The sequence below is a fragment of the Nerophis ophidion genome, linkage group LG05 (genome assembly GCF_033978795.1).
Source record: "Nerophis ophidion isolate RoL-2023_Sa linkage group LG05, RoL_Noph_v1.0, whole genome shotgun sequence".
NCBI classification, from domain to species: Eukaryota; Metazoa; Chordata; class Actinopteri; order Syngnathiformes; family Syngnathidae; genus Nerophis; species Nerophis ophidion.
The window spans coordinates 41666192-41797882 of NC_084615.1; the positions used below are offsets into that span (position 1 = coordinate 41666192).

A 131691-nucleotide genomic window follows, 5' to 3' on the forward strand; every position below is an offset into this window, starting at 1 on the left:
CTTGCTAATACACACTGTCGGTACAGAGGCGCAACGTATTTTTTACACGCTGCCAGTTGATAGTGACTCTTATGAAGATGCTCTAAAAGCATTAAAAAAGTACTTTGTACCGAAGTTAAACGTGGCGGAGAGAAACAAGTTCCGACAGAGATCTCAGAGGACCGGTGAGTCTACTACTGAGTTTGCAGCTTCCCTGCGTGAGCTCGTTGCTACGTGCGAGTTCGGCGCCCTTGCTGAAGACATGATGAGGGACCAGATTGTTGAAAAAACGAACAATGCTAGGATAAGAGAACGTTTACTGCTTGAGGACAATCTGACTTTGGAGAAAGCCATTACAATTTCATGTCAAATCGAACATGCTGTAGCTGGAGCTAAAGCGGTGCTAACTACACACCACGAGGTACCAGCAGAAGTCGGCATGGTGCGTGGGGGGTCTACGTCACGCGGTGGGCGACACAGACGTCCACAGAGACCTTCATTCTCCGCTTCCCGCCCTCCTTCCAACGTGGTTGCTGCTGGTAAGAGTTGCTACCGGTGTGGTACAATAAACCACCTAGCTAACGACCCCAAGTGCCCAGCAAGATCAGTTACATGCAGACAATGTAATAAAAAAGGACATTATGCTAAAGTCTGTAAAGGCAAGTCTGCATCCCATAACGTGGCGGAAGTGTCCACTACATCGACAGAGAATGTTGATACTGTTACAGTGTAATCTCGCCAGAAAGATGTCCAGGCATCGAGTAATTGTCTCTGGCCCCCTGCCTGGGAGAGGCAATGATGAGAGATATAGCAGATTAGTCTCTCTTAACAAGTGGCTGGATAGCTTCTGTAGACAACAGGGATTTACGTTTATTGATAATTGGCCCTCTTTCTGGGGGAAACCTGGCTTGCTGAGGAGAGACGGCCTTCACCCTAACCAGGAAGGCGCTATCCTCTTGTCTCGGAACATAGACTTCGCATTGAGCCACATTTGACTAACTGCACTAGAGCAAGCCCGGTCACAGGCAATTACAGAGCCTGCTAGCCTGGGTATGGAGTCAGTTAAGCTAGAACTAGCCAGCGCCAGGCTGGATGATCCCTGTACACATAGCAATTTTCGTAGAATAATACACAACTCACAAAATGTTTTTTCTACTGTGTCTATGACTACGTCAGAGTTGGACATGCGTTCTACTGAGGTGGCAAATTATGATGCGTTCAGTTTATCGCAGCGCCAAGTAGACAATCTGAAAATTCCCGTCATATCAATTCCTAGATATGGTCGTAATTATTTTAAGTACACTGTGCATAATAAACGCAACATTATTAATATTGCTACTACGGATAATTTTATCAACAACTCCTTAAAACAGCCCACTACCTATAATATGGGCTTTCTAAACATCAGATCTTTGTCTCCCAAAACGTTATTAGTCAATGAGGTCATTAGAGACAACAACCTTAACGTCATCGGTCTTAGCGAAACCTGGCTTAAACCAGACAACTTTTTTGCGATAAATGAGGCATCCCCTCCTAACTATATGAATGCGCATATTGCCCGTCACCTTAAAAGGGGAGGGGGTGTTGCACTAATATACAACGAAAACTTAAACTTTAGTCCTAACTTAAATAATAAATATAAATCGTTTGAGGTGCTTTCTATGAAGTCTGCCACACCTCTGCCTCTGTGCCTGGCCATTATCTACCGCCCCCCAGGGCCCTATTCGGACTTTATTAGTGAATTCTCAGAGTTTGTTGCTGATCTAGTGACGCACGCCGATAATATAATTATAATGGGGGACTTTAATATCCATATGAATACCCCATTGGACCCACCGTGCGTGGCACTCCAGACTATAATTGATAGCTGTGGTCTTACACAAATAATAAATGAACCGACGCATCGCAGCGGTAATACGATAGACCTAGTGCTTGTCAGAGGTATCACGGTTTCCAAAGTTATGATACTCCCGTATACTAAAGTAATGTCCGATCATTACCTTATAAAATTCGAAGTTCAGACTCATGTTCGGCAAGCTAATAATAATAATAACTGCTATAGCAGCCGCAACATTAATACGGCCACAACGATGACTCTTGCTGACCTACTGCCCTCGGTAATGGCACCGTTCCCAAAGTATGTGGGCTCTATTGATAACCTCACTAACAACTTTAACAACGCCCTGCGCGAAACCATTGATAGTATAGCACCGCTGAAGTTAAAAAAGGCTCCAAAAAGGCGTACGCCATGGTTTACTAAAGAAACTAGAGCTCAGAAATTATTATGTAGAAAGCTGGAACGCAAATGGCGCACGACTAAACTTGAGGTGCACCATCAAGCATGGAGTGATAGTTTAATAACTTATAAACGCATGCTTACCTTAGCTAAAACTAATTATTACTCAAATCTCATCCGCATTAATAAAAACGATCCAAAATTTTTGTTTAGTACAGTAGCATCGCTAACCCAACAAGGGACTCCTTCCAGTAGCTCCACCCATTCGGCAGATGACTTTATGAAGTTCTTTAATAAGAAAATTGAACTTATTAGAAAGGAGATTAAAGACAATGCGTCCCAGCTACTACGGGGTTATAGTAACACAGATACGACTGTATATACGGCGGATACTGCAAATATCCAAAATAGTTTCTCTCGTTTTGATGAAATAAGAGATAGGCGCCAGCGCCCCCCCGCGACCCGAAAGGGAATAAGCGGTAGAAAATGGATGGATGGATGGAACATTAGAAGGATTGTTACAACGTGTAAATGGAATAAAACAAACAACATGTTTACTTGACCCACTTCCTGGGAAACTTATCAAGGAGCTTTTTGTATTATTAGGTCCATCAGTGCTAAATATTATAAACGTATCACTTTCCTCGGGCACTGTTCCCCTTGCATTCAAAAAAGCGGTTATTCATCCTCTCCTTAAAAGACCTAACCTCGATCCTGACCTCATGGTAAACTATCGACCGGTGTCTCACCTTCCCTTTATTTCGAAAATCCTCGAAAAAATTGTTGCAGAGCAGCTAAATGAACACTTAGCGTTTAACAATCTATGTGAAACCTTTCAATCCGGTTTCAGGGCAAATCACTCGACTGAGACAGCCCTCGCAAAATTGACTAATGATCTATTGCTAACGATGGACTCTGATGCGTCATCTATGTTGCTGCTCCTCGATCTTAGCGCTGCTTTCGATACCGTCGATCATAATATTTTATTAGAGCGTATCAAAACACGAATTGGTATGTCAGACTCAGCTCTGTCATGGTTTAACTCTTATCTTACTGATAGGATGCAGTGCGTCTCCCATAACAGTGTGACCTCGGACTATGTTAAGGTAACGTGTGGAGTTCCCCAGGGTTCGGTCCTTGGCCCTGTACTCTTCAGCATCTACATGCTGCCGCTGGGTGACGTCATACGCAAATATGGTATTAGCTTTCACTGTTATGCTGATGACACCCAACTCTACATGCCCCTAAAGCTGACCAACACGCCGGACTGTAGTCAGTTGGAAGCGTGTCTTAATGAAATTAAACAATGGATGTCCGCTAACTTTTTGCAACTTAATGCCAAAAAAACGGAAATGCTGATTATCGGTCCTGCTAGACACCGACCTCTATTTAATAATACAACTTTAACATTTGACAACCAAATAATAAAACAAGGTGACTCTGTAAAAAATCTGGGTATTATCTTCGACCTAACTCTCTCCTTTGAGTCACACATTAAAAGCGTTACTAAAACGGCCTTCTTTCATCTCCGTAATATCGCTAAAATTCGCTCCATTTTGTCCACTAAAGACGCCGAGATCATTATCCATGCGTTTGTTACGTCTCGTCTCGATTACTGTAACGTATTATTTTCGGGTCTCCCCATGTCTAGCATTAAAAGATTACAGTTGGTACAAAATGCGGCTGCTAGACTTTTGACAAGAACAAGAAAGTTTGATCATATTACGCCTGTACTGGCTCACCTGCACTGGCTTCCTGTGCATTTAAGATGTGACTTTAAGGTTTTACTACTTACGTATAAAATACTACACGGTCTAGCTCCAGCCTATCTTGCCGATTGTATTGTACCGTATGTCCAGGCAATAAATCTGCGTTCAAAAGACTCCGGCTTATTAGTGATTCCTAGAGCCCAAAAAAAGTCTGCGGGCTATAGAGCGTTTTCCGTTCGGGCTCCAGTACTCTGGAATGCCCTCCCGGTAACAGTTCGAGATGCTACCTCAGTAGAAGCATTTAAGTCTCACCTTAAAACTCATCTGTATACTCTAGCCTTTAAATAGACCTCCTTTTTAGACCAGTTGATCTGCCGCTTCTTTTCTTTCTCCTATGTCCCCCCTTCCCTTGTGGAGGGGGTCCGATCCGATGACCATGGATGAAGTACTGGCTGTCCAGAGTCGAGACCCAGGATGGACCGCTCGTCGGGACCCAGGATGGACCGCTCGCCTGTATCGGTTGGGGACATCTCTACGCTGCTGATCCGCCTCCGCTTGAGATGGTTTCCTGTGGACGGGACTCTCGCTGCTGTCTTGGATCCGCTTGAACTGAACTCTCGCGGCTGTGTTGGAGCCACTATGGATTGAACTTTCACAGTATCATGTTAGACCCGCTCGACATCCATTGCTTTCGGTCCCCTAGAGGGGGGGGGGGTTGCCCACATCTGAGGTCCTCTCCAAGGTTTCTCATAGTCAGCATTGTCACTGGCGTCCCACTGGATGTGAATTCTCCCTGCCCACTGGGTGTGAGTTTTCCTTGCCCTTTTGTGGGTTCTTCCGAGGATGTTGTAGTCGTAATGATTTGTGCAGTCCTTTGAGACATTTGTGATTTGGGGCTATATAAATAAACATTGATTGATTGATTGACAAATTAATAAGACTGATGTGACCCAGTGTAATAAGCTGATGGGCTCCGTCTCCCTGGAGGCGTGCAGCGGTCCCACAATCACTGCTAATTTAATAGTAGATACTGGATCCGGCGTTTCCATCCTCCCTGAACACGTGTACAGAAAGTACTTCAGTCATGTGACTCTTTCAAAGCCCGAAAAGAGACTTACCGCTTACACACAGAAACCAATACAAGTACTTGGTTGTTTGGAACTAAAGGTGACCTACGAGGCGAATAGTGCGTCTACACGCATTCATGTAGTGCCAGCGGGTACACCCATATTGGGCATGGACCTTTTCAATGCACTGCGTTTACGTATATCAGATGGTAAAGTGACTACCAGTAAAATACCACATACTACAAATGCTACTGTTCTAGTGCACTACGCTGCTGTTAACATGGAACCAGCTGTCAATACAGAGAGTACAGGTACAGTTAAAGGCTTTGTCCATAAAGTCAAGGTGAGACCTGATGTGCAGCCTGTGCAGATGAAGCTACGCCGTCTACCCTTCGCTGTACGTGAGCAAGTTTCAGAGGAGCTGCAGAGGTTGGAGAAAGATGGAGTGATTGAACGCATCGACTCCTCACCGTGGGTTTCACCCATTGTGGTAGTGAAACGGAAGTCCGGCCGGCTCAGAATATGTGCTGATCTCCGTGAGCCTAACAAGGCAGTGGTCATTGATAGCCACCCCTTGCCACGCATCGAGGAGGTGTTCCATGAGCTGCGAGGAGCACGCATGTTCTCATCCATTGACCTCGAAAACGCATATCATCAGGTACCACTCCACCATGAGAGCAGAGACCTTACCAGCTTTATCACACATGATGGACTTTTTCGCTTTACAAAGGTTCCATTCGGTCTTGCCTCGGCTCCTAGTGCATTCCAGCGAATGATGTCGCAGATCCTGTCTGGCCTGGATGGTGTACAGTGTTACTTAGATTACATTGTAGTGTATGCCAACACCCCAGGGCTGAATGACAGAAGGCTAAAGGCTGTGCTGCACCGCCTACACAGCAGTGGCCTGAAGCTGAATATGGATAAGTGTCTTTTCAGATTAACCGAACTGTTCTATTTAGGGCATGAGGATGCTACCGCACTCCATTCCTTCCTGGTCCTCACCGGGTGGTATTCCAAGTTCATCCCCGGCTATGCTTCTGTGGTGGAGCCTCTCCGTGCTCTCCTGAGAGGGGACGCACCGTTCCAATGGTCTGATACTGCACAACAGGCTTTTACCCGACTCAAAGAACTGATTGCTACAAGCCCGGCACTTGCGCTGTTCGACCCCACTCTCCCAACACTAGTCACTACAGATGCCTGTGACTACGGCATAGGCGCCGTGCTTACACAAATGCACGGGGACGCCGAATTGACTGTTGCTTTTGCATCCAGAGCCCTTACTCCCAGTGAACGAAACTACTCCATCATTGAAAAAGAGGCTCTAGCCTGTGTGTGGGCAGCTGAGCGATGGCGTACTTACCTGTGGGGGAGACACTTTACCCTGCGCACGGATCACAGCCCTCTGACAACTCTCCTATCCACAAAAGGCTTCGGAAGAGCAGGCATGAGGATAGCGAGGTGGTCTGCCCGCCTCATGTGGTTTAACTACACCGTGGAATACAAACCTGGCCGTGACAATGTTGTAGCGGACTGTCTGTCACGCCTACCCCTGCCTGTCCTTGACCAACTGGAGTTGGAGGAAGACACTATAGCGCTAGTGACTGTTGACCTTACCTCTCTTACAGCTGACCAGTTACGCACTGCCTACACAGACTGTCCTGTTTTACAGCAGGTCACCAAGCACATTCGCGAACGGTGGCCACACACTCCTAAGGGCCTGGACTCAGCCCTGTTACCTTATTACCGTGTACGTACTGAGTTGGCTGAGCTGGATGGCTACCTGCTACGTGGCACTCACCGTGTGGTGATTCCCTCAGCTCTTCAGTCACAACTTATACACCTGGCTCACAGTGCTCACCAAGGTATAGTCAGAACCAAACAGAGACTGAGAGAACTCTACTGCTGGCCTGGAATGGACTCTGATGTTGAGACTGCCATCGTGTGCCACCTACTCCCAACATGACAAAACAGCAAAGACACGTGCTGCTCCTTTGCAACCTGTTGCCTTTCCCAATGCTGCCTGGGAAAAACTTGCTATGGACATAGTGGGTCCATTTCACTCTGCTTCTCCTGACTGCCGCTTTGCTATCACTTTAGTGGACTATTATAGCAAATGGCCAGAAGTGGCCTTCACATCAGATGTAACATCCAGTACCGTTATAACCTTCCTGTCCACCGTCTTCAGCCGTGAGGGTAACCCCCTCGAACTAGTCACTGACAACGGCTCCTCCTTTGTATCTGCTGAGTTTGAGGCTTACTTAGCGGCCCAAGGCATTACACACCGCCGCAGTTCTGTCTACTATCCTCAGAGCAACGGAGAGGTCGAGAGGTGGAACAGGGTGTTTAAAGACTGTCTCCAAACAGCTGACATTGAGGGTAAACCCTGGAAGCCCTTTGTCACTGATTTCCTTCTAACATACCGTGCCACTCCCCATGCAGTGACTCAAATATCTCCTGCTGAGCTTCTGCATGGCCGTCCTTTCCGCACAAACCTGAACATTAAAGGTCTCCCGCCGCCTCCTGCCTCTGCTCGGCGTGACACCTTGAAACACACCGTGGCGCTGAAGCAAGCCAAAGTGAAAAGATATACTGATGAGCGTCGAGGTGCACAGTCTCCTATATTCCGGCGTGGATCCTATGTTCGTGTTAGGCAGCCTGGGATCACAAAGAAGGGACACTTCAAATTCACACAGCCCTTCCAGGTCGTGGCTCAGAGAGGCCCTGCGATGTATGAACTGTCTGACGGTAGAGTATGGAATGCCATGCACCTGTCACCTGCGTCTGTCCAAGCCCCTGCTACACACACACAGCCTGTGGTCCAGCCAGAGGATGTTTACACGCCTTCTCCTGCTGCCCTGCCTCCTCCTGCTGCCCCGCCTACTCGAGCGTCTCCCATTCCCCAGCGGGGTCGCAGACGGATTCACCCTCCTGCTTGGCATGAGGACTATGTACCCTGAGTTTTTTTAGAGGGGCAAGTTGGGTGTGTAATAGATTGTTAATGATTGTTACATTTCACATTTTCACCTTAAAATTTTACTGTTGCACTTTCACAGGTTTGGTTGTATTAGCAACAAAAGAAGAAAACAAATTGGTATTGAAATAGGTATTGAAAGTATTGAAGAAACCTATAAATATATTTTGTATAAGGTGAGAAAAAAGAAAGAGTTGAGATTTGAGAAAAGTCTTGTTTGACTGTTGGTTAATGTATTGTTAATTTGTTACAAAACAATCCGTGGAAATTCTGAAAAGCTATTTAAAGTACACAGTTGTAAATGCACTTTTGGTTAATTGTTTATATGCAATATCCCTAACATTATCTCATATGCTTTGAAAGATCATTTTAGTTAGTAGTCTAATGGTTTACAAGTCAGTACTGTTTACTTGAATTGCTCATTCAAAATATGGTTTATTGCAGGTATGCTGTTCTTAAAAAGCGGGATATGTGGTATAGTCATACTAAGTGTAGTTACATATCATTCCGATAGGTGGCAGTAGCGTGTAGAATTACAGACTGCCTGTTGTATGTACCAACGAAGAAGAGTTCTGAGAAAAGGAAGTAAACACTGCACGTCTTTGTCCGTCTCTCTCCTTCATGCTACCTTACAATACAACAGTTACCTCTGTCTTGATACAGAAAAATAGTGCGAGAGCATGATGGAGTAGAGTGTACACATTATTCTCCCCTCACATTTCTGACTGCCCCCTCATATTAGCCAACCTAGAACCAGCCCAGCCCAGGAGGCAGTTGCTTTTGATGGGTATTTCATTTTAGGAAAATACTTGAAACATCTGCGTTTGTACGTGTATGCTCCATGACGACGGGTTGCAGACATCGACAGAACACCGGCATTCTCCATTTCCCAAGCTACCTTTTTAAATATATTGTATTTCCAGGGTTTTTTTTCACTCATAGATGCACTTCAGAGTGTTCAGTTCTGCTCATTCTAACTAATTCCAGTTGTTGCATATGTTTTGATTCAAAAGGATTCCTTTCTGGGTTGTATACCCGCGTGTTGAGACTGGCTCATGAGTGATACAAAGGGTCCCCTGCGCTAGCACACACTCACTCAACAGATCTGGTTTTCAATTGCGTAATTTAGGTGTGTTAGTCCGACATTTCAAAAGCCAAACACGACCAGATTAAGGTGTTTTAATGGATTGTAGGATGCTTCCTCTGACCCAAAGTATATGGAAACATAGTCAGAGTTTCCCTATAAAGGTAAGATTCCCAGTTTGGATGCTCCTACCTGAAATATAACACACTTATAAATGCAGGACAGTTTACTTAGTAAAAAACTGTGAGTTTTGCAATTTTATACACTTTAAAAATGGTATGTCCGGGAGACACAAATGGCACCGATAAAGTAGATTAGCCTTTTACGTATTTGTACGGTGACTGACGAGGGAAAAACACACCAAAATGTTCCGAACACAGAAATTATTCAAAACCAAAAATAAACAAACACCATAAAACAAATGCAAAGAGAAAATGCTGCAGATTGAAAAATGTCGCAATCATAAATGATGCAATATTAAAAAACAAAAGGCAAACTGTTTCAAATGCCAAAAATTTCACTAAACAACCAGAAGAAGACGAGAGAAAGGCAGGCCAAGTTCTCGGAACTAAACACATATTGAAGACAACCAAAGGAGCTGACAGATGTCGGTCTCTAAAGACATGATCAGGATGCACAGAGAGATTTTTATTTTTTGAATGTCTTCTTTGCACACTTGGCCATAATACTTTACAATATTATATGGAAATGATTGTCAGATACATCCTCAGATGCACTGGGACACATCATCAGTTATATGCCTGAGATAACTGGGGGTTTCGGGTCTTTCAACATCAAACCCCCTCCCTCAGGTGACCCAGACAGGGTTGATCAGACCCCAGCTTTTGTCCCAGTAGCATTGGCACACAGTTCGCTCCTCCTGATCTAAAGTCATCTTGAGGCTCTCTCTGCTGCCTCCATGGTGGCCTTGATGACCTTCCTTTTCCCATCACCTGTGATGCCAAGTAGTGTGAAGACTTTGCATAGAGAGCGGCCAGCAAAGCCTCTACACCCCACTTCAATAGGCTCACAGCGTGCCTTCCAGCCTCCATTGCGGCATTGCTTGACTAGCTCCTGGTACTTTGCCCGCTTCCGCTCGTTTTCCTCCTCTATGCGATCCTCCCAAGGAATTGTCAGCTCTATCAGTAGCACATGCCGTGAAGATACTGATGTAAGCAAGATGTCTGGCTTCAACGAAGTTGTTGTGACGTAGTCTGGAAACTTGAGCTGCTTGCCCAAGTCCACTCGGAGATCCCAGTCCAATGCTGAGGTGAGGAACCCGGCTGTTGGTTTGGGCTGTGACTGTGGCTGCTCTCCAGCCCTGACAAAGGCAATTCTCCTATTGCCAAGTGGTTGCTTGTGGCTGTTGTTTTTGGCCACGGCTTCAGCAACGGTCTTCACCACTTGGTCGTGCCGCCTTCCCCAGAGCTTTTGAGCAGCTGCTTGGGTTGTGCTCCAACGAGCCTTTCCTGGAGCACAGCACACAGGCTGGAGAGTCATTCGTGCCCCAGAGATGGAAATTGGCTGGGCTGGGTAGGACATCGTAGACAGCTTGAACCATGAACTTAATGCGCTGGGGTTCAGCCAGCCTGATCTCAGACCACGTCACCCTCCTCTCCAGTGCACCCTCCCACCTTGTCCATGCTCCCTGCTGCTGCATACCCACCATCCTTCTGGTTCATTCCTCCTCAACCCTGTGCACGCACCTCCTTCAGGACTAGCTGGTGTTTGTCCTTACCACGTGCCTTCTCATAGTGAGGTTGGGGGAAGGCTCCCATCCCAGCACAGCCTGTTGCCACTGTGACCACCAGGGCCCTATGTCTCAGCCGAGACTCAGCTACCTCCAGGCTTTCCTGAGCCCACCACTTCCTGCCAGTTCGCACCATGATGCTCGCTGATGCCACTTTAGAGTGCTTGGAGTCACGATAGAGAAAAGCCTCTCGTGATTTTGGTTAATCCATTCCAAAAGGAAATTCCACATAAAGATATGCTAAAGGTTTTAAGTGTTGTACGACCAGGCGAATGTTTTAAATTAGATTTTCAGGCTACTGAAAGGGAGCTGGACCTTGTTGGTCTTCCCATACAGTGCTGTGCTGCACAGGCTGCGTGGAAAGCCCATTCATCGGCAGGGGTAGCTGCTCCATAATATTTTAAAATATTATATGGAAATCCTGCTCATGTATTGAGTGTTTATTTGATTGCAGGATTTTGATTTGCACCTTCTCTTTGACTCTTCTTTGACTGTGTTTGAAGAGTCATGTCCCTATCAGTCACCATAGAGGAGATCTTTGCAGGCACAAGATCCAAAGGATTTGAATGAAAGTCATTTGAAGATTTAGCTTTTCTTCAGTTATTTTGCACTATTGTGTTATTTTTGCTAAACAATTGTATGTAAACAAAGGGAATAAGTGGTAACAACTGTACTTTGTTGTTATTGTTATCATATATTAGTATTTTATTGCTGTATACTGTATTATTATTAAGCTTAGTACTACATTTTTCACAAATCAGTTGTTATTTTTGTTTATAACATGCACACAAGTGCATAAATCATTGACAGACATGCAGTATCATTGTACACATTCAAGTGATTTACCTCCAAGACTGCAATGAAAAAAGAAACAGAGATTTAATGGTAAGAAGTAAAATTGATATGAGCAAACTGGTGGGAAACATCTGGCACATATCACGTGCATTGTTGTCGAACGATATGCTACTAACTACACAGGGAAACAACAATGTGTGTGGCTGTAAGAAAAGCTGCGCATTAGTGATAATACAATAAAAGTCAGAGCACCAATACACTATTCAGTTTTGTTCCCTGTAACTGATATTTCTATATTAGATATATATATGGTGTGTACTTTAAATCAAGCAGAGGCCATTTGACCTAATATTATTGTGTAAAATGTATAGCATAATCCCTTTGTTGGGCCGCGACCGCCAACTAAAGGGCCGCCAAAAAATATCTGCTTCTCAGCTGTGGTTTGTATGGGCCGCGGCGATACTCAGTTGTAATACACTTTTCCCACCACTTGTGTTAGTAATGACATGACCAAACAAACAGAAAAAGTCTGGAGCTAAAGTCACATCGAATGTTTTTTTACGCACACAAATTATGACTTCAGTGGTTTAGTTCAGTTTCAGTTTAAGTCGAACATGCATATGATACAATGTATAATGCATCATCCAGTTGTTTCAATACAGCATGTCCGAAAAGGAGTAGGAAGAAGCAGAGTTTATTTAATCCTAACCCTTTTTATGCCATAGCAATTTTATCCAATTTCCTTGTTCTCTGTAACAGTACAGTGAACAAATACATAATAAATAAATAATATACCATAGTAAGCAAACATAAATTAAATACACATATAGTCTTTGTCTCAATTAAAAAAAAAGGAAAAAAAGGGTTCAAGATGTTCATCATAATTCTAGTTCTGTGTACTTTGTGAACACTTGTACTTTGAACAGTCTCTTAAACTGAATCATTATGGTGCTTTGTTTGATTTATTTGGTTAATCCATTCCAAAATGAAATTCCACATACATACCGCTTATTCCCTTTGGGGGTCGCGGGGGGCGCTGGTGCCTATCTCAGCTACAATCTGGCGAAAGGCGGTGTACACCCTGAACAACTCGCCACCTCATCGCAGGGCTAACACAGATAGACAGACAACTTTCACACTCACATTCACACACTAGGGCCAATTTAGTGTTGCCAATCAACCTATCCCCAGGTGCATGTCTTTGGAAGTGGGAGGAAGCCAGATTACCCAGAGGGAACCCACGCATTCACAGGGAGAACATGCAAACTCCATACAGAAAGATCTCGAGCCTGGGATTGAACCCAGGACTACTCAGGGCCTTCGTGTTGTGAGGCAGACGCACTAACCCCTGCTCCACCGTGCTGCCCTGGTTAGTACTTATTTTTCCTAATCAGCCTGACCTAAGCCTGAGGTTAATGTGCTAAATAAACAGTAATCTTTGTGATTAACACATAGTTTCATATAATTTGACAGGGATGTAAACTAAGTATATCAAATATAATTATTGAATACGATTAAAATCAAGAGTAAGATTAGTAATTCGGTATTGATTTTTGAGTGGGCCCCAGGCCCCTCTGTAATGGAAAAGTGGGGCCCAAAGGTAAAAAAAGATTAAGAATCCCTGGTACAAGCAGTGCTGAACCCCATGGCCACATGGAGGCAGCCTCTCTCTATGTCTACCAGTGAGTCTATGTTCAAGTGTTGCTCTGTCATCACATTTCTCTTTCTGTGATAAATCCTAAATTCTCAACTTTCATTGACAAAACAAGTACATATTTTATGCTGACCCATCACATGACAATACATTGTACATACATCACGAAAATTACAGCTGTAGGTGTTACGTCTGCCACAGCTGTTGTGGGAAGGCCTCAGTGTGCCCCGGTAAAACTGGAAGATGTGGAAGGAGACTTAGTAGTCCGGCCTTCCCTGTTGAGACGGTGGGTAAGCAGAGAAAATGTATAAATGGTGAAGAGGACTGTTTGAATACCAAGCTTGTTGTGAAATGTATCATTCAGCTCATTGTTGAACATAAAGTATTGATGCATTGAACAATTGTAAATGTGTATTCAAAAGTTTAGAGACAGTAAACTTACTTCACCATCCCTCCGGGGCAAAGGTCTCAAACTTGATTTACTGAGGGAGCCGCAGCGTATTCACTTCAGAATCAAGTTTTAACCACTTTCCTGTTTTCACCATTTTTAAATGAAAACCAAAGCTTCTCATCGAATTTGTTGGAACTTGGGAGGTGCTGAAAAAAGGAATGGGCGAAACTGCCCAAAGAAAGGTGTGCCAAGCTTGTGGCATCGTATAAAAAAGGGATTTTTTTTATTTCTCTTTGCTATTTGGGCTTATTGGAACCTAATTAGAAAAAAACTAAAAATCCTCTTTTTATATGATGTACTTTAGTCCATAAGTAACAAATGTGTACTTCATGTGTAGTAACATGCTAACTTTTATTTTTACACTTTTTTTTTCCAAATTCCATTTTATGGTATACTCATCTGACACCACCAGATAGTGGTATAAGTGTCCATATGTCGGCATAAGACCCTAATTCAGTAATGTACACAATTTTGGAAATAAGAGCTAAAAGGTGCTGTCCACGCATGTGGCCATTAAGTCCTTTAGAGGTTGAAGCTGTAATTGCTGCCAATGGTGCATCAACAAAGTGTTGTGCAAAGGCTGTGAATACCTATGTACAGTACATGTGATTTTATCTATGGGCCTACATGTGTACAAATGGACCCGATCAAGGTCCATTAATATTAATGGACCTTTTATAATAATAATATTGTACCTTATATAATTAATATTTATATTAATATAAATTATCTGTCATTTAGCTGGGGACCTGCACCCCACTGTATGTACTTATTTTAGTTTGCATTTTCTTTAGCCCACTCCTTATAATGTTATTAATTTCCTCCACCTACAGTAAAAAACAAAAAAACAGCATCTATCTATATCTTGACAAAATACAAGGACTTGTGTTGTTTGGGGACAGTTTTTAATGGTTATGTGCATTTAAACTTTCCATGAACTCAACTCACCTTATTGTGTGTTCCTAAAGTTGTGTTGGATGTCTTAGATGAAGAGAGCTGTTATGGTTTTGGTTTACAGAGTAAACAACTAAAATCTAAGGTTTTGGGCGTTGTTTTCTCTAAATGCATACATTTGTCTGAATATGGCCAAGAACACGCATTATTGTTGGTTTCCTGCACGTCATCTTCATCACTAAAGGAAAAATCCAATCTGCAGGAGAAAATCCCTCTACCATTATCAAGTACACGTACATACAGTCACGGTCAAAAGTTTACATACACTTGTAAAGAACATAATGTCATGGCTGTCTAGAGTTTCCAATATTTTCTACAACTCTTGTTTTTTTGTGGTAGAGTGATTGGAACACATACTTGTTGGTCACAAAAAACATTCATGAAGTTTGGTTCTTTTATGAATTTATTATGGGTCTACTGAAAATGTGACAAAATCTGCCGAGTCAAAAGTATACATACCGCAATGTTGATATTTGGTTACATGTCCCTTGGCAAGTTTCACTGTAATAAGGCGCTTTTGGTAGCCAGCCTCAAGCTTCTGGTTGAATTTTTGACCACTCCTCTTGACAAAATTGGTGCAGTTCAGGTAAATTTGTTGGTTCTTTGACATGGGCTTGTTTCTTCAGCATTGTCCACAGGTTTAAGTCAGAACTCTGGGAAGGCTATTCTAAAACCTTAATGCTAGTCTGATTTAGCCATTCCTTTACCACCTTTGACGTGTGTTTGGGGTCATTGTCCTGTTGGAACATCCAACTGCACCCAATACCAAACCTTTGGGCTGATGATTTTAGGATGTCTTGAAGAATTTGGAGGTAATCCTCCTTTTTCATTGTCCCATTTATTCTCTGCACAGCAAAAACTGAAATCTAAGTAAGATGAAATATCTCAAATAAGGGTAATATATGCTTATTTTCTGTCTGATAAGATAATTCTTCTAACTAAGCAGATTTCATGTTAGAGTTTATTAGTTGTTTTAAGGGTTTTGGTCCTAAATGATCTCAGTAAGATATTACAGCTTGTTGCTGAGATTTGATGACCTATATTGAGAAAAACATGCTTGAAACTAGAATATCAACTGTTGCAAAGCTGTGTCATCAACACTCACAAGTATAAATGTCATCCATTTTCTACCGCTTATTCCCTTGGGGGCGCGGGGGTCGCTGGTGCCTATCTCAGTTTCAATCAGGCGGAAGGCGGCGTACACCCTGGACAAGTCGCCACCTCATTGCAGGTCTTGTGATCATGTTTTTATTTAGTTATGTTCTGTTACTTCAAGACTCCATTAGTTCCTGTTTTTTCACCCCCCTTGTTTTGTCACCATGGTGACCAATTAGTTTCACCTGTCTCACGTGTTGGATTCACGCACCTGTTTCAATCATGTCATTATTATTTAAGCCTGGTTTTTCAGTTTTTCGTTCTAGCGTCATCCCCCCGTTTATGACCACTCTTTTTCATGCCTGTTTCATGTCATAGTTCATGCTGCCCTGATCACGTCACCGCAAGTAAATTTTTGTTTTTTAATGCCACAGTTAGTGTCTTTCGTTCCTATACCCATAATTCTGCCTTTGTGCTAGTTTTTGTTTTCTTAACCAAGTTTGTTCTCCGCCTTGTGCGCGCCTTTTGTTTGCACTTTTTTATGGTAATAGATTAAATATGTCTTTACCTTCACGCCGTGTCCTGTCACCTCCCTTTGCATTCCGGGAAAACAAACCACACCATAGCCCCTGTTTGGACAGTAAAACTACTTTTTTAAAGTAATATTTTCTTACTTCAAGCTTAAAAAAAAAATCATGACGCCGAGCGCATATCGTTATGTAAAGATAATGGCACTAGCGTTTATTTAATTTAAGAATATTTTTCAACATATTGAGCAAAAAGGTCTCTTTTTTTTTTTACTAAGAAAAGTGCACTTGTTATAAGTGAGAATATACTTATTTTAAGGTATGTTTGGGTCCATTGAAGTTAGCTAATTTTACTTGTTTTGGAAAGTCTTGACAAGCCAAATTTTCTTGTTCTATTGGCAGATAATTTTGCTTAGTTCAAGTAAAATACCCCTTATTTTTGTATTTTTTTTCTTGTTTTTGAACACTGACTTTTTGCAGTCTGTAAAGCACCAGTTTCATTGGCGGAAAAACAGGTCCAGAGCATAATACTACCACCACCATGCTTGACATCGGGCAGTGTTCCTGGAAATAAAGGCCTCACCCTTTCTCCTCCAAACATATTGTTAGGTATTGTGGCCATACAGCTCAATTTTTGTTTCATCTAACATCACATGGAAAAAGACAAAACCTTCTGGAGGAAAGTTAGGTGGTCAGATGAAACAAAAATTTAGCTGTTTGGCCACACTACCCAGCAATATGTTTGAAGGAGAAAAGGTAAGGCCTTTTAATCCCAGGAACACCATACCTATTGCCAAGCATGGTGGTAATAGTATTTTGCTTTGGGTCTGTTTTGTTGCCAATGGAACTGGTGCTTTACAGAGAGTAAATGGGACAATGAAAAAGGTTTGCCTCCAAATTCTTCAAGACAACCTAAAATCATCAGCCCAAAGGTTTGGTCTTGGGTGCAGTTGGGTGTTCCAACAGGACAATGACCCCAAACACATGTCCAAAGTGGTAACGGAATGGCTAAGTCAGGCTAGAATTAAGGTTTTAGAATGGCCTTCCCAAAGTTCAGACTTAAACCTGTGGACAATGCTGAAGAAACAGGTCCATGTCAGAAAACCAACACATTTAGCTGAACTGCAACAATTTTGTCAAGAGGAGTGGTCAAAAATTCAACCAGAAGCTTGTGGATGGCTACCAAAAGTGCCTTATTGCAGTGAAACTTGCCAAGGGACATGTAGCCAAATATTAACATTGCTGTATGTATACTTTTGACCCAGCAGATACGGTCACATTTTCAGTAGACCCATAATAAATTCATGAAAGAACCAAACTTCGTGAATATTTTTTGTGACCAACAACTATGTGCTCCAATCACTTTATCACAAAACAATAAGAGTTGTAGAAATGATTGGAAACTTAAAGACAGCCATGACATTATTTTCTTTACAAGTGTATGTAAACTTTTGATCGCGACTGTATATATTTTTTGAGTCGTCAGTTTGAAGCGTCCCTCTGTCTCCGACTCCCTCGTCGTCATGTGACGTGAGTGCCTGACTGTTACGATATTGCATCCTGGTTTCGATAACCCGCATTATCTTGCCTCTGATTGTCCTGTCCATAGTGTTTTACACAAACGATAGCCAATTGGGATTCATCATACGAGCACCAACCAATCATCATGGATTTTCTCCGTACATATGGATGTTCTCATTCATCATCAGGTCATTGTGTTTTCTCTGTATTTTTTTTTTTTTTTTTGCCTGGATTCACAGTTCATTTTCTCTCTTTGTAGCTTTGGTGAAAGCTACCTCGCTACATGGGTCTAAATATAGTTAACTACAGATATCACTACTTGTTAAAAAAGTAGAGAAGCTACCGCCAAGCTACTGGGAAATGTAGTTAAGTCAGGTAGCTTTGCTATATGAAGGATGTTACTGCCCATCCCTGCAATACAGCAATTTTCATGTTCGGGTAACACATTGTGATTCTCTCAGTATTTGTGTATTGGTGACATCCCGGCTCTCACAGTAGCTACTGTACAATTCCGGACAATGTGACCACCAGCAATAGATTTTTTTACACAGTATCTTTTGTCATTTTTGTTTCACCCTCATCGTAAAAACTAACATGCGGCAAGTGTGAATGAAGACTTAGCTGTGTAACAAAGCAACGGTATGGTTTGGGGTGGAGGCGCGGCACGAGCAAATGCTGACCTTTCATTTCCTGACACAGCAGTTGTGTTTGTCTCGGCCACATGGCACCCCAACAACCTGTCACACACACACAACAAAAGAGAGATACATCGCCGCACAAGCACTGACTTTGTCAAAAGGCCCTTTGGAATACCCATGGCAGTACTCTGAGATTGAATAGCGAGGGCCCACCTCTAATTTGTTTGCATTTATGTTTGAACATTCTTCACTGTCATCAAATAAGTGTAACAAGAAGTGAACCACACAACATGATAATCCTTAACTTTGATCACAAATGATGTACAGTACAGAGACAAAAGCGCTTTGCAATTTCATACTAAGCAGCAAGAAGAGTGTTGTTTTGCTATATCCATTTCCAGGTCTATGGTTACTACTACATTTACCTTTTTTTGCTGGAATTTTTGAAAAAGTTGAATTGTCACACAGTTTGCTAATGATGCAAAATTAAGTACACAATAAAAAGTTAAAGTCACAGAGAAAAAACAATTAGTCAACTTATTTTATTTGAAAATACTCTGCGAACAGAATGAATACCCCGGTGAAGCCAATTGAGGCGCTCGGCCAGTGGAACACAAGCACCGCTGCTTATTGCTATGTCACTCTGCGGCAGGAAAATTGAACATTTGGGAAGGAGTAAAGGAGCATACAAAAGGAGCTACGGGCCGTTCTAAAAACCATAAACTGTTAAAATGCTGCAGATGTTCTCAGTTTTTTTTGTTCCTTCAGTGCTCTGCATTCAAACAACACTTCCTCCCGGATACAATAAAAGGGAAAGCAACTTTAGCGGTCAGAATGGAGAACATCTGCAGCTGTCTAATCATAAAAAAAATAACACACACTTGATGTTGCCGCATAGCGTAATAGTGAGAACGTACTGTGGTGTAGCAAGAGGAAGTCAAAAGTAGTGTGGACATAAAAGGTATTTAGGGATGCTGGTCGTTCATCTCTACCATTGAATCACAAGTCTACAAAAAATCAGTATGGTACAAAAAATTGTCGGTTAGAAAGAAAACAAAACTTTGCCACCGTGGAGAACGAGGCAGGTACAAGTGGCGTCCTTTTAACTTCACTCCTTCTCCTCAGTTGCCTCCTCAGCTGCATCACTTGCCTGCAGGGAGGAGAAGTTGAAGAGATAAAAGTCACGAGTCACAAAATGGCCTTTTGGGAACACTGCAAATACTTTGTTAAATTGCTGTTTTCATTGTTTCAACTTCACTCCACCTCATTTCCTGCAACAGTTTAAGTACTTTTATCACAGTTTACCAGATTTTGCGTACGACCACTTTTTCGAATTATTCTATTTTTGACTACATTTTTTGTTGCTGTGGTTTTCCTATAGTCGATCAGTGCGGTCCACGAGACATCACAAGTTTAACTAAATGATTGGCTTGCAGTGTGTTTTTGCCTATTTAGTGCACTATAGATTATGTTGGAGTGATATTGCTACCCACTTGTGGGCGAATATAGAATTTATGGTCAGTGACAACAAATTTCATTTGAAAGTGCGTCAATATACAGACCCAATCCAAAAAATGTTTCCCACTCATCATGTAAATTAACTATAACCAACAAATTAAGTCAACACAAGATCACACACACATCACCTCCTTCTAATTGAATTTTGTGGACATTATAAAACACGTATATATGATTTCAAATGAGGCATATTTAAATTAATTACCGTGCATAATGATGATATTTTTGCTTGATTACAAAACTTTAAGGAGGTCGTCAGGGAAAGAAACAAGGTAGGAGTTGAACTTTCACTTTCTCACAATATTCAATGTTTTATCGTTTATACTTCATATTGCATTGTTGTCAGTGATGCGTCCAGCGTAAATCAGAATCAGAATCAGAGATACTTTATCAATCCCAGAGGGGAAATCAAAATTAAAGTTGAAGTAATTCAAGTTATGTGTGGCTGTTCAGTCTGTTATAGCTGGCTTTAATCCAGAGGTCGCCAACCCGTCGATCGCGATCGACCAGTCGATCTATGGGACCTTACTGGTTGAACGTAGGGCTGGGCAATATGTCTTTTTATCAATATCTCGATATTTTTAGGCCATGTCACGATACATGATATGTATCTCGATATTTTGCCTCAGCCATGAATTAACGCTTGATGCATATAATCAAAGCAGTATGATGATTCTATGTGTGTACATTAAAACATTCTTGTTTTTAATGCATTGATATACTGTATGCTCATTTTAAACTTTCAGTTTTTTAACAGTGGCACAAAAAATAATGTAATTTCCAAAACAGAAAGTGCAAGATTGTCAGAGACATTTTAAAACAAGCTATGAGTGCACTTTTGTGCATGATGTCACTAAGATGACATATCAAAACACAACTAAATTAAAGTGCACTTTTTGTGCAGAACACCACTACAATAGTTTAAAACTAATAAAGTGCACTTTTATGCATGATGTAGCACAAGATATTTCAATAACTGCCAAATAAAAATGAGCTGCATAATAAGAAATCAAATAGTGTATGTCCTTCGCAATGCGGTAAGTTACTCCGGACGTTATCTCCTTCTGTTGTTGACTATTTTTTTCATACGGTGTTGACGTGGAAATGGTTGCTTGGGCCTTTTGTGAATGTGGCACCAAACGGAGATGTTGACATGCAGAGTTTCAAGCACTCTTCATTCTCTGCGGGTGACTTTTCAAATGATGCAACGCATTAGCAGTGGTGCTACTTTTTGTAGTAACGCTTTTGCCGCATACTTGCTTGAAGCCAAACCACCGCCAGACGATGGACTCCCTGCTGTTTTTCTTGGGAATTAATTATTCCTTCATTTGTTACCACATTCGCACCATCTTTCTCTCGTATTACCAATAGCACCACAGCTAACCTTACCATGCCGCTACCTGTCTGCTTGGCGAGGGCGTATGACGTTGCACGCATGACAGTATGTGACGTATGTAAGAAGGTACGCTTGTTTTACGTCTCTGTAAGAAGGAGAGACAAGAAAGAGTGCAAAATGCCTGTAGTGTAATGCCTGCAGTTAAAAGCAACTGTGTGAGAACGTATAGTCGAATATCATGATAATCATTTTCTATATCACAGAGAGACAAACCCGCGATGTATCGAGTATATTCGATATATCGCCGAGCCCTAGTTGAACGCAAATATATTAGAAACAAAAATGTATTAATATGACATGAGTGACACGCCCACCCAGAGGGTGACCAACAGACTTGCCAACTGGAACGCATTTTAACCCCTAAACACGCTCGCACGCCTCGCCTCTCTCTTTAGCCTCTCGACACCGCTGCCACAACCTCTCGAGCATGGCGGCACACTTCACCCGACACCCGCTCCTCTCGCAAACACGCATGGCATGACAGCTCAATTTTTGTTTCATCTGACATCACATGGACAAAGATAAGACCTTCTGAAGAAAAGTTCTGTGGTCAAATGAAAAAAAAATTGAGCTGTTTGGCCACAATATCTAGCAATATGTTTCACAAATCGAAGGTCCTGAGTAGTCCTGGGTTCAAACCCGGGCTCGGGATCTTACTGTGTGGAGTTTGCATGTCCTTCCCGTGAATGCGTGGGTTCCTTCTGGGTACTCCGGCTTCCTCCCACTTCCAAAGACATGCATCTGGGGATAGGTTGATTGGAAACACTAAATTGGCCCTAGTGTGTGAATGTGAGTGTGAATGTTGTCTGTCTATCTGTGTTGGCCCTGCGATGAGGTGGCGACTTGTCCAGGGTGTACCCCGCCTTCCGCCCGATTGTAGCTGAGATAGGCAACAGCGCCCCCCGCAGCCCCAAAGGGAATAAGCGGTAGAAAATCAATGGATGGATGTTTGAAGGAGAAAAAGTGAAGCCTTTAATTCAAGGAACACCATGCCTACCGTCAATCATGGTGGTGGTAGCATTATGCTCTGGGCCTGTTTTGCTGCCAATGGAACTGGTGCTTTACAGAGAGTAAATAAGACAAAAAAAAAGGAAGATTACCTCCAAATTCTTCAGGACAACCTAAAATCATCAGCCAGGAGGTTGGGTCTTGGGCAAAGTTGGGTGTTCCAACAGGACAATGACCCCAAACACACGTAAAAAGTGGTAAAAGAATGGCTAAATCAGGTAAGAATGAAGGTTTTAGAATGGCCTTTCCGAAGTCCTGACTTAAACGTGTGGACAATGCTGAAAAAACAAGTCCATATCAGAAAACCAACCAATGTAGCTGAACTGCACCAATTTTGTCAAGAGGAGTGGTCAAATATTCAACCAAAAGCTTACAGAAGCTTGCGGATGGCTACCAAAAGCACCTTATTGGAGTGAAACTTGCCAAGGGACATGTAACCAAATATTAACAATGCTGTATGTATACTTTTGAGCCAGCAGATTTTGTCACATTTTCAGTAAAGCAATAATAAATTGATAAAAGAACCAAACTTCATGAATGTTTTTTGTGACCAACAAGTATGTGTTCCAATCACTCAATCACAAAAAAAAGAGTTGTAGAAATTATTGGAAAGTCAAGACAGCCATGACATTATGTGTTCTTTACAAGTGTATGTAAACTTTTGAGCACGACCGTATATATGGGATATACATTGTGTGTATGTGTCGGGCGGTTGACATGACGAAAAAATAGATTTTAATTTGATTCGGGTGGGTGGCGGTTAAACCATCCGGAGATATTTGATATAGATGGTTCTGGGATCGGTATCCTTTGTCATTCAAAGAGCCATTTATTATTCTCTTGAATGACTACCGGCAGTCACCCAGCCAATAAGTATTAGTGCGTGCTATGAAGCCATTGGCTTTGTCGCCTTATACATCATACACGATCTGCTTGTCAGTCCAGCGTCATGTTGTGTGTGACTTCCGCGGCAACACGCACACGACTGCAAGGCATACTGGGTGACACAGAGTACACTAATGGTTGTGACATAAACAATTTTAACACTCTTAGTAATATGCGCCACGCTTTGAAGCCACACCATTTAAGAACGACAAACACATTTCGGGAGAACATCCTCACAGTAACACAACATAAACGCAACACAACAAATACCCATGATCCTTTGTATTCATGAAACTTCCTGACTATTTTATACCCCCCCCCCCCCAATATTTGTCCAAATCTCCTCAGCCAAAGAAACAGCCGAGGTATTACTTAATCATATATTCTGTACCTCTGGTTTCTCTCAGGATGTTGTGTCCGACCATGTACCCAATTTGTCTTGCTTTTTTGGAAAGAGTTCTGTGCCAGGCTGGGGTGAACGTTCAGCCTGTCTTTTGGGTTCCACCGCCAGTCCAACAGTCAAGCAGACACGTTTAACCAAGTACTGAAGACCAAAGTACAGTGCCTAGCATCTCAGAATTCCTTGGCATGGGTCAAACAACTTGTATGAATGGAGTTGACCCATAACACCCTTCATCCTGTTAATTTTGGTCATCAGCCCTCTCTATTCTCCTTGCCAATTGCAGACTCTACAGTTCCCTCTGCATTGGCCTTAATGCAACGCTGTAAGGAAACCTGGGAACAGGCTTGCAACAAACTTCTGCGCCAGTCACAGACCTACAAGGATGCCGCTGACCACAAAAGAGCACCTGCCCCCCAGCCTATGATGTGGGCCAGAAATGTTGGCTATGCTCCAAAAACCTCCCTCTTCATATAGAGTCCAAGAAACTCGCACCCAGGTTTGTTAGACCCTTTCCGGTATCAAAATTAATAACCCAGTGTGTGTCTGTCTTAAGCTTCCCAGGTCCAAGTGAGTTTACCATTGTTTCATGTTGGTCAAGTATAGCCTGCCAAGTCCAGCCCAATGATGCCCTCCACCTGCCCACCTACTGTATGTGTGCCAAGCTCATGGAGGTTGGCCCAGTTTACACCGTCAAGAAGCTTTTTACTGTTCGACGCTGTGGGCGTGGTCTTCAGTACATGGTGAACTGGGAGGGATAAGGGCCCAGAGGAATGTCAGTGGGCCCTTTCTCGGGTTATCACCTCCAGCTATCATTCTGCTCATCCTGATGTTCCCCAGGACCGTCAGGAGCCGGCCGTTGATGTAAGAGCTCTGCCATGTTTTCCATCTTGGTCTCATCTTGGACAATAACATTTAATTTGAAGATCATGTCAAACATATCACTAAAACAGCATACCTCCACCTCAGGAATATTGGCCGTCTCCGACCCCTCCTTTCCTTCTCTACTGCTGAAACACTCAGTCATGCCTTCAACACCTCCAGACTGGATTACTGCAACAGCATCCTCTATGGTTCAGCTTTTAAAGTCCTCCAAAAACTTCAACTCATCCAAAATTTGGCTGCATGCTTCCTCACTCATACCCGTTGCTGTGACCACATCACCCCGTCCTACAGGAACTTTACTGGCTACCTATCTCGCAACGCATTCAGTTCAAAATCCTTCTCCTGACCCATAATGCCCTCTACAGCCCGTTCAATCTCTCTGACTTCCGCAGCCCTCACATTCCTGTTAGACACCTACGTTCCACCAACAATCACCTGTTGTCCCCTCTTCATAGATCCCAACATCAAACCTGGGGGGACCGTGCCTTCTCCATCACTGCCCTCACCCTCTGGAACTCTTTCTCCATTTCCACCCTTTCATGTCATAATCCTACAATGTTCAAAAGACTATTAAAAACCCAGCTATTCAAAACTCCTTTTAAACTGGACAAACCATCTCACAACACAAAGTTATTTTTGGTTTTGCCCATTTTTATGTTGATTCAGGTTATTTTAATACTTTTATGTGTGTGCTTTTATGATTATGATCATGTTTTATTTTGATTATGGGGTAAGCGTCTCTGAGTTCCTTCTAAAAGCGCTATATAAGTAACATTTATCATTATTATTGGTTGGCTACACCAACCTTTGGGACCACTGTGCTTCTCTGTATCCACCGACGTGTTCCTAATCATTGTCTGTCTGTATCTGCCCAGGTGTTCCCTATCCTGGGTCATCATAAGCTCCATATATATCCCCTTGCTTGTTACGTCCCAGCATTCTCAGTCCTGATCAGTATTGTTATCAACCACTGCTTGTTTTTGGATCTTGTCTTCTGCCTGCCACCTTTTGGATACCTTTGCTGTAATGGACTGTCCTTCGTGTATCGACCCTTGCCTGGTAATAAACTCACCAGCATCTTCTCTGCAAACGTTCCCTTTGTGTCCTTCCTCTGTAAAGTCCCTGACAAGTTCATCATCTTACAACTATCCGTATTACTTTTTTAACCATACTACAATAATCGATATTTGGACGGTTCTCCATCGATTCAGAATTGTCAACGTCCCAAATGTAATGCATCTAAGAATTTACTATCTCCCCCACCCCTTGAAAAACACTATGGAATTCAAGAAATAACTCGGTCTCCCCTCCTCCCTCTCACCGCCGAATTTGCTAACAAGAGTCTTCATATGTATTTTGCGTAGTTTTCTGTATGTAAAACTATTGTTATTCTCTATAAATGTGTTTTGTGTTCATAGGTTTGGGTGTCAGCAACAGATTAATTTGATGAACATGATTTACAATTTGGTCTTTGTCTGACCTTCTGGAACGGACTACGAACAAAAATAGAGGAACAACTGACATGAAAATATGTCCCCTAGTGGCTGTGCGCTGCATGCAAGCAAACATCAGAGCAATTGGACATCGGACAAACATCCTCTTTCAGAAATGCAATGACACCAGCCTTTTTCTTTACATGAGCTCACCTTAGATCTTCTTGCAAAGTTCAATATTTCCAAACTAAAACAAACTCTAAACTGAACCGTTCCACATTTCAGTTAAAAAGGTGTCTGTTTGGCAATTGTTATTAATTTAGTGTTTAGCATGAGTTAGTACAGCACACACTCGCACACAAGTGTGGGTTAGGAACACACGACCATACCCTTAACGCTGACTGTTTCACTCTGCCCTCGCACTGATGTCAAGGAGGGAGCCGTGCTTCTGACGGAAGACACACTGACAGACGGACGACACACAAAGATCTATGCGCACGCGCATGTGTGCATACAGAATATGTTTTCAAACACAAATTGACACAATATTTATTAAACATTACCAATGGCCTTCTTGGATGTTATAAATATTGATTTGCATACCTCATTATCTTTGGCATCTCCATTCTGGGCTGGGCCATCTTCCTTCTTCCCCTTGGTGGTGCTTTTCTTCGCCTTTGCCCCCTTTTCATCCACCACCTTCTGCACAAAGGGCATCAAATCAAATCATTCAAAGCTTAGTCAAGAGTTTTGCAAATCAAGACTTTTGTCAATCACGCTGTGTTTGGATTTTTCTCTGTGGCAAAACCCAGCAAGGGAAAAAATAATTTTGGATGCTGATGCTAAGTCTGCTGCCGAAACAGGTTGCAGCACACGTGAAACGTAAATATCGCTAGATCGTCAATAAATGTGCATTCCCAAAACTGTCACTAGGCCGCTTTTACATGTTGACATACTTATTTTCTCAACCTTCTCAACAATCAATACATTACAGTAAGGGATTCTGAAATATTTTCAGTCATGACCCCCTGTGGGACAAACTTTTTTTGAGAAGTTAATATATTGTTGTTACACGTTGTTGTTCTTGCTGAGTTTACACAATAAACCAACATACGGTGACGTCTGTGTAGAATGTATGTTTATGTATATATATACATATATAAAACTATATAATATAGTATGTATGTATATGTATACTCTATGTATATCCTCGTTAATTTTCTTTGTATTCCTATCACAAATTTCTTCATCTCTTTAGCTCTGTCCGCATGTGTTCCTATGTACTTACTACTTCTACTGGGTAGAACAGGGCACCAACTGTTGATTGAACACTGTTGCGACCTAGCTGCAGGCATGTGCAATGTTCTAACATGAATACTAGAGTGTAGACACAAATAATAATAAAAATATTCTGCTGCTTGCAACATCTCACTGTGACGCTCAAGGGGTTCAAGGTTCAGGGTTCAAAGTTCAAAGTTTATTCGTCACATGCAGACTACACCAAAGTGAAATGCTTTTTTCCATGCTCTTCAGATATTGCGTACAATGGGATCCAAACACTAGTTGCAGAATCTAATACACTAGGGTACAAGCGGCCGAAGTGAGTGCCCTCCGCCGAGTTGCGGGGCTCTCCCTTAGAGATAGGGTGAGAAGCTCTGTCATTCGATAGGAACTCAAAGTAAAGCCGCTGCTCCTCCACATCGAGAGGAGCCAGATGAGGTGGTTCGGGCATCTGGTCAGGATGCCACCCGAACGCCTCCCTAGGGAGGTGTTTAGGGCACGTCCATCCGGTAGGAGGCCACGGGGAAGACCCAGGACACGTTGGGAAGACTATGTCTCCCAGCTGGCCTGGGAACACCTCGGGATCCCCCGGGAAGAGCTAGACGAAGTGGCTGTGGAGAGGGAAGTCTGGGCTTCCCTGCCTAGGCTGCTGCCCCCGTGACCCGACCTTGGATAAGCGGAAGAAGATGGATGGATGGATGGATGGACATTCCCGGCCCACTATCAGAGAAACACTCGAAAATCAGATTGAAAAAACGTAATGAATCTTAAACTATTATTATTTACTACAATTATTTACTGAATTTTAGGAATAGGGCAATTTTCATATAAAAGTCAATGCCAATCACAAATCTTTAAAAAGCTTATCCTCTCGGGCTGATCCTTTTTTTATTTTGTGGTCCTTTGGCTGACAGAGGTGGCGGGCAACTAACTGTGTATTTCCATACACAGTTGTATATCCATGCACAGTGTGGAGCCACTCCCCCAAGTTAAAAAAAACACACCTTCTTTGTGAAAACTAAACTGCTATTTAAACATGTTACATGGCAAGTAAGAGCAAGCCAGAAGGAGGCACGCTAATTACTCATCTTGCCGCTTAGCTATGTTGAAGCAACACAAGAAATAAGATCTTAATAAACTTTGAAAGTATAGATGCAATCATGTTACAGCATATAGTAAGCAGCTATTAACAGGAAAGTAGATTACTACGAGTCGAGAGAGGAAAATGTAAGAGTGCTGTGTTAGTTTGTAGCAGACAGGCTACACGACGCATAAGGAGAGGTTGCATCGATTCATAAATCGGTGGTGTTGATACAAAGGGAAATACCAGTATATGATCAACACTAGAGTGATTAGATACATATTTTTGATTTTTGCTAAATCCTTTTTGGCTCGTTCATGTTACAAATTCAGGGTATAATTCGCAGGACAGAGGATGACTTGAAAAGCAAAAACAAAGGATTTAGATGAGTAATGGATAGCAGTTTTTGCTTTGGTTTAGTTATTGTTTACTTTTGACTTTGATTTGCTCAAACAACTAACTGTATGTACTGTAAATTCCTGACTAAAAGCCGCTACTTTTTTCCTTTTTTTATAAAGATTTATGTATTGTTCTTGGCTGACATACAAAACGAAAATAATGTTATAAAAAACAAACAAAAAAACAAGCAACAACACTGAGAAGGTGTTTTACTGTTTGTGCTACGGCGCCATCTCTTGGACAAATTCGCTCTTTGCAGGTGCTGCAAGGTCCTTCCATTTGGTGCTTTCTACAGCTGAGGTAGAAGTGGCATTCAGTCTTCCTGCCATCCATTGCGTTTTTACTGGTATGGATTCTTCATTCATTACTCCAAGCAACGTTTGTAAGTTTAACAGTATAACTTAAACAATTCATATTTACTACCAGTAAACCATCCCATGTGTGATGTCTGTAGGGGTGTTTTCATGCATATTTGTACATGCTGTTGTTGTAAAATAATGCCAGCATCGTTAGCATTAGCTACTATGCCAACACGTTTACAAGTGTCTGTGTTATTATTATTAACTTACAACGGCATCCTTTTTGTATTGTTTCTGATTCATAAATTCGTCAGTAAATTAGGAGACGGATTCTAGGGGCCAATGATGGAGGGGGGTCCAGAGAGGCCCCTAATGATGATGAAATTATATGAAATTATGTGTTGGGGGCCCTGTAAAGATTATTTTCATGGGGCCCAAAATCCCTAGCGGCGCCCCTGGTGCCACCCACACTGGTTTAAATTTAACTTAGATATTGGGTTTACTATGTAAAGCGCTTTGAGTCACTAGAGAAAAGCGCTATATAAATATAAATTCACTTCACTTCAGCGAAAAAATAGTAGTTATTTATTTGAGTTATCGGTACATTGTTGCATGACAGGTTGTGTATGTGTTTTTATTTTCTTACCTTGAAGATGACCTTCTTGGGCTTGGCCTCGGGCTTTGGTGGTGCAGGCTTCTGCAGAATCAACAGAACCTTGTTAAGACTGAGCCAGCTTGTTGCTATAATTAGTTTTTTTGTAAGTAACTTTCGTTCTACTTGTAAATTAAGCTGAAGGCACTACTAAGAAACTCATCTAAGATTAGGGATTCCTCAAATTGACCGCTATCCACAATAAAGATGATACAGATTCTTTAATATGCAACATTTTCCTAATTATAGAAGTAATAATGACAGGCTTTCATGGACGTAACGCTTTCCAGTATAATGATAAACCGTGGAAAAAATTTACAACAATTAGTACAGAGGAACATTGATTTACAAACCCCTCAATGTAAAAACTTTTCAATTCACGAACCACATATTGAATAAAAATATGCTTTGGTGTACGAACATTGTCTCAGTGTATGTAGGTTTCATCCACACATGTTGTCCCTCTCAGGGCAGCTATTTTGTCCACATCCATTGTTGAAGAGCTGATAGATCTCCAGTGCTCATTCAGTCAGCATAGTGCATCTGTTAGCTACTGTGCAACTTAGTGTTTTTTAGCCTTTTTACAACATTTTCTAGTTTTGTTAGCATGACATGAGTCCAAAGAAAGAAATGGAATAGTGATGTGATATTTGAAATATTCCAGAAGTATCAGCAGTGTTGTGGATGCACCCCTGCCGCTCCCTTTTGCTGCAAATAATGATTAATTGACAAGGTAAAGTCGACTTAAGTTTTTCCCCAAAATAATTGTAATGACATAGCTGTTAAAGTTATGGAATTTGGGTATTTCAAACTGTGAGTGCACCACAGGGCTAGTGACAGTGTGTGTGTGCGTGTCAGCAGGCTGCAAATGAAAGCAGTTCAGCAAGTTGTTTGGACTTTGTAAATAAATACAAAGTTAATCCATCACCCCCTTGTTATATTTGTTTGATATACAGCAAGGTATAGCGCTTTATATTGTGTTCAAAGTGTACAAACTTTAACCAAAATATGGACTTTCGTCGAGGCTGGAAGACATTATTCATGTTTACATTGTTTCTTGTTGAGAAATGTTCTATAATATATGGACTTTTCTATTTACGAACTCTGTTCAAGAACCAATTTTAATGATTGTAAAACATGTGATTGATGACCACACTTTCAAAAACTCACAGTCATACTGCTAATACATAAACGTTTAAAAAAAAAAAAAAAACGTATGTGTGTGTGTAAAAGTACTTTTTGAGCACACCTTGAAATAATATTGATTACCGTGATAATTTTGGTCACAATAACCATGACATGACATTTTCAAATTGTTACATCCCTACTTTCTTTGTAGCGTATTACTATGATTAAAACAGCATATCAGTTATTTTAATTGTTAAAAAAGGTAAGTTAAAAGGCTACAAAGGTGAAACCAAGGAACATGCAACAGTACATAAAAATACACATGCACAAACACCATGGAAAGAGTTCCACACATATAAAAACAGAAGCATTGTGGTGAGGCTGCATGATGCTAGACTGCAATGCTCACATATCTACTACCTTTGCAAAGAGACAGACTTCCACATCTTTGAGGAAGACTTTTGACAAAATTCTGGAGTTGTCTGTGGACATTTTGTCTGCCTGTGAGGTCAGAGATCACTGTTGTGGACCTGAGACTGGCCGTCCCAATGGGCTTCTGCCATTGGACCTTGCTGTGTGCACTATGAGCACAAAAGTGTCTCTGTGAAACTTCAAAATGTCTTTTTGAAAGTAGAATTAAGATTCAAGGCTCCCGTTTAACCTCTGATTAGTTAAATAATTGGTACATAGTTAGTTTTGATGAATTAAAACACATAATCATGCAGCCTTCATTATCCGCAGGGATAATACACCACATTGGACCACGATTGGACTAAAGACAACAGCAATAAGACAAGAATACGAGACAATTGTAGACGGTGTGTGAAACCCGTGGAGGACTCAAAACCGAGCTTGTGTTACTGGGCCTTGTGGACTGGATGCGGGAGGAAGGAGAGGATGGAAGTGAAGATAGCGAGGCTGCGGGGGACCAAACTTACCGCTGACAATCTCTCTGACTTTCTGGTGGGCTACCGGAGCAAAAGATGATCAATGAGAGAGAGAGAGACAGTGACAGAAAGAGAGAGGAGACATATCAGTTGTACAAGAACAGTCTTATCTTCAGCTGATCTTCTTGCTGACTGCATGTACAGTACGGCTTTTCAGGATGAGGCCAAATCATCATGCAGACATACATCTTGCCAGCACTGCACACACACACACAAACACAAACACAAACACACGGCAAGGTTTACCTCTTGTTTTGTGACTTTGGAGGCCTCTTTGCCCTCAGGACCCTCAGAAGACTGTAGGATCCACGATAAGAGATGGAGGAAAGGTTAAAATAGTGACAGCTAAGGCCAAACATTTTAAATATGAAGGAAAAGTATGATAACTCGCTAAGTGTATCAATCAATCAATCAATCAATCAATCTTTATTTAGAAAGCGCTTTTAAAACATAAAAGAAATGCAAGGCAAAGTGCTTTACAAAGTTAAAAACAGTACCCCGATGGACCAAATCACCCATTATCACATACGCACGCATGGACACAAATATCAAACACAAACACACACGCACACAAACACACACACATATGCAACTATATGAATGCATGGCTGAGTACAGAGGAGACATGTGAGTAAACACTATCACAGGAGCCATCACACCATGACCACATAGCGCCCCCACAGGACGGCCGATAACCCCTGAGGCAAATGTCTCCCTCTGAGCAACGTTGGAAAGTACAAAAATAAGTATAGGGTGGTAGACGACCACAATGTATCCGACTAAGACAAACTATTTTTTAAGTTCTGTTACAAACACACAGAACGGTTGCTACATCATCGCAATATACTTGAGGTATATCGGGGGCTAAATGCTCCAATTACCTGTCAGAATCCTATGGCCACAGGGTGCATGATAATAGCAGCTGTGGCTGTAAGCAACATCCTGACGTAGTTCTTTTAAAAAATGAACTCAATGACAGTAGCCGCATTTGAATTATGAGCAGCTTTATCTGTCTCTGCATCGCTATTACAACATTATTGTTGCTGTTTTGTGTAATATGTAGTACTTGCTAATAAACAGCCATGGGGACAATAAGAAAAAAATGTCATGCAAATGTTCCTGAATCGTTGTTAAAGTTTTAAAATGTGGTTATACGCAATCATTTTCATATTTCGGCAATAATAGCTTCTCTGTGTCTTCTTCCAATAGCCACTGTCTTTTTGCGGTTGAGCTGCGCTGTAAAATGTTCAATGTAAATTCACAGCAAAATATTGGCTTGTAATTGCATTACTGTATAACATTTACAGTAACTGCCAAGCTACATTTTTCAGTTGCTTACAATAAAGTTACAACTAAATGCTATAACTCCACAGTTGTAATTTAATAGTAATTACAATAATTACAATTGTAGTTTTATTGTTAATTTCTCTCGTTTTAACAGCATAATGACAGTTACTGTGCAAGAGTGTGCAACGCAGTCTACGGAACCCCTTAGGACACAATATTTATTAAGCTACAGTATAACACAGTGGTGTCAAACTCATTTTAGATCGGGGGCCACATGGAGAAAAATCCACTCCTAAGTGGGCCAAACTGGTAAATTCACGGCACGATAACTTAAAAATAAAGACAACTTCATGTTGTTTTCTTTGTTTAAAAATAGAACAAGCACATTCTGAAAATGTACAAATCATAATGTTGTTGTTTTTTTACACTTACATGTTGCGGTTATTAGTATTCTATCTTTATTTGTCCTTGTTTATACTTTCTGAATTAATATCTGATAATGTTAATCAGTCAACTAATTTGTGTTAATTTTCAATGTATCAAGATTAAATAATCATATCAAAATCTAATTACAGGATATTATTTATGTAGTTTACTCATTTTCCTCAACTGATGTACTAACATCATGTGTTTTGTTTTTGTTTTTTACATAGTAAGCATCATCTACAAAGACACAAAGAATTGCTATTGTGACATCTAGTGGACACGTTTAGAACAGCGGTTTCTTTCAGTCAAACATTTCAGCTCATTTTTATACTTAGCAAACTCATCCCGCGGGCTCGATAAAACCGGGCCGTATGTTTGACACCCCTACTATTTACTTTGAAATAACAGGTAATTCTGTGAAATATAAGGAAATTGTAATTTTCACAGGCATTTGTTTACTATCCATCCATCCATTTTCTACCGCCTATTCCCTTTGGGGTGGCGGGGTGCGCTGCTGCCTGTCTCAGCTACAACCGGGCGGAAGGCGTGGTACACCCTGGACAAGTCGCCACCTCATCGCAGGGCCAACACAGATAGACAGACAACATTCACACTCACATTCACACACTAAGGTCAATTTAATGTTGCCAATCAACCTATCCCCAGGTGCATGTCTTTGGCGGTGGGAGGAAGCCGGAGTACCCAAAGGGAACCCATGCAGTCACGAGGTGTACATGCGAACTCCACATAGAAAGATCCCGAGCCCAGGATTGAACCCAGGACTACACAGGACTTTCGTATCGTGAGGCAGACGCACTAACCCCTCTTAAAAAGTTAACGTGCCAACGATTGTCACACACACTCTAGGTGTGGTGAGATTATCCTCTGCATTTAACCCATCCCCTTGTTCCACCCCCTGGGAGGTGAGGGGAGCAGTGAGCAGCAGCCGTGCTCGGGAATCATGTTTGGTGATTTAACCCCCAATTCTTACCTTTGATGCAGGGAGGTAATGGGTCCCATTTTTATTGTCTTTGGTATGACTTTGGGGTTTGACCTCACGACTTAGACAAGTGGTTCTTAACCTTGTTGTAGGTACCGAACCCCACCAGTTTCATGTACGCATTCACTGAACCCTACTTTAGTGAAAAATAAAATGGTAAATTCAAGACAAAGTTATGTTTTTGGTAACACTTTAGTATGGGGAACATATTCTAAGTAACAAAGACTAGAGTTATTGGGTTAGGATCAGGGTCAGGGTTATAATAAGGCCATGCCGAATAATGCATTATTAAGTACTTAATAATGACTAGTTAAGAGCCAATATGTTACTAATTTGCATATTAATAGACAACAAATTAATGGTGAATATGTTCCCCATACTAAAGTTTTTTTAACTGGTGCACAAAATGAACCGTGCAAGGACCTTGTTCAAACAACAAAACTAATACAGTGCATAAACCCACAAGCAATCAGACAGCTGCAAAAATCAGTCAGCTGTTGCCGTATCCGTAATACACCGATAGGGAGAAGTTTGTATTTACACGATGAGTCGGGTGTGGTTTGACCTCCGCCGAACCCCTGAGGCCGACTCACCGAACCCCTAGGGTTCGATCGAACCCAGGTTAAGAACCACTGACCTAGACTCTCTAACCACAAGGCAACTGAGTGAAGGCCAAAAATATAAGTGCCACAGTGCGTATTGGGCAGCATGGATGCAATCATCCCTAACTTGATGTGGGGCAGCCAGGAGGTGCCAGTGATGGATTAGGATGGGCCCAAAATACCCCCACCGCCCCCACCCCCTTTTCCCCTGTCCTCTCATACACAATCTCGCACACACGCAGACACGTACACGCACGGACACGTTCACGCGCACACTCGCACACAATGGTAGCATCCACCCTCGATGCCGATGCTTATTGAATCACATCCACGGCGGCCTTCGTTTATATAGTAATTTCTTAAAATTATTATCTTAAACGTTTGGAATGGTCACATGACCGCCATCAGCCCATTTATGCATTTATCCTCTCGTCGTGTCCCCGTGACATTGTGCACTGTCCACGAAGACAGACAAAAAAAGAAAAATAAAAACAGCTAAATGTGAATGAAAACCACGAAAGTATAGATAAATTAAAGCAAAATGACGTCTCTTAGCTATCCCTGCACCCTCAGTGCTTGTTTTTTTTTCAACTGCTTAAATTGTGAAGAAAAAACTCACCTTCCTCTTCGGCATGTTGCTCGTCAACGACCCGGCAAGGCAAAACACCAAGAGAGATGTAAAGTCCCAAAAAGTCCACACGCTGTGAGGATTCCAAGTAGCTTGCAATAGATCGATCGATATGTAAAAAGCACCTTGGCTAATACGTTGATTATTATGCACTCCCTCCCTGCCTAAAAAAAAAACCGTGTGAGTCCCGCCACGCCATTGGCCAGCCACGGCCAAATCTTCTCCCGTGCTGACTCCTCATTGGCTGACACTGTCTCCATGTAAATACTAGCGTCATGGCTGCGTGATTGACATCCATGACAAGCTGCCCCTGATTGGCTGCGGCCTTTGGTGTCGACCCCGCCCCCCTCTCGCTATGTGCTCGGTGCAAAGCAATCGCATAACAGCAGCCTGCCTCTCGGTGCATCTGGGTAATGTAGGACTGTATTGTTGCAAATAAAACACACAAAAGGACCATACATGTGAACGTGGTGCCAGAACAACGCCGAAAGAATTGCGTGCTGCGCATTTTTCACCAATCGTACGTCATACTATAATCAACACCTTGGAGGGAATCCATCATTCTGTTTGAGGTTTATTCACTATTGACCAGAAATAGCCATAAATGGTAAGAAAACAAACTCACTTATAATACAAGCGTTTTTCATGCTTAGTAGGCGTTTTGTAGACTGCTACACAAATTATAGACGGAATAAAAACTTTAGGTTCTGATTCCTGGGGGTGACTATAATACAGAATCGATTTTCGATTCAAACCGTTTGCAATGTAATCTTTGGTATAATACCTTTTTCAAAACAGATTAGAGGTTACAAAAAGTTCATTCTGGTTGCATGGAGATGGCTTGAACACGTATTTTAAAAAAAATGATTCTCATAAAAAAAAATGTATTTTTTTGTAAATTTTGGAAAATTATGAATTATCTTAGAATTGGGGTAAAGGAGATCTATTTTTTGCACCCCTTAAGAATGGAATACATTTCCAATACAAGCACACATTGTAGCTGCAGTCACTTTTATACAGTGTGTGTTTATTTTTGTTTGTTTATTATTGATCATTATATAGGCAAGGCAACTTTATTTATATAGCACATTTACAACAATTTTTAAATTGAACCAAAGTGCTTTACAGGTTAAAAAGCATATAGCAAAAAACAAACAAAGAACGTAAACAATAAATGAGCTAAACAAGATAGTGCAAAAGCAATACGGTAAAAATGGTCCAATAAAAAGTTTTAAAAAATAATGATGGAATAAAAAAATAATAACAATAATAAAAGTGCGGCAAATTGAAAAAAAAAATAAAGGAAGGGAGTGGGGGGAGACTAGAAATGGTGGCCTAGTGGGTGGACTCAGCTCAGCACATAATACATGTTGGCAGCGTACTGTGTGGTGCATCTCTAAACAAACACAGTTTTGGTTGCACATGATGCATTATTATATCGAGGTGCAAAGACCCTATTGGAAGTGCTATTACATTGTTTATATTTGTAAAATGTATAATCATATTACATCGTTTTTACTGCAGGTCCCTTGAATGTGTCATTTTTAAGAACAACAATGGCTGAATGAACTAAAATGTCATACTACAGCAGTATTGGCTGCTAGATGAGACCAAATGTTTCAATATGTTGGCCAATGATTGGCTCAGCCTCAAGCAGCATTACTATATTGGATTAAAAGAGTGTAAAGGTGATAAAACGGTATTATTTTATATCTAGAGGGCTCTCATAATATTGAAAAAAAGATTTACAAAACAGTAAATAGATATTGTATTTGAAATTAATCATTTCTACTTTTGCCAATTTGACCAAATGAGTCAAAATCACAGACACTAGACGGATCAATAAATCAATATTGATCAATCAATCAAAGTTGACTTATATAGGCCTTATTCACAAATGTATCAAAGGGCTGCACAAGCCACAACAACATCCTCAATTCAGATCCCACATCATGGCAAGAAAAACTCAACCAGAAGGGAACATGGAAAAACCTCGGAAGGGACCATAGATACTGAGGTAGCTTCTGTAAGGCAGGACTGTACCCAGGTAGGGGCATTCCAGAGTATTTGAGCCCGAACAGAAAACGCTCTAAAGCCTGCAGACTTTTGGGGGGGCTCTAGGAATCACCAATAAGCCAGAGTTCTTTGAACGCAGATTTCTGGCCCGGACATATGGTACAATACAATCAGCAAGATAAGATGGAGCGAGACCGTTGAGTATTTTATACGTAAGTAGTAAAACCTTAAAGTAGTCACATCTTAAGTGCACAGGAAGTCAGTGCAGATGAGCCAGTAATATGTAATATGATCAAACTTTCTTGTTCTTGTCAAAAGTCTAGTAGCCACATTTTGTACCAACTGTAATATTTTAATGCTAGAAATAGGGAGACCCGAAAATAATACGTTACAGTAATCAAGACAAGACGTAACGAACACATGAATAATGATCTGCAGCGTCGGTGGTGGACAAAATGGGATAATTTCTGGCGATATTACGGAGATGAAAGAAGGCTGTTATAACACTCTTAATGTGTGACTCGAATGAGACAGTTGGGTCGAAGATAATACCCAGATTCTTTACTGAGTCGCTAGGGGAACAGCGCCAGAGGAAAGTGATAAGATCATAATATTTAGCACTGATCGCCCTAATATTACAAACAGCCACTTGATAATTTTCAATTAAATATGTTGTTTGTTTTGTCCAATTTACAAGTCGCAGGAGTTCCTCTAATGTTATATCTTCAAAAAGAGACAGATTATTCTGGTTTTAGCCAACTTTTGTGAGACCAATGAGGTTGAAATTGTGGTCTCTAATGACCTCAATAACTAATAACGTTTTGGGAGATAATGATCTGATGTGTAAAAAGCCCATATAAGCTACCAAGGTAGTGGGCTGTTTTGAGGAATTTTTGTTAATGGTATCTGTAGTATTGATATAGATAACATTACGTTTATTTTGTGTAGTGTGCCTTGAATAATTTTGATCACATATAGGAATTGAAATGATGGAGATCTTGAGATTATTTGCTTGGTGCTGTGATAGATTGAACGCATCATAATTTGCCACCTCAGTAGAATGCATGTTTACCTCTGGCACAGTCACTACAGACAAAACATTATGTGAGTTGTGTATTATTCTAAGAGAAATCCAATGTGTGCAGGAATTTTCCAGCCTGACGCTGGTTAGTTCTAGCTTACTGGACTTCCCACCTGGACTAACAGACCCTGTGATTGGCTGTGTCCGAGCTTGCTCTAGTGTAGTTGTCAGGCTTGCCCGTGACAGTTTGTTTGTGTTTTAGTTTTTCTTCTGTGTGTGTTTAGTATGTTCTGTCCTTAGTTCCTGTCAGCACTCTTATTTTGGTTCAGCTTCCTGTTTGTCTTCCTGAGTGCTGTGTCCCCTCAGCTGCGGCTGATTGGCACCTGGCCACATCTGGTGTCAATCGGCCCGCTTCTATTTGAGCCTGTTTTTGTCCTACAGTCAGTTGCTGGATTATTGTCGTGGCTACATGTCATGTATTGTCGCTCCTGTCGTGTCGTGTCATATCTTTGTAGCGTAGCGGTAAGCTATATTTCGTTAGATGTTTGTAGCTTACCGTTTTTTGTTCCCTGCTCCCAATTTGTCTTTATACAACACGTAACAACTTTGTAAGGCTTGAGCTGTGGGTGTTTGTGCTTCCTCGATGCAAGGATGATGTGGGACGAATCAGGCATGAATGTAAGTACATTTTTATTGGTTATTTAAATACAAAAGGCAAAACAAAAAGCACGCTCGATGGCGGATAATAATATATGCTAAAACGTTAACAAAGAACAGCACTTAGGCGAAAGAATACATAGATCTTACGTGGCGTGGTCCAAATGTTTAGCAGCGTGGCAAGGCGTGGAGGTTTGTGATAGAAATGTGGCATGAAGCAGAATGCAAAAATCCCAGACCGATGGACAGAAAGAAAATGATTTAAGTAGTGGCTGTGATAATTAGGAACAGGTGCGGGACTGAGGGCAGGGGCGTGACTAGGATAAAACTAATGAGGTTGGCATGGAAACAAACAAAACCAGGAAGTGCAAAACGTGACTGATTGTCCAAAATCAAAAACATAACAAGACAAAACAAGATCCATAGGTGTGACAGAGCCCCCCCGTTAAAGACAGCTCCCAGATGTCCAAAAACAAAAAGCAAAAAACTATGATCGAGAGTCATGGGAGGGCGGGAGGGGGACATGGCGGTGGATCGCCAACCACGTGTCCCCGTATCCAACGGGGCAAGGTCAGGTGGCGGCGACGCATGGAAGACCGAGGTGGGCGACCCGGGAACGGCCATATCCGTGGCCGACCCCCTTGGCGTGGCGGACGACCACGTAGCGGCCACAAGTGTGGCCAACAAGGAGGCTGTCGACGTGGACTTGGCTGTGGACTTGGACGTGGCTGTGGACTTGGACTTGGCTGTGGACTTGGACTTGGCTGTGGACTTGGACTTGGCTGTGGACTTGGACTTGGCTGTGGACTTGGTCTTGGCTGTGGACTTGGTCTTGGCTGTGGACTTGGTCTTGGCTGTGGACTTGGACTTGGCTGTGGACTTGGTCGCGGAGCGGGCACTGGCGGCGCTTGGCGACGCGGAGCAGGCACTGGCGGCGCTTGGCGACGCGGAGCAGGCACTGGTACCAGCCGTGGACGAGGACTTTGACGTGGAGCAGGTCGTGGCGCTAGCCTTGGACTTGGTCGCGGTGCTAGCCGTGGAGCAGGTCGTGGTGCTAGCCTTGGACTTGGTGCTAGCATCGGACTTGGACTTTGACGTGGACTCGGTCTTGGAGCTGGACGTGGACTTGGTCTTGGACTTGACGCAGGTGGCCTCGCTGGAAGCTGCGGCTTAGCAGGCCGAAGGACTGGTGGAGGGGGCCGTGTTGGCCGCTGTGGCTTGGCAGGTTGAACAAATGGAAGTGGGGAACTTGCTGGTCGCTGTGGCTTGGCAATGCACTGGGCAGAATCAACCAACAAGCTCCCAGCCCCAGTCTCCCCCTCAAGGAGTGGCTGCCAGACACTTTCAGCATGGTCTGGAACAGTCTTTTGGGGAGGGTGGAGGGCAGTGAGGAGGAAGGCAGAATCTTCCCCTTTAAATTCTCTAAATTGTCCTTTTCTTTTATTTGTCTTAGTTTGATTTTTTGAAAAAAATTCTTGTGGCTTGGGGGGGGCTTGAGTCCTGGGGGGCGTGGCATGAACTTTGGACTTATTTTGATTATCTGCAGAAAAAAAAATGTGTGCCTTGGTAGGGGAGGAAAAGCCGCACGGTGCGAACCTGTCAGACAGCGTTGAGGGACAAGTCCGGTCCCTCTTCTGCGCGTGCCTGTGCGCTGCTCCGGACCGCCGCCGGGGCGCTCGCGTCCCAGGTGGTGTGTCGTCACCGCGCGATGAGCCAGGTGCTGGGGAGGACATCCGGCTGACCCGTGAGTGGGGGCGGAAGCGGTCCTCTGCATCCGCCACTTTCGCCAGAAGTTGGCTCCATGCTTCCACCGCGCCGGGAAGAAGCTCTTCCTCGCCCAACTCCTCTTCGTCCTCGTGCGCCCATGGGTGAGCGTCCGCGACGAGCCGAAGGAACATCTCCTGCTTGTCCGCTTCCGTGAGGAGTATTTCTTCCACATCATTTGCGAGGAAGCCCTCTTGCTGGGATTTTTCTGTCAGGCTTGAGCTGTGGGTGTTTGTGCTTCCTCGATGCAAGGATGATGTGGGACGAATCAGGCATGAATGTAAGTACATTTTTATTGGTTATTTAAATACAAAAGGCAAAACAAAAAGCACGCTCGATGGCGGATAATAATATATGCTAAAACGTTAACAAAAAACAGCACTTAGGCGAAAGAATACATAGATCTTACGTGGCGTGGTCCAAATGTTTAGCAGCGTGGCAAGGCGTGGAGGTTTGTGATAGAAATGTGGCATGAAGCAGAATGCAAAAATCCCAGATCGATGGACAGAAAGAAAATGATTTAAGTAGTGGCTGTGATAATTAGGAACAGGTGCGGGACTGAGGGCAGGGGTGTGACTAGGATAAAACTAATGAGGTTGGCATGGAAACAAACAAAACCAGGAAGTGCAAAACGTGACTGATTGTCCAAAATCAAAAACATAACAAGACAAAACAAGATCCATAGGTGTGACAAACTTCTGTTCTCGGTTCTGGTTATGCTAGCCTCCATGCTAAGCCCTATTTGTTTTTGCTAGCTTCCATGCTAAGCTCCTTTTATTTTTTAGCTTCCATTCTAGCTTTCTTAGTTGGTTATCGGCCTCGTGCGCGCTTTTTGTTTGTACCCTTTTGGTTTTGTTCTTGTTTTATTATTTAAAGATTAAATCCTGTTTTGTCACTCCATACCTGCCTCCTTCTCAGCATCTTGGGGTTCGTCACAAACTTACTCTGACAGAATAATCCAGCCAAATTCAAACCCCGCAGAGATGTCTATGGCAGAGAGACTTAACAAAGTTTTAGAATCGATGGTAAAATCGAGGAAACACTTTGCCTCATTTTGCAATCCCTCCGACCCATCCCTGTCCTATGTTGGCTTTTCGGTGGACGTCTGGGATCCGTCCCTTGAGGGGGGGGGGCTAGAATAAGCTGTGCAGCTGGGGAGGCACAGTTACTTCTCGTCCTAGTGGGTCTGCAAACTACGGCGCCATCATCTTTCGTGGGTCTGCAACAGACGGCACCATCATCTTCCGTGGGTCTGCAACAGACGGCACCATCATCTCAAGTGGGTCTGCAAAAGACGGCGCCATCATCTCGAGTGGGTCTGCAACAGACACCACCATCATCTCCGGTGGGCAGGCAGACGCCACCATCATTTCCGGTGGGTCTGCAACCTATGGCGCCACCACACACTCCAGTGGGTCAGCAGACGCCACCACGCACTTCGGTGGGCCAGCAGACGCCACCACGCACTCAAGTGGGTCAACAGACGCCACCACGCACTCCGTTGGGCCAGCAGACGCCACCACGCACTCCGGTGGGCCGGCAGACTCCACCACGCACTCCGGTGGGCCAGCAGCAGGGGGCGCGACCATCCTCTCCAGTGGGCCAGCAGCAGGGGGCGCCACCACCATCCTCTCCGGTGGGCCAGCAGCAGGGGGCGCCACAATTTTTTCCGGTGGGCCAGCAGCATTGGGCGCCACCATCCTCTCCGGTGGGCCGGCAGCAGGGGGTGCCACCACCATCCTGTCCGGTGGGCCAGCAGCAGGGGGCGCTACCACCGTCCTGTCCGGTGGGCCAGCAGAAGGGGCCACCATACTCTTGTCGGCCACAGAGGTGGTCGTTTCATGGGCGACCGCCTCACCAATTGCAGCAGCGTTCTATTCGCGGTCGCCACCTGACTCTTCCCCGCTGGGTGCGGGGACACTTGGCCTGGCTGCCCACCGCCTTGTCCTCCCTCCACCCTCCCGTGACTTTGGACTGTTTTTTTTTCTGGGGGGGAGGGTTCCTAAAACGTCTGGTATTCGTTATGGGAGGGGGGGCTACTGTCAGGCTTGTCCCTGACAGTTTGTTTGAGTTTGAGTTTTTACTCTGTGTGTGTTTAGTATGTTCTGTCCTTAGTTCCTGTCAGCACTATTATTTTGGTTCAGCTTCCTGTTTGTCTCCCTGAGTGCTGTGTCCAGTCAGCTGCGGCTGATTGGCACCTGTGCACACCTGGTGTCAATCAGCCCGCTTCTATTTGAGCCTGTTTTTGTCCTCCAATCAGTTGCTGGATTATTGTCGTTGCTACATGTCATGTATTGTCGCTCTTGTCGTGTTGTTTCGTATCTTTGTAGCGTAGCGGTAAGCTATATTTGGTTAGATGTTCGTAGCTTACTGTTTTTTGTTCCCTGCTTCCAATTTGTCTTTATACAACACGTAACGACTTCTGTTCCCGGTTCTATTCATGCTAGCCTCCTTGCTAAGCCCTATTTGTTTTTGCTAGCTTCCATGCTAAGCTCCTGTTATTTTCAAGATCCCATGCTAGCTTTCTTAGTGGTTATTATTTATTATTTAAAGATTAAATCATGTTTTCTCACTCCATGCCTGCCTCCTTCTCTGCATCTTGGGGTTCGTCACAAACCAACTCTGACAGTAGTTAATCAAGCCTGACTAAAATAGTGGTCAATATTTCTGGAGAGAGTGATATGGCACCTTCCCAGTTAGGGTGAAGGCTGTCCCCCCTCAGCAAGCCCGGTTTGGTCAAGAAAGAGGGCCAATTATCAAGAAACGTTAGTCCGTCTACAAAAACTAGGAGCCACTTGTTCAGCAAGACTAATCTGCTATACCTCTCATCACTGCCTCTCGCAGACAGGGGGCCAGAGATAATTACCCAATGCCGAGACATCTGTCTAGCGAGTTTACAAGTCCTAGCTATTTTCCGCTTTGTAATCTTTAACTGTCGCATCCTAATGTCATTTGAGCCGACGTGTACAACTATGTTTGCATAGCTAGTGGTGTGATAGTCGTACGTGTTTACTAGGCCTGTTGCGTGTCAGCTCCCTAAGACTAGCTTTAATTTTAGGTGCTCTTGCCCCTGTAACACATTTAATTATGGCTGGTTTACTAAGCTGTTTGTTCCGGGTGATGGAGTCCCCTATGACTAAGGTGTGGTGCCCGGTAGACTAGGGTATTGGGGTAGCTATAGGCCTAAATTTATTATGCGCCTCAACCGGTTCACCGTGGCTTGTAGGCCGCTCAGGGCTGCTACGAGCTGGGCTAGCCAGCTCGCTACAGCTAACATTAGCAAATGTGTCTGCAGTGTATAAAGTTACAAAATTACTCTAACTGGCAGACACAGTTCTTTAGTGGGGCCAACCTATCCATGAGAACGGTGCACGAAGAGCAGGGAGCCATACTCAAGTTATTTCTTTCACAGAGTCGAGTTATTGCTGTCTTCGGAGAAATGGCCGCAGCGTGAGGGAGCAGATGCTTTCGGAGCATGGTTGCTTTCGACCGCGACAAGCTAAGCTTCATTAACTTAGCAGATACCTAGGTTGTTTCTTTCATCGAGTCGAGTTCTTGCTGTCTTTGGAGCAATAGGCAAAGAGTAGCAGACGCCTTTGGAGTGTAGTTGCTTTGAGCCGTGACTAGCTTAGCTTTGTTATCTTAGCAATCCAATCCAATCCACTTTATTTATATAGCACATTTAAACAACAAGAACGTTTCCAAAGTGCTGCACAGCCATGTTAAAAACAACATTAAAAACAATATTATGCTCCAACAGTGACTGAATAAAAACAAAAAATAAATAAATATAAAACCAATATAAAAATAAATATGATTAAAAACAATTTTTAAGGGTAAAATAAATTAAAACAGAAAAATAGAAATCAAAATGTATAAAAAAAACACAGGACAACAGAGGACAGGGAATAAAAGTGGGTCTCAAGACGAGACTTAAAACACTCCACTGTGGAAGCAGTTTGAACATGGAGGGGCAGAGTGTTCAAGAGCTTAGGGCCGACCACAGAGAAGGCCCTGTCTCCCCTGGTTTTAAGTCTGGTCTTGGGCACCACGAGCTGGAGCTGGCTCTCGGACCTCAAAGTCAGCTAGCTTGCTGAGAGAGGGGCGGTGAGACAGAAAGTGGGTGCTTTGCAAGCTTGATAATGTTTGAGAATGAATTAAGAAAGCTTCAAAACAATTAGAAGCACACAGACAGAACGATAGTACTTAGCTTTTTTGCGGAAGCAGCAGTAAGCGTCAGCAGACTTTTCCGGACGTAATGTCACTTATCGCCAAGCAAGCTAGACTACGCCACAGGATGTTGACGGGGCATGGTGACAAACTTTAATGTTGAGGCTGACAATTTGCCACAAAGATGAAATCTTGATCAGAATTGATGCAAATGGTAAAGAGCAACCCCAGAAGGTTTTTTTTACGGAATTTACTTACATGCATGAAAGGTGAGCATTCGTCCATTCATCAATCCATTTTCCATCGTTTGTCCCTCTCATTCAAGTAAAATTAATGATATTTATTGCAAATAGTTATATTTAGTGCTGGTCCCTAAGTGTATTTATTTCCTGGTGTGAAAGTGCCAATCTATCATTTATATAGACAACCAGGATATCTTCATGCCTTTGAAGAGCAATAAAAAGTGTTGAAGTTACTCACTTACTTTAAAAAAAAATATCGAGGTCATAAGTGCAAAGATACAAAAATATAATTTTCTAATAAATAGAGTAATTTCAAGGCATTTTGGATCAATTGTAAATACTATCCCAAAACAAAAGCAGAAGCTTTTAAACTAAATGCAGAGGCTTTTGTGTAAAACATCACATGAGTGAAACGGGCACGAGAGAGCACAAAAAGAAAAACACAAAAGGCCTAACAAACACACCAAAAAAAACACAAAAAAAACTCTTCATGTATGCACGGACATGAATGCACCCAGAAGGGTACACATGCATAAAAGCACGCAGTCAGCTGAAAGGACAGCAACTCAGGCCGCACAAGTCAGAAAGATATCATTCACACCATTTCCTGTCTCTTCCATCCTTTACCACAGAGTGGTCATCTTTGCTTGTGGTTGAATTGTTCTATTGATATATATTTTTAAACATTACAGACATGACAAGTGCAGGAAAACATCTCTGTGCTTAAAAAAATACAATTCACTGAACTTAGTTATGTTGTGACACATTTGTTGTCATTTAAACAAGAAAGCTGTGCAAAGAAGGGGTTAGGAAGAGCACATGTAATTGTATAACCTCTGACCCCAGCCACATCATCCGATATCAAGACAGATCTAACCCTGAGAGAGATTAATATATGTATCGTATATCTTCAAATCATTGGCCTGCGCTCTAACGGACGCCATATCCAAAGCCACACTTTAACGCAGCACACACTACCTGAAGTTGAAGGCATGGTATCTGTAAAGTACAAAAGCACTTAAAAGCCAAAGTGCATCCAACAAACTTTTAAACGTTCCAATATTGACCCGAAAAGAATGATGAATTTGGGAAAACCTTAAGAGTATAGGATCTCTTGATCTAATATTAAAATTGCAAGAGCAGCAAAAAAATTTAAAATAGCTCCGGATGATAGTGACTTGCATTTAAAATATCCAAAATAATCTCCAATATTATCAGTCCTGCAGCGTGTTTACCTGTGCAAAGCTGGATAGCCAGTCATCATCTAAATGTCCTCCAGTAACCACACAAGTTAGGTCTTTTCTTTTAATTTAGTCAAGTCATTTACATAAGGTAAACATGGTAGGCAATAGACTACTGGGAGCGATCACATCTTGTACACAACAACTAATCAAACAGGTTAGACTTTCGAAATAATTGTCCTTAATTAAACAATATTGCAATCGAAAACACAACATTTGACAATAAAACAAATATCAAATATTTTTAGTTGCATATTATTTGCACTTACAAAGTCTCCAAGGCATAATATTATTAGAAAGTATCCACTAACAAACACCTGATCATTACATTTTATGTGTCATGATCTTAATGTAATTTATTATTATGAACACAAATTAATACTCCACTTCAAAGCACTAAAAATGTCAAAATGCTAGTGTTTTCATACCTACCATTGTTCTCTAAGAAATTTAATTTGATTTAATATTTTCTAACATTCTATACTACCAAAGAATTGATTTACGTGGTCCCCGGCTTAAACAAGTTGAAAAACCTATTTGGGTGTTACCCTTTAGTGGTCAATTGTACTGTACTGTACAATCTACTAATACAAGTTTCAATCAATCAATCAATCAATCAATCAATCAATCAATCAATCAATGTTTTATGATCAGCTTAATTTAGTTTAGCTGGAGTAAAATCCCAACGCAAAGAAGAAAAATAAATAACAATAATAAAAAAGAGCACTCGAAAAGGAATGGGTAAAGAAGTTACTAAAGATGTACATTTAAGGTATGAGAAATGGAAAAAGCACACATGGCTGAGAGTGCCGACTTTGGCCGACAGCGTCTGGAAGGCGACCGTCAAATTACGCAGCAGCTGGTCGTGATTGTCAAGAGTCTGTCCAAAGCCAATAAGCGCAGAGTTGAGGCGTTCTTTCTCTGCGAGGTCCATGTTGTGCCGTAGATTAGTCATGATCGGCTTTGGACCCCAACACAGAGAAAAAAAATAAATAAGAATAATAACAAAAAGAGGACTCAAAAAGGAATGAATAACAATTACTAAGGATGCACACTTAAGACACACAGGTGTGGAGATTGGAGAATAACAGTTAACTACTACCCCAACGCTCGGACCGAGCTACAGGAAACAAGGAGCGTGAATGGAGCCAAAGCAAAGGAGATTTACACGACTTGAATGGTGAAACATCAGTAAATCTGCTGGCGCCGAATGAAGGAACTAGAGAGCTTAATTAGTCCAGAGGAATTGAGTATCAGGTATGCACGCAGGTGGAAGCGTGTAAAAAACGTGCTTGGCGGGAGTTTAGTCTTTCAGCAGTCCTTATGTAAGCCAGGTTCATGTGATCTGTGGCAACCAGGAATGGCATGGCAGTCACCTCTAACCAGTGTAGTGTTTATTTAGTTTTTTTCCAGCAGCCTGGTTCCTATTCCACTGACCACACCAAGATAGCTTTTATCATCAGCCTGCTATTTGACAATGCCGTTAATTGCTTGAGCTAAGGTGGCGTGGTTCAGTTGGTAGGGTGGCCGTGTCAGCAGCTTGAGGGTTTCAGGTTTGATCCTCACTTCTGCCATCCTAGTCACTGCCGTTGTGTCTTTGTGAATGACACTTTACCCACCTGCTCCCAGTACCACCCACACTGGTTTAAATGTAGCTTAAAAAGATATAGATAATGGGTTTCACTATGTAAAGCGCGTTGAGTCTCTAGAGAAAAGTACTATATAAATAAACTTCACTTCCTCCTGTGCACTCGGTACTCCGTGCTCTCTCTGTAACTGCATACTCCATGGACTTTTGTATCCTAGCTGTAGAGAGCAGATTTGGTGACGCCGCTTTATGCAACATTTTTCGCAAGGGATTAAATCGTTGCATCAAGAACGAACTTGCTACCCGTGACAAAATTACCACTCTTGACACACTGACTGAATCAGTTCTTTGTCTGGATGACATAATTTAGTCGTAGAAAATGGTGATCCCATGGCACAACCATGTTTTTGTTGGTACAAACATGGTTTTGCCATGGGATCACCTTTAGCCCCAATAGTAGCAAACCTTTACAGGGAGATTAACTCAGTGGACAAAAACATGAAGTTCACACGTGAGGATGTCAAAGACAGTAAGTTGTCTTTTTTGGGCTGTGATGTCCTCATTGGAAAAAACACCGGCCTCCATGTCAGGGTTGACCGAAAACCCACGCATACCGATCAATACCTACTTTTTGACTCACTGGAACACAAACTGGCCGTTATCAGAACCCTACAACATAGTGCTGATAATGATCTACCGCCCACAGGCCAAAGAAAACGAGCATAGGCATTTGAGGGAACCCCTTAAAACCTGTGGTTATCACAGCTGGTCGTTTGTGAAAAGTGCATCCAGTTCCAGAAATAACAACAACAGAGTGAATGAGGAGGGAAAAAGGTGACAAGATGCGAAATATTGCCATTCCACATGGATCAGAAACTCTAAATAATTTTTAACCAACACAACATTCCAATATACTTCAAACCAGGTAATACTTTGAGACAGAGACTAATGCATCCTAAAGACTGGACACCCAACACACACACAGACAATCTGCTATATGCTATCCAGTGTAAGGATTAATGAACTGATTCATATATTTGGGAAACAAAACAACCACCAAGCCGACTCATGGCACACCATAGATGGGCAAACTCTTCAGGCCAAGATTCAGCTGTCTACCTGCACCTCAAGGAGTGTGCCTTGTATTACCCAGTTTAGCATAGTGGAACAACATTTTTATATGTTAGATGACACGTGATTATATGCATGACTGTGTGTACAGTATGTGTAAATGTATGTTTGTACAGTGAATGTGTGTGTGGATGTATATACTGTGAGTGTGTATGTATGTACTGTATTTGTGTATGTATGTGGGAGCGTAGGTACCTATTTATGTGGGTAAGCGCCAATGTGTGTGCGTATGTATGTTTGTATGTATTAATCAATGAATATATGTATGTGTGTATATATTGTATGTATAATTGTGTGTATATAAATATGTATGTGCATTTGTATGTAGAATATATTTGTCTCTGAGTCATAATTTATTAATACCACATTACTTCATTAGTAGCGGTTTACTGTACAACCTTCTCGTCCCACCATTACACAGCTAACCCGACAGCAATGGAGACAACAGCTGAGATTGTTTTTGGTTTTTTACATTCATCATGCTTTGGTTGATGAATAAACAAAGATTTACAAAAAAAAGAAGCCGCATCCACGACTGTTGTCTCTTGTGAATTTTTTTAAGGTATGTGACGGTTTTCACATTTGCAAGCTTTAAAGTTATAGTATTTTAGTATTATTATTTAGTATTTTAGCCATTGTGGCTAGCTGGCTAACATTACAAACTAACGTTCCAAATTAACATGTAATGTTATATAACTTATGCAGAAATTGTGCATTTTTCTCTAGCCCTACCTGAGTGTGTCAACATCTGAAATGCCTCACTCTGAAGGGCTAGATTCATAACCCCCACTCCTCGTTATGCCCACTACCCCTACATGCAAAGAGTCATTGGGACACCACTACCGTCACGGGAACGCGCAAAATGTTGGGATAGGGTAAAAAAGCTAGGGTGAGGGGGTTTATTGGGATTGGGCCTAAATCTATGAGCTAAGATATTGGCACCAGCCGCCTGACTAGATCAAACCAATTTAAATCTAAGACCGGATCTCACCAATCTAAGTCTTTGAGCTTGAACTGACCAAGCTTACTCGGATGAGAGGCGAAGCGTCTTCTAAAACAAACCAAACAGTCCAGTTGCTATTGATTGAATGCCCTGAGATTAAAATGAACACGGATGAAGAAACTGTCCACAGCGGCCAGACTCACCAGGAAAACCGGATGGGTCACAGTGTCTGGAAGGCGACCGTGATTGTCAAGAGTCTGCCCAAAGCCAGAAAGCGCAAAGTGGAAGGTTCTTTCTCTGCGGGGTGCATGTTGGCCAGTAGATTTGTCACGAGTAGGACCCCAACACAGAGAAGAAAATTAAATAAGAGTTTTAACAAAAACAGCACTCAAAAAGGAATGAGGAAAAATTACTAAGGATGCACACTTAAGGCACACAAGTGTGGAGAATAACAATTAACACGACAACTGCAATGCCGGGACTAAGCCACAGGGAACGTGGAGCGTGAGTGGAGCCAAAGCAGAGGATATGTTGAGGAACTGGAAGGGTGAAACACCAAGAAATATACTGGCGCAGAGTGAAGGGACTGGAGAGCTTAAGTAGTCAGGAGGAAATGATTATCAGGTGTGCGCAAAGGTGGCCACATCCTGTGACCCAGAAACCAGGCAGTCCAACAAAAAGAAGATAGGCGGCAGCAGAACAGCCAGATTTTGACAAACATATTAAAAGTATGTACCATTATGCCTTAGGGTTAGTGTTTTTATACCTTTCATTGTTCTCTTTGACTAATTTAATTTGATCAAAGCTTTTCTAAAATTTCACACTTTAAAATATGTATGTACTATGATTTCTGTTGATATCGCATCAGGTTATTATCGGTATTGGCCAACAGTCAAGGCTCCAATGATTTCAATCTGCATTTAACACACTTCCTTGTGGTCGAGATAATAATAATAAATAATAGATTTTATTTGTAAAAAGCACTTTACGTTGAGCAAAAAACCTCAAATTGCCACAGTGTAAAAAAAATAGTAATAATAAAAAATAAATAAAATATAAAACTAGAAACAGCCCAAAGGCTACATCCAGCATGCATGTCTATAGAAAGGCTTTTTTTAAAAGATGGGTTTTTAAACCTTTTTTAAAAGCATCCACAGTCTGAGGTGCCCTCATGTTGTCAGGGAGAGCGTTCCACAGACTGGAAGCAGCGGAGCAGAAAGCCCGGTCTCCCATTGTTCGAAGCTTTGTCCGTGGAGGTTGGAGGAGGTTAGCCTGTATGGAGCGGAGGTGTCGTGTGGAGGATTTGGGGGTGAGCAGTTCCTTGAGGTATAGGGGGGCATTTCCATGGAGGCACTGGTGGGTTAGTAGGGAGATTTTGAATTCAATCCTGAATGGAACAGGCAGCCAGTGAGGGGATTTGAGAGTTGGTGTGATGTGGTCATGTTTCCGCACTCTCATCAGGATCCTTGCAGCACTATTTTGTATGTACTGCAGCTTCTGGATGTTCTTGCTGGGGATCCTGACAAGAAGTGCGTTGCAGTAGTCGAGCCTGGAGGAGACAAATGTGTGGACGAGCTTCTCGGCATCAGAGAGAGTGAGTGAGGGGCGGAGTTTTGCAATGTTCCTGAGGTGGTAGAAGCAGGTCTTGCACAGTTGTTTGATTTGAGCTTCAAAGGTCAGGTGAGGGTCCATTTTAACACCCAGATTAGTGACTGAGGGTGAGAGGTGAATGTCGTGGCCGGAGAAGGTGATGCTGGTGATGGTGTACGACTGAGTCTGATGTGGGGTGCCGACCAGAATGGCTTCAGTTTTGGAGCTGTTTAGTTGAAGAAAATTGTGTTTCATCCACGCCTTTATCTCCTCCAGGCAGTTGGTAAGTGTGGATGATAGCAGGGCTGCAGAGGAGTTTGGGTTTGTTTTCAAGTAGAGTTGAGTGTCATCGGCATAGCAGTGGAATGATATTCCGTGCTGGCTGATGACAGGGCCAAGAGGGAGCATGTACAGTGTGAAAAGGGTGGGGCCGAGGACTGATCCTTGAGGGACACCACAGGTGACAGAGAGTGTGTCCGACTTTGCCTCTCCTAGAGAGACAAACTCTGATAAGATGTATTGGCTATGTTTGGTGTAAATTTTGTGTAATTTTTTTGCTCCATAGCCACATTTAAGAAACCTATTTTCTTTTACCTTTCTAAAAATAGAAGTTATCTTTAAGACGGTTAGGATATATATCTTGAAGACAAAAATTATCCGTATTTCTTTCCAATGCAGTCAAAAATAAACCCCATAAACCGTAGATAGTTTCAGCAATCACAGCATTAGGTACCTTGTGTGGCACACAACGGCTCATCAATTTAAAGGGTTCCTTCAATGACAACATTTGCACTTATTTCATATTTCTGGACCTGGAAATAATGTGAACAAGTAAACATATCCCCAAAATAGACAGTAGTGATTTTAGGCTTGTTTTATAATTAGTATGAGCACATTTTGGAAAGCCAAATTCGCTCCAAATTGTGAGCGGGGCCTGCATCCGCCTGCACAAGACGGGAGGAAAGTTCCTATTGCTTAGTTTGTGGTATGGTAGCATCTTCATACAGAATCATGTTATTTTTGTTGCGAATGTGAAGGAATTATCACAAACGTCTAATAAATAACAATACAATTAAATAAGGAGTCAGCCCATACTTGCCAACCCTCCCGATTTTTCCGGGAGACTCCTTAATTTCAGTGACCCTCCCGAAAACCTACCGGGACAACCATTCTCTCTGATTTATCCCAATTTCCACCCGGACAACAATATTGGGGGAATGCCTTGAAGGCACTGCCTTTAACATCTCCTACAACCTGTCGTTACGTCTGCTTTTCCTCCATTCAAACAGCCTTTCGGCTCAGTCAGATAATATATGAGGCTTTTACAAGCGCACACATGGGTCAACGCAACGCATACTTGATCAACAGCCATACAGGTCACACTGAGGGTGGCCGTATAAACAACTTTAACACTGTTACAAATATGCGCCACACTGTGAACCCACACTAAACAAGAATGACAAACACATTTCGGGAGAATATCCTCACCGTAACACAACATAAACACAACAGAACAAATACCCAGAATCCCTTGCAGCACTAACTCTTCCGGTACGCTACAATATACACCCCGCTACCACCAAACCCCGCCCACCTCAACACCCCCCACCCCCCATTTCCCGAATTCGGAGGTCTCAAGGTTGGCAAGTATGGGTCAGCCTGCATATATTTCCAAACGATGGGAATATTAGGAAAATATGGACTTCTCCACTCAAATTGACTCGCACTAAATGGGACAGACCAAGTAAGAGGAGTGTATATTTCAGTCGTCAATTTAATGATTCTGACTTTGAAGAAAAAGGGTTTTGGTCAGAGTATGGAATGAAAAATGCAAAAGCCAAATGCAGATCCCAAAAATCAGGAGCACCCTCGAGGGGAGAAAGACTGAATCAAAACCTGCAGAAAAACAGAGAAAGAAGAGCACAAACTAAAATAGCACTCAAAAACAAGAGAAAAAGAAAACAAGCCGCCAGTGTTCTATTGTGCATCCTATTCCACTGATTTTTTTTCTTCAAGTTGCTTTAAAAAATGCTGAAAGTGCACAGGGAACAAAGGTTGTGGTATCTATGGAAGAGGAAATGGAAGAGCAATGTGGATTCTTTTTTTTTCTCGGTTTTGCTCATCATGCTAACCATACCAATTTTGAAGTAATCCTGGACCAGGGGGACAAAAACATGCAATTAAGTTATCAAAATAATAGCTTTACATGCCTTTATCCACACTATCCGTGCAATTACATCACACCAAGAGGGTCATATTGAGTCTGGTGATGGAAAGGCGCACTACAGTTAGTTATCTGCCCATTACTCAAACAGTAACTGATATTATGGGAAATGCCTGTCAGATTCATTTTTAGGAGCAAAAAATACACAAAGAGAACTTGTTAGTGAATTTTTTTTGTCATCTGGAGGCTATGGGTCCTTTACCAGCGTGTATCTCGCTTATCTCATGTCAGGGTTATTGTTTGTTTTTATTTGTTTATTTGAAAGACAATGTTCAGTTACATTAAAAAGATGGCTGCAATAGATTTAGCACCATGCTAATTTCCATCTGTAGTCCTTTTATGGTGTATCTAACATCCACAATAAAATTATCCAGGCTTGAAAATACACAACAATAATACAATTACATAATGATAAACAATTTATAATACAAGTACAATACATAGAGGGTATGTGAGATACAAATCAATGGGTGGTCAAGTTACAGTATTTTAGCAGCTTCATTTACAGTACAGAAGTATATAAAGTGCAGCAGTTATATATTTATCAAATGTTTCTCACGCACCAATACTCAATCAGTGTTGGCGCTAGAAAATTTCAAAATGGGGTCCCACGGTAAATTTTTGGGGTCCACTTTTTTGTAAGTGTTTTGAAAACAAATGGTAAATGTATGCATTATCCTGTTATATCTCACATTTTATATTGTGTTTTGGAAAAATGTTGTCATAAACTTTACTTAATTCATTAAAAAAATAATACAAAAGAAAACAATTTTCTATGCATATGTAAATGTCTCTCATAGACACACACACACCTGTTGTTTTTGACTTTCGACTGACTAGCGACTGCACGACACCAAAGCCATGAAACAGAGCCGCGCGGCAGGCTTACACACACACATGCATTCACAAAAATATACGCCACACACATATACCCAAGCCCCCATCCAGCTTGAATCCCTTAGGGGTGATGGACAGCACCTGAAGAGCTGCAGCCTGTCACCGTGGCCCACACTCCCTCCCCTCTGTTGCTAGATATCTCGAGATGTATGTTGTAATATGTATATGTGCTTTGCTATGGAGGTTTTTTTCCCTACACCAGACTGGGCCCCCTTAGGTGCCCAGTCTAGATTGTATTTTTTTTTACCCATCTTTCCCCAGTGTTTACGTTTTTCCCATCTTTTATGGGGCACCTTGTGGCGACCCATCAGCCTTCCTGTTCTGCAACCCTGTACACTGTTTGATTGTCCAATCTTGAACGTGTGTGTGCTGAAAACAAAGTTTCGTTGTACTTCTGCAATGACAATAAAGACCTACCTACCTAAATGTATTCAGTTATAAAAATTCATTCACTTTCTTTTTTCCTCCATGAGTCTAAACTTTACCTCTTCCAGTATTTTTTCTATATTTTAATTGTAATATTTTCAGAATGTGTTTGTCCTATTTTTGGCCAAAGTAAGACAAAGAAAACACTTTCAAGTTGACTTTATTTTTCAATTTTAATGCCATGATTTTAATAGTCCGGCCCGCGTGTGCACAGATATTCCTCCATGCAGCTCCCTGAGTTAAAAAGAGTTTGACACCCCTGAACTAAACCAACTTTATGGATTAGATTAGATTAGATTAGATAGTACTTTATTTATTCCTTCAGGAAAATTAAAATTTTCAGCACAATCCCATTCAAAATTAGACACATTTCAGGGAGACAGAACAGGATGGCTGACGGGTCTGCCGGCTTCCAGCGCCCCTTACAAAAAAGGTGAGATACAGTATAACAAGTGGAATGGGAGAAAAAAATAGAAGATTAAAATAAAAAAAAATAAAAAAAAAACGGTCTAAGCCTGTTAATGTTTTTGCATATATATATATATATATATATATATATATATATATATATATATATATATATATATATGTATATATATATATATATATATATATATATATATATATATATATATATATGTTGTAAGTTAGGCCTGAAAGACAGTGAGCTTCGAAACGACGCAGTCAGCACTAATGATAGCCACATTTAGCTATTTTTTAGCCCCTCTTTTAGCATCTCTTTGCAAAGGCCAGAATATGAGCTTTATTTGTTATCACCACCACAATGCGTCACTTTTTTTAATCCGCCATGCCCCACTGAGACAGGATTTGAGGGACATCTTGTGGATGCCCACAGTACTGCAATGGGAACGTTGACACACTGACACAAGAATGACATCACTGACGAGTGTTAGATTTGCAACTATTCATTTTAAACGATAGACTTTGAAAATATTATTATGTTATTTTCCCTCCCTGGGCGTTTAGTGTGACGTTTCACCTTTAAGGACTAAAAATACTGCGAGCAAAGTGGTCTTCGTTAAAAACTGCGATGCACCTTTATTTTATTTTATTTTTTCTGAAAAAGATGATATGCTTTATTCAGACTATTTTGAGGTATGGCCTTTAAATATTTTTGAAATTCAATATTGACAATTTACAGGTTGTACTTAATATCTTCAGGACTATAACACGTCTATCATTCAATACGTGTTCTAACTGTTGTGGATGTATTTTTTTATTTATTTTCATAAACATTTATTTATTAACTGCAACATTTACAAACCATTGAGAAATAATAGTATTCATCCATCCATCCATTTTCTACCGCTTATTCCCTTTCGGGGTCGCGGGGGGCGCTGGCGCCTATCTCAGCTACAATTGGACGGAAGGCGGGGTACACCCTGGACAAGTCGCTACCTCATTGCAGGGCCAACACAGATAGACAGACCAACATTCACACTCACATTCACACACTAGGGCCAATTTAGTGTTGCCAATCAACCTATCCCCAAAATAAGAAAATGCGATGCACCTCCTCTACCCCCTGATGCTGTAATGACGTCATTGTCCATCACGGTGCATTTGAGGACTCTTTTTTTTCCCCCTCCAAATGCATGAAGTCACTTGCAGGGGCCGCCTGGCTGCATTGTCGCTGTCATCTGGTTTGCGCACAAAATAAAGAGGCAAATAAGAGAAAGCGGCTGGAAGGCGGGACTTCCTTCCGGCTCTCAGCAGGGTTGAGGCTGTTTATCTCAGTGCGCAGACACACAGTCCAGCCCAGTGCGGGATCTGATATAGCGAAGGTAAGCTCGTGATTCTGTGTTGTTTTTTGTTTTGTTTTGCAACAGGCCTACATAATTTTCTCCCTTACATGTACAGCTGGCTTGTGGTGCAGGCTGCCGTGCACAGATGAGCAATTGTCACCAGCAAGAAATTGCGCATGTGTGTGTTGTCCTTTGCGTCGATGCATTTGTTGTCGTTATCGATGACATCACCGTCATCGATGACGTGCCTTTCATCTAACGTGAATGTTGCCAACTAACCTTTGTCGTCCTGATAGAATGAGTTCTCTCTGTCGGATGTATATGTGTATGTGTCATACTGTGGCAGTGTGTGTGCGGCAGGAAATTAAAGTAGTGTAATGGTGCCATGGAATATTTCAAGATAAAAAAACACCTGAGGGTAAAAGGTGTGCCGCTGCAAGCTGCAGGTAGACATTTCTGTTAAAACTTAGCGAATTCGGCAAATTAGGTGGATGGCCGTTTTATATGAATTGTCTTATATACTGGAGAAACTAGACTAATTCAATTCAATAGGGTGGTTCTATTCAATTCAATAGGGTGCCCCTCCCAGGGCAGGGGTCGGGAACCTTTTTGGCTGAGAGAGCCATGAAAGGCCAAATATTTCAAAATGTATTTCCGTGAGAGCCATTTAATCTTTTTTTTAAACACTGAATACAACTAAATGCGTGCATTTTTAAGACCAACATTTTTAAAGAATAATAGGTCTCTTATTCTTTTTAAAAATGGTAAAAAAAAAGGTAAATGGTTGTACTTGTATAGCGTTTTTCTACCCCTTTTTAAGGAGCCCAATGCGCTTTGACAGTATTTCCACATTCACCCATTCACACTGATGGCGGGAGCTGCCATGTAAGGCGCTAACCAGTACCCATCAGGAGCAAGGGTGAAATGTCTTGCTCAAGGACACAACAGTTGTGACCAAGATGGTAGAAGGTGGGGATTGAACCAGTAACCCTCAGATTGCTGGCACAGCCGCTGTCCCAACTTCGCCACGCAGTCCCCAAGATAATAACATTGTTATCCTAAAGCTAACCAATAATAAATATTTCTTACAATTAAAGCGACTTCTTGAACAGGTGCGATAGAAAATGGATGGTAAGACAAAAATGCATGATAATTTTTTATAATTTGAACGTTATTTTTAACACTGTGATTTCCGGCGGAATTATTAATTACTTATCGTTTTAAGCAATGTCAGCTAAGATTTATTTGAGAGCCAGACTCAGTCATCAAAAGAGCCGCATCTGGCTCTAGAGCAATAGGTTCTCTACCCCTGTCCCAGGGGGTGATCAAGGGGATGGGTCAAATGCAGAGGATACATTTCACCATACCTAGTGTGTGTGAGACAATCCTTGGTACTTTGACTTTAACTTTAACTTCAAGTGTAAAAATAAGTTCTACGTTAATGTTTGATCAGGGATAACAAACTGAAAGATCTACCACAAAGTGGTAAAATCACGGCACGATAACTGAAAAATAAAGATAACTACATATTGTTTTCTTTGTTTAAAAATAGAACAAGCACATTCTGAAATTGTATAAATCATAATGTTGTTGTTTTTTGTTGTTTTTTTTACAGTTACCTGTTGTGGTTAATGGCCTACTGAAATGAGATTTTCTTATTCAAACGGGGATAGCAGGTCCATTCTATGTGTCATACTTGATCATTTTGCGATATTGTCATATTTTTGCTGAATGGATTTAGTAGAGCACATCCACGATAAAGTTCACAACTGGAGAAAAGCCCTGTCTCTTCCGGAAGTCGCAGACGATGACGTCACATGTAATGGCTACTCACATATTCACATTGCTTTTAATGGGAGCCTCCAACAAAAAGTGCTATTCGGACCGAGAAAACGACAATTTCCCCATTAATTTGAGCGAGGATGAAAAATTTGTATTTGAGGATATTGATAGCGACGGACTAGAAAAAAACAAACAAACAAAAAACGCGAATGCATTGGGACGGACTCAGATGTTTTTAGACACATTTACTAGGATAATTCTGGGAAATCCCTTATCTTTCTATTGTGTTGCTAGTGTTTTAGTGAGTTTAACAGTACCTGATAGTCGGAGGTGTGTGTCCACGGGTGTCTTGATGCCAGAGTATCAGGGAAGTTGACAGCAGCTTTATGGGCGGCACAAGCTCAGCTGATCTCCGGTAAGAAGCGACCTTTTACCACAATTTTCTCACCGATACCTGCTAGTTAACATTTGGTTTGGATCCATGTTCGCTGTGATCCATATTAAAGTTTCACCTCCGTGAATTTTAAACGCGGAATCACAGTGTGTTTGTGTGGCTAAAGGCCAAAGCTTCCCAACTCCATCTTTCTACTTTGACTTCTCCAATATTAATTGAACAAATTGCAAAGGATTCAGCAACACAGATGTCTAAAATACTGTGTAATTATGCGGTTAAAGCAGACGACTTTTAGCTGTGTGTGTGTGCAGCGCTCATATTTCCTAACAGCCCGTGACGTCAAGCGTACATGTCATCATTACGCAACGTTTTCAAGAAAAAACTCCCGGGAAATTTAAAATGGCAATTTAGTAAACTAAAAAGGCCGTATTGGCATGTGTTGCAATGTTAATATTTCATCATTGATATATAAACTATCAGACTAAGTGGTGGGTAGTAGTGGGTTTCAATAGGCCTTTAATAGTATATATACTTTATTTGTTGTTATTTATATTTTCTGAATAAATGTTGTGATAATGTTCATCAGTCAACTCCATCCACCCATCCATTTTCTACCGCTTTTTCCTTTTGGGGTCACGGGGGGTCGCTCGAGCCTATCTCAGCTGCATTCGGGATAAAGGCGGGCTACACCCTAGACAAATCACCACCTCATCACAGGACCAACACAGACAACATTCACGCTCACATTCACACACTAGGGACCATTTAGTGTTGTCAATCAACCTATCCCCAGGTTTATGTCTTTGGAGGTGGGAGGAAGCCGGAGTACCCGAAGGGAACCCACGCGGTCACGGGGAGAACATGCAAACTCCGTACAGAAAGATCCCGTGCCCGGGATTGAACCCAGGGCTACTCAGGACCTTCGTATCGTGAGGCAGATGCACTAACCCTTTTCCACTGTGCTGCCCCATCAGTCAACTCATTGGTGTTAATTTTCAATGTATCAAGATAAAAAAATGATATCAAAATCAAGTTACACTATGTTGTTTATGTTGTTTGATCATTTTCAACGACTGATGTACTAACATCATGTGGTTTATTTTGTAACTATGTAGCATCATCTACAAAGTTACAAAGAATCGCTGTTGCGACATCCAGTGGACATATTTAGAACAGCTGTTTCTTTCCTTAAAATTTCATGTTAATTTTTATACTTCGCAAACTAATCCCGCAGGCCGGATTAAACCTGTTGGCGGGCCTGATCCGGCCCTCAACTATACGTTGACACCCTTGGTTAGTTTTGTATATTATTAAACATTTTGTGTACCCCCATCATTACAACTTTTTTTCCAACTCTATTTTTATCTATATAAAACGATTTTTGGACTTTTGAATTTAATTTAATGCATGTTTTGTACAAAAACTCATTCCTGTGAAATAAATTGTTTAATAGTAGTTTTTTTGTGCAAGCATTAATGATAGCAACATATAGCTGTTTTTAGCCCTTCCTATAGTATCTCTTTGCACAGGCAGAATATGAGCTTTATGTCTTATCACCACAATGTATCACTTGTTTAAGTTAAGCTAAAAAACACTTGAGGATAAAAGGTGTGCCGCTGCATGTAGACGTTCCTGTTCAGACCTAGTAAATCCGCCAAATTAGGTAGATTGCTGTTTTATATTAATTGTCTGATATACTAGAAAAGCTAGACTAATTAAAGGCCTACTGAAATGAGATTTTCTTATTTAAACGGGGATATCAGGTCCATTCTATGTGTCATACTTGATCATTTCGCGATATTGCCATATTTTTGCTGAAAGGATTTAGTCGAGAACATCCACGATAAAATTTGGAACTTTTGGTCGCTAATAAAAAAGCCTTGCCTCTACCGGAAGTAGCAGACGATATGCGCGTGACGTCACGGGTTGTGGAGCTCCTCACATCTGAACATTGTTTACAATCATGGCCATTAGCAGCGAGAGCGATTCGGACCGAGAAAGCGACGATTTCCCCATTCATTTGAGCGAGGATGAAAGATTCTTGGATGAGAAAAGTGAAAGTGAAGGACTATGAAAAAATACCAAATTAAAAAAAGACTATACAGTGGGAGCGATTCAGATGTTATTAGAGAAATTTACTAGGATATTTCTGGAATATCCCTTATCTGCTTATTGTGTTACTAGTGTTTTAATGAGATTATATGGTCGTACCTGTACAACCTGAAAGTCGGCCGCGCACCTTTCTTTAAGCACAAGTCGACGGGTGGTGGCGATGCCTATCTCTGGCTTTCGCAAGGGACCCTCTTTGAAACACGATCTTTCGAAATGATAGCTGCATAATACACTGTACTTTGTGTGTGTGTGTGGTCCAATCCAACCATGTTCGCTTGACCGCTCTGTTCCATAGTAAAGCTTCACCGTCATCTTTCGGGAATGTAAACGATAAAACACCGGCTGTGTTTGTGTTGCTAAAGGCGGCCGCAATACACCGCTTCCCACCTACAGCTTTCTTCTTTGACGCCTCCATTATTCATTGAACAAATTGCAAAAGATTCAGCAACACAGACGTCCATAATACTGTGGAATTATTCGATGAAAAGAGACGACTTATAGCTGTGAACGGTGCTGGAACAAAATGTACTCTACAATGCATGACGTCACGCGCACGCGTCATCATACCGCAACATTTTAGCATGATACTTTCGCGCGAAATTTTAAATTGCAATTTAGTAAACTATACTGGCCATATTGGCATGTGTTGCAATGTTAAGAATTTCATCATTGATGTATAAACTATCAGACTGCGTGGTCGGTAGTAGTGGGTTTCAGTAGGCCTTTGAAATCAATTTGGGTGGTTCAAGTGTAAAAATAAGTTAAGTATTGTTAATGTTAGATGGTTATTTTTATGTATTAAAGATTTTGTGGATCCCCAAAAATACCACTTTTTTTTGCTCATTTTTTTATTAATCTAAAAACAATTTAAAACTTTTTTAATCAATGTTGAATTTAATTTAATGCATGTTTTGTAAAAAAAAAACTCATTCATGTGAAAGACATTGTTCAATAGTTTGTTTTTTGTGCCAGCACTAATGATAGCCACATATACAGTCGTGGTCAAAAGTTTACATAAACTTGTAAAGAACACAATGTCATGGATGTCTTGAGTTTCCAATCATTTCTACAATTCTTATTTTTTGGTGATAGAGTGATTGGAGCACATACATGTTGGTCCCAAAAAACATTCATGAAGTTTGGTTCTTCTATGAATTGATTATGGGTCTACTGAAAATGTGACCAAATCTGCTGGGTCAAAAGTATACATACAGCAATGTTAATATTTGGTTACATGTCCCTTGGCAAGTTTCACTGCAATAAGGTGCTTTTGGTAGCCATCCACAAGCTTCTGGCAACTTCTGGTTGAATTTTTGGCCATTCCTCTTGACAAAATTGGTGCAGATGGTTTTCTGGCATGGACTTGCTTCTTCAGCATTGTCTACTCATTTAAGTCAGGACCATTCTAAAACGTTAATTCTAGCCTGATTTAGACATTCCTTTATAACTTTTGACATGTGTTTGAAGTCATTGTCCTGTTGGAACACCCAACTGCGCCCAAGACCCAACCTCTGGGCGGATTATTTTAGGTTGTCCCGAAGATTTTGGAGGTAATCCTCCTTTTTCATTGTCTCGTTTACGCTCTGTAAAGCACCAGTTCCATTGGCAGAAAAACAGGCCCCCAGAGTACAACACAACCACCACCATGCTTGACAGTATGTGTGGTGTTCCTGGGATTAAAGGCCTCGCCTTTTCTCCTCCAAACATATTGCTGGGTGTTGAGGCCAAACAGCGACATTTTTGTTTTATCTGACCACAGAACTTTCCTCCGTAAGGTCTTATTTTTGTCCATGTGATGTCAGATGAAACAAAAATTGAGCTGTTTGGCCACAATGCCCAGCAATATGTTTGGAGGAGAAAAGGCGAGGTCTTTAATCCCAGGAACACCACACATAACGTCAAGCATGGTGGTGGTAGTTTCACACATGTCAAAAGTGGTAAAGGAATGGCTAAATCAGGCTAAAATTAAGGTTTTAGAATGGCCTTCCCAAAGTCCTGACTTAAACATGTGGACAATGCTGAAAAAGCAAGTCCATGTCAGAAAACCAACAAATGTAGCTGAACTGCACCGATTTTGTCAAGCGTAGTGGTCAAAAATTTAACCAGAAGTGTGGCAGAAGCTCGTGGATTGTTACCAAAAGCGCCTTATTGCCAAGGGACATGTAACCAAATATAAACATTGCTGTATGTATACTTTTGACCCAGCAGATTTGGTCACATTTTCTGTAGACCCATAATAAATTCCCAAAAGAACCAAACTTCATGAATGTTTTTTTTTGTGACCAACAAGTATGTGCTCCAATCACTCTATCACCAAAAAAATGACAGTTGTAAAAATGATTGGAAACTCAAGACAGCCATGACATTATGTTCTTTACAAGTGTATGTAAATTTTTGACCACGGCTGTAGCTATTTTTAGCCTCTCTTATAGCATCTCTTTGCACAGGCAGAACATGAGCTTTATATGTTATCACCACAATGGATCACTTTTTTAAATTTAATCTAAAAACACCTGAGGATAAAAGGTGTGCCGCTGCAAGCTGCAGTTAAACGTTTTTGTTCAAACTTAGTGAATCCGGCAAATTAGGTAGATTGACGTTTTTTATGAATTGTCTAAAACTGAAAAACTAGACTAATTCAATTCAACATGGGTTGTCCATCCATCCATGGTTGTTAAAGTGTAAAAATAAGTTAAACGTTGTTAATGTTAGCGGGTTATCTTAATATATTATTAAACATTTTGTGGACCCCCAACATTACAGCTTTTTTTCACTCTTTTTTTCATCAATGTAAAACAATTTTTTGACTTTTTTAATCAATGTTGAATTTAATTTAATGCTTGTTTTGTACAAAAACTAATTCATGAGAAAGAAATTGTTCAAAAATAGTTTTTTTTTTGGCGCAAGCACTAATGCCCCTCTTTTAGCATCTCTTTGCACAGGCAGAATATGAGCTTTATGTGTTATCACCACAATGAATCACCTTTTTAATTTAAGCTAAAACACCGGAGGATGAAAGATGTGCCGCTGCAGGTTGACGTTCCTGTTCAAACTTGGCGAATCCGGCAAATTAGTTGGAATGCCTTTTTTATATTAATTGTCTGATATACTGAAAAACTATACTAATTAAATTCAAAATGGGTGGTTCAAGTGTAAAAATAAGTTAACCGTTGTTTGTTAGATGGTTATTTTTATATATTATTAAAGATGTGGACAGTTAGGGTTAGGGTTAGGGTTAGGGTTGGACATTAAAACTTTTTTTCATTCTTTTTTTTTTTAATCTATGTAAAAAGATTTTTAGACTTTTAGAAATCAATGTTGAATTTAATTTAATGCAAGTTTTGTACAAAAACTAATTCATGTGAAAGAAATTCTTCAGTAGTTGTTTTTTGTGCAAAACTACACACATAATTAAAACTATGGTGATATCCGATCTGAATTTGATTTTTTTTGGCCTCAGATATGATCCGATTTCTGAATACAACACGTTTATAAAACTTATGTTATGAAATTTATAAATTCTACTATTGTTGTAAACTAGATGACAACTTAACTGTGTGGTAATGAATGCTCTTTACACTATTTTTAACAGAATAAAGTGGCGAGTGCACAAGAACTAAACAAAAGCAAACAAAACTATTTGCTCCCATGGAAATAATTTGTGTTTTGTGCTCAAAGCTTTCCTGTATCCACAGACTTACTCCCTGAGTTTGTAAAGGATAACAAAGCCACCAAAAAAGTAATGAGAACAAGACAAATAAAAACAACTAGTATGGTTTCTATACGGATGCTATACTAGGTGTCAATAGTATCAACATCTGGATCCATTACCCCAACTTTACATTGAAACTTTAGCAGTTAGCTTCTTGTGTCGTCCTGCCATTCCTTTTCCTCCCGTCCTTCAGTACTTGGAACAAACTTATTTGATTTTCGGCCATGGTGGTGAGGATAAAGCGCTCTAAAAAACATACAAAATCTTCAATTAATGTTTAATATAAATGCTGTATGTATGTAACTGGCACACTCATAATAACATGTAAGATTTACCGCATGTTGGTAATTTCAAACATTACCGCGGCAGAGCATACCACATACCACTATTACCTACAACAACAACTACTACTAATCATGGCAGACTTTGTGAGAGACGACGACTACTACTTTAGGACAAATGATTATCCCCAAATTTCCATTTTTGAGCATGAATATAAGGAGGATGAGCTGCAAGTTTTAGAAGCTTTGTAATAAGCAGATCCAGCTCTAGTGAAACATTAAGCATCATGTAGCAGTTTTACTAAGTGTTAAACAAGATATACATATTACAAACCCCTAAACTAGTGAAGTTGTCACATTGTGTAAATTAAATCGTAAATAAAAACAAAATACAATGATTTGCAAATCCTTTTCAACCTACAGTATATTCAATTGAATAGACTGCAAAGACAAGATACTTAACGTTCAAACTGGAAAACTTTATTTTTTGCAAATATTAGCTCATTTGAAATTTGATGCCTGCAACATGTTTCAAAAGAGCTGGCACAAGTGGCAAAAAAGATGAGAAAGTTGAAGAATGCTCATCAAACACTTATTTGGAACATGCCACAGGTGTACAGGCTAATTGTGAACAGGTGGATGCCATGATTGAGTATAAAAGCAGCTTCCATGAAATGCTCAGTCTTTCACAAACAAGAATGGGGCGAGGGTCACCACTTTGTGAACAAATGCGTGAGCAAATTGTCATACAGTTTAAAAACATTTCTCAACCAGCTATTGCAAGGACTTTAGGGATTTCACCAGCTACGGTCCATAATGTCATCAAAACTTTCATAGAATCTTGAGAAATAACTGCACGTAAGCAATGATATGACAGACTTTCGATCCCTCGGCGGTACAGCATCAAAAAGCGACATTGGTGTGTAAAGGATATCACCACATTGGCTCAGGAACATTTCATAAAACCGCTGCCAGTAACTGCAGTTGGTCGCTGCATCTGGAAGTGCAAGTTAAAATTCTACTATGCAAAGCCATCTAAGATAGACTGAAAAATAGAGAAATGTTCTGACAAAAAGAGTCTGACAAGTCCATATTTCAAATAGTTTTTGGAAACTGTGGACATCGTGTCTTCCGGACCAAAGAGGAAAAGAACCATCCGGATTGCTATAGGCGCAAAGTTTAAAAACCAGCATCTGTGATAGTATGGAGGTGTTTTAGTGGCCAAGGCATGGGTAACTTACACATCTGTGAAGGCACCATTAATGCTGAAAGGTACATACAGATTTTGGAGCAACATATGTTGCCATCCAAGCAACGTTCTCATGGACGCCCTTGCTTATTTCAGCAAGACAATGCCAAGCCACATGTTACAACAACGTGGTTTCATAGTAAAAGAGAATGGGTACTAGACTGGCCTGCATATAGTCCAGACCTGTCTCCCATCGAAAATGTGTGGCGCAATATGAAGCCCTAAAATACAACAATGGAGACTTCGGACTGTTGAACAACTTAAGCTGTACATCAAGCAAGAATGGGAAATAATTCCACCTGAAAAACTTCAAAAATTGGTCTCCTCAGTTCCCAAACGTTTACTGAGTGTTGTTAAACAGAAAGGCCATGTAATACAGTGGTGTTGCTACCATTAAATTCTAAGTTAATGATTATTTGCAACAAAAAATAAGTTTCTCTGGTCGAACATTAAATATCTTGTCTTTGCACTCTATTCAATTAAATATATGTGGAAAAGGATTTGCAAATCATTGTATTCTGTTTTTATTTACGATTTACACAAGGTGTCAACTTGGTTTTGGGTTTCGTATGAATATAATAAAACAATCATTTACCTTACAATGTCCGCTCTCAGTGGGATGCCAACTGATGGAATTCATATTTTTCAGCACAAGACCTATGTTCCCCAATTAGATGATGAATTATACCATAATCCCTAATCAGTAAAAAAAAAAAAAAAAAGTGGGAGCAAACAAGCGTCTTTTTGTTTCTTTCTCGCCATCTTCAGGTATAAGTTGGATATTAAAGTTGACCAATCTCTCGGTTTATGGCCATAACCATTTATTATACGAGTGTGAAGCATAATTTATAATTGAGAATTAACCTTCACCAGTTTTCAGGCTCAGTATATCTCAATAGCATCAGATATTTACCTCTCTGTGATAACTGCGCCGCTAAAAAAAGTTCCTAGGTGTTACCGCATATAATACCAATGTCGCTATTACTTGGCTAATATTTTTGTCGGTTTTTGGATGTTTTTTTAGAGGCCTTCATGGGCGAAATACATAACTACTATTAGATGCATTGTTAGCTATCTCGTACGATGCATATCTTACAGTTTAGAACACACATTAACAATAATTCTGAAAAAGTGTAGTTTCCCTTTTAAAATTCAGATGAAAACCAAATCATATGAAAACTAAAGCAAATGTACCTATTAGAAATAACTCAATCCGTTCCAAACGCCTAAAAATATGAACACAAAACCCTTTTAATAGAGACGTAGAAAAGCACTCGGAGAGTGCAGACATCTGCCAGGACCCAAAAGTAAAAAACATCCTGAATCCAGACAATAATCCGAATCAGCCCAAAATATAGTCGCTTGTGTTTTATCCATTTTGGACATTTCCTAAAAGTTAGTTAAAAATCTGCTTGTGTCTTTTTCAGTTATTTGTATGTAGCGCAACTGCCATCTTGGTCCCTGTGGGACCACTATACCACAAAGAAACCCGTAACTTAAACGTGAGGTAACGTTGTAGAAACGATTCAGATCAGGCCCAAAATATAATCAGTTGATCCTTTTCTGAAAGATTAATGAAATTCTCTACTGTGGAGGGGGGTGTGGTCTGCGAGCCTGGCGTGGAGCGGGGTGTGTAAAGACTGGCCTCAAAGCACAGGTGATTAGATTACCCAGCTGGGACTGATCATTCAATCACCTGCCATGCTTATCAGCAGCAGCCGGGCCGGGACACCTGTGAGGGAGTTGGAGCGAGCGGGCACACATACACGCGAGACCACGCCGAGACAAGAGAGACTGGAAAGTCGCCGAGCGGAGTGATGGCCTGGCGTACTCACACAGCAGACACGGACTAAAAAGTTGCAGAGCAGAGTGCTGACCTGGTGTGTGTAGCCAAAATAAAACATTGTTCAAACTAGACTCCCAGGCTCCCAAGAAGGTATATTGCGATTAGGAGAACCCACAAGAGGGAAACCTCCACACACACATTTGGAGGTATTTCGCTATGTATTTCACGGTGTATGAAAACTTCTTGAACAGAGTTTTTTGGCTTTTTTGTTTTTGTTGAAAACCAAATCATACAAAAAGTGGGGCATACAAAACCCAAGATATTACTGTACTTTAAAATGAATTCCAATAAAACACCTGATCTGCTTCAGGTTGCTCCTCAGTCGCCAATATTTATGTATTATTATTATTTTTTCATTTAATTTTTATTGACATCCAGCATCAGACTTTCCTATCCATTACACCAGTGGTTCTCATCCTTTTTTCAGTGATGTACCCCCTGTGAACATTTTTTAAATTCAAGTACCCCCTAATCAGAGCAAAGCATTTTTGGTTAAAAAAAAATAGATAAAGAAGTAAAATACAGCACTATGTCATCATTATTAAATTGTATAACAGTGCAAAATATTGCTCATTTGTAGTGGTCTTTCTTGAACTATTTGGAAAAAAAGATAAAAATAACTAAAAACTTGTTGAAAAATAAACAAGTGATTCAATTACAAATAAAGATTTCTACACATAGAAGTAATCATCAACTTTAAGTGCCCTCTTTGGGGATTGTAATAGAGATCCATCTGGATTCATGAACTTCATTCTAAACATATCTTCACAAAAAAATTAATCTTTAACATCAATATTTATAGAACATGTCCACAATATATAGCTGTCAATTCTTGCATTTATTTTCACAGTTTATGAACTTACATTCATATTTTGTATTATTCAATAAATATATTTATAAAGGATTTTTGAATTGTTGCGTGGGTTCCCTCCGGGTACTCCGGCTTCCTCCCACTTCCAAAGACATGCACCTGGGGATAGGTTGATTGGCAACACTAAATTGGCCCTAGTGTGTGAATGTGAGTGTGAATGTTGTCTGTCTGTCTGTGTTGGCCCTGCGATGAGGTGGCGACTTGTCCAGGGTGTACCCCGCCTTCCGTCCGATTGTAGCTGAGATAGGCGCCAGCGCCCCCCGCGACCCCGAAAGGGAATAAGCGGTAGAAATGGATGGATGGATGGATAAAAAAAACCTCATGTACCCCTTAGCATACCTTCAAGTACCCCCAGGGGTACGCATACCCCCATTTGAGAACCACTGCATTACATAATATTTGCATACATCATATATCTATTTTCTGCCCTAAATGTCAAAATATTTTTTGTTTATATCCCAACAATGCCAACCCCCGCCACCCAAAAGAAAAAAACAGCAAGAAAACAGAACAAAGTAATAATAAAATTTACAGATTAATCAGTTAAATAAATCAAAGTTAAATACATTAATTCAGGGGTGTGAAACTCAAATACAGAGTGGGCCAACATTTAAAACCGAACACAGCCGTGGGCCTCGGTTGAACAAATTAACCTTTTAATAGGGACCCAAACAAGTTTTGCATTGAATATTGAACAAGCAAGGCTTATATAACTTTATAGTGACATGCAAAATCGAGTTTCAAATAATAATAATTAAAAAATATCAATGGCATATCAAATAAAATTCAAATAAGAATTGAATGCCTCTTTTCAGCAGTGGGGTTGAGGTGGACGGGGTTTGGTGATAGTGGGGGGTGTATATTGTAGCGTCCCGGAAAAGTTAGTGCTGCAAGGCGTTCTGGGTATTTGTTCTGTTTTGTTTATGTTGTGTTACGGTGCGGATGTTCTCCCGAAATTTGTCATTCTTGTTTGGTGTGGGTTCACAGTGTGGCGCATAATTGTAACAGTGTAAAAGTTGTTCATACGGCCACCCTCAGTGTGACCTGTATGGCTGTTGACCAAGTATACCTTGCATTCACTTGTGTGTGTGTGTGTGTGTGTATAAGCGCACATATTATGTGACTGGACCGGCACGCTGTTTGTATGGAGAAAAAGCGAACGTGGAGACAGGTTGTAGAGAACGCCAAAGGCAGTGCCTTTAAAGTCCACCCCAAATACTGTTGTCCCGGATGAAATTCGGGCGGGGCACTGAACTTCGGGAGTCTGCCGGGAAAATCGGGAGGGTTGGCAAGTAAGAGTATTAACGGTGAATGCGGTTTTACAGCGGCGGGCCAGCTCTAATGTTAATTTGATATTGCCTCAAGGGCCAAGTGAAATTACACGGCGGGCCAAATTTGGTTCGCGGGCCAGAGTTTGACACCCATGCATTAATTAGTAATAATAATAATAATAATGATCAGAAATAAAATAAAATATAAACAGATAGTAAATAATAATAAAAACATATACTGTATATAAACATATAGGTAGTAATCTTTTTTTTTTTAAATGGCAATGTAAAAGGCCAAGAGTTTGTCTCAAAACTTTACAACTGGTTAAACAAAAGGGAGGATGGGTTTACCTTGCCTCAGAAATGATTATTTTGCAGCGCAGACGAGAGCAGTGATACGCTGGTGCAACCCGTCATATGTTGCTCAATGGAAAAATATTGAAGAAATGCCCGCCATCCCCATACAAGCAATCCTGGTGGCCGCCATTATTTTAAGTTAGTCCTCACTCCCTACCCTTTCCTGTAAATCAGGATGGCGACTATTGACGCCTCAGGCTCATCATTTTGCCTGTTTCTAGTGTGGCATCCGAGTACCAGCAGCGCAGAACAACAGCTGTTGTATGCTCGCAGTTGAAATTCAAGGAATTCCATGCGTGCAACAGTTAACCATGCGTGTGACTTGTCTTAACGACCCAGCAGCCCATCTTTTCCAGAGGTAGAACCCCCTGAACAACGTGCCGCTGCTGGCAGTGTAAACAGAAGCTTTTTCCAGGAGATAAAATGTGGTATTACCGTATTTATTCCAGTAAATTGTGTACATTATATGTTGACTTCCTACTCTCTTGTTTGCAGCTTGCTCTCTTCACATGATGATGCTCCATGGAGCTTCTCTGCTCCTTCTGTGCGCCCTCCTGCCACCCCTGGTTTCTCCCCACCGCCCATCAGAGCGTGCCAAACTGCTCCTGGTGTCCTTTGACGGCTTTCGCTGGGACTATGTGGACCGTGTCCCCACGCCAAACTTCCACCTGCTAATGCAGGAAGGCGTGACAGTGGAGCAGGTGGAGAATGTGTACATCACCAAGACGCTCCCCAACCACTACAGCCTGGTGACAGGCCTCTACGCCGAGACGCACGGCATCGTGGGTAACGATATGTACGACCCGGTCCTCAACCGCTCCTTCTCCATGGACACGGACAGCATGTATGACCCCTTGTGGTGGGAGCAGGCCGTGCCCCTTTGGGTCACCGTTCAAAAATCTGGAGGACGGAGCGGCGCCGCCATGTGGCCCGGATCTGACGTGAAGATCCAGGAGACGTTCCCAACACGCTACCTTCCGTACAACGTTTCCGTTCCCTTCGAGACGCGTGTGGAACGCATCATCCAGTGGTTTTCGGCCCCGGAAGAGGAGGCGGTGGATTTTGGGGTTCTGTACTGGGAGGAGCCGGACGAAAGTGGACACGAATTTGGACCGGAGAGTTCCCTCATGGACGCTGTCATCGCCGATGTGGACGAAAAGCTGGGCTTCCTGAGGAACGAAATGAAGAAGGCGGGGCTTTATGAGAAGGTCAACCTGATCGTGACAAGCGATCACGGCATGACGCAACTTTTCGCCGACAAGATCATAGAACTAGATGAGTATGTGAGCCGAGACCTGTACACGTGGGTGGACAAGAGTCCTGTGGTGGGGATACTGCCCAGGGAAGGTAACTAACACTTCATGTACAGTTTTTGTACACCCCCTTTTTTGATGATTCGGTTTTTTATGAACATTTTCGACAATATTGGCCTGGTTTTTCTACACCAACTTGGTTATTGTTCGGCAAAACATTGCACATAGCAAGCTACTGTAATCCGTTACACGGAATTTAGTACCCAAGCAAATAATCTCACGTGTTGGTCACTGAGTCTTTTTTTTTGTTGCAAAAATAGAAATAAAATTGAAGAAATAAAGATAAAATTAAATGTCAAAGAAAATTACCATAAAGATGGTGAGGAACACTACAGAATTCCAGATTAAATCATAGCAAATCACAAAAGTGGCACTCGCGTGGCTCTTGCCAGTGTGCATTCCTCTCCGCTTATCGTTGTCTTCGCCAACAAGAGTCTTTACTAGGGATGTCCGATAATGGCTTTTTTGCCGATATCCGATATTCCGATATTGTCGAAATCTTAATTACCAATACCGATATCAACTGATACCGATTTACACAGTTGTGGAATTAACACATGATTATGCCAAATTGTGTTGTGGTGCCCTGCTGGATGCATTAGACAATGTAACAAGGTTTTCCAAAATAAATCAACTCAAGTAATGGAAAAAAATGCCAACATACCACTGCCATAGTTATTTTTGAAGTCACAAAGTGCATTCTTTTTTTTTTAACATGCCTTAAAACAGCAGCTTGGAATTTGGCACATGCCCTCCTTAAGAGAGCATGAGCAGGTTGAGGTGGGTGGGGTTGGGGGTTGAGGTGGGGGGTGGAGGGTAGCGGGGGGTGTATATTGTAGCGTCCTGGAAGAGTTAGTGTTGCAAGGGGTTGTGGGTATTTGTTCTGTTGTGTTATGGTGCGGATATTCTCCCGAAATGTGCTTGTCATTCTTGTTTGGTGTGGGTTCACAGTGTGGCGCATATTTGCAACAGTATTAAAGTTGTTTATACGGCCACCCTCAGTGTGACCTGTATGGCTGTTGACCAAGTATGCGTTGCATTCACTTGTTCGTGTGAAGAGCCGTAGACGTTATGCGACAGGGCCGGCACACAAAAGCAGTGCCTTTAAGGTTTATTGGCGCTCTATACTTCTTCCTACGTCCGTGTACACAGCAGCGTTTTAAAAAGTAATATACTTTACTTTTTGAAACCGATACTGATCATTTTGAAACATATACTGATAATTTCCGATATTCCATTTTAAAGCATTTATCAGCCGGTAATAACGGCAGGCCGATAATATTTTGAGGCTTTACTAAAGGTTACATTGATCTCATCCATTTCTTTGACCATTTATATGTATTTCACATTTTTCTGCACTCAAAACTATAATCGATTTCGATAAAATGTGTTTAATCTTAAAATTTTGGTGGTATCTGGGATTATTGGATATACATGTTTTCTCATGGCAGAAATGATTTGGCCTTCCGCCCGAATGCAGCTGAGATAGGCTCCATCCATCCCCCCCACCCCCCCGCGACCTCAAAAAGGGACAAGTGGTAGAAAATGGATAGATGGATGGGTTACTTAAGTGAATGTAACTGAGTAAATGTAGCGTGTTACTACCTACATCTGGTTTTGTACAAGTCAGTCTTCAGTCTTGGAGCAGATTACTAACCAGAAAATATCAAGAAAATATCAGAGCAGAATTGTTTGTTTAATCTCTCAGTTTTCAACAAGTGCAGCTGAGATAGGCTCCAGCACCCCTCTGCAAGGGACAAGCGGTTGAAAAAAGAATGGATGGAAGTAGTTCAATTCAGTTTCTGTTTATTTTGAACATGCATACGATACAATGTAATTAATCGCACATTTCCAGTTGTTTTGTTACAGCACGTCTGAAAAATAGTAGGAAGAAGCAGAGTTTATTTAATCCTACCCCTTTTCATACCATTGCAATTTTATCCCATTTCCTTGTTCTGTGTAACAGAACCGTGAACAAATACATAATAAATAAATAATATACCATAGTAAGAAAACAAATAATTAATACATAAATAATCATTGTCTCAATAAAGAAAAAGAAAAAAGAAAATAAAAGAAAATAAAAATAGAAAAAAATACAAAAAAGGAAATAAAAAAAGAGAGTTAATGTATTTGCTTAAACAAAACACACATTTCTTCTGTTCTCTGTACTATTATTTGTCACACCAAATGGTGGCACTGGTATTAAACCTCAAAGTCTTACCCCCATCCGGGATCGACATGAAATTTGTCACACAACTCAACGCGCTCTAGAAATGGTCGCTGTAGCTTTAGGGTGTTTAGACCAACCACTACTAAATTTAGTACACACCTTTAGGAAATTGACAAGCGCACATGTGTAATGTTTAAGCAAGATTGGTTTAAAACATGACCACAATCCAGTCTAACATTATTTAACATTTGTCTAATGATAATAACTGTGCCATCTTCAGTTATTATATTTCTCTAGGTTTTTTTAGGTCTTCTGAATGGTTAAAACTGGACATTTCTGACCGTTCAAATCAGTAAGGTTGTTGGGTTGATTGAAATGACACTGCTGACCCCAGCGATATCACATTATGCCTTGCAGGGAAGCTGGACGAGGTGTACAACAAGCTGGCGGATGCTAACCCCTACATGGCAGTGTACCGAAAGGAGGACATTCCCCAGCGCCTTCACTACCGCCACAACATCAGGATCATGCCCATCCTGTTAGAGGCTCAGGAGGGATGGACCATCGTGCAGAACAGGAGCACGCCGCTCATGCGTACGTCTCTACGGCTTGTTTAAAAAAAAAAGCTGCTCTGTTCTATTTCTGTATCAGTCAGCTTCACTAGGGTGTTTTTTTTTTAATTCCCAGTTTGGATGAACAAAGAAAGAGCTGGAGTGTATGGTACCTTCTCCTCAATTTATTGTCATAAGGCAAATTATGGTATTGTTATTGGGCCAGAAACACAGTTTCTGAAGTGACGATCGATTGTGGTTTACACAAAAAAGGCAAATATTAACCGTTGTTTTTATTACCCTACATAAAATCTTTAAATAACACTTTTCTCTGCGGAGTTCTGCATGGATACATATGAGCATGTACAACATGAATGGCACTACATTGTGCTGAGAGCTGTTTCTAAAATTTTGGTTAGCTCATTTGGACATGAGTTTGAATAATTAGTTTCAGGCAAGATTTATGTAGCTCATAAGATACAATAAGATTCTGTACACCGGTTCTTATTGGTACCGTAGTTTTTGGATTATAAATCACTCCGGAGTATACGTCGCACCAGCCGATAATGCATAATGAAGAAGGAAAAAAACATATATACGTCGCACTGGAGTATAAATCACATTTTTGGGGGAAATTTATTTGATAAAATCCAACAACAAGAATATACATTTAAAAGGCAATTTAAAAATGAATAAAAATAGTGAACAATAGGCTGAATAAGTGTAGGTTATATGACGCATAAATAACCAACTGAGAAAGTGCCTGGTATGTTAACGTAACATATTATGGTAAGAGTCATTTGAATAACTATAACAAATAGAACATGCTATACGTTTACCAAACAATCTGGCACTCCTAATCGATAAATCCGATGAAATCTTCTTCCTCGATGTCACTTCTAAACAACTCTGCCAACTCCAAAGGTGTGCACTGCTTCCTCTTGTCGTTTTCTGCTGCATATTTCACTACGTCCAGCTTGTAATCTGCAGTACAGGATTTCCTTTTGGGTGCCATTTTTGTTCAGCCCTTCTCAGTTTTTATAAGTTACCGCCAATGATGAAATGATCCATTTCAATAGCTACGGCAGTGGCATAAAGCAGTTACCATCCCATGACCCACAATGCACTTCTGCCATGACCCACCCCCGCCGAATTCTTATTGGTTGACGTGTGTGTGACGATTGCTGACATTTTCTCCGTCTCTTCCGCGAATGAGATAAATAATATTATTTGATATTGTGTAATCTGCTGTACATGATTTCCTTTTCGGTGCCATTTTTGTTCAGCCCTTCTCAGTTTTTATAAGTTACCGCCAACAATGAAATGATCCACTTTAATAGCTACGGCAGTAGCATATAGCAGTTAGCATTCCATGACCCACAATACACTTCTGCCATGACCCACCCCCGCCGAATTCTTATTGGTTGACGTGTGTGTGACGATTGCTGATATTTTCGTCGTCTTTTCCACGAATAAGATAAATAATATTATTTAATATTTTACGGTAATGTGTTAATAATTTCACACATAAGTCGCTCTGGAGTATATGTCGCACCCCCGGCCAAACTATGAAAAAAACTGCGACTTATAGTCCGAAAAATACGGAAATTCAAAAGCAGCATTATTTAATAATAATAATAATAATAATAGTGGATTAGATTTATATTGCGCTTTTCTATTGTTATATACCCAAAGCGCTCACAGAGAAGTGGGAACCCATCATTCATTCACACCTGGTGGTGGTAAGCTACATCAGTAGCCACAGCTGCCCTGGGGTAGACTGACGGAAGCATGGCAGCCAGTTTGCGCCTACGGCCCCTCCGACCACCACCAATCATTCATTCATCATTCATTCACCGGTGTGAGCGGCACCAGGGGCAAAGGGTGAAGTGTCCTGCCCAAGGACACAACGGCAGCGACTTTGATGTCCATAGGTGGGAAGCGAACTTGCAACCCTCAGGTCTCTGGCACGGCTGCTCTACCCACTACGCCATGCAGGAGTAATTCAAATCCAATTAATTTATTCCAGACCCCCACAAATACTACCACATAGTTATAGTTTTACGTGTATTTAAAGGTGCTCATCCAGAAAGGTATTTTACCTTTTAATTGTTAGTCTACTTGTTTAAGGCCCAGTAGGGCAACGACTTACCAAATCAGTCCCTCGAGTATTACGCAGCCTTTTTTGTGCCTAAAATGCAGCAATATTTGAAAAGTTGCAATGGTTGAAGGTTTATTTTTTTCTCATCAAAATTACCTCCTGATTTATATCAATCCATCCATCCATCCATTTTCTACCGCTTGTCCCTTTCGGAGTAGCGGGGAATGCTGGAGGCCTATCTCAGCTTCATTTGAGCGGAAGGCGGTGTACACCCTGGACAAGTCGCCACCTCATTGATTGATTGATTGATTGATTCAAACTTTTATTAGTAAATTGCACAGTACAGTATATATTCCGTACAAATGACCACTAAATGGTAACACCCAAATAAGTTTTTTTACTTGTTTAAGTTAGGGTCTACGTTAATAAATTCATGGTAAATTATCACAGGGCCAACACAGATAGACAGACAACATTCACACTCACATTCACACAATAGGGACCATTTAGTGTTGCCAATCAACCTATCCCCAGGTGCATGTTTTTGGAGGTGGGAGGAAGCCGGAGTACCTGGAGGGAACCCACGCAGTTATGGGGAGAACATGCAAACTCCACGCAGAAAGACCCCAAGCCCGGGGTTGAACTCTGGACCTTCGTATTGTGAGGCATATGCACAAACCCCTGTTCCACCGGGCTGCCGACCTTCCCACCTTCTGATTTTATGAATTCGTAATCAATGTTTTTTGTGTTTTTGGAACCATAACCCCAAAAGCATAGCATTTCAACAAACCTAACAAAATATGCTTTATTTTGAAAATTGACATAAATTTATCAGATCTGACAGGCCTTTTAAAACAATTTTTTTAGGTGTTTGTTACAATAAATTTGCGTAAGAAAATGAAAGTTGCAACACATTCTTGTGATTACTCCTGTGTCATTAATTGTAAGTCATGAAAAAATATAAACAAACAGATTAAGGGAAAAACATCTGACAAACATGGCAAACAAAATGTGCTGAAAGGCTTTATCCATCACAACAAAGTACACATGTGTTACTGCAAAGAAAAAGAAAAATTATAGCTCAACCTCCACGTGACAAAAATATACATCAATTTTACATTGAAAACATTTTTTATGCAATGTATAAACATCATCCCAAAAGATTACTTTGGCAAGCTGTACACTGATTCCTCTAAGCTAAATCCAAGCTTTATTTCTAGTACTGTCCCTTGAAAAGATGTACTGTAATAAAACTGGTAGAAGGTTGTACTCACTTTGATACTATGTACTTATGCCTATTCAAGGGTATGTTCAATATATTCTTTGGTCTCTTCTCAGGGGGTAACCACGGCTACGACAACACCTTGCGCAGCATGCAGCCCGTTTTCCTGGCCCGTGGCCCTGCCTTCCGCCAGGATTACATCAAGACCTCCATGCGCTCCGTCGACCTTTACCCTCTCATGTGCCACATCCTGTCCATCCAGCCCGTCCCCAACAACGGCTCCCTGGCGCACGTCCGGGACCTTCTGCAGCCCGAGCCCACGGCGTCCATGCCCAGCGCCGCCTCCAGGACACAGGAAGCGCGTTCCTACTCCCACGTGGTGGGCTCTCTCCTGGGCGTGGCGCTGGTGCTGGGCTTCCTGGCAATCTTCGTCCAGCAGGTGACGCTCAAACAGCTGCCCTCGCTGAAGCACAGTAGCAGGGAGATGTCTCAGCCTTTACTGCAAGAGGACTTGCACCTGTAGCTGCTCGCTGACATCCATCTGGAATCAAGCGAGACCCGCTGGACTGAGGTCCAATCAAGCGTGGCGTAAACCTTTACATGAGCTTTTAGTGGCTTTTGCTTTGATTGTCAATGTCACCTCATCATGTTCCCGGTTAGTTTGTTTCTAATCAAAGCCGAGAGCACAGACTTAGGTAGCTAAGGACACGTTTACGCGACAATGTTCCGAAACATTAAAAAAGTTTTTGGCTGACCAAAACAAAAATGGCAGGGCACTTTTGCAGTTTGCGATGCTTCTTATTTGTTAGATATTGCAAGATGTTTAGTTGTTAATAGGTCAAATTCTAAGCCCACTAAAATCCATAAAAAGGTATTTCAAAGACTCTTTATAAAGGGATGTCGCCATCTGCTGGCCTGGTACGTCAATTACAGTCCATCTTCTTCCGCTTATCCGAGGTCGGGACGCGGGGGCAGCAGCCTAAGCAGGGAAGCCCAGACTTTCCTCTCCCCAGGCACTTTGTCCAGCTCTTCCCGGGGGATCCGGAGGCGTTCCCAGGCAAGCCGGAAGACATAGTCTTCCCCGTGGCCTCCTACCGATCGGACATGCCCTAAACACCTCCCTAGGGAGTCGTTCGGGTGGCATCCTGACCAGATGCCCGAACAACCTTATCTAGCTCCACTCGATGTGGAGGAGCAGCGGCTTTACTTCGAGCTCCTCCCGGATGGCAGAGCTTCTCACCCTATCTCTAAGTGAGAGCCCCGCCACCCGGCGGAGGAAACTCATTTCGCCGCTTGTACCCGTAATCTTGTCCTTTCAGTCATAACCCAAAGCTCATGACCACAGGTGAGGATGGAAACTTAAATTGAGAGCTTTGCCTTCCGGCTCAGCTCCTTCCTCACCACAATGGATCGATACAGCGTCTGCATTACTGAAGACGCCGCACCGATCCGCCTGTCGATCTCACGATCCACTCTTCCCTCACTCGTGAACAAGACTCCGAGGTACTTGAACTCCTCCACTTGGGGCAGGATCTCCTCCCCAACCCGGAAATGGCACTCCACCCTTTTCCGGGCGAGAACCGTGTACTCGGACTTGAAGGTGCTGATTCTCATCCCAGTCGCTTCACACTCGCTTGCGAAACGATCCAGTGAGAGCTGAAGATCCTGGCCGGATGAAGCCATCAGTACCACGTCATCTGCAAAAAGCAGAGACCTAATCCTGCAGCCACCAAACCGAATCCCCTCAACGCCCTGACTGCAATTCCAGTGTGTTTGGTAATTAATTGATGCCAAACAGGAACATTGTCCCATGAACGTAGCCCGAATTCTCGTACACTAGCTTGAGTAGGAGGGATTAGCCTCCCGCTTGCAGGGTTTGATTCTTGAAAGACTCTTAGACAATTGGTGCAAGATGGCGTTCATTTGCACAACCCGTAAATGGCGTGAGGAATGACGAGTACTCCAGGGAGACTTTTTCCCTCCTCCTGTGTTCAAGCAGTGGCGGGCAGTCAGACACAAGCAAATCAATGCAAAACGGATTTGTGTCGGGATCGGTCAGTGGTCACATGACCGCCTCGGCGGAGCTTCTTGAATGTCCATATAGTTTTGTTTTTTTTCCCCCCATGTCAACTGTTCTTTTTATACAACCTTTCGAGAACCAGCGTCCTCTGCAGTGGACATTTGTGTTTCGCATAACAGGAACATTGTAGCTCTGACAAAATATATCAATGTCCACTGCAGAGAAAGTTGGTCCCGAGGAGGACATTTCTACATTGCCCATTATTTTTTACACCTCGTCATGGCCGTCGTCGTTTGTTGGTGAAAAGTGCAGTGACATCGCTGTTGTCAGTATTTTCCTATTTGGTCTGTTTTGTCGTGGCTTTGCTGACTCTTTCAGTGTCAAAACTGTTCCTGCTATTTGCACTACATGACCAATAGGGGGCAGAAGTGAGGTGATTTTTCATTAGGTTGTGTATACTTTGCACTTCATCTTGTAGTTGTTAAAAAAAATTGTTTGGTACCTCTTGCCAAAAAAGCTTTCGAATCAGCGCAGTTGTAGAAGTAAAACAAAACGTGTTTGAAACTGCTGCAACATTTAGGATACATTTGGTTCTATTCAGACACATTACCTACAGTACCTAAGCCTCCCAGAAAATAACACTGTGATATATTATTTTTAAATTCCAAACATTTATATGAATATTTAGAATTTGTTTCCTTTCCGGAAAAAAGTGGCTTGCTGACAAATGAATGAATTAAGTAAAAAAATAAAAAAAGTGAATTATTTGTTAAAAGAATGAATGTGCAATCAGTTGCATTTTAACTTTACCTTAATTATCCTAATTTGGTGTAACTATGAACTTACTTTTGCCGTGTTACTGATTAAAACAGCCTTCTGAAATAAAAGGGACTTTAAATAAAGTTGCGTATTCTTTTTTCTCTAAGCGTCTGTGATATTTCAATGGTCAGAAACTTACGCTTAGGTTGTAAAACATAGTCTACATAAAGCAAAGTAGTGCACACTCACATTTTTCATTTAAAAACACAGTTGTCTCTTGTTTATCACTGTTGATTGCTGGGGCTGTAAAATGTTCAGGCACCACACGATTCGAATCGCTTCGGTTTTCAATTCAATATTTTAATAAACAATAAGCTACAATCATTAAAATCATAACCAATAAAGGCTTGCCATATCTCACTTTGCATGTAAGAGTTAAAATCACATTTCACTAAATGTTAGTCATGTGTAATTTCCACATTTTTTTTTGTTAAATTCTACTGAAGAATACATTTATTTTTTTAAAATTACCTTTTTTTCCTTCCATGCTATGTATGTGGCTTTGAAAGGTCATGTTACCTCTGAACTCAACATAATGGAGGCTAATTCATTTTTTTTCCCCCAAAATAAAATCAATAAGAAAACCGTTAAGGAACCGAAACGTTAGGCGGAATCCAACGTGGAACCAGAAAAATCTTATCACTTCCCATTCCTAGTGACATTTTACATGCAATTCTTTACGCAAATTGGGACCCCACACAAATCCAGGGCCCTTTGCACAGCGTGTTATCTGCCTACAGGGAGGGGTTGTCCTGTACACATGAGGGGCAAAGACATGTAAGAAGCATGTTAAATTTTGTAAACTGAAATAAGCATTGGAAACAATAAAAAAGTTGGCACTTGTGCGGGTAGCTTGATGCTAACATATAATGGACAATCCCATTGACAGGCTCACATAAATTAGCATTGTGATCATTTTTAACTCTTAAAAATGTGTATTCAGTGAAATTTGAAGTGAACAAATTTTACATAAAATAACATATTAACTGGCATATACTCCCCAAACTGTGGAATTGAAGCGATGACTGCTGACTTTGTGCTAAACGAGCTCGGCGAGTCTGCTACTCTGCACTGTGTGCTGACTGGCTACGAAAGCTGTTGCCTCAAACCTCAAACATATGAAATTCTTTAACAAATAACACAACCGATGAGATCATCACATTTGCCTTTACAAAGATAATATTCTCATTTCTGTTTAAAAACAGTGGTTTAAGTTGGCCTACGTCATTCTACTGTGGCTACAAATTCAGCTTACCACCACCATTGTGTGAATGTGGAGTGACTGAAGGATCAGTTCTCAGTTTTCGGTGAAGAGCTTTGAGTTTCTAGAAAAGTTCTATATACATTTTATCCATTATTTTATTGTCTTTGGAAAGGAATATTTTGGATTTTCAAGCCAATATAGTGGCCTGTGAGTGAATGGGCAAAGAAGAAGTTGGACATTTTACAGCGAGTGAACATTTTTTTATTTTGGATTCAGTATGTTGCGTCATCTACTTTCAAAATGGTGCTGCAGGTTGTTGGTGGTAAATCATCAGTTAAGTCACCGGCTCAAAGGTCTTTTGGGAGGTGTCTCTGGAATGTTCCCGTACAGACCTTCAGTCCATGCAACACCACTTTCTTCTCCACTCCTTGTCCCTGAAAGCAGACGCAGCATTCAATCCAACATGGATGTCTCAGCTGATGACAAAATAGAGCGACGTGATCGATCGGACAGCTCGGGTTCTGAAAACCAGAGGTCAGAGATTAGCCAGGTGCAGGTCCACGTCTCGGCCAAGGAAGAGCACGCCTCACCAGACTACATGGACACTAAGGACGGGAAAGCTCGGAGCCGCTCTTCGTCCTCTTCTTCTTCTTCATCTAGCAGCCATGACGAAGAAGAGAAGAAGGCAGTGGTGAAAGTGGAGGATTCTCCCAAGGAGCCAGATGTTGTTCACCATGAGGAGGCCAAACTAGAGGAGATGAATGGCGGGTCCAGACGCTCCTCTGCATCTTCTGCCTCCTCCGCCTCTCCTAAGGAGGACAACGCCGAGGACGGGATGCTGATGGCCTACAAGCACTCGGACACCAAGGCGGAGGAGTCTGTGGACTACAGCCTGAAGACTCTAGAGAACGTCAGCCTGGACGAGAGCAGCGTCGCTCCGGCTGAACCTGCACATCCGGAGATCTCGCTCTTTGTCAAGGTAGGAGAGAGTCAAAGTTCATCAGATTTTTAACCCATTTTGAACAAGATTTCTTGGTAGCCACACCAGTGATGATGAATCCTGGTCCTCATTAGATGTAGGGTTGATCTTGAAATCCAGCTTGATGCTAAAATGCAATTGACAATCCAATTGACTGGCCGATAAATATCAGCAGCCTGCAATTGTTTTATCTATATTTTGTACATAAGATTAAAGGCCTACTGAAATTAGATTTTCTTATTCAAACAGGGATAGCAGGTCCATTCTATGTGTCATACTTGATCATTTCGCGATATTGCAATATTTTTGCTGAAAGTATTTAGTAGAGAACATTGACGATAAAGTTCGCTAATTTTAGTCGCTAATAGAAAAGCCCTGCGTTTACCGGAAGTCGCAGACGATGACGTCACCCGTTGAGGGCTCCTCACATCCTCACATTGTTTTTAATGGGAGCCTCCAACAAAAAGAGCTATTCGGACCAAGAAAACGACAATTTCCCCATTAATTTGAGCGAGGATGAAAAATTTGTGTTTGAGGATATTGATAGCGACGGATTAGAAAAAAAAAAAAAATCAAGTTTAAAAAAAAAACGCGGTTGCATTGGGACGGATTCAGATGTTTTTAGACACATTTACTAGGATAATTCTGGGAAATCCCTTATCTTTCTATTGTGTTGCTAGTGTTTTAGTGAGTTTAATAGTACCTGATAGTCGGAGGGGTTTACCCACGGGTGTCTTGAGGCCAGTGTATGGATTGCACAAGCTCAGCTGATCTCCGGTAAGTGGCGACTTTTTACCACAATTTTCTCACCGAAAACTGCTGGTTGACATTTGGTCAAGATCCATGTTCGCTTGACCGCTCTGATCCATAGGAAAGCTTCACCTCCGGGAATTTTAAACAAGAAATCCCCGTGTGTTTGTGTGGCTAAAGGCTAAAGCTTCCCAGCTCCATCTTTCTACTTTGACTTCTCCATTATTAATTGAACAAATTGCAAAATATTCAGCAACACAGATCTCCAAAATACTGTGTATTTATGCGGTTAAAGCAGACGACTTTTAGCTGTGTGTGTGCGCAGCGCTAATATTTCCTAACAGTCCGTGACGTCACGCGCACACGTCATCATTCCGCGACGTTTTCAACAAGAAACTCCCGGGAAATTTAAAATTGCAATTTACTAAACTAAAAAGGCCGTGTTGCAACGTTAATATTTCATCATTGGTATATAAACTATTAGACTGTGTGGTCGGTAGTAGTGGGTTTCAGTAGGCCTTTAAACACCTGTGGTTTTAAATTTTCTATATGGAGTTGTGTTGTCCCGATACCAATATTTTGTTACCGGTACCAACTTTTTTCTGTACTTTTCTAAATAAAGGAAGGGCAACAAAAAAATTTATTATTGGCTTTATTTTAACAAAAAATCTTACGGTACATCGAACATATGTTTTTTTTTTATTGCAAGTTTGTCCTTAGATAAAATAGTGGACATACAAGACAACTTGTCAAACAAAGGCTCCTAATTTACCTGCTGACATATGCAGTTACTGTCATGTTCAGTGGTCTGGATTATGTTTTTGTTATTTTCTGTAGTTTGGACTCTTAGTTCCTGTTTACGCTCGCTTGTTTAGTTACCATGACGACCCATTGCTAGTTTTCATGCCATAGATTCATGCTCTCTATTGTTAGATTCAATCCGTGCCCACGTAAGTTTTGTTACCTTACCAAGTAAGTTTTGTTTATTCATGCCACAGTTGGCAAGTTTTGTTTCTTGTCCATAGTCCTGTCTCAGTGTTAGTTTTTGTATCCTATGCTAAGTAGAGCCTTTGCCTTGTGCGCCCTTTTGTTTTCACTTTTTGAGTGTAGATAATTAAATAATGTTCTGACCGACTACCCCTGTGTGGAAAAGTCAGTTTGCGTCCTGGGAGAACAATCCTCGCAGTAAGCTGCGAACCCCCCGCCCCGTCATGACTGTAACATGTTGTGTCATTTTCCATTCTATTATTTTGTCAACATCATCAAGGACACGCGGTAGAAAATGAATTATTAATCTACTTGTTCATTTATTGTTAATTTCTGCTTACTTTTATCTTTTAACATGTTATGTCTACACTTTTGTTAAAATGTAATAACTTATTCTTCTGTTGTTTCATACTTTACATTAGTTCTGGATGATACCACAAATGTGGGTATCAATTTGATACCAAGTTGTATCATACATTGGTCATTTTCAAAGTCCTGATGTCTCCAGGGACATATTTCCTGAGTTTATAAACATATTATACATTTTTACAAAACGAAAGAAGATGTTCTGATGCGTACCGGTACTTTTCAGAAGCGGTACAGTACCGAATCTGATTCATTAGTATCGCAGAACTATAGTAACACCGATATACAGTACAACCCTAATATGGGGTATCAATCAATCAAACTGTATTTGTATAGACCTTAATCACGAATGCCTCAAAGGGCTTCACAAACTCACAATGACATCCCCCGATCTGAACCCAAATCCGGGCAAGGAAAAACAAAAACAAAAACCCAGATGGGGAAAAAGAAGAAACCTTGAGAAGGGACTCCCCTTCCAGGTGACTGTCTGGAATTGATGTCAAGTGGGTACTGTTATTGTGTTGTTAAATTAGTTGTTCAATCAATAAATAAAATGGAGGTCTATCAGGAAACAGAGAGTTGTGTTTCTTTTGTCAAGCCAGTCAGCTACACAGAAATAATTAAATGGACAGAAAGATCATCCTACATTGGGGAACTAACATGTGTTTTATGTACAGTAACAGAAGAAAATGTAATGAAAACTAAAAAATGTTTAATAATACATATTGCACAATGTATAGATAAAATAAAAACAAAAAACACTATCTTAACACCCGTATTGCACAAAAAAAGCTCACAGTGATCACATACAATATTCTTAGGGCTGCGGGGACAAAGGACCTGCGGCTGTGGTACTACTTTCACTAGGGGCCCCCATAGTGTCGTGCATGGGGTGAAAAAGATTGGACATAATGGATGTCAAAATCTTCCTGTCAGCCACCTTCTTGCTGTCTAGTGGGCAGCCTAGGACGGAGTCAGCTCTTAATCAGTTGATTAAGTTCGTTCTTGTCTCTGGCCATGCACCTGCTCTCACTGGCATGCTGGGAATGTTCTTATATTCCCGTTTAGATAAAACATTTATTATAATACTTACACAGGTTGTAAAGGGATAATAAAAAGGTGTCGCAATCAAGCGTCTTTTTGTGTCTTTCTCACCATCTCCGGGTCTAAGATGGATGTCAAAGTTGATCAAATTTTCGGTTTATGGCCACTACCTTCAACTATACAAGTGAGAGGGATGATATATAAGCTCACAGGCTCAGTGTGTCAACAGCTCCATAAGCTAGTTATCTCTCTGTGATCATAAATATAGTGTTTCTGTGTTAGTGCCTATAACAACGATATTCCTAATACTTGGTTAATATTCAGGTCACGAGTGGTGTATTGTTGGTGGTTTTTGGATCACTTTTTGAGGCCTTTATGGGCACAATAGTGTACTCCACTTGGGTGAATTGTTAGTCACCTCGTATTGGTCTTATTTTATGACTTAAGACTGCATAAGACGAAGAAAAAAACATATTTTTTTGTCTTATGTAGGAATTGTGAATGATAGGCAAAATTCCCCAAAAAGTTCCACTTTAAGTGCACCGGGAACCAGTTCAGGTGGGCCAGTAAATGCGTAATTTGATCGAGCTTTGTGCATGAATAGAAATGTAGACGGCCACAATGTAACCCACTTGACGTCACAAAGTTACTTTTGTTATTTTGAGTTATTGGTATTGGTATTGTTTTACCTTTTTACTAGTTTCTCTGAAGTCCATTCCTCAATTCAACATGTTTGAAAAAGAAGCAGAGCTTTTTTCTATTTTATTTTTATTTATTTATTTATTTTTATTCTGTCCAGGTCAGCAACTACTGGTCGTTCGTTTACTTCCTGTGTTAACATGTTACCAAGTCACCATTCAAATACGAAAAAGGATAACATGTAAAATTAAAGAACATTCAGTTTGTAGAAAGTTGATTCAGTAATAAAGGATTTACATTGTACATTGATAAATAAATAAGTGCAGGATGCATGCTAAACAATACCTTAAATACATACTTTAATAAGTAGAGGAGTATAACTGGATACCCGCCACCTTGTAGTTTGCAACGTGACATCAGGTGTTATATATGGGAGCTGTCTCTAATAAGTTGGTGATTTGCAGCTGGTGGCTGGATAAATCTCCACAAATAACCTCTATAGCACATTAATGAAGGAAAGTGGGTGACTTTTATCTGAAGCTGGTTAAAATGATTAACCGGTGTCGTGTGACTTGTGGCGGCCATACATGAGCACATCTCTATTCCGTGTGTGTGTGTGTGTGTGTGTGGAGGGGTCATTGCTGTCTAGGCAATGCTGAGAGTACAGTTACAATTACTGAATGTTTGTGGGGAATTCTGTCCAGAGATGATTCAGGATGTTTCATGTATTTATGACACAGCGAGCAAGGACGTGCGCTGATACGTTATCTTCTTAGGTTATATCACGCTGTTGATAAACGCCGAGCATAGGTCACTGCAACACACCCTCAGTCATTTTTTAACACCTCCATTAAAGAATTATTGAACGCCTTCAATCTGTGCACCTTGTCTATGTGTTTTGTAGTACAAAATAGGCAGTGAATGTGATTAAGGCCCAATCTTTGGAGTTGTACTCTTCATCCTATTTTTCACCCTTTAAAACTGAGGGCCAAAGTTATAAGGTTGGAAAACAGGGGTGTCCAAAGTGCGGCCCGGGGGCCATTTTCGGCCCGCAGCTAATCGTTTACCGGCCCGCCACACATTCTGCAAAAATTGCAAAATTGATAGTATTGCAAATAATAAAAAACATTTAAAAAAAGTGGAATGAGGTGAAATCTAATGAGGAAAAAGTGGCAATGTTGACACAAAGCTGCCATGCAGGCAGGTTTTTTTCAGTTTTGTCTTTATTTTCTTTTTTTTTTCCATTGCTCAAAAAAAAAAAGGACAAAAAAATCTATGTTATAATGAATTACTACTTAAAAATTATCACTTTAAAATGTTTTATGTGGAAAAAATGTTGCATATGTTGTGTGGTTGCCATATAAAAACATCAAAGTTTTGACAAAAGGGCATAAAACAAACAAAATATTAGTTCAAACTTAAAATCGACAGATATATCGGAAGTTGATCTTGAAATGTAAGTGTTAAAAGTAAAAAAATATAAATAATAGAAATGTATCACTTTATGAGAGGTGAACCTTTCGGATCTCAATTATACAAACCCTGTTTCCATATGACTTGAGAAATTGTGTTATATGTAAATATAAACGAAATACAATGCAAATCATTTTCAACCCACATTCAGTTGAATATGCTACTAAGACAACATATTTGATGTTTAAACTGATAAACAGTTTTCTTTTTGCAAATAATCATTAACTTTAGAATTTGATGGCAGCAACACGTGACAAAGAAGTTGGGAAAGGTGGCAATAAATACTGATAAAGTTGATGAATACTCATCAAACACTTATTTGGAACATCCCACAGGTGTGCAGGCTAATTGGGAACTGGTGAGTGCCATGATTGGGTATAAAAGCAGCTTCCATGAAATGATAAGTAATTCCCAAAAAAGTATGGGGCGAGGGTCACCACTTTGTAAGCAAATTGTCGACAGTTTTAGAGCAGCATTTCTCAATGAGCAATTGCAAAGAATTGAGGGATTTTACCATCTACGGTCCGTAAAATCATCAAAAAGTTCAGAGAATCTGGAGAAATCACTGCACGTAAGCGATGATATTACGGGCTTTTGACCCCTCAGGCGGTACTGCATCAAAAACCGACAGTGTGTAAGGGATATCACCACATGGGCTCAGGAACACTTCATAAAACCACTGTCAGTAACTACAGTTGGTCGCTACATCTGTAAGTGCAAGTCAAAACTCTACTCTGCAAAACCAAACCCATTTATCAACAATATCCTGAAACGCCGCCGGCTTGGCCGGGCCCGGGCTCATCTAAGATGGACTGATGCAAAGTGGAAAGGTGTTCTGTGGTCTGACAAGTCCACATTTCAAATTATATTTGGAAACAGAGGACGTGGTGTCCACCAGAACAAAGAGGAAAATAACCATTCGGATTGTTATAGGCGCAAAGTTCAAAAGCCAGCATCTGTGATGGTATGGGGGTGCATTAGTGCCGAAGGCATGGGTAACTTACACATCTGTGAAGGCACCATTAATGCTGAAAGGTCCATATAGGTTTTGGAACAACATATGTTGTCATCCAAGCGACGTTATCATGGACGCCCCTGCTTATTTCAGCAAGACAAGTGTTACAACAGCGTGGCTTCGTAAAAAAAGAGTGCAGGTACTTTCCTGGCTCGCCTGCAGTCCAGACCTGTCTCCCATCGAAAATATGTGGCGCATTATGAATCGTAAAATACGACTGTTGAACGACTGAATCTCTACATAAAACAGGAATGGTAAATAATTCCACTTTCAAAGCTTCAACAATTAGTTTCCTCAGTTCCCAAACGTTTATTGAGTGTTGTTAAAAGAAAAGGTGATGTAACACAATGGTGAACATGTCCTTTCCCAACTACTTTGGCACGTGTTGCAACCATGAAATTCTAAGTTAATTATTATTTGCAAAAAAAAATAAAGTTTATGAGTTTGAACATCAAATATCTTGTCTTTGTAGTGCATTCAATTGAATATGGGTTGAAAAGGATTTGCAAATCATTGTATTCCGTTTATATTTACATCTAACACAATTTCCCAACTCATATGAATTGATTAACGTGGACCCCGACTTAAACAAGTTGAAAAACTTATTCGACCATTTAGTGGTCAATTGTACGGAATATGTACTGAACTGTGCAATCTACTAATAAAAGTATCAATCAATCAATCAATCAATATGGAAACGGGGTTTGTATTTAGTAGGATTCTATTTAACTTTTCACTGTGATTACTCAAAAATATTAAATAATTACAATCAATGGTGTCCTGCATTATTGATCTTTGAGGGCTTTAGTTGATAAATAAAGGAACTCTCCTGAAAGAATCAATAAAGTACTATCTATCTAGCTGTCTAAATACTGCATATTTCAGTTTTACTATAAAAAACAAAGTTGTCTTTGACAGAAGAGGCATAAAACCTTATTTGTTTTACTTTTTATCAACCTCAAGTTGATATTGAGATTTACTGTAAGCATTAAATAAGAAATAATAATAATAATTTGACTTATTTTTAACATTTTAGTGACTGAGACCCTCTCTGCTCCACAGGAGCCCTAAGGATTAAAAAATATACCTATTCTTTGTTATGGTTTGGAAATGAAAAATATAAAAATGGCCCCCGCATGCTTGAATTTTCCGTGTGCGGCCCTCTGTGGAAAAAGTTTGGACACCCCTGGTGTAGACAAACACCTACAAAAAGTAATGTGGCTAATGGAGTTGTGCTGCTATTTTGAAAATAAATGTTGGATTCCAGTTTTTAACATTGTGTTTTTTGTACTTTGATTGAGGCAAATTCCCAGTCACAGTGTTACTGTTTGACACATCAGTGAATGATTAGCTCAACAAGTCACTGATTTTAACTGCTTTTGTCTCAAAGTGTTCTTTCCTCAAACCTCTGATGGTGATCTATATACACACATATATAAACACACACACACACATATATATATGTGTGTTTGTGTATATACATATTTACACATTTATATATATATACACACACACACACACACATATACACGCATATATAAATATATATATACACACATATATATATATATATATATATATATATATATATATACACACACACACACACAAATATACCCACATATATACATCTGTATATACATACACACACGTATATATACATATTCATATATACATAAATATTCATATATATAAATGCATATATACACACGCAAAACATATAGACACATTTACACACACACACATACATACATACTGTATACATACACACACACACACACATATACATATATACATATATATACACACAAATTTTTACACACATTTATATGTATTTACAAATATATATATACATATATATATATATATATATATATATATATATATATACACATGCAAAACATATAGACACATATGTTACGACCCGGGCGCATGGTGATGCGGGGCTTGTTCTCCCAGAAATGCAGACGGGCTTCGGACACAGCGTGCGGGTAGGAAAATGATTTATTCAGTAATAAATCAGACAAAACAAAGAAAAACGTGCTTATAGCACTTAAGGCAACAAACCAAAATGGGCTAGCGTGTGAGCTAGCAAAATAGCCTAGCATCGAAACTAGCAGGTATAAAGCAGGAATTAAACATTGTCAACTGTAGCATAAAGCAAATTAGGAAGCAAGACCGAGTGAGGACAGGACAAAGACTAAATAGCCCTCTGGTTGGTGCCCCGAAAACAGGTAAGTGTCTCGAACACTAACCAGACGCAGCTGAGCGCAATCTGCAGTCATGGCAACAGAAAAAAACAAACTCAGAGGTGCATAAACAGGAACTAAACGGAGTCCAACACAAGCAGAAAACACAAGTGACCCGAAAAACCCAAACAGAATATGATCCACACAACGGATCATAACAACATATATACACACGCATGCACGCACGCATGCACGCACGCACACACACACACACACACACACATACACACACACACACACACACACACACACACACATACACATACACACACTCTCCAAGTATCACCATAATGACCAACATTAAAATATAGTAGCCTAGGTATGTATTACTACTGTAACATTACACACAGTTTGAACAGTAACACTGTGTTTACAGATGAAAATAAAACATTGCACTTTAATCAAGTGATTATTTGGCATACCACTAGACCAGGGGTGTCAAACGTACGGCCCGCGAACAGGTTTTATCCGGCCCGCGGGATGAGTTTGCTAAGTATATAAATTAACCTGAATTTTTTGAATGAAAGAAACAGCTCTTCTACATGTGTCTACTGGATGTTGCAATAGCAATTCTTTGTATCTCTACAGATCAGGGGTCCGCAACCCACTGCTCCAGAGCCGCATGCGGCTCTTGGATCACTCTGATGTGGCTCAGCTGCCTACTTGCCGACCCCCCCATTTTACCTGGAGGTTTTCCAAATGTCATTGCCTCTCCCAGAAATCTCCCCAGGATAACATTCTGAGATTTTCACCCAGCCAACAATATTGAGGCCATGCCGTGATAGCAATCCCTTAAACGTCCTCTCGACCATGTCATAGCGTCCGCTTTAATACTATGCTATCTGAGTGCCGGCCGGCCACATCTAGTTTGCGGCTGTTGACTCAACGCACAAGCTACTGCAAGGCATAGTTGTTCGACAGCCATACAGATTACACTGAAGGTTGTGATATAAACAACTTTAGCACTCTTACTAATATGCGCCACACTGTGAACCCACACCAAGCAAGAATGACAAACACATTTCGGGAGAACATCCGCACTGTAACACATATAAACTTAACATAACAAATACCCAGAATCCCATGCATCGCTGACTCTTCCGGGCTCCATTATACACCCCCCCTCTGTGCGTCGGTTGAGGTGGGCGGGGTTGGGGGGGCCGGGGTTTTGTGCTAGGTGTATAATGGAGCCTGGAATAGTCAGGGATGCATGGGATTTTGGGTATTTGTGTTACAGTGCGGATGTTCTCCCGAAATGTGTTAGTCATTCTTGTTTGGTGTGGGTTCACAGGGTGGCGCAAATTAGTAAGAGTGTTAAAGTTGTTTATATCACAACCCTCAGTGTAACCTGTATGGCTGTTGAGTAAGTATGCCTTGTGTGGGTTCCCTCCGGGTACTCCGGCTTCCTCCCACTTCTAAAGACATGCACCTGGGGATAGGTTGATTGGCAACACTAAATGGTCCCTAGTGTGTGAATGTGAGTGTGAATGTTGTCTGTCTATCTGTGTTGGCCCTGTGATGAGGTGGCGACTTGTCCAGGGTGTACCCCGCCTTCCACCCGATTGTAGCTGAGATTGGCGCGAGCGCCCCCCGCAACCCCAAAAGGGAATAAGCGGTAGAAAATGGATGGATATTAAGGTGCAGGCCGCGTGTCTGAGACCCTTGGTTAATACATAGCACAAAGTAAAACAAAAGTTTGTACGCCGCATTATTTCATTTTAAATTTCAAAAGAGTCTTGTGGCTCCCATAGTTTTCTTTATTTTGTTAAACGGGTCAAAATGGCTCTGTGAGTGGTAAAGGTTGGCGACCCCTGCTGTAGATGATGGTACACATGTACAAAATAAACCACATGATGTTAGTATATCAATCGAAGAAAATGATCAAACTACATACATGGCATACTGTAATTTGATTTTGATATTTTTTTATCTTGATAGATTGAAAATGAACACCATTGAGTTGACTGATGAACATTTTCACATCATTCATTCAGAAAATATAAATAACGACAAATGGGTTGTACTTGTATAGCGCTTTTCTACCTTCAAGGTACTCAAAGCGCTTTGACACTACTTCCACATTTACCCATTCACACACACATTCACACACTGATGGAGGGAGCTGCCATGCAAGGCGCCAACCAGCACCCATCAGGAGCAAGGGTGAAGTGTCTTGCTCAGGACACAACGGACGTGACGAGGTTGGTTCTAGGTGGGATTTGAACCAGTGACCCTCGGGTTGCGCACGGCCACTCTCACACTGCGGCAATAAAGATAGAATACTATTAACCACAACATGTAAGTGTAAAAAAACAACACCATTAGGATTTGTACATTTTCAGAATGTGCTTCTTCTATTTTCAAAAACAGAAAACAATCTGAAGGGAACTTTATTTTTAAGTTATCGTGCAGGGATTTTACCAATCCGCCCCACTTGGGAGTAGATTTTTCTCCACGTGGCCCCGATCTAAAATGAGTTTGACACCCCTGCACTAGACGGAGCCAGGGTACCACTAGTAGTACACATACAACAGTTTCAGAATACAAGAGACAAGGTCAAAAGTCAAATGAGAGTTTCTGCATATTTTATAGGCACCAAGCAGGTTCATATCGTGGAGATACGTATTTTTTTTTTTTTGCCCTCATGTGAAACAGGTTTGATTTTTTTTTTGCTGGTCTATGTTTACATTGCGGGCCAATGTGGCTCAAATCAGAGCTATTTAAAATCTGATTCTTTTAAACACTCCAAACTGCTTCAAACCTGATATTTTCGTATCAGATTCAGGCTTCACCAGGAGATAGCCTGAATATGATTGGAATCTGATCTTTTAAAATGTGACCACAGTCCACACAGAAATGTGACCTGAATGCGACTTTTTCGTCATCTTTGGGGGAGCGACGTCATTCGTGTGCGCGGGAAAAAGAATCAGTGGAAGTGGATAGTTCATCACCGAAATATCCGGTTTCTGTGAGCTATTACTTTTTTGGCGGCTGAATTTTTGGTGCATCACATGTCAATAGTGCACCAATAATATATGTACAATGTGAACATCTATTTTGATTCTGAAGTAATAGTGATTGCCAAAGGAAAGGAATTGACGCTGTGGCGTACTTTCTTATATGTTTTTTTTTATGTAAGTGAGTTCAAAAATAAAGTTAAAATGTCTCTTTTTAATACGAAATATAACTCAGCTATCAAATGCATTTTAAATAAACTTTTACACAGAAGAGGAATAGTATGCATCTTGTCAAAACATCTTCCTGTTACACTTTCCTTTTGTAAAGCAAATCTGCACAGTAGAGACCAATCAATCAATCAATTTCTTTGTCATTGTCATAACAACACAAGTCATACATGTCAACGGAATTTTGTTGGAGATTAGTCTAGGGTCAATAATAACATTTCTCCATGTTACTGAACAGAACAGGTCAAAAACAACAAAACTAAAACATCTTCCTGCTAGAAAATGTTGTGATTTGATTTGTGGTACAGCGCCCTCTGCTGGATTTGTAGGCGCAGCACTTTTTCTCCGTCAAACAACTTTCCATTCAAGTGACCAGCAGTAACAACCTTATTTACATTTAAAGCTGAGGAAAGAAACCTGCTAACAGTCAAGGACCCACAGTACATGTTGTTTGTTAATGTTTGAAATTGTCTTTTTAGTGAGTATATAATTATACATTATATTTACACAATAGGTTATTTCACAATGTTTTTTTCAACACATTTTTGGTGTGTTTAAATTAATATTAATTTTACACAAAAAAAGTATTTTTCTAACGGTTTGAAACTTTTTTTGGTGTATGAATAATTGAATTTATTTTTCAAGTAAATATGTTCTCATAATATATATATTTTTGGTATGTTTTTCCTTTTTTACACAAAAGTTCATTTGTTAATATTATTACCATTGTTTTTAGTTTGTGTAGATGTCGACTTATAGTTTTGTTAAAAAAAAAAAGGTTGTTTCCTAATGTTTTTAAATAATTTTTAATGTGTGTATATATTTTATAACAAGGTTATTCCTAATATTTTTAAACAGTCTATTTATACGTATATATTTACTTACCAAATATAAACATGTCAAGTTAACCATTTTCAATTCTTTAAAAAAAAGTTTATACATATTCATGTTAGGCAAATGTTTATATGATAAAATTATAAAATCATAATCAATCATAAAGATTATACGTTTTAATTTACTTAGTTGTTTGTAAATATTTTTTTGCTTGCTACATTTTAGAACACTTTACTGTTTTTTATAGAATGTTTTAAATTATCTTATTCAAATTTCCATTTATTTTTTGGTACATTGTTCTTAAATGGTTTTCATATTCATACTTCTGTTGATCTAATTTTTGTATAAATAAATACCAGCTATTTTTACCAGGGTGTGCTCCATGTACTACTGCAGTGTTGTTAGTGTTGTATTAGTAGGTGATGGAGGAGGAGGTGTGGTGTTAGTGATGAGGCTCCGCCCCCTACAATCCATCACTGTGGTCCCGGCTGACACCTGTTCCAGTGTCAGTGAGATCTTTTCTTGCTCTTCCATCTGTTTCTACAAATCTGACCTCTGAGCTGCCACCTGTGTGACCTCTCAGCATCACATAACTCTTACGGACAACTTTCGGGATCACAGAGACTACACTTGTTTTTTTTTTGTTTTTTTTTAATGTGTGTAGTAGTTTTGATGTAGGATGTAGGCTGCACCGGACCATTTGTTCTTGCAATGAAAGAAGAAATGTCAGGTGTGGACAGAGAGCCTGATATTGAACTTTTTGTGAAGGTAAGACTAAACGACTGGTGTTATGTGATGGAAAGTCCACGAAACAAAATAGCATAGGTAACCTTACCTTCATACGGTACAGAGCACAGCGATGGCGGCGCTGGTGCGGCTCCTTGGTGTGTTTGTTCTACTCGCCACCCCCGGGACACCACAGGGTACCTGAGGCAGGTGGGATGGAAAAAAATTAAGCAATTAGCCTAAGAGAAGACAGTCTACTGGGAATGCTGCACGGCGTGCTAATTGAAATGTTTAACTATTTTCATACACTTCTTACCGTCAGTGTGGTCTAGATAGGTCTGACTCCAAAACAAACATGTGTCCAATGTAGTGCATGATGCTCGCTTGACAGGAAACACAAAAAGACACACCAGGTGACAATTAACTACTTGATACAAGCAGGTCTTGTTGCAACAGGAAGTGCTTTGATAAAACAGGAAACACATTCTAGTTGTGTTTATTCCGCAAAAAAAGCATTGTCATCTATTAGACTGACTTTAGTCATTATTGGACATAAAGTACATGTGATGTGTCATGTGACCTTCCTGCAGCGGGTCAGCAGGCCCACTTTGCTTGTGTTGCTGTTCTAGATGTTGATTGGCTGGGGATGTATTGTGTTGTTGTGTTGTAACAATGACACAGGCATGGCAGTGCACGCACACAGCTGACTTGGCGTGTTTTAACAGCATTCTGGTGTTTGCTGGCAGTGTGTTTACGTGTGTGTGTTTGTGTGGGGGTGTTTGTGTATTTCTACCCTTCTTGAGACATCAACAGGGAAAAGCACCTTCCATATGAGGAGCGGTGAACAAGTTAGGACTGAAATTGTGACCCCACTACGGAAAACCGTTGCTTCTAATAGAGAGTCCGTGAACGTTGTTTCAAAGTCAGGATTTTTTTGTTGATTTAATGTGCATACAAAAGTAAACATTGACAGGTGCAAAAGCAGCAATACATGATAAAACAAGACTAAAGGACGACTTCCCTATTCATCCATGAAAAAACCCCGCCAGGTGAGCAGCTGATCTTACCACTTCTGGTGCTGACCTACACTGGAGCAAAAAAATATTTAGTCAGTCACCGATTGTGCAAATTCTCCCACTTAAAATGATGACAGAGGTCTGTACTTTTCATCATAGGTACACTTCAACTGTGAGAGACAGAATGTGAAAAAAAAATCCCGGAATTCACATTTTAGGAATTTTAAATAATTTATTTGTAAACTATGGTGGAAAATAAGTATTTGGTCAACCATTCAAAGCTCTTACTGATGGAAGGAGGCTTTGGCTCAAAAAAATCTCACGATACATGGCCCCATTCATTCTTTCCTTAACACGGATCAATCCTCCTGTCCCCTTAGCAGAAAAACAGCCCCAAAGCATGATGTTTCCACCCCCATGCTTCATAGTAGATATGGTGTTCTTGGGATGCAACTCAGTATTCTTCCTCCAAACATGATGAGTTGAGTTTATACCAAAAAGTTATATTTTGGTTTCATCTGACCACATGAAATTCTCCCAATCCACTGCTGTATCATCCGTGTATCCATTTTGGTATAAACTCAACCCCTCGTGTTTGGAGGAAGAAGAATAATGAGTTGCATCCTAAGAACACCTTACCTACTGTGAAGCATGGGGGTGGAAACATCATGCTTCGGGGCTGTTTTTCTGCTAAGGGGACATGACGATTGATCCGTGTTAAGGAAAGAATGAATGGGGCCATGTTTCATGAGATTTTGAGCCAAAACCTCCTTCCATCAGTAAGAGCTTTGAATGGTTGACCAAATACTTATTTTCCACCATAATTTACAACTAAATTCTTTAAAATTCCTACAATTTAAATTCCTGGATTTTTTTTTTCACATTCTGTCTCTCACAGTTGAAGTGTACCTATGATGAAAATTACAGACCTCTGTCATCATTTTAAGTGGGAGAACTTGCACAATCGGTGGCTGACTAAATACTTTTTTGCCCCACTGTAAGACAACCTGGGTCCCATATGTGACCATGGGATGAACAAATACCCTACAATACTAAGACTATAGTGGCCATTAACAGTTAGCTTCCACAGCTGGGTTGCCCAAAGTGCGGCACAGGGGCCATCTGTGGTCCGTGACTTGATTGTCATCGGCCTTAAGCAAATTCCCCAAAATTAAAAAAAAAAATTGTAATCTCATTTGCACCCCTATCAAAATTAGGGTGGTCCCAAAAAGGAATGATAATATATCGGTGTCGGTTTTAAAAGTGCTTCCCCTTTTGGTCAACATACGAAATAACAAGTGTGTGTAAAAATTTAAAATGCTGCCCCTCTGGGCAACATTAGTACCAAGTGTGTGTAAGAAGTTTAAATACACCCCCCTTGGTCAAAATTAATTAAAAAAAATAAATAAATATGTATATAGAGACATACTGTAATAACTTGAAGTAAATAATGAAGATTAAAAATCAATTACAAACAAAAAAGCCTACCTTTTTTATATTTGCATAATATGTATACATTATTAATGTTGTAAATACATATCTTTATACATCTAGAACGGGTGTTGCTAAAGAAGTAGGTATTTTTCGGAGGTCTCAAGAGGGTAACAAATAGAAGAATGTGTGTGTGTGTGTGTGTGTGTGCGTGCATGTTTGTGTTTGTGTGTGTACGTGCGTGTGTGCGTGTGTATGTGTGTGTGTGTGTGTGTGTGTGTGTGTGCGTGCGTGCGTGTGCACGCATGTTGGTCAGGGGATGATGTCATCATGTATAATTCAGCAGGGGGGTCAGTTGTCAGTTAGCAATGAAACATGAGCACATCTCATGCCAGCACAAACGGAACATCGACAGGAAGTGATTGACATCCGCAGTGTCGACCACCTATCATTTAAAATCACAAGTGTACTTGCCCAAGCGTAATGTCAAAACGCCTGAAAGCATGGCGGTTTCAATTGCATCCACAAAGTATATGTGCCTGGAAGTCTTTCAAAATCTAATGGGTTCTTGCTCTGATCTGCTCTTCTCATGTCTAAAACTATTGGAAATGTGTGCATTTGGCAGACATTTTACTTATAAAATTAGTAATCAGCGAACCTAAAAAGTCTTCAAAAAACTCAAAATCAATAGGACTTTTGGTTTGTCATTAAGCTATCCGACCACAAAGGAAGTGTTGAAATGTGTTTGTTGAGTACTGATTGAATTTTTTTCTTCTTTTTAGAGATTTTGTTCTGATTTTATCCAATCACACACCAAAACTTTGAAGGCTTAAGAATATGTGCAATCAAGTCTGACTAATAAAAAGTAAAGGGAATTTCACCCAAGCTGACCTAACAGTATTGTTATTAGCCTATCCAATCCAACAAAGTATTGATCATGATTTTTTGGTTTTGTCAACTAATCTGATCTTTGATCTCAACATATTAGATTGCATATAATTCAAAATCACTTTCAATTTTGCTTTGTCACACTGAACCTAATGTTCTTGAACATTTAACAATACTGCAGAGTGGGCAGAAATCTGACATTTGAACTCAGCTCAAGCATTCAACATCAACAGAGTTCCTCTCTCTGACAGATACTTATATTTTTGAAAATATATGAATGAATGTTAACAGAAATGTTACTTTTGAACCCAGCATATACCTGGAGCAGTCAACGTCAACAGGGTTCTTCCCCTGACAGAAACCCATCACTCTTCAACAATACCGTCATGGGGTAAAGGTAGTAATCTGACCTTTGAACAAAGCTAACACAAACAGTAAAAATGAACAGGGTTCTCGTTCTGACAGGAACCCATCATTCATGGAGGTTTAACAATATTGTCGTCTTGGCAGAGATAGCAATCCCTTTTTTGAAGCTATAGCTAACTCAAGCATTCAAAATCAATCAGGTTCTTGCTTTGCCAGAAACCCATTGTTCATGAAAGATTCAGAATGAGCGTCAATAAAGAAAAAGAATCCCAGGAATCTGATCTTTGAACACAGAGCTTCCTGGGGCAATCGTAATCAATAATGTTTGTACACTGACAGAACCCTATCATTCTTGGAAGTTGGACTATGGTGTAGCGCTGACAGAGGTAGCAATTTGTCCTTTAAACCCAGCTACCTCGAGCCATCAAAATCAAAAAGGTTTCTTACTCTGGAATACACTTATTGTTCTTGAAGCAAAATAACGAGTGTTGACAAAGAAAAAAAGTTTTCAGGAATTTTATATTTGAACACAGCTTGCCGAAGCATCAAAATCAACATCATTTTTGTTCTAACAAAAGCCTTGTCCTTTAAAGACTGCGAGTAAGAAAGAAAAAGACTCGCAGGAATCTGACCTTTGAACAAAGCTACCTGGGGCAGTCAAAATCCGTAGGGTTCCTGCAATGACATAAAGCTACCATTCTTGGAAGCTCTGAATTATAACTTTTGAACACTTGGGTTGACTAAAACAAACACGTTTCTAATCAATGACATATTGTTCTTCAGGTTAGAGAAGAGCAGTAACTATAGTTCAATAAGTACATGAGTACTGCATGTTTGATGAAAACTTCTGCTTGTGTGCAGGCGGGCATCGATGGTGAGAGCATTGGCAACTGTCCTTTCTCGCAGCGTCTCTTCATGATCCTCTGGCTCAAAGGAGTCGTCTTCAACGTCACCACCGTGGACCTTAAGAGGTCCGCCAGCAACCACCATCACAGTTCTTCTCCTTTTTCCTTAAGTCTGTCTTTTTTACCCGCCTGTCCTGCAGGAAGCCAGCAGATCTGAACAACCTGGCCCCCGGCACGCACCCGCCATTCCTTACCTACAACGGAGAGGTCAAGACAGACATCAACAAGATCGAGGAGTTCCTGGAGGAGATGCTAGCACCCCCCAAGTAAGTAATACAACCCGTGTGGTCACTTCATTAGGTACACCATCCCACGACATCCGTTAGGCTCAGGATTCATACTGACAGCTTCCTTACTTAGCGGATGCAGTTCAGTCATATTAATGACCCCGACAAGCCCACAATTATACAGTTAGAATATTGTGTACTACATAATGTAATATTATTTTAATACTATGTGTGAAAATATTACAACAAATACACTATAAGGCCAAAAGTATTAGGCCATTAATCCAAATGATGACAATCAGGTGTCCTGATCACTTGGCCAGGCCACATGTTTATAAAATCAAACTGTTTCTACAAACATTTTTGAAAGAATGGTCCGCTCTGAGTGATTTCCCACGTGGAAATGTCATAGGATGTCACCTGTGCAACAAATCCAGTCGTGAAATTTCCTCGCTCCAAAATATTCCAAAGTCAACTGTCGGCTTTATTTCAAGAAAAGTGAAGAGTTTGGGAACAACAGCAACTCAGCCACAATGTCGTAGGCCACGTAAACTGACAGAGAACGGTCAGCGGATGCTGAAGTGCATAATGCAAAGAGGTCGCCGACTTACTGCACAGGCATGTGACCTTCCAATTAGCCCACCTACAGTACGCAAGAGCTTCATGGAATGGGTTTCCATGGCCGAGCAGCTGCATCTAAGTCATACATGACCAAGTTCAATGCAAAGCGTCGGATGCAGTGGTACAAAGCACGTCGCCACTGAACTCTAGAGCAGTGGGGACGCCTTCTCTGGAATAATGAACCACGCATTTTTATTTGGCAATCTGATGGATGAGTCTGGGTTTGGAGGTTGCCAGGAAAACGGTACTTTTCGGGCTGCGTGGTGCCGAGTGTGAAATTTGGTGGAGGAAGAATTTTGGTGTGGGGTTGTTTTTCAGGAGTTGGGCTTAGCCCCTTTGTTCCAGTGAAAGGAACTCTGAATGCTCCAGGATACCAAAAAATGTTGGACAATTCCATGCTCCCAACCTTGTGGGAACAGTTTGGAGCGGGCCCCCTTCCTCTTCCAACATGACTGTGCACCAGTGCACAAAGCAAGGTCCATAAAGACATGGATGATTGAATCTGGTGTGGATGAACTTGACTGGCCTGCACAGAGTCCTGACCTGAACCCGACAGAACACCTTTGGAATTAATTATAATGGAGACCGAGAACCAGGGCTTCTTGACCAACAAGAATAGGTAACCAACAAGATGTGTGACCTCACCAATGCGCCTTTGGAAGAATGTTCGAGAATTCCTTTAAACACACTTCGCAACTTTGTGGACAGCCTTACCAGAAGCGTTGAAGCTGTAATAGCTACAAAAGGTTGACCGACATCATATTGAACCCAATGGGTTAGGAATGGGAAGGCTCTTCAAGTTCATATGTGAGTCAAGGCAGGTGGCCAAATACTTTTACCAATAAAGTGTATTTTATACTTTATAAATTAAAAAAGAAATAAAATGTTCATCAAGCACTTTTTCTAATAATTACAATAATCAATGAAAATACATTTGGAAAAAGTGTACAAATATGGAATACATTATATAATAGTACTTTTGGAAAAAAATTTACTTGATCATTTTTAATTATCAACATTATTATTATTATTATTATTATTAATATAATTTTGATTTTGATTATAATATTAACGGATACCAATCTTGTGTATTTTTTTATTTTTTAAAGCCGGGATTGTTTTATGCGTTGGTCATATGAACATTAGCCAGACTGGGCTCAATGAAGACTTACAGAGTAAAACCGTCAGATTGAATACATCCTTCTTTCCACCCACCGTTATAATAAATGGCCACCAGTAACAGGGGCAAGCACTAGTTGGGCGTGTAACGTGCTCTGGTTTCTTAGCTTGATGTGATCCAGATGTGTGACTGAGTCCTGCCTGCTGTCAGGTATCCCAAACTGGCGGCCAAGCAAAGAGAGTCCAACACGGCCGGTAATGACATATTCGCCAAGTTCTCGGCCTTCATCAAGAACACCAAAGTGGAGGCCAACGATGGTGAGGCTATTTCTTTTTAACACTTCCAAGTGTCATGTGCTCATTAAAAAGCTCTAAAATGAAATAAATATTCAAAATACAAGTAACGCCAACACAAATGTGAAAACAGTGAAGACTGAAATGCCAATACTTCTCGCTAGAGGGCAGCAGACGCAAGTATTTGCCTGGCTCTAGTTGTTTTGCTGCCATCTAGTGGACGTCTTTCCTCTCATGGCTGTGCCAGCAAGCTTGTATATGCATATTTTCCCTTCCCAGCACTGGAGAAAGGTTTAACGAGGGCCCTGAGGAAGCTGGAAGACTACCTGAACAGCCCCCTGCCTGACGAGATCGACGCAGACAGCAGGGAGGAGGAGAAGCCCTCCAGGCGAAGCTTCCTGGACGGGAATGAGCTGACCCTGGCAGACTGCAACCTGCTGCCTAAACTGCACATAGTCAAGGTAGAAAGCTTGTTGAAACCTTGGAAAAATCAACATTTGGTGTCCGTTACAATTACAGTTCTACAATATGTCATGTTGTCAATGTTGACAAAAGCAAAATTGTCCTTAAATTGGACAAAAATACATTCATAAAGTTTGTGCATGTGTTAGATTTTTTTGAAGATTTAAAAGTATCCACAGTGTTTGCCAATTATGGACCTAATCAAACTAAATTACCCCAGAGCAAAAAAAACCCAAAATATTATATTTATTGAAGACTAAAAATGGTTACACATGTTAAGTTACAAGTTAAAGTACCACTGATACTCACATTGTGAAATTACCCTCTGCATTTGATCTATTCCCTTGTTCACCCCGTGGGAGGTGAGGGGAGCAGTGAGCGGCAGCGGTGGCCGCGCTCAGGAATCATTTGGTGATTTAACCCCCAATTCCAACCCTTGATGCTGAGTTACCAAGCAGGGAGGGAATGGGTTTAATTGTTCTAGTCTTTGGAATGACTCAGCCGAGGTTTGAACTTACGACCTACCAATCTCAGAGTGGCCACTCTTAGCACAAGGCCACTGAGCATGAACAGAGAACTATAACAAGCACCTTGATTATAAGTACAACTGAATCATCAACACTTTTACAAAACTAAATTGTGTTAGCGTTATTGAGAGCCGAGTTGTTTCAGATGTTGAAGAAAAAAGTAGGTTTAAAAAATCTGTGATGTTTACGAAAGTGTTTCCGTTAGGTTAATCCAAAACTCAGTCGTTGTTTAAGACGTGTTTTAAATAAGAAAAATCAATTTAGGTATGTCAAAGACGATCTGTGGAGTTTTCACAAAAACGCAAATGTTAGTTTTGTTGAAAACACTAAATCGTCCACGTCAGTGTTAGTTGGAGACCCGCAACTCCTGAGCTTTGAAAATCACAAGATTTAATCTTCTTTGTAAAGCACCGACTCCCCAAAATTGTCCAGTTATTTAAACATTTTCTTGGACGCTTACCAAAACGCACATTAGAATTGTCGTAAACACAGAGCTGTCTTTGATGTAAAAAAAAAAAAAAAAACGTAAGATGGGTTTGTTCAATGACTGTAACAAAAACATGCTTCATATTGATCCTCCCACCGCCAAAGACGTGCACCTGGGGATAGGTTGATTGGCAACACTAAATTGGCCCTAGTGTGTGAATGTGAGTGTGAATGTTGTCTGTCTATCCGTGTTGGCCCTGTGATGAGGTGGCGACTTGTCCAGGGTGTACTCCACCTTCTGCCCGAATGCAGCTGAGATAGGCTGCAGCACCCCCCTGACCCCAAAAGGGACAATCGGTAGAAAATGTATGGATGGATGTTGACTTCATCGAAGTCCTAATTGACTTTAAACGCAAAATACCTCTTGATGCTAAAACGTACATTACATTTGTTGAACACTGACTTAAGTATTTATGAAAACCGTCCATTTCTTGATCTCTGCCAATGTTACCAACCAGGGTTTCTTGTTTAGCTCAAAAGTGACATACTTGGCTATCACTTCACTTCAGAGCCTTTACCATGAATTCATAACGTGGACTCCGACTTAAACAAGTTGAAAAACGTATTCGGGTGTTACCATTTAGTGGTCAATTGTACGGAATATGTACTGTACTGTGCAATCTACTAATAAAAGTTTCAATCAACCAATCAAACCCATGTGTGTTGTCTTCCAGGTGGTGGCTAAGAAGTACCGCAACTACGACATTTCCTTGGACATGACGGGCATCTGGCGGTACCTGAAGAATGCGGCGGCGCGCGACGAGTTCACCAACACATGCGCGGCTGACTCAGAGATCGAGATGGCGTACAAAGACGTGGCTAAAAGGCTTGCCAAGTAGATAACAACCTGGTCCCAATTCTTTTCCACGAGTGTGTCCCCATGGCAGAGTTTATGTCCAAGGGTGTCCACATGAGACACATCATCTTTGGTATTTATTTTCTATCCCGACACAAAGCTGCCTTTCATGCGTGTTGTAAAGCGTTGACTCACAGTGGTGTCAAGGTGGTCAGCTTTATTTATCCTTACGCCCACTAGTCTAGTCTGACTCCACTGTTTATTATTGATCTTTGTCTGACACACTCAAACTTCAACATGCTCCTCCTCTTCATGCTCATTAAACTTTACTCGTTTTGTTTCCTCACTCCCTCTCTTCAGCTCTGATTGAAAACCCAGAAGTGCTTGATGTCAGGCCTTCAAAGTTTATAATTATTGCTAAGGGTTACTGATTAGTCTAGGGTTGGTTGGTAGGATTAGAGATGAGAGATCAGGGGTTGGTATTTCCAGTTAGGGGTTTGGTTTAGGACAAGAGTTAGGACTATTGCTCAGGGTTCTTTGTTAGTGTTCAGAGGAGGGTTAAGAGTTAGGACAAAGATCGTATGGATTCTCCATTAATCACTCCAAGCAACGTCTGAAAGTTTGACAATATGCTGTAACTAAAACTATTTCTACTTACTCATCATCCCATGTGTGGTGTCTGTAGGAGTGTTTTCATCCCTATTTGTAAGTATAATAAGAATGTAATGAAGCTAGCATTGTTAGCATTACATGATAACACAATTACGATTGTCTTTATTAGCATTATTAACTTACTATGATATTATTTTTGTATCGTTTTAATTTTCTAAACTCCTCAAAACTTCGCCATGGACTTATTCGGTCTTTTTAGCTGATCATAAAGTTAGCCCCCGCAGATAGTTGGTCCATGAGGATGACTTCAGTTTTGTTTGATCAGCCGTTTTACTGCCACATTACAGAAATTGTTTGGATATAATTAAGGTATGTATAGTAAAATCTTATTGTCAAAATAACTCACTTCACAACTAATATATATGCGGCGTATAGTGCAGTACGGCTAATATTTGGAAAACATGTTATTCTTTATATCCTGCTGCGCTCAATAGTCCAGAAAATACGGTAAATAGAAATTGGGTTGATGGCATCACCTGCAGGGGAGATGAAATACTGCATCTAAGGGTGTCTTAGAATAGCCAAACCAAGTGCCTAAGTTACTAAAAGATTTGTGTGTACTAAAACGCGTGTATAAAGTGGAGTGCACATGTTAACTGAGCAGAATAAGACGAGCAATTCATTTTGCATCTCTGTCCTAATTTAATATGCAAAATATGTGCTGATCATAAATACACCCACAATACTGGGAGGAGAAAATGCAACAATATAACAGCGCGCACAATGTGATTTATCAACACTCATTACCATTTTGGGAGCATTATTTTGCATTTCATTTTGCACGTTTAAAAAAGGAAGCACAAACTGATGCAGTTCCACACACGGTTGTGAGAAAGGAGTGACAGAAAATCCTCCATCAACATATTTGGACGGTGAGAAATAAAAATTATAAGACGTATTGTTTATTCAGCAACATCATTTTATAATTTTATAGCTGCTAGATGACTTAAGGGATTGAAACAATTTAATTTGATGTGTTTTTGTGCCATTTAATACTTGAGTGATGTTAGAGTTTCACATAAGATATATTTTAATAGCAGTGACGTGCTGTCAGGGGAGGCAAGTGAGTCAGAGCCTCACCTGCTACCAGGTGGCTTAACCATGAGATGTTCCAAAACAAAGTAATAAAATAAAATAAGTTTTAATATTTCTTTTTTGGTTTATGCTTTCTATGTGATTTTGGTGTGGTTCCTGTATATTTTTTATAATTATCATGGTCAAAATCGCCAAAATTCCATCTTTCCTGATCAAAACAATGCAGCAGATGAGAAGTGAGGCAGACACAGGCGGTGCCTCTACGGCTACACACTGTGTATTGGGCATGTGCGTGCGAGGGGGCGCATGCTTGTTGCCACGTGGAAAAGATAGGTCTTGAGACAGCAAGTACCTCTGCCTCAAGGTAGGGGGCAATATATTGTCAACTTGCAGTTCAATGCCTCAGCAGTACTCTGACTCGCCACACTGGGAGAAGTGGGGGCGCTCAAGCTAGCAGACATAGGTCTCTCCAGCGAAAGCCAGCATTTTTTTCTTTTCTTTTTTTTTTTTAAACTGTATTTATAACAAACATGGCATATTTATTAGAGTAAGGTGTTTTTTGTCAGACGCAAAAATATTGTTTAATATCTTGGAATGAAATTGAGTAAATGAATGTTTCTGCCAATATGGAGGATTATAAACTGTATCCAAGATGAAATACTTGTCTAAACTGGACTTTAAGACAAAATGAATGCGATCATACAAAGTATGTTTTAATGGAGGATAGCTATTGCTGCTTCAGATACAAATACAGAAATGTAAGTTACACTGACAATATATTTATTTTGTTAAAAGCAAATGGGATCAAAAAGTATTTAATAACAACTTTATCAAATACTTTTTGGACCCATTTATCATATCATAATATCATAATGATAACATTTTTATGAAAGCGAAAAACTCCCTTGTTTTTCCTGTAACTCTAATGTGCAACATAAATCAACAATGACTAGAGCTGCACATATGAATTTAAGTTAAAAAAAAAAAAAAGAAGTAGAAAAAAGTATGTATGCCTCACCTGGTGTTTAGTTCACCGCACGTCACTGATTAATAGCATCTATACTAAATGCAAAAACATTTATGCATTTTTTGCATCTTGAGCACTGTAGTCCTGTCTCCCTCCCATGCACCTGCTGGGGTTTAAAAAAAGGGAAAACAAGTGGTGTTAAAGTAAATGTACTGCAGCACTGCTTCTAAAATGCCCATAAAAAGTGGTAGACGTCTCCTGCTTGTGTGAAAACATAGCAACTATTACAGGCACAGTAAGAGTATGATAAAATGGATGTGCAGTATGAGTGTTTCCATTGTGATGCCCCTTATAGTACACGCAAAATCCTTATTTAAATAAGGCGGTTTGCACCACTTTACAATTGCACACACAGTCTTAGTAGATCACACGCAAGACGCACATTCAAAGTCCACGCTACTTTATGGATTGCACACGCTGTTTAGTGCGAGGCAAGGCCGTTGCTAGGAATTCTGGGAACCCTGAAAGAATATCGAACTTGGCTGCATCCTCGAGAAAACTAAAACGTTGCTTTCTCACGCTATAACTGTTGACATGCTTACTGGTCAGAAGATACAATGAAAGAAAGGGAATTTAAAATCAGTACCTATTTGTACACGAGACACACGAGGAAGCTTATTTTTATTCGAGCTTTCGGTGAGTATTAACATACGATGTGAACTCTCTCATGTTGTAATTGTCTATATGCTTGCTGGTCAGAAGATACAATAAAATAAGCATAATTTAAAGTTACTAGTTTTTTAGTTGTATACGAGGCAGATGCTTTTTGCTCCAGGAAAATATTTGAAACGTTTGTGATTGTGCGCATGCTAAGTAATGTTGGGAAGCAGACATTGACAGAACACCACTCTACCCAGTTCATTGCCAATTTCAATTTTGTGGTTTTTGAGTGCTCTTTGTCGGGAACTCGCATGGCCGCATGGCTGTGTGACCCCAAGATGCAGGAAGCAGGAAAAGGATGTGCCGGTAGGAGTCTTTAGTATACTCAAACATTGGAAGAGCAGTCACAAAAGGGCCCTGTCATAATCAATCCTCGAGCACTGAGGAGCAGGTGAGGCAGGCATAAATAGCCGCCTGATTGGCAACTGCAACCTGGTGTGCCAGGCTGCCAATCAGGGACAGGTGAGGGAAAGGAGCGCTCAGGGAGACATGTAGGAAGGGGAACAGAAAAACAGAGCGCCGACAGGAAACAAACACCAAACAAAGAATCACATCCAGAAGTGAAGTGACAGATTGTCACATTCTTGACGGTGCCTGGTGTAATACACCCAATTTGCTTCCTTTTTTACCATTAGATTTTATTTTTTTTTAGATTTTAGATTTAGATTTATTGGTCCCCGTGGGGAAATTCATTTTCACTGCCGTACATTTAAACATATTGACATTGCACATCACAAAACAAAAATAACAAAAAGACATCATACATGACCAATATATTTACAGGCTTTATCAGACGGGTCGGCCAGGCCTGCTGTTTAGGGCGGCTATAGCTGCAGGGATAAGGCTTTTCCTGAGGCGGGCCCTCCAGAATTTGATTAATTTCATACCAACTTAAAGGGGAACTGAATGTATTTTGTATTTTTCCTATCAATCATGATGAAAGATATGACGATGGATGAATTTTTTATCAGGCATTCTAAATATTGAATAAACGTAAATAAAAGTCAGCTTACAATGGAGCCAATGAGAGCTCCACTATTCACTCCATAAAATCCAATAAATAACCATTCAAAAAGTGCCACCAATACTCCATTTACAATGTGTGACTTAAATATTAACTAAGTATTTGGGATATTATTATAGATTGCTTTAAAAAATATATATCTGTCATCATGTTTTTCATGATGATTGTGAACGAAATATCCATCCATCCATCCATTTTCTACCGCTTATTCCCTTTCGGGGTCGCGGGGGGCGCTGGCGCCTATCTCAGCTACAATCGGGCGGAAGGCGGGGTACACCCTGGACAAGTCGCCACCTCATCACAGGGCCAACACAGATAGACAGACAACATTCACACACTAGGGCCAATTTAGTGTTGCCAATCAACCTATCCCCAGGTGAACGAAATATTATTATGTAAATTGAGTGTTATTAGTTGTCCAATTCTCCATCCATCCATCCATGTCCTACCGCTTATTCACTTTTGGGGTCGTGGGGGGCGCTGATGCCTGTCTCAGCTACAATCGGGCGGAAGGCGGGGTACACCCTGGACAAGTCGCCACCTCATCGCAGGGCCAACACAGATAGACAACATTCACACTCACATTCACACACAAGGGCCAATTTAGTGTTGCCAATCAACCTATCCCCAGGTGCATGTCTTTGGAGGTGGGAGGAAGCCGGAGTAACGGGAGGGAACCCACGCAGTCACGGGGAGGACATGCAAACGCCACACAGAAAGATCCCGAGGGCCTTCGTATTGTGAGGCAGACCCACTAACCCCTCTACCACTGTGCTGCCCTGTCCAATTCTCATTTCACTCATTTGCAACAAGTATTACACCTCTGATTAAAAATACTGTGACGATCTGTCTCTTCATTTCTGTTTGTTTTCCTTGTTTTTGTATTTACGTCCTATCAGTGCTCTTATATTTGTTTCCACTTCCTGCTTGTTCCGTTGAGCACTGTTCGTTCACTCACCTGCTACTGATTGGCCGCTGGTCCACATCTGCGGCCAATCAACATGTATCCCATTCATGCTTTGTCTCGAGCACTCCTTAATGTTCGAAGATCGTCTTATGTTTGGAACGCTTCATTTCAATCAATCAATGTTTACTTATATAGCCCTGAATCATTAGTGTCTCAAAGGGCTGCACAAACCACAACACAAACCACTACGACATCCTCGGTAGGCCCACATAAGGGCAAGGAAAACTCACACCCAGTGGGACGTCGGTGACAATGATGACTATGAGAACCTTGGAGAGGACCACATATGTGGGCAACCCCCCCCCCCCCCCCCCCCCCCCCCCAAAGAGCTCTGTTTTGAGTAACATCTTACCTTTTCATCGTCTCCTGGCTCTTGCATCATGGGGTCTCAAACTGCCGCCATTGCGAGTTCCCCCCCCCCCAATTTGACAGGGGGAATTAAGAAATCAGTTATTTTGTAATATACACCATAAGTAACGATGACATGTCTAAAAAATATTCGCATGGTACTTTTGTATTTGTAAAGCAGTCATTTTTGTACACAGTGTATTCAGGTTTAGACAACGCAACTTTCAAATGTCCAGTGTCCCTCTTCAACACCCAGTTACTGACAATAATGGTTTGGCCCAAATTAGGCCTAATTAGTCCAAGCAGGTGTGCTCACCTACATAAAGCCCCACAGCCCCTTCCTGACTCTTTTAGCCACACCTTCAGAGCCATGGTGAGTGACAGGTTGCAACTTGTTTGTGGAGCATGCTGTTTATAGTGTGTCAATGTTGAGCTTCTTAACAAATGTGCATTGTGTGAGAGGAAGCCAAAGGTCAAACAGTAACAGTATGGGGTCAAACTGTCACAGTGCACCGCAAGTTTAGTCGTGCGCCATTTGCGTTCCAGCTTTCTACATGATAATTAATGAGCTCTAGTTTCTTCTGTAAAGCATGGGGTATGCCTTTATGGAGCCTTTTTCAACCGTAGCGGTGCTGTACTATCAATGGTTTCGCTCAGGGCGTAGTTTATCAATAGAGCCCACATACTTCGGGAATGGCGCCATTACCGAGAGCAGTATGCCAGGTAAGGTAATAATCGGACATTACTTTAGTATACGGGAGTATCATAATTTTGGAAACGGTGATACGCCTGACAAGCACTAGCTCTATTGTATTACAGTTGCGATGCGTGGGTTCATTTATTATTTGTGTAAGACCACAGCTATCAATTATAGTCTGGAGCGCCACGCACGGTGGGTCCGATGGGGTATTAATATGGATATTAAAGTCCCCATTTATAATTATATTACCGGCGTGCATCACTAGATCAGCAACGAACTCTGAGAATTCACTGATAAAGCCCGAACAGGGCCCTGGGGCGCGGTAGATAACAGCCAGGTATAGAGGCAGCGGTGTGACACACCTCATAGTAACGACTCAAACGATTAATATTTATTATTTAGGTTAAAACTAAGGTTAAAGTTTTCCTTGTATATTAGTGCGACCCCCCCTCCCCCACCCCTTTTAAGGGTACGGGCAATATGCGCATTTGTATAGTTAGGAGGAGATGCCTCATTTAGCGCAACAAAGTCGTCTGGTTTAAGCCAGGTTTCGCTGAGACCGATGACGTCAAGATTGTTGTCTCTATCGACCTCATTAACGTTTTGGGAGACGATGATCTTATGTTTAAAAAGCCCGTATTATAGGTAGTGGGCTGTTTTAAGGAGTTTTTGATCAAATTATCCGTAGTAGCAATATAAATAATGTTGCGTTTATTATGCGTAGTGCACTTAAAATAATTACGACCATATCTAGGAATTTATATGACGGGAATTCACAATACGAAGTTCCTGCAGTCCTGGGTTCAAATCCAGGCTCGGGATCTTTTTGTGTGGAGTTTGCATGTTCTCCCCGTGAATGCGTGTGTTCCCTCCGGGCACTCCGGCTTCCTCCCACTTCCAAAGACATGCACCTGGGGATAGGTTGATTGGCAACACTAAAATTGGCCCTAGTGTGTGAATGTGAGTGTGAATGTTGTCTGTCTATCTGTGTTGGCCCTGCGATGAGGTGGCGACTTGTCCAGGGTGTACCCTGCCTTCCGCCCGATTGTAGCTGAGATAGGCGCCAGCGCCCCCCGCGACCCCGAAAGGGAATAAGCGGTAGAAAATGGATGGATGGATGGAATTTTCAGATTGTTTGCTGGGTGCTGCGATAAACTGAACGCATCATTATTTGTCACCTCAGTAGAACGCATGTCCAACTCTGACACAGTCATGACAGAAAAAACATTATGTGAGTTGTGTATTATTCTGAGAATGTTGCTATGTGTGCAGGGATTATCCAGCCTGGGCTGGCTACTTCTAATTTAACTGACTCCTCACCCAGAATAGCAGGCTTGCGTCTTCCATTTAAATCCAGCTTCAGGTAGACCAGTTTGTTCTCCAGGGAGCGGACGTTTGAAAGCAGGATGGAAGGAAGCGGTGTTCTGTAGGGATTAGCCTTTTGCTTTGTTGTTAGCCCCTCTCGGCATCCGCGCTTCTGCTTCCGATCACACCGCTTACGTGTCTTCTGTTGACGGTCCATGCTCGTACTATACTCAGAAAGCGACTCCGTAAAAGATTATCTATGCAACATTTTGACCAAAGAACCACCATTACATATTATGTAGACCACAAGTGAGTGTTTTACATTAACAAAAAAAAAAAAAATAACATGAACCCTTTATTGCGCCCTATAATCCAATGCGCCTTTTGTATGAAAATAAACCTGACTAGACCCGCTAATCGCCCGTGCGCTTTATAATCCATTTTAGCGTGGATTATTGCATTGCTTTGACCTATGACATCACACCAGGCATCTGCGGCTCCTCACAAGTTAACAGCCCAGCTTTCTGGCGTCTCCAGAGTGTAGTGCGGCCAGATGACAGCTAACACCCGCCAAAGGGGATGTTACAGACATGAAATGAATGAACACATAGACTACTTGTTTCAATCCTTGGTAGTTTTACTCTCTCACCATAAAGCATTCTCTGCTGCTCCTACTCCTCGCTATTTGTGGGGCATCCCAATCTACTAGAGTTCGCTCCGCTCACTTAATGCCGGAAAAGAAGAAACAAGGCGGGAGGAACGAACCGTGGTGTGGACCAAACCGTTTTTTAAGAAGGAGCCAATGGAGTTGTTAAAATCATTAATATTAGAATATTATATGACTTGTGGCTTTGTTTTGATTCAGATTCATTCGAATGAATATTAATAAATTAGTTCTGTGAATGCATAACCATTTTCTCATATGAAGGCTTCTTGGGTCTTGCAGGCTGTGGGCCCTTAGAATTGTCATCACCTTCCCCTCCCTACATGACAGACCGCGAGGTACTTAGATCTTAGTAAATCAGTCCCTAAGTGATGATTCAGTTCGGAGGAGTCTGAATCGACGACCAATCTCGCAGTCAAACATTGAACTCCCCTCAGCCCCCCTCTGTGGGAGGTAAGTAAGTGGAGTACCCGAGTCCCTCAGCATACAGTGGGTGTGTTGGTAGGGCCAGCTGAGAGGCGGTCGCCAGACCGAAGCCCCATGTTGGATACGAAGTAGCTCTGCCACCATGATCCTTGCGCAGGTTCACCGATGGAACCTTGTCTTGCCACCTTTACTTTCACGAGATAGTCAAGATTGATTGTTTTTTCCGAAGCCGACTCGGCCAATCCGAGGACCTCACTAAATGATCAAATCTCGCCGTGTTTGTTCGTGTAAGTGATTTTACCTTTTTGAGGTGGAAAAAGTCATGGTGATCTTCAGTGGCTAAGCTCCACTTTTTATAGCAAACAAAAAACCCTGTTTGGTACATCGATGAAAACTATCCATACATCCATCCATGCATTTTCTACCGCTTATTTCCTTTGTGGCCCCGGAGCCTATCTCAGCTAAAATCAGGAGGAAGGCGGTGTCACGGTGGTTTGTTGGTGACAAACCCCAAGATGCAGAGATGGCAGACTTTGTCCAGGAAAACATAATTTAATGTCCACAATAAAGAAACAACAAACAAACTAGGAACTTGGAACAGGAACCAGAAAAAAGAAAAACTGGAAATATCTAACGGCTAACAGAAAGCTAGGAGACAGCAAACTACAAATAGCTATCAGGAACAGCTTACTGTTACGACAGCGACAAGGACAAGTAGTAAGGATAGGTAGTGATGACATCGACAATACTCCAGTACAGACTGGATGGCAAGGCTGGTATAAATAGCATTTGGCTGATTGACACCAGGTGTGGCCAGGTGCCAATCAGCCAAAGCTGAGGGGAACCAGCGCTCAGGGAGACAAGCAGGAAACAACCAAAATAAAAGCGCTGACAGGAAATAAAGACAAACAGAGGAAAAACTAAAACATAACCAAACTGTCAGGGACAAACCTAACAGGCGGGGTACATCCTGGACAAGTCGCCACCTCATCACAGGGCATGAAAACTATCTAAAAAATCATATTCGTCTGCGAAAACCCTTGTTGGAAGACAGCCATGACTGCTGTGAATCAGTCAAGTCACTCAACATTTTCCAGCTGGAAGATACTTTGACAAGACGTGATGAGTAAATGCACGTATAAAATTGTATACAGTATGATTGTAATTGTTTCTACACGGGTAAAACAACATTTAACATGCGTTTACTATATGTCCCGACTAAATAATGATACGTCCATCGGATGATATCGGCTTGCATTTAATGTGTGGCATTAGATCACGCCTTATCCTGAGTTTCTTGGTATTTTTCTGTGTGTAGTTTTACTTCCTGTCTTGAGCTCTTATTTTGTCGTTTTCCCCTTCCTGCAGCAGCTTTACGCTTGCCTTTGAGCACTTTGCTCCTCATCTGTTTTCTGTTGGTAATTAGTAGAGATGTCCGATGATATCGCCTTGACTATATTATCGGCCAATAAATGCTTTAAAATGTATAATCGGAAATTATCGGTATCGGTTTCAAACAGTAAAATGTATGACTTTTTAAAACGCCGCTGTACAGAGCGGTACACGGATGTACAGAGCAGTTGCGTCTCCCAGTCATACTTGCCAACCCTCCTGATTTTCCCGGGAGACTCCCGAATTTCAGTTCCCCTCCCGAAAATCTCCCAGGGCAACCATTCTCCCGAATTTCTCCCGATTTCCACAAAATATTGGGGGTATGCCTTTAAAGCACTGCCTTTGCGTGTCAGCCCAATCACATAATATCTACGGCTTTACACACACACAGAAGTGAATGCAAGGCATACTTGGTCAAAAGCCATTCAGGTCACACTGAGGCTGGCCGTATAAACAACTTTGTAACAACACTGTTACAAATATGGGCCACACTGTGAACCCACACCAAACAAGAATGACAAACACATTTCGGGAGAACATGTGCACCGTGACGCAACATAAACACAACAGAACAAATACCCAGAACCCCTTACAGCACAAACTCTTCCGGGACGCTACAATATACACCCCCCGCTACCTCCCTTCCCCCCTCAACCTCCTCATGCTCTCTCAGGGAGAGCATGTTCCAAATTCCAAGCTGCTGTTTTGAGGCATGTTAAAAACAATAATGCACTTTGTGACTTCAATGATAAATATGGCAGAGCCATGTTGGCATTTTTTCCATAACTTGAGTTGATTTATTTTGGCAAACCTTGTTACATTATTTAATGCATCCAGCGGGGCATCAGAACAAAATTAGTCATAATAATGTGTTAATTCCACGAGACGTGACTGTATATATCAGAATCGGTTGGTATCGGAATCGGTAATTAAGAGTTGGACAGTATCGGACTATTGGATACCAGCAAAAATGCCATTATCGGACATCTCTAGTAGGTATCACTATTTAAGTTGAGCTTGAGACACTATTTGGTTGTCGGGACATTATTCACTGGTCCCACACTAAAAAATACTGGGTTATTTTGATAACCCAATTTATGTGTTGCTTGTGTTGTGTTACATTTTGGAGTTGTATTTATGAAGAGCAATCTTTTTTTGGGGGTTATAAGGGTATTATTTTAACTCAATTTCTGGGTTTTAAAAATGATGAACAGTTTCTGGGTTGTTTTTCAACGAGTAACGCATTTTTGGGTAAATGGCTTTTTTTTTTTTTATTAAAAAAGTTACTTGTCATAACTCAAATCTTTGGTCAAATACTTCAACGCAAAAGTTGGGTTGAAAAAAATTAACCCAAAATATATAGTTAAAATAACTAAAATAAAAAAGTTTTTCCTTTTCTGAACCAGGAGTTGGGTTAACATAGGGTAATTTTTCAACCCAACATTTTGTTTTGTGCACTGTGGATTAGTATTTCAATGCTGAGATCAAGTACGCAAATACTTTGTGGACGCCGTCTGCTCCATTGAGTTTTGGCCAATACTCAAGGTTCAAATATAGTTATCGTATCGGAAATGAAAAAGTTGTATCGGGACTCTCCTAATAATTAGTAAGAAAGCGGTATACTGTACACAAGTAGTAATTTTTAAGGTTTTTCAAGGGTGTGTCCAATTTTTTAATTGAATGTTAAAAATATGCTTACTCTGCAGAGTTAACCAAGTGCTGCTGTTGACTTTAGCTAAAGTTACGCATCACAATCAAACATCCTTTAACTAATTCTCAACAATTGTGGTTCTCCTCAACTTGACCCTAAAAGGCTATAGGTCTAAGGTGGTCTGATGGTTTTGAGGCTACCTTGAAGAACCTTCTAGATAGCGTCTTGAGTGGTTTGGAACTAAAATGTACCATATGCAATGTTTGCGAGGCTCTGCAAATAAAATCCTACTTCTGCCCCATCCATCACTATCGATAAGCGTCATGGTGGGAGAAGTTGTCGAACAGAGATGCGATCATGTGCAAGAGGGAGGGAATGATGGCCGCTGACAGGCATAAAGAGAGGCTTCCACGCCAGGGATCAAACGCCATCCCGCTTCTCCACTCTCTCATTAGCACGGAAAAGCTGAGCGCCGCCATCCGATCCGTCTCCACTTTTCCTCTAAGGAGTCTCACTTGAAAAGACGAGCGCTCGTCCAATTTACAATGGCGCTGTTTGCAGAGGCCGCACCGCGCCAGAATCAACAGTCAAAGAAAATAAACGCCGCCCGCTTGGCGTTTCCACAGCAGGCAGGAAATATGTTCGCTAATTAGTAGCTCCACATCGCGGCCTTTGGTTCCCGCTGCTGCTGTCCAACATCATTCTCCACGCCGGCTAATATGCGTCAAACACGTCTGGTGCCGCAGGCTACATTAATCTGTTATTACGCTTCCCCGTGGAGCTCCAAGCCGCCGGCCTTGGCCGCCCTGGCCCTGTGGACGTTAGGTGATGAAAACAAACCGCCGCGTTTGGACGTGTGATCCAATTAAAAAGTGGCGACCTCAGCCAGGCTACAAATCAAATATGGCCGCCATAAACTGGAGATATTGTTCCCCGGAGACACCAAGCAAGTGAGACAACGTCGACTGCAGTCCAAGAAAAGTGATCAGAAAAGACAGCAGACATTTATTTCAGCACGTACAAACACATTCATAACTTCTACAGTGGAAGTTTGTTGGTTATGGAAGTCACAGTTTGAACCATAACGCAGGCCTGGGCAAATATTTTGACTCGGGGGCCACATTTAGAGAAAAAAATGTGTCTGGGGTCCTGTATATCTATTTTTAGGAACACTAATACAAAACTTCACAATAATGTCTGATTGAATGCTAGAAAAGTTATGACGGACCGCTTTCAAAAATGTAATGTAATTTTAAATTTTTCTATGAAAGATAAAACACTGAATATTGACAAAATATGAATGTAACACCCCCTATTGATTGACATATTTTACAATCAAGTGAAACGCAAAAATAATTAAACAAACGGTGGCAGAGGGGTTAGTGCGTCTGCCTCACAATAAGAAGGTCCTGCAGTCCTGGGTTCAAATCCAGGCTCGGGATCTTTCTGTGTGGAGTTTGCATGTTCTCCCCGTGAATGCGTGGGTTCCCTCCGGGTACTCCGGCTTCCTCCCACTTCCAAAGACATGCACCTGGGGATAGGTTGATTGGCAACACTAAATTGGCCCTAGTGTGTGAATGTGAGTGTGAATGTTGTGTGTCTATCTGTGTTGGCCCTGTGATGAGGTGGCGACTTGTCCAGGGTGTACCCCGCCTTCCGCCCGATTGTAGCTGAGATAGGCGCCAGCGCCCCCCGCGACCCCGAAAGGGAATAAGCGGTAGAAAATGGATGGATGGATGGATGAAATATGAACAAAGGGTACCATCCATCCATCCATCCATTTTCTACCGCTTATTCCCTTCCGGGGTCGCGGGGGGCGCTGGCGCCTATCTCAGCTACAATCGGGCGGAAGGCGGGGTACACCCTGGACAAGTCGCCACCTCATCGCAGGGCCAACACAGATAGACAGACAACATTCACGCTCACATTCACACACTAGGGCCAATTTAGTGTTGCCAATCAACCTATCCCCAGGTGCATGTCTGAATCTGATATATCACTAAGCTTTAGAACTTTGTTGTAAAAAGCTCCTTTCGCGTCTGTGGAAACGCTTCCCGCCCACACTGCTTGGTGCCTCACCTGAGCTGCTGTGACGTAGATGACCATAGTAACTAATTAGATGAGCAAAGTAACTAATTAGATTACCATAGTAACTAATTAGATTACCATAGTAACTAGTATATCATCCATAAACGCAAATTCCAACCATAAATACTTAGTATAGTTGAAGACTTAGGGTCACTAGAAAACAAGACTGCACATCATAATGGCAGCGACACTTTCCATCTCAAAGATCTAAAAAAAAATATTTGGGAATATGCGGCAGGCCGGATTAAAAAGCTTAACGGGCCACATTTATTTGCCCAGGTCTGCTGTAACGGATTTTATTCATTTTTTTAAAAAAAGCGCACCTAAATTTGCTCTAACTGTGGCTATGATAACATGTTTATTCAATCAATCAATCAATGTTTATTTATATAGCCCCAAATCACAAATGTCTCAAAGGACTGCACAAATCATTACGACTACAACATCCTCGGAAGAACCCACAAAAGGGCAAGGAAAACTCAATATTATCGGTGGTTACAAAAGTGTAAAAAGAAGTTAAACACAGTACAAAACCTTAAAATCTTGTTATGCATAACAGCGGTGCAAGATTTTGCTTGACATCAAAGGCATATTTTCCCCTTTAGACTTTCTACTTTTACTTTTTGCTCTGACTTAAATGCTAACATGCTGGTGCATAACTCTGCATACAAATGCAACAATAAACATATTTTGTTGTGGACTGAGCTGTAATATGTTGAAGCGACCTGTTGTGGAGAGTTATAAAGGACTGTATGGTTCTATAAAGGTAGTCTCATTCGCCCCCGGGGCGTCGGTCAGGACACAATGGACAGGACAGTTCGTTTGGCATATGGCAGTTTACTTGTTTAGTAGGCAGGTTGACAGGCATGGCAGGTTACAATGGATTGGCTGAAAGGTACAACACTGTTAAGTATTGGTGGTTCTGCAGTAAACAGATAAGAACATCATAACCAATTAGTATAGAATAACATAGCCTACGTAGTAATAGTACATATCACCTTAGTGCAATAATATATCATGGATACACAATATAGCATATACCAGTAATAATTGGCATTTAGTACACATTAGCTTCACGAGTAAACAGTAAGCCCTGCCATTTACACTACAGGATAACATCAAACTAAACACTCAAATAACATCATACCAACATTTAACTGAACTTAAATGTCTTAACTAGACCAGAAGGTGTCACTGTACGCTACAAAAGGCACGTAAATGTGGTGCTTGTGACCTGCCGTGCAGGATAAGGTGCTCGCTTACATGTACAAAGGCACAAAATGTCCGAAATGTTCTCTTTGAAGAGATAAAGGACTGGTACATGAAATACATTGTCTAGACGCTGTAAACAAGCCACGCTGCGCGCCAAACAACTATATAATGAACTTACATTTGTCAGTGACGCACCAGATACCGCAGGGCTATACAATCTTACAAGTTGTAGATATATATACAGGCAGCAAATGTAAAGGACTGACATTCACCACTCCGTGCTCTGTTTTGGTTAGAATGAATAAGCGCGCCCCACAATGCCTTGCGCTCTTAAGGTGGCAAGGCAAGTCTTAAGGTGGACTGCTCACAATAGTCTCTTAAGGTAGCACAGAGTTTGGGAACCTTTCTAACAGACCAGTCGGTGGTGGTGTTGCATATTCAACAAAGTTTGGACTTCAGCTGACAGACAAGGAACAGAACACATTTTTTCAAGCTCATCGGTACCAAAATGGGGTCTGAGTGGTGAGGACGGCAGAAAAGATCATCAGGACTCATCTTGCTCCTATCGAGAAGATTGCAAAAAGCCGCTGCCTGACCAGGGCTCAGAAAATCTGCAGACTTCTCCCACCCCCACCAAGGACTGTTTTCACTAGTGAACTCTAGAAAGAGGTTCTGCAACCTCGGTAGCAGAACCTCCAGGTTCTGTAACAGCTTCTTCCCTCGGGCCATAACACTCTTGAACGCATCATAATAATCCCCTCAATTCCTCCCCCCAAAATGGTGTGGAGGTTGCCCTCCATGGGGTTCCTCTGACCACCAATCACTGACATAACAGCCCGGTTCAGGTTCACAATACGGTTTTATTTTTCAATAAAGTCCCTCTGTCTTGCTTTCCACCAATTGTTTTTGTCCGTCTCAGACTCGCGCTCGCTCTCACTCCAGCTCCCCCCACTCTTGCCTCCCGGCTGCTGCCTTTTAACAGAGCGACAGGTGATTAGATAACCAGGCCCAGGTGGGCCATCTACGCACCTGCCGCTGATCTCGATGCCGGTCCTGGCACACCCCACTTCGCTGCAGGTCCGCAGGCCACGCCCCCTTCCGCAATGAATTAACTCACTGTAATATAAAGACAATATAACATACATCCATCAACGTGGATGCATATGCAAAAGTGCCATATATTTATCTGTACAGTAATCTATTTATTTATATCTGAACCTTATTGCTCTTTTATCCTTCACTACCAGGAGCTAATGCAATGAAATTTTGTTCTTATCCGTACTGTAAAGTTCAAATTTGAATGACAATAAAAAGGAAGTCTAAGTCTAATGCAGTAAATTGCTATTTTGCCACACAGCTGTCATGTGCGCGCTGTTGCCTCATGTGGACATGTGTGACATATTCATATTTTAACGTTCCCTAGAACGCTAATAATTGCTTGTTAAGATTAAACTAACCCGTCATGCTAGTCCCAGATGTGACCTAATATCAAAAGTTGGAAATATGCTGCAGTCATTTGTGGTCATGATGCAGAAGAAGAGGACGAAATGTCCAATCCGATGCAGACGAGCACCAGGAAGTCAAAGGAAGCAGAGATTGCGTTTTACAGACAGACAGTCTACGAGACACTCTGGTCCGGGTTCTGGTCCTGGTGGCCCAGTGATCTTGTGGTGAATCCTGACAAGTATTATTTTTAAGATCATCATTGATTTGCCTGGCGTACGCCTGCGGTTGTGACATAGAGGACTTGAAGACCTCGCCAGAAGGAGTTCTTGGCAGGTTCTGGTCTCAGGTGGTCTGGTGGTTGGGATGAGTGATGAAAACACTGTCCTTCTTCTTTGATGATAAGAATAAACATTTCTGAGTGACTTCCTTGCCGCCGCTAGGAGTTTTCTTTCAGGTCTGGTTAAGCCCATGAGGGATGAAGGATGATGATGATGATGTGTGACCATGATGATGTCAGGTATGATACCTGCTAGAACCACAAGAACCTCCTCAAACCTCATGTGCGCACTTTTTTATCATTTTCGACAGTAAATCAATTCTTGGCTCCATGGCGTATTTTTTTCCACACACAAATGGTGAAAACAGAAGCCCTCGACACGTGTGACGCTCCTTGGAGACAAAGACCATCCAGACTTGATGGCGTTACATTGGCCATACCCATACCATGTTGTCCTCATCCTTTCCGATATCCACTCCAGGGAGGACATTTTCAACAGCGTCCTCTACTGGAAAACCTCCAAAAAGACCTGGACATAAATAAAATAGGAGGACTCCACTGTTTCTTAAGACCGGCAGCATAAATACTTGTCAAAAATTATTTTTTAACAGAACATTAAAATCATTCTAGTCAAACGTCACCTATATTAGGGGTCCCTAAACTTTTTGCACCACAGACCGGTTTAGTGTAGGCATTATTTTCAGAGACTGGCTTCCCAGTTGTGCCAGACAAATACAGCAAAAATAGGTGCATGAAAATACAATTCACTATAATGCTGAATTAGTGAAGGCCCTGTGCTTGTTTCTTTGCAAGGAGATGCAGATGAAAATCAGCCTTATGGTACTATCTGTCACATTTATATGTATTATGTTCTTTAATGTGCATTGTCTCATGTCAAAAAGTTATAACAAATATGACAAATTAAAACTTCCTATGAGGAGTTTTATTGTACATTTATAAACAAGCTTTTTGGTGCAACCCGCGGCTCTATAGCCGCATGCGGCTCTTTAGCGCCGCCCTAGTGGCTCTCTGGAGCTTTTTCAAAATTGTATGAAAAATGGAGAAAGATGAGGGGGTAAAAAACATACTTTTTGTTTTAATATGGTTTCTGCAGGAGGACAAACTGTCATCAGGCTTTCCCCTGACAGTTTGTCTATGTTTTAGTTTTTTCCTCTGCATTTGTCTGTTTCCTGTGTTTAGTATTTCCTTTCTTTTAGTTCCTGTCAAGTGCTCTTAATTTGTCATCTTCCTGTCTTGTTCCCTGAGTGCTGTGTTCCTCCTCAGTGTGTTTAGTATTTCCTGTCTAGTGCTCTTATTTTGTCAGCTTCCTGTCTTGTTCCCTGAGTGCTGTGTTCCCCCTCAGCTGCGGCTGATTGGCATCTGGCCACACCCGTTGCCAATCAGCCGGCTCCTATTTGTACCTCCTTTGTCTTGTGTCAGTGGCTGGATCATTGTATTGTCATTTGTATTGTCGTTGCCTCATGTCACTCTTGTGTCTTTGCTACCTGTCGTGTCTGGCATCATTTCAGCTATTACCTGTCGTGCTACATCTTGTCCTGGTCGTCGTAGCGGTAAGCTGTTTTTGTTAGCCATAGCTATTTCCAGTTTTTCTGTTTGTTATCCTCTAGCTTCCATGCTAAAGTTCCTTTTTGTTTCTTGTTAGCTTCTATGCTAAAGGCCTTTTGTTTTTTATCCGCCCACGTGCGCGCTTTTGGTTTGAACCCTTTGTTTGGTTTTGTCTTAGTATTTATATTAGAATCATGTTTACTCACTCCATGCCTGCCTCCATCTCTGCATCTTGGGGTTCGTCAACAAATAACCCTGACACAAACATGACATAAACCTCCGTAATTGTTATAAAGCACACTGTTTGTAATACACATGCTTCACTGATTCAAGTATTTGGCGAGCGCCGTTTTGTCCTACTTATTTTGGCGGTCTTTGAACTCACGTAGTTTGTTTACATGTATAACTTTCTCCGACTTTCGAGGATGTGTTTTATGCCACTTCTTTTTCTGTCTTATTTTGTCCACCAAACCTTTAACGTTGAGCATGAATGCACAAAGGTGAGTTTTGTTGATGTTATTGACTTGTGTGGAGTGCTCGAGCACATTTATTTACTTTAAGTCCTCTCAATTCAATTTATATCTCATGACACACGATCTGTATGTAATGTGACTTTTAATTTTTTGCGGCTCCAGACAGATTTGTTTTTGTATTTTTGGTCCAATATGGCTCTTTCAACATTTTGGGTTGCCGACCCCTGGTTTAGTGGGACAGGCAAATGTTAAGTCAGAAAAATGCAGTCATTTATAAATTATTTAATGTTTACTGCGGCCCGGTAGCAAATGCTTCACGGACTGGTAAAAAAAACCAGTCAAATATCATCTATAAAACAGGATTAACTGATTGATTGAAACTTTTATTAGTAGATTGCACAGTACAGGACATATTCCGTACAATTGACCACTAAATGGTAACACCTGAATACGTTTTTCAACTTGTTTAAGTCGGGGTCCACGTTAAACAAGGAGCGCTCTGCTAATCTAAAATGACCTATTACAATCGTGCTAGTCAAAGATCCTCCAAATGACAAGAGCACTCTGCTGCTATTAAAAGAACCAATTACAATAACGTTAGTCAAAGATCCTCTAAATGACTGGGGCGCGCTGCTGTTTTTAAGTACATAAATGATAAATGGTAAATACTTGTATAGCACTTTTCTTGCTTGTAAAGGAACTCAAAGCGCTTTGACACTATTTCCACATTCACCCATTCACGCACACATTCATGCATTGATGGCGGGAGCTGCCATGCAAGGCGCTAACCAGGCCCCGTCAGGAGCAAGGGTGAAGTGTCTTGCTCAAGGACACAACGGACGAGACTAGGATGGTAAAAGGTGGGGATCGAACCAGGAACCCTCAGCCACTCTCCCAACCGCACCACGCCATCCCCAGTATAGTAGAAAATATAGTGTCATTCTCACACTAGTCCCTTCATTTATTTACAAAGACATGCACCTGGGGATAGGTTGATTGGCAACAGTAAATGGTCCCTAGTGTGTGAATGTGAGTGTGAATGTTGTCTGTCTATCTGTGTTGGCCCTGCGATGAGGTGGCGACTTGTCCAGGGTGTACCCCGCCTTCCGCCCGATTGTAGCTGAGATAGGCACCAGCGCCCCCCGCGAGCCCAAAAGGGAATAAGCGGTAGAAAATGGATGGATGGATAGATGGATGGATGGACAAAAACGTCAGACAAGAATCATCTATACAACAGGATGCTATGTCGTTTTTAAAGAACCTATTAAAACTACAATGTTAGTAAAATATCATTGACAGGAGTGCTCTGCTGTTTTAAGAAATCTGCTGAACTGAAGCGGTCTGAGTGATCTATGGACCACATTTTGCTCATAGGTTGCTAGTTCAAACACTGTGAACTGGACGTAGACCTCCACCAAGGCCAGACATCGTAGTTAAAATACACACGTCATTACTACACTTTGTCTCGGATTTGTACCGTTACATCAAATTTCCATAGGATGTGATCCCACGATGGGGAGACTATGTGGTTGCAGTGCAGATATATATAAATATATATATATATAAAAAATCAACCAAAAATTTGGTCAAAAAATGCAAGACAGCCATCACAAAACATATAAATGATAAATAAATGATAAATGGGTTATACTTGTATAGCGCTTTTCTACCTTCAAGGTACTCAAAGCGCTTTGACACTACTTCCACATTTACCCATTCACACACACATTCACACACTGATGAAGGGAGCTGCCATGCAAGGCGCCATCCAGCACCCATCAGGACACAACGGACGTGACGAGGTTGGTACTAGTTTGGAATTGAACCAGGGACGCTCGGGTTGCGCACGGCCACTCTCCCCACTGCGCCACGCCGTCCCTGGCATAGAAGACTTCAAAAAGAGCGGAGCTAATGCAACATAGCTACAAAAGTAAAACACAACAAAAAATGAGCAATAAATAATACATGTTGCGCACATACGATTGCAACATTCATAGACAAACAACAAAACAAAATGATTTCAACACCCACATGAACTGTGCTGGCTTCTGCAGCGCTTCAGGCAGGAACAAAGCCAACACAGCACCTAAGAGAGCCAACTCCGTCCTAGGCTGCCCACTAACTCTCGAACAATGTCCAACTCCAATGAGGTCAAGGTGTCTGTCACATGCTCATTCAGCCAGGACTCTGTGAAGCTCGTCCATCCTGACATTCAGTGCGAGCTCTGCATCCTTGTCGCCTCCTGTCCCTGAGGTGTGGCAGAGAACCGGCAGGTGGTGTTCAAGGCCAAAAGGCTCCCCAAAGACAGATCCATAAGTTCGCAAGAAAGTTAAAAAAAAAACACACAGCTGAATTCGTGCAAGGGCCACTCCTTGTTGCGTGTCCAAAACCAAAAGCAAAACCACATGAAAACAAGAGGGAGACATCCAGAACACAAAAGGAGGAAACACAATGGCGTCTTCTTTGGATCACATAGAGTTTTTTGTGAGGTGGATTTTCCCAAAAATCCTCCTGGGAGTGCAGTTAAAAAAAAAAAAAGATTAAAACAAGAGTTTGCTATGCATCATGAGGACACGGGTGTGACAGCAGACTGGCCAGGATTAAATGCAGTTGAAGTGTTTTCTCACGCACTTATAAGGCGCAGGTGGGGATTTACTTATGCTAATTACTTGCCTACACTTCTAATTTAGGAGAAAATAGACTTAAAAGACAGTGTGTATTATATATATATATATATATATATATATAAATATATATATATATATATATATATATATATATATATATATATATATATATATATATATATATATATACATACATACATATATTATATTGCCAAAAGTATTTGGCCACCCATCCAAATGATGAGAATCAGGTGTCCTAATCACTTGGCCCGGTGTATACAATCAATCACTTCGGCATGGAGACTGTTTCTACAAACATTTGTGAAAGAATTTGCAGTTCTCAGTGATTTCCAGCCTGGAACCGTCATAGGATGCCACCTGTGAAACAAATCCACTCCTGAAATTCCCTCGCTCCTAAGTATTCCAAAGTCAACTGTTTGCTTTATTATAAGAAAATAGAAGAGTTTGGGAACAACAGCAACTCAGCCACCATGTGGTAGGCCACGTAAACTGACAGAGAGGGGTCAGCTAAAGCACATAGTGCAAAGAGGTTGCCGACTTTCTGCACAATCAGTTGCTACATAGCTCCAAACTTCATGTGACCTTCCAATTAGCCTATGTATAGTACGCAGAGAGCTTCCATGGCCGAGCAGCTGCATCTAAGCCATACATCACGAAGTCCAATGCAAAGCGTCGGATACAGTGGTGTAAAGAACATCGCCACTGGACTCTAGAGCAGTGGAGACACGTTCTCTGGAGTGAGGGATCACGCTTTTCCATCTGGCAATCTGATGGACAAGTCTGGGTTTGGAAGTTGCCAGGAGAACGCTACATTTCGGACTGCATTGTGTAGAGTGTGAAATTTGGTGGAGGAGGAATTACGGTGTGGGGTTGCTTTTCAGGAGTTGGGCTTACATCCAGTGAAAGAAACTTTGAATGCTCCAGGATAACAAAATATTTTGGACAATTCCACGCTCCCAACATTGTGGGAACAGTTTGGAGCGGGCCGCTTCCTCTTCCAACATGACTCTGCACCAGTGCACAAGTTCCATAAAGACATGGATGACAGAGTCCGTTGTGGATAAACTAGACTGGCCTGCACAGAGTCCTGACCTGAACCCGATAGAACACCTTTGGTATGAATTAGATCGGAGACTGAAAGCCAGGTCTTCTCCACCAACATCAGTGTGTGACCTCACCAAATCGCTTTTGGAAGAATGGTGGAAAATTCCTATAAACACACTCTGCAACATTGTGGACAGCCTTCCCAGAAGAGTTGAAGCTCTTCAGGTTCATATGTGAGTCAAGGCAGGTGGCCAAATACTTTTGGCAATATAGTATATATTGTATATACAGCAGATTAAAAAAAAAAACATGGATAACTTTATTAATTGGTTAAAACTCATGTTTTTCATATATGTATGTTGTATATTTATATTGAATAAATAAAACAAACGATTGCAATCACGGTGATGTAAAATAATGGTATTTTAGATATTATTATATTTTAAAAACTGTATAATAACAATAAAAAAATAAAATAAAGACAAAAAAAGTGTAATTTAAACATTTATGTTAATTTCAAGAAAAAAATTAACACCTTTATCCAGATCTGCACCAAAAGCCAATGTGTTCCTCCTTAGACCGTGCGTCCTCAAACCAGTATTCGGACTGAGACTTCATAATCCAGAAAACAATCAACAGGCCTGCAGAGAGACTTTTCACAGGGTTCATCTTTTACATTATTGTGCTGACACGACAGCAAACTTCAAAAGAGCGGCCAAAATCAAACATGTGACCAATTAGCAGCTCATTAGCCACCAAAGAACACGAGCATCATCAAGCTAGAAGACGGGGTGAGGAGGAAAGGGGAGGGGGTCTTCATGGTTGGTGAAGTCGGGGGGTTATGTGTGGGGACGGACGGGAGGGCTCCTGGCGACGGCTGACTTGAGGTCTGTTTTGCATGAAGTTCTGGCAGCAAGCGAGCGTATCTTCATGTCGCGTACCCTCGCCTTGGCTGCCATGTTTCTGACAGCGAGGATGAAGAATTATTAGGAACAGGATGGAGGGGACGGGGGCAGGGGGGGGGGGGCTACCCGGGGACAAAGGCTCTCTTTGTTTGGCCTCTCTCCTTGGTCCTGACACTTGTCATTCTCACACTAGTCCCTTCATTTATTTACAACTCGTCAATTTGAGTGCACGTTTCTTCTTTTCTGGACCCCCATTACTGGGGGATCTGTGAGGGCCCCCAATTGGGGTCTAACATTTATCTGCTGGAGGAGGCAAATAAAGTGTTGGTGGAACTTAGAGCAGTGCTAAGTTAATAAGCAACAAGTTAGGCTGCTTTTAGTCCTGCGGCTGCCTGGGTGGGAGCCCCCCTTGCTCACCCACCTCACCCAAGTCCCCAAGGGCCACTCGAGGGCGCCAAAGCACACACTTGTCGCTGGAACTCCATCCATTTCTACTGCTTGGCCTTCTCCTAACTAATTAATTAAAGCCCTACTGAAACCCACCACTACCCACCACGCAATCTGATAGTTTATATATCAATGATGAAATATTAACATTGCAACACATGCCAATACGGCTTTTTTAGTTTACTAAATTGCAATTTTAAATTTCCTGGGAGTTTCGTCTTGGAAACGTCGTGTAATGATGACGTGTACGCAAGACATCACGCGTTTTTAGGAAATATGAGCGCTACGCACACACACAGCTAAAAGTCGTCTGCTTTAACGGCATAATTACACAGTATTTTGGAGATCTGTGTTGCTGAATCCTTTGCAATTTGTTCAATTAATAATGGAGAAGTCACAGTAGAAAGATGAAGTTGGGAAGCTTTAGCCTTTAGACACACAAACACACGGTGATTCCTTGTTTAAAATTCCCGGAGGTGAAAATTTAGTATGGATCAGAGCGCGGTCAAGCGAACATGAATCCAGACCAAATGTCAACCAGCAGGTTCGGTGAGAAAATTGTGGTTAAAAAGTCGCTTACATGAGCTTGGACCGTCCATGAAGCTGCCGTCGACTCCCCTGAGACATTGGCCTCAACACACCCGTGGACGTACACCTCCGACTATCAGGTAATATTAAACTCACTAAAACACTAGCAACACAATAGAAAGATAAGGGATTTCCCAGAATTATTCTAGTAAATGTGTTTAAAAACCTCGGAATCCGTCCCAATGCAATCGCGTTTTTTTTTTTTTTCTAATCCGTCGCTATCAATAACCTCAAACACGAATCTTTCGTCTTCGCTCAAATTAATGGGGAAATTGTCGTTTTCTCGGTCCGAATAGCACTTTTTGTTGGAGGCTCCCATTAAAATCAATGTGAATATGTGAGGAGCCATGAACATGTCACATCATCGTCTGCGACTTACTGTAAAGGCAGGGCATTTGTCTTAGCACCGACAGTTGGGAACTTTATTTTGGATGTTCTCTACTAAATCCTTTCGGCAAAAATATGACAATATCGCGAAATAATCAAGTATGACACATAGAATGGACCTGCTGTCCCCGTTTAAATAAGAAAATCTCATTTCAGTAGGCCTTTAACCTCACTCTTATGAGAGCTCGGTTCAGGCCCCGCCCACTCTGCGGTCCTCCAATAGAGCGCAGTACAGTACAACCCTGTCCTGTTGTAGTGGTGCTGGACGTTTTGCTTACCGCGCCGATGCAAGCGGACCGGAAAAAAAACGGAACGAAACGTTTATCCGGATCCTCACCAAGATGGAAAGGTTTCTTGCTAGTAAGTGTTCCGCCACCCGCTGGACAGAAGTCCAGGCACAATTTGAGTTGTACCACAAAATGGCAGAGGTGGGACCAAGTCATTGTTTTGCAAGTCACAAGTAAGTCTCAAGTCTTTGACCTCAAGTCTCGAGTCAAGTCCCGAGTCAATACAGTCAAGTCCGAGTCAAGTCCAAAGTCAATACTGGAAAGTCTCAAGTCAAGTCCCAAGTCCTGCATTTTGGGTTTCGAGTCATTTCAAGTCTTTTTAACCACGGACTAATATATGTACATAGATTGTGTATGCTTTTAAAACGCTGTATGTATTTATTATTTAAAAAAAACAGTAATGACATTGCACTTCATAATAGCACTA

At 41.3% G+C, this 131691-nt stretch overlaps 3 protein-coding genes and 1 long non-coding RNA gene across 8 annotated transcripts; 2 read left to right on the forward strand and 2 right to left on the reverse strand.

Annotated features, from left to right (window-relative positions):
* Positions 1 to 18958: 18958 nt before the first annotated feature.
* Positions 18959 to 35873, reverse strand: hmgn3 (high mobility group nucleosomal binding domain 3). Of its 3 annotated transcripts, XM_061900974.1 has the most exons (7): positions 35678 to 35866; positions 31990 to 32040; positions 31735 to 31764; positions 29663 to 29713; positions 26560 to 26658; positions 26346 to 26445; positions 18959 to 19581 (listed from the first exon to the last, which is right to left on the reverse strand). In XM_061900974.1, exons 1-7 carry the CDS (start codon positions 35690 to 35692, stop codon positions 19574 to 19576), a joined length of 354 nt encoding a protein of 117 aa, XP_061756958.1. In that variant the 5' UTR covers positions 35693 to 35866; the 3' UTR covers positions 18959 to 19573. The 3 variants fall into 3 exon arrangements, with proteins under 3 accessions (XP_061756958.1, XP_061756959.1, XP_061756960.1); XM_061900975.1 differs by lacking the exon at positions 31735 to 31764 and having other exon boundaries at positions 35678 to 35873; XM_061900976.1 differs by lacking the exon at positions 26346 to 26445 and having other exon boundaries at positions 35678 to 35860.
* Positions 35874 to 57263: 21390 nt separating this feature from the next.
* enpp5 (ectonucleotide pyrophosphatase/phosphodiesterase 5) lies at positions 57264 to 81519 on the forward strand. The gene is made up of 4 exons (XM_061900977.1): positions 57264 to 57401; positions 71733 to 72584; positions 75141 to 75317; positions 78714 to 81519. Exons 2-4 carry the CDS (start codon positions 71747 to 71749, stop codon positions 79118 to 79120), a joined length of 1422 nt encoding a protein of 473 aa, XP_061756961.1. The 5' UTR covers positions 57264 to 57401; positions 71733 to 71746; the 3' UTR covers positions 79121 to 81519.
* A 156-nt stretch (positions 81520 to 81675) lies between these two features.
* Positions 81676 to 106371, forward strand: clic5b (chloride intracellular channel 5b). Of its 2 annotated transcripts, none has more exons than XM_061900978.1 (6): positions 81676 to 83619; positions 101450 to 101559; positions 101634 to 101759; positions 103672 to 103778; positions 104034 to 104215; positions 105904 to 106371. In XM_061900978.1, the coding sequence occupies exons 1-6, from the start codon at positions 82918 to 82920 to the stop codon at positions 106066 to 106068; spliced, it is 1392 nt and encodes a 463-aa protein (XP_061756962.1). In that variant the 5' UTR covers positions 81676 to 82917; the 3' UTR covers positions 106069 to 106371. The 2 variants fall into 2 exon arrangements, with proteins under 2 accessions (XP_061756962.1, XP_061756963.1); XM_061900979.1 differs by lacking the exon at positions 81676 to 83619 and adding an exon at positions 96629 to 96929.
* On the reverse strand, positions 82879 to 121472 carry LOC133553125 (uncharacterized). 2 transcript variants are annotated; one of them, XR_009806852.1, is made up of 4 exons: positions 121375 to 121472; positions 97204 to 97270; positions 96997 to 97088; positions 82879 to 83074 (listed from the first exon to the last, which is right to left on the reverse strand). It is a non-coding gene; the product is annotated as an uncharacterized LOC133553125 (long non-coding RNA). The 2 variants fall into 2 exon arrangements; XR_009806851.1 differs by lacking the exon at positions 121375 to 121472 and having other exon boundaries at positions 97204 to 97378.
* Between the last annotated feature and the right edge of the window lie 10219 nt (positions 121473 to 131691).

Coding starts and splice junctions, on each gene's coding strand:
- hmgn3 (XM_061900974.1), bottom strand. Junction 26,659..29,662: donor CCAAGAAGGTCATCTTCAAG/GTAAGAAAATAA, acceptor CCCTTTGTGCAG/AAGGTGGTGGATGAAAAGGG. Junction 26,446..26,559: donor GAGATGCCAAAGATAATGAG/GTATGCAAATCA, acceptor GCGTGCGCATAG/ATCTTTGTGTGTCGTCCGTC.
- enpp5 (XM_061900977.1), top strand. CDS start 71,747: ATGATGATGCTCCATGGAGCTTCTCTGCTCCTTCTGTGCGCCCTCCTG. Junction 72,585..75,140: donor GGGGATACTGCCCAGGGAAG/GTAACTAACACT, acceptor TATGCCTTGCAG/GGAAGCTGGACGAGGTGTAC. Junction 75,318..78,713: donor CAGGAGCACGCCGCTCATGC/GTACGTCTCTAC, acceptor GTCTCTTCTCAG/GGGGTAACCACGGCTACGAC.
- clic5b (XM_061900978.1), top strand. CDS start 82,918: ATGTTGCGTCATCTACTTTCAAAATGGTGCTGCAGGTTGTTGGTGGTA. Junction 83,620..101,449: donor AGATCTCGCTCTTTGTCAAG/GTAGGAGAGAGT, acceptor GCTTGTGTGCAG/GCGGGCATCGATGGTGAGAG. Junction 101,760..103,671: donor GAGATGCTAGCACCCCCCAA/GTAAGTAATACA, acceptor GCCTGCTGTCAG/GTATCCCAAACTGGCGGCCA.